The sequence below is a fragment of the Tauraco erythrolophus genome, chromosome 9, assembly GCF_009769465.1.
Source record: "Tauraco erythrolophus isolate bTauEry1 chromosome 9, bTauEry1.pri, whole genome shotgun sequence".
NCBI lineage: Eukaryota > Metazoa > Chordata > Aves > Musophagiformes > Musophagidae > Tauraco > Tauraco erythrolophus.
In genome coordinates this window covers 34031770-34175948 of record NC_141473.1, presented here as the reverse complement: position 1 = coordinate 34175948, position 144179 = coordinate 34031770, and the positions used below count along the sequence as shown (strand labels likewise).

At 40.9% G+C, this 144179-nt stretch overlaps 2 protein-coding genes across 5 annotated transcripts; one reads left to right on the top strand and one right to left on the bottom strand.

Annotated features, from left to right (window-relative positions):
• The first annotated feature begins 32647 nt into the window (after positions 1 to 32647).
• Positions 32648 to 88424, top strand: RHOBTB1 (Rho related BTB domain containing 1). Of its 4 annotated transcripts, none has more exons than XR_015222344.1 (12): positions 32648 to 32686; positions 37323 to 37417; positions 61759 to 61960; positions 62327 to 62430; positions 75408 to 75593; positions 77355 to 78322; positions 78751 to 78869; positions 81273 to 81423; positions 83144 to 83232; positions 84538 to 84643; positions 85154 to 87187; positions 88385 to 88424. XR_015222344.1 is itself a non-coding variant. In XM_086616660.1 (11 exons), the coding sequence occupies exons 3-11, from the start codon at positions 61769 to 61771 to the stop codon at positions 85321 to 85323; spliced, it is 2085 nt and encodes a 694-aa protein (XP_086472786.1). In that variant the 5' UTR covers positions 32648 to 32686; positions 37323 to 37417; positions 61759 to 61768; the 3' UTR covers positions 85324 to 87367. The 4 variants fall into 4 exon arrangements, 2 of the variants coding, with proteins under 2 accessions (XP_086472786.1, XP_086472787.1); XR_015222345.1 differs by lacking the exon at positions 88385 to 88424 and having other exon boundaries at positions 85154 to 85513; positions 86915 to 87367; XM_086616660.1 differs by lacking the exon at positions 88385 to 88424 and having other exon boundaries at positions 85154 to 87367.
• Positions 88425 to 111457: 23033 nt separating this feature from the next.
• CDK1 (cyclin dependent kinase 1) lies at positions 111458 to 119152 on the bottom strand. The gene is made up of 7 exons (XM_009978927.2): positions 119110 to 119152; positions 117538 to 117694; positions 116319 to 116442; positions 115747 to 115917; positions 115018 to 115181; positions 114746 to 114887; positions 111458 to 111571 (listed from the first exon to the last, which is right to left on the bottom strand). Exons 1-7 carry the CDS (start codon positions 119144 to 119146, stop codon positions 111458 to 111460), a joined length of 909 nt encoding a protein of 302 aa, XP_009977229.1. The 5' UTR covers positions 119147 to 119152.
• Positions 119153 to 144179: the final 25027 nt, after the last annotated feature.

The window sequence follows — 144179 nt, the reverse complement described above, 5'->3', positions numbered from 1 at the left end:
ACTAATCCTCAGAAATACTGAGGACTGCAAATGCAAGTGAACAAAGACACAGAGAGAATTTGGTTTTGAACAATCCATATGTAATTTACATGGACAGTTTTTCTGTTTATGGACAAGTTAGAATTATGTATTTGCAAATAGATAGCTATGCTTTCACTTCTGAAAAAAAGTCAAACAAACAGCTGGCAAAAATAATTTGTTACTAAACTATTCTTTAGATACATTACCCCTATTCCATTGTCACTCCTATAGCTTTCAATTTAAACCATGCATCTTTCATCTTCATATACAATATCTTAAATGTTTTGCTTTTTTTTTTTTTCCCAGAAAATTACCAGTCTTTCAAAGCTGCATGTTACCAGCATGTTCAAGTGTCTGTGCACTGACTCTAATGAACCTTGGCAATATTGCAGCCAACAGAAATGGATTTTTCTGTTTACACAGTGTTAGCTACGTGAAGTTGTTGGGCTGACTCAGACGTTTTGTATTATTATCTTGTAAGAGAGTTATGAATCTCAGTTCAAGGAGCTTTTATTCTAGAAAACTGCTAGCATAGGTTCCAGGCTGAGGTCACAGACGTATGTAGATTGTCTGCTTGGAGAAAGAGCCAACAAGGAACAGTCAGGCAGCAGCGACCATCTTAGAAAGACCATGCTGGAGACAGTTGGACTGTAGAACATTCTCCGGGAACATTCTCTTAAGTTGCTTCATTAGGAGTTACTTGGAGTGACACAACCAAATTTTGCTCTAATGTTTCATACTTGTGAGAAAGGAATATTGGGGTGACTACTCTAGAATCTTCCATTTCTATTCACCCTGCTCAAAATATCCTTGGTCTTACTGAATTATTAAGGCAGTACTAAGTGGTTCTGACTAAGTGACTCGAACTCAGCAGTTTGGTTTTCTGTGATCTGCTAGTCTCTTCCTCCAGTATCTGCCACTCGCACTCCTCTTTATCTCAGTCCTTGAGGAGTGAGGAGACAGTTGGCTGAATTTAGCATCTTACAAGTGTGTTTATGCACTGGAGCATGCTTATGTGAATCTGACATGGTGAGCTGGTGGAAGAGTACAGCTGGTTTAGCAATCAAAACAAAATAATCTTTCAAGCCAATCATGCTGTTCCTCTAGGCTCCTATTTCCAGAGAATCCCAACTAGAGGGTTTACAACAAAAAGAAAGCAAATGTGCATTGGGGAAGCAAAGTAGAACACCTTGATGTGGGTCAGTACATCTACCACCTCATGACAGAGCTGGGGCTCTCACTGCTTGAACACATGCACCCTTCTGTTTACCAAACAGCTACTTTGATTAGTTATCCTACCTTGTGCTGTCATCTTAATTTTCTTATTGTCTCCAGCCATATTTTCACATTCGCCTTGGAGCATCTGGGAGAAGGAAAGGGTAAAATAACCACTGTTAAAAGCAAAGTTTGGAGTGAAACATTATGAAAAATTGTTTATTTTTCAGATCTGCCAGGTAAGACAAATAGCATACTGTCACTCCTGTTAAAACTGTATGGCATCCCATCACCAACCATCAGCATGGATAATTAAGGCAGTGCTCCTTCAATGACATAAATTGGGCTGGAATCCTGTCCTGAGCTCATTTAACTACATTTCTACATGAAACTAAGCACATCTTTTAGTCTGTTCTGATCTTGAGCTGAATTCCCAACCTTAGATTTTTCATTTGCTCTCTCCTGTTAACAATGGATAAGCCAGAAGGAACACAGACTTCCAGATTTGAAATTCACCTAGCAATACTGGCAGCTCAAGACTAAACATGAATCTGCTTGAAAGCTGACTAGCTTTTACACTTCTCTACTCAGACGTGTGTTAGGTAGGAAAAGATCTCTGTCCCAAGGCTCCTTATACACTAAAAATAGAAAATGAGCAAAGCAGCTGCCCTTTATCCAAGAAAGAGAAATAACTCCTTTATTTCAGCCAATTATTTACATGATAATCACAGAATCTTCTTTTTTTCACATTATATAGGATTCATCTTTTTTCACATTATATAGAGGCTTAACTTACTTAAGTTATAGAGGCTTAAAGTATTTTCAAGTACTTTGACGACTCTCTTGAAAAGACAGCTGGTATTTATTATGAAATACTGATGTATAGAAAAAGAGGAATGGGGAAGAGCTGATCATAACTTAAAAGCAGCTTTCATTTTACTGTGGAAAGACATGGCTCCTCAACTGGAAGAGAACATCTCCTCTTTCTATTTTAATCCAGGTGTACTTCCTACGTATGTGTGCTCCCCCGTGTTCTCAGTCCTCCGAGATATATAGTGTTGCTTTAAGCAGGAGGCTGGACTAGATAACCTGCAGGATCCCTTTCAACCACCATGTCTGTGATTCCGTCTGTCATTTCTAACATATTATTCCTTGCCCTCTCCACCCCACCCAACATTCTACAGCAGATATTTCATTTTTAAATTGTCCTAGAGCAATTTCCTTCGTCTGTTTGCAGCTATTGGCAGCTGGCTGACATGTCTAGCTTTGCCAATATGCTCAGCAAGAGCAGAAGCAGTGATCTGCACTAAGGTTCTGTTCTCATGAGAGAAGACTAGGAGGCACACATGGAAAAAAGTTTAAGATTTCATAGATTTCATAGATTTTCTAGGTTGGAAAAGACCTTAGAGATCATCCAGTCCAACTGTCCCTAATCTCCCATTAAACCATATCCTTAAGTTGTTCATCCACCCTTTTCTTAAACACATCCAGGGATGGGGACTCAACCACCTCCCTGGGCAGCCTATTCCAGCGGCTGACAACCCTTTCGGAGAAGAAATTCTTTCTAACATCCAACCTGAATCTCCCCTGACTAAGCTTATACCCATTTCCTCTTGTACTATCACCCATCACTAATGTAAAGAGCCCTTTCCCCACTTCCCCACCAAGTATTTACAGGCCGTAATCAGATCTCCCCTCAGCCTCCTCTTCTCCAGGCTAAACAGCCCCAACTCCCTCAGCCGCTCCTCATAAGTTTTATTTTCCAGCCCCTTGACCAGTTTAGTTGCCCTTCTTTGGACCCACTCCAGGAGCTCAATATCTCTCTTAAAGCGAGGGGCCCAAAACTGGACACAATATTCCAGGTGCGGCCTCACCAGTGCCGAGTACAGGGGCAGGATCACTTCCCTGCTCCTGCTGGTCACACTATTCTTGATACACGCCAGTATCCCATTGGCCTTTTTGGCCACCTGGGCACACTGCTGGCTCATATCAAGTCGGTAGTCAACCAACACCCCCAGGTCCTTCTCCGCCAGGCAGCTCTCCAGCCACTCTTCCCCGAGCCTATAGCGATGCTTGGGGTTTTTATACCCCAAGTGAAGGACTCTGAACTTGGCCTTATTAAAGCTCATGCCATTGGCCTCAGCCCAACGATCCAGTCTGTTCAAGTCCCTCTGAAGGGCCTCCCTACCCTCGAGCAGATCGACACAGCCTCCCAGCTTGGTGTCATCCGCAAACTTACTGAGGGTGCATCTACCACATCTCTACCACAAGGCCAAAAGAGAGGTTTGCTTTAATTCATGAGGGGCCTTGTGCAGTCCACCTGCCCTTCCTAGCAAAAGCCTAAGGAATAATATGACAACAGGCAGCCACCATTAAGACATCATGAAGTAACTAAGGTCAAGTGGCATCTATGGTCACACCTATTATCATCATAAACTGTCTAACTAGAATAATCTCACTTAGATAAGTGTGTCTGTGCCATGAAAACTGATCTGATGGCAATCCCAGTTACTGTCAAGAACCTCACCATTAGCCTGTGCAATAAAAAATGTAACTTACCAGTCACTGTCCTCCCTGCTCAAGAGGTGACCAGTGTAAATCAAGAGCTTGCTGTATCACAGATGAGCTGAGTGACTTTAATGAGAAATCTTGTCCTTATGGATTGCTGTTCCCTTGCCACATCTTGTCAGCAATTCTTCAGAAAATTATTCTACCATTCCCAATTGCAAGGAAACAGATGGCACATAGAGAGAACCTCTCTGATGTGTAGTCTCTTGGTAAAATGAGAATAAATAAATTAAAGACCAAAGGCCAACACTAATATTGTCTTCTACCAAAATACTGCTTAACTAAGCTACATTTATTTTCTATTTAGCAGTTAGATAGGACAGTCATCGTCTGATCTACATTTAGTTGATTCCTGCAATAGCTGCCTAAGCAATATACGCTGTTTTCACCAACGTAGAACATCAACAATAAAACAATCTACTGTAAGGCACAGAAATAGATGAAGCAATATTACTAGGAATACATGATTTTCCTTGGATTTCCAAGTATCTGAACAAATATCAGGGCATCTCTACTTTAGTCGTGATTTATACATAGGCATTCTGTATATGCATCTATGCATATGAAATCCATACAAGAGATAATAAATACTCAGTAAAACACATTCATAACAACTCTTGCTAGTGCAACGAATCCCAACCCTTAAGAATTACTATGGCATGTTACAAAAATGAATATCTGAGTAGCAGTGAATGGATACAAAACGTGTTCTTCATTTGTCTCCATGGTTCTCAGCTATGTAACAGAGAAAAAGGGGAGAAAATTATCCTAAAGGCACGAGTTACACACAAACTTGCAAATAACATATTTAGCAACTTACAGTTGGAGAATAAGCGGAGAAATAGCATTTTTTTCTTATTGAGGTATTATGGGAAAGTTTGATTCAATTCCTGCGTATAAATACAAAGAAGGTTCCTTCAGAGAAAGTAATTCATTCAAACATACTTGGTAGAGTGTTCAACAATCTTTACTTCTGCAAGCTGCAGCCAAGTAAAGCCACTGAGCAAAGCAATTTTATAGATGTGTAACTTGTGAACATACCACTAAAACCATCAAAAATTTGCCACTTGTAGCAAGCTCCTGGAGCTGTTTCTGTATTAGTATGCTATTTCCTTGGTCAAAAGCACAATGCTGTAGAAGGACACTGGGTATTGTTTATAGGACAAGGAACAATTCAGAGGATGCCCTAAAAACCTGCACCATTGACTATTATGTGGCTGGTCTTTGGCTGTTCTTCTGAAAGAAGAACGTTCTTTTCTACACTCCTGTAGAAAATGAAAGCAAATCAAGTATTGGTTCAGCCTTGCAGACTTTCACTCCCTCTCCAAGGACTCGATGTTGCAGAGCATAAGGCTGGGATAAATATCTGATTTTCCTGTTACAGGAAATTCCCTTTAAAGTACTGAGGAGACTTTCAGAACCCCACTATGCAAGCATCTCAGGCAGGTGCAGCCAACAACCTCCAGCCAACATAGCTGTCACTGGAAGAGTTCAGGTTCCCCAGCCTGTGGCAGGAAAAACAAAACAGAATACACAAAAACATAAGAAACAAAAGTCAAAAATGGGATACAAAGAGCTATCTGAAGTCTGCCTGAACAGTGTTTATCTCATTTGCAATGCCCTGAAGGCCAGTAGCCACTTAACCGTCCATGCCACCAGGAAAAAGAACTTATCTGGAAAAACTCCTGGATCTGCACAAATCATACACAAAATAACAAGACATAGCTTTTGCTAGAACCCGCCCAGTAGCCTAGCAGTTGGCATTAAGCATATGGAAGTTTTGATGAAGGCAGATTGAGAACACGTTTGCTCTTTGTAGAAAATGAACAGCTTTGACACTACCTTTCATATTTCATAACTTTTAAATAAAGTAATTACATCCAGTCTTGCCTTCCACGTCACAATCCATTACTTTTCACTTAAAAACAACTCTGCTGACACCTTCAGCACATCAAAAAACCCTGTTATTCTGGTGGCGGTTAAGATGACCAATTTGTACCTTCTTTTATTTTGTGCTGGCTATATGGTAGCTGCTATGATGCAAACAACCGCTTATCTTGCAGAGCTAAATGGAGAGGATATGACTCACATGCTCTGATACAGGTTGTTTATTAGTCATGACCACATGATCACGGTTTTGTGCTATGATAAGCTCTGGCTCCTGCTATTCCTATTATGTCCACGAGTTTTTGACGATGATACACGGGAACATTCAGTTTTGAATGAGAACAAGGTGCCCTGTACTGCGATATTATCTGCTGCACTGCTGTGCATTTTTACAGATGCTGATGGGTTTCTAGGAGCAACTGACCAAACAAACCCAGAACTGTGATGTGCTCTGAAATTGCAGCTGAAATTTGCTGCTGCATATGCAGCTGCCCCAGTTCTAAGCCATGTAGAATTATCTGAATGTGGATTTCAATATCTTTTTTAAGGTAAAAAGAAGAGTAGGACATTTTACAACTTTTTCATTCTTTCAGCCACTAATTGTCCAGGTGTGGTTCTTAAGGCTGTCATTGCTACAGTTGATGCCATTTTCAAGCAAGGAGATGGACCACATGACTTATCAATGTCCATTATCCAATCAAACACATCTTTTATTTTCTGTAGTCTGCAAAGAAAACTAGAGATAGCAAGCAATTATACAGCTTCCATGAACCTGGCACGGGACTGCTGTCCATCAGACTAGAAAGAGTCAGATATTTAATGCTTTAAGACAAAAATACCATAAACATAAATGGCTACTCTGACAATGTTAAGGCCTGACAGTGGTTTGTAAATCCTGGGCTGTAAGATTTTATCACTGATGGGTCACTACTCCAGGTTCTCCAGAACCTACAGAATCTTGAAGTGCCTAAGGCAGATCTACACCATATTTGGGGCATGAGTTCCAACTTACACCCATCCCTCAGCTTAAGCTCTTCTCCCACCCATGTTATTTCAGTGAGCTTCAAGTCATGCTGTGTCCTGATCTACTCTGGAGGGGAGCCCAGATGCACACTTCCATGCAGAGTGAACAAATGGGCACACTGTGTCCAGTTTCATTTTTCCTATCTACCCTTGCCACGTTGTGACATGGCCACTGGCAGGCACCCAAGTCTGCCACAGAACTCTTCACTGAAGAGATGGTGGGTTTTGAAGGCTTTCAGTACTTTTATAATTTTATGGCCTTGAATCACTAAGTCACAGTATTTTACATGCAGCAATACGGATAAAAATAGCCAGATGAATTTTAACTTATTCTTTGACCTGATGTATATAATGTTCATGACTGCAGGAGTCAAAGATCATTTAATATGGTCTCTGAAACAAACATCATATAGTTCCCCATCCTACCTCTATATTGCTGACAACACTGGTGTTTGTCCAAATATTTTCCAGAAGGCATCTAGACTTTATTAAACATACCAAGAGGTAGAGAATCCATCACTTTACTCAGCATTTTACTATAATAGGCTCACTTCATTTTTAAAGTTTTTTTCCAACTCACCAAGACATTGATTCTTACATCTTTCCTCATCAGACTTGGATGAAGATGGTGGATAACAATAGCTCCAGTGTCACTGTTGAGTTATCTTCTACTGTCAGTAGATCAGATAAATACATTTGTTCTCATCTTTCAGGAATAGAACCTTGTTGAAGATTCCTAGGTTTTAATTGACACATTTGCTACCAAGAAATTGCAATAAAAGATAAAGATCTTATTTGTGACAATGGATATTTATGACATAAAAAGTATTAGTAGTCACTATATTTATATCAGTTATCATATGTTTCAAGCATTCTAAAATGTAAAGTAACTTACATATGTGTGTGTATAAATATGAATGTAAATACATATATACATGAAAAATATATTACTTGCATGAAAAAGGCCTGATTCTGTAGCTCAACTTTACTCTTTGTAAAAGGACCATGGATCAGCAGGACAGTGCATTAGATCAAGTCCTCACACAGGTCTTCAGGGGCTATGAGCAGATTATGTGTTAGGATCATTTGGCCATTGGTCTAATTTATTAACTTCTCTCAAAGAGCAGTTAACAAATTAATTTTACCTAAGCAATACACAATCTATGTCAATACTTCTGCAGATTTCACTGTATTGTCTCACTGAGGTCACTGGATAAGCATTAAAAACAAAAATCTGACAATGGTTTATGTATATGAAATGAAAATCTGTTATTCCAGTTGTTTTTAACTTGCTTGAACTGCAAGTTTAACACATACAGATACAAGTAGCAGATTTCCCAGGGTTATGGTATATATGTATACTGTCACATAATGCAAATAGTCATACTGTCCTTTGATCAAAACTTTCTTTTACTAAATAAACTGTATGAGCACAGTCACTACTCAGTGGTTTGACCTCTTCCTGCCACAGCAAGTCTGCACCATACTTGTTCCCCAGGTATGCTACAGAGAGATTTTTCGGAAGTGGCGTTTTTGGAGTGGCTGTGTGTAAATTTTCATGCCCTGATAAATTTTTTCGTGACATCTTGCAGTGTTACAGCTACATGCTCAAGAAAAGATATCACCAGAAAGGGAATGTTCTTTTAAAAATCAATGAGATCAGATGTCCTGGCTTGAGAAAGCAAGCAAGGAAGTAATAATAAGACCAGAAAACTTATATAATTATTTTATTATTCAAACTAGTACACATTATTGCACTTAAAATACTTTTGTAAGTTACTGTTTTTAATGAATTTGTAAGACTTTTCAGATGCACAGCACTGGTCTCGCCTGAAAAGGTTACATGTTAAAGATATATCACTTTTTCCACAGCAGGGATTATTCTCTAAGGGTTGTACTTGAGATATGATGACAAGCTCTCTTCTATGGAAACAGCAATATAAATAAATATAAATAGCCACATAAATAGCCAGATAAAAAATAAAAACCAATGTTTTATTTAACAGCAGATTTTAGTGAAGTAATATCTTCTTTAACATGCCATATGTTGCCCTCTCAATTGCATATTTCTACTGCCATCAAAGATATAGTGCATAAGCCATACTCATCCCTTCCATTCATTATTTAAAATGGAAATTATTACAGTTTTTAATACTTTTCAAAGTAATCTCTGAATTTCTCCATTTCACAGAACTGAACCAATTTTATAATTGATCTGTTATCTAAAAAATTAACTTTTTAATACATAAAAATGTTAATCTGAACCTCAGCCTTAACCAAATCAATATATCAGGCCCAAGTTTGCTTATGTGCAGAAAACAGTCATTCAGCTGCAGCATTTGAATGTGGGAACTGACAGAAGAAATTCTTCAAATGATAATAAACTGAAAGAACTAGGATATGGAGAATGAGATCGTAAAACATTTCATAATGTTCTAATCCAAGATTTCTCAAGTGTGAGAACACATTCTACTGAATCTCTCAGGACATAACAATTCTCAACTAATCTATATCCACATTTTTGTAAAGTTATAATTTTCTAAAACATAAACCTTTCTGTAAGGGACTAGCTGAACTAGGCTAAGATAATTTTATTCACCGAAATTAAAAATAAAAGTCAGGTATTTGAGAGCTCTGAATAAAATCCATTTCAACTTTTTAACTTCTTTATTTGTTTCCAGAAGTTACATCAAATAATTTATCATCCGTTATATTTTGCAAACTTATCTTTCAAGAAATGTGGAACATCATAAATCTCAGCACATGTAGTATCAGATTGTTCTAATTTTATGATCATCGTAAAAAATTTAGTACATTGTGAAACAGAAACTAAGCAATTCATATCTAATGTACAGAATTACTTTGTGAGGACATGCCTCAACATTTCTTCGTATTCAAAGCTGACAAAACAAATATCTGTACTTTTGGAAAACATTGGTAGCTAAGGAAAAGCGATTGAAAGTTTTTATCAAGATGACATCATATGCCTTATCGGTAACATACATCGTTAGATCATGCATTATAGAAGTCCTTCAGATTGAAATCTACAATGGAAACAAACATTATCAACAGTTACTTTGCTTAGTATGGCTAGGAACATTATGTTGCCTTGATAATTAATTAATTCAGTATTCCCAGAGGAACTTTTATAATAAGGAACTACGGTTAACCTTCTCTCTATAAAAGTCATGAAAGTACAGAGAGTCCTGGGACACCAAATGGCCTAGCGAAGCAGTGGTCCTGTGCAGTCACTGACATCTCTCACATACTACGGCCCAGCTCTGAAGTGAGTTCCAGGGGATTCTGCAGATCTTTCATTCCTATTTGTTCCGACCCTACAGCCTGTGCAATCGCAAAGCTCTCATCTAGCCTCACCATTAGTACCTCAACAGAAGAATACGGCATAAAATCCTCAAAGAAGTCCTCAGATGAGACATTTCCAGCAGATCGTATCCTGTCTCATCTTTTAATTACCTTACACACTTTGACACTTTGTTAATAAACCCTAGTATTAGTTGACTATGTTTTTTCAACAGCAAATAATGTCATAAATTCACTTAAAAAAAAAAAAATTATGTTTTCCAGCCTTTCCACATACCTCTGTTCATGGTTCAAAATGTTCTTCAACCTGTGGTCCAGAGATCACTGCCAGACCCATCACAAGGCAGTCTATGAAAAGAACACAAAAGAAACCCAACAAAGAAACTACACATGCATATTCCTATACGTGCAAGGAAGCAGGCAAAGAAGTGCAGGGAAGAAATAAATAAAATAAACAAATGTTCAGAGTTCAGCGGGTTGTGGCCATTATACACAAGATTTTCTAGTACAAAGGGAGTAACATTATCATTTTATTTATTGAAAACACCAAAGTCAAAATAGCAATATCAAACAACTAAGGGGCAGGAAATCACTTTAGATCCCAAACCCGACAGACAGTTATTAAGCTACTAACACACTGATTAAACCACATTTTAACATCTAATATCCTACAGATGGCTTTGCACAGGCAAAGGACGTTGTCGGATGAGCCTGACCAGGTAATGCCTTCAGTCTCTTCAGTGGCAAATTATTTATTGGCAGATCTAACCCAAAAGCTGGTCACTTATCTCCTATAAAATTTCTTTTTAAAAAAAACCCTAAGCTTTTAAATTCAAAGCCAAATATATTTCATTTGCTTCCACATTTTGTTTCAAAACGCCAGAATCCCCTGAAACTACCGCGAGGGATGCTGTATCAATAATGATGCCTGAATATTTAAAAGGACAAACAAAAGTGATATAAGATAAAACAACGAGTTATATTTGTATAATTGGGAAAGTTCCAGCTTTGGACTTCATTATGCTTTGCACTCCACTGGCCTCCACTTGAACCATAAGACAGTGTAGGGACTGATCTCTGGTATGAGACGTGTGTGCTCACCCTGTATCCTGTGTGAATAGGTTGGGATATATGAGAGTGACATAAACAGTCCTTTCTCCCTCTTGGAGCTTTGAGCTAAACAAGTTGGCCAAAGCTCAGAATCGTGCTGTTGGCATTCAAACGGCACTGGAAACTGTATCTCACTAAACTGCACTGCTGTGTTTCCTGTGCTGCTTTAGAACGTTAAAGCAATCTTTTTATCATTTTAAGTGTAATTGAAGTGAGTCAGGGGCAACTCTAAAGGTTATATCTCATGTTCTCTTCACAATCCTGACCTCCTTACCTCATTTCCACTATTAATAGATTTGCATCCTTAAGACAGCAACAAATGAGGCTAGACTTGTAAGGGGAGTAGTATCTTTTAATAACTGCACTGAAATAATGGAAGAAAACAGAGAAGCTTGCAAAACCTAAAGGAGTAGTTGTGTGCTGAATGCTCTTCTCTTTTCTCCTACTAGAGTAGTAGGTCTAATAAAAGATAACATGATGTTATTTCTCACTTCATTTGTATCTCCAGACCATCAGAACAGCAACAAATCTACTTTAGACAGGTGACAGTTAACAAGCCAATTTAAAACTGAAAGGAATGGCTTCATATGAAAAGACATATGTGTATTTTCCAGTAACACTGTGGAGTAAATTTGCCCTGGTTGATAAAACAAATAAAAGCCTTTCTGTATTTCTTTAAATATCAGGTATTTCTAGGAAAAAAATCATAATTCAAATTCTCAGTTGCAGCTTTAATTCACATGAGTTTTAGCTAGTCACATCCTCAGGACTTCCCACAGTTCATCTGTAAGTGATAAATCTCAGCAACACTATTGAATCAAACTCTTTATATTAAAACCCCGTAATTTCCATATTTTTTTTGTTCACAAAGGACAAAATTTACCATAACTAACTTCTGCCATCCACAAATTAGAATCCTAAACTTATCTTGTCACTTGGACTACCTGGTAGAAGAAGAGACGAATACTTTGAGGGGATGACTGACTTGTCCAGATGTCTAAGACAGGCATACACAACCATCTTCTGAAAGAGCCAACCTCTCTCTTTGACCACACACAGAGCTAAGACAATTCCCTTAGGCTATACACTAAATGCAAGGGTCTAGTCCCATGTGAGACACCCAACAGAACCACTGCTGCTCCAGACGAGCAAAGATTTGCCCTAAGTCCTGTGTTGTATCTGCCAGTCCCATGTCAGTATCTTACCGAATGCAGGGCATCTCAAATGACACTGCAGGGCATCGGAAATTGGCACTGCACTATATGTCTTCGTTAAGGCAACTGATTCCTGCTGTAGGCTAAAATTACATGACAGAAACTTCAGCCACAGGAAAAATATTAAACTATGTAAAGTTAAAAGATTTTCAGCACAAAGATGTAAAGATGAGATAGAGAAAAGAACAGAAAGCAATGAAGGTAACTCCTTTTTTTCTGCTAAGGCAAAAAGAGTCCTTTTTCCCCTACCACTTCTATGCCCAAAGCTGCCTTTCTCCCCAGCATTCCCTACTTTGGACGCTAAAGAAAGAGCTTGCCTTGTTTCAATCTACTTTAACCAGGGTCAAAACAAACTTAAAGCCGAGCCATGTGTTTATTTTCACAGAGGTAGAACATAATTTGTGTTTGTGTCCTGCAGCAGTCTTGCTGTCACTAAAAGTGGTTTCAAACACTTTGCATTTGCAAATCCACAGTTTCCTGAGGCCTGGCTCTCCACCACAATTAAAAGTGTGTTTATAATTACTCATAATCAGCTGAATTGATGTGAATGGATATCACATGAGATGGCACGTTTGCCTCTCCACTTGCAATTGCTTTCAACGTTTACTTTTAAAGTAGGACTTTGCAAAACCACAGCATTTGCATACTGTTAGAATCTTAAATATTTCACACTTTCTCTGCCCACTAAGAGGAAGAAACCTGAGTTGTAAATTGCTCTATTTGAGAACCACATGGATATGCAGTTCCTGAACGCTGGAAGTTTGGTTCAGAATAGATTTCATTCCATACTTTGGACATACATCTTGATTAGATTATTCTTCATCTATGTCATTTTAAAAGAGCTGTTAAAAACCACTATCAGATTTCCAAATCTGGTTCACACCCCTTGGTATGCTAAGAATTTTAATATGTCTCACACTCCACACTTTACTGTAAGAGTTACAAATTTTGCATTCACAATCTATGCTTGTTACTATGTGATTTAATAGTCAGAGAGAGAACTGCTCTATATCATTTTATACAGTATAAGCCATGTAACAACCATTTCTGCCCTGCAAAATGAATCAGGAAAGTCTGCTTTTATTCATTGCAACATGAGTGTTTGAAGGCCCTGGAATTATAATCCCATTTTAAAACCACATGTTTGTCTGAAGAGATATTTCTTTTCTAATATATGATAAAAATGCAGTAAATCTAACAGACAGTAAATAAAGCAGATGTGAAACATATGAACACTTGCTTAGAAAATGTGGGATGAGGTAGGATGAGATGATGCTATCTTTCAAGCTTCATGGACACTTGCCCCGGCTCAAGAACAGATGCTTTCAAATGCAAGTATTTATTCTAAACTAGCTGGTCCTCTCTGACCCTCACAGACACTCAATTGCAGTACAAGCCTTTCATGTGCCTCCATATGCTCATTTTAAGTCAGCTTTGCATCTGATGAATGATACAGAATAGCTCCATTTGAATAGTTGAAACTCCTTAATTGTGAAGATACACGTTCGAAAGTAAAAGGAGATGCAAGCTACCCACCAAAGAGTAAGTCTGTCCTTTTTGACAAGAACAAGGAGAGTCTTACTGGCAATAACATGTGTGATGAGAGAGCCACAGGAAGGTACACCACACTAGTTTAGCCAGGTCACATTTTCCTTCCAGAATCACATCCCTCGAGGTAAAATTAGCAGATTGATCTAGACCACAACTGTGCTCTAGAAGCAGTAGAAAGTACAGACCAAATTGGCATTGGCAATACCCATACAGGTTGTTACCTTGTCAGTGAATATATTCAAAGCCAGGCCAACCCATCAAATACCTTCAGGCTCCATTACCCTTTCCTTTCACCCAGCTGCTGTTTACAGGCAAAAGGAATCCATTCTGTTTTGCTGAGCAGATCAAAGTGTATCAGGCTATACGTGGCCTGCAGCAGAGGAAAGCAGGGCGGCATGCCATACTGCTACACTGACATAAGGGAACTACAGGCATCAACAGTGGCACATGGACTTTTGCACCTAATGCAGTATTTTAAGCCTCTCTCCACCATGTCGTCAAGTACAGAGTTCAGCCACAAGCAGCCCGAGATAAAATGTGCCAGTGTCAGCCAAAGGGGGATGGGACACAGAGGGTGACTCTAGATATGGACTTGCCAGCTAAGGTCTGACTCAGCACTGCCTAAGCCTCCTGGGCAAGCGACTGACAGGTAAGGGTGTGCTGGCAAAGAAGACAAAATATCCAGCAGAAGACAAAAAGGAGAAATAGCAGGTTTCAACCATAGTTAACTGCTGATAGAAAACTTCTGGAACCTGCTCCCCTTGCTAATGGATTCTTAAAACATTTACTGCATGAGAGTTTTTAATTACTCTCTAAAATGCTTGATTTCTGGGTACTGCCAGCATAGAAAGAGAACGGTGTTCAACCCTCTGTCAGTCTATATGAACACAGAGGAGGAGGAGGTGGTTTATCCCACTCCCCATATCCTCATCCTGAAAGCAGAGACAATTCCAAGCTCTCTACCAGGCCCTGCGAAGCAGAGGAGCAGGCATGTCATTCTTCACATGAAAAATCTACTTCTCCATCAGCTATTGCCAGTCTTCTTCAGAGAAATACAGCTAGAGAGTCCATGGACTCCTTCAAACTAGTTCCTGTAGTCCCATGGGATAAACAGCACAGCTTGGAATGACCTGTTGTGGAAAGTGAAGTGACATTTTAGGAAACTCACAGTAGCAAAGAATTTTGACCCACAACCTTTCCATCATCAAAGCATCATGAAGCACCTGGCCCCTACACAGTATAAACTCTGCAGAGGTGAGTTCACATCTTTGTTTTGTAAGTCAAAGCTGGCACAGTAGTCACAAATAAAGAATCATTACATTACAAAATGGAATTCTCCTCCTCCTTTCTTAAGCTGTTATGCCAATCACTGAGACACATGGCACTCATTCCCTTCAATATTATTATGGGCATGAACTATGGAAACAGTCTGGTCGTAGACAGGAGTATCATAAAAAAAGTTTAACTGTTTTGCACTGCATTTCATTTTCACTGGCAAGCCCCAATACCTGGGATCTATAGATTTAATGAAATGTTATTTTGTTAATCCAGTCTTCTTTTTTTCTCCACATCTGACATGTCTTCTTGTCTTATGGGGCTGTAACAGAATACCATCATGTGAAGGCTCTTTAACAGTCTGACCTATTAGTCCTCCACTCAGCCTACTGTACAGGTTCAGCATGATGCACAATACAAACCTTGCTGCTCGTCTGACAACGGCAGAAAGCACGCACAGCCACTGTGCATAAAGAGGGTACCGTGTACTATTCTTTTGCCATTACACCTGGTCCTTTCCTGACTAGCATAAGGAAAAGTATTGCTGGCTTTGGAGAAGCACAAATACGTGTTAAGGGGACAGCCCTCTTTTAATGAGACTGAACCAGTATGTACAGATCTGCCTAGAAATACCTGAAAGATTTTAAACCACTTTAAACTTAGCTGAAAAATTATTTGCATAAGCATTGAATCTGAGAGGAAGAAAAGATTTTTGGTCATGATGTCAGTAAATATAGACACAGTTATTATCTAATGAAGTTCACATCAGCACATACAGGTTGTTAGGAACTGGTCCAGACCGCTCCTTTGTATTCCTCATGATTCCCTATATTGCAAGGTACTGTACTATCGTACTGTAACATTCATAGTGGTTTGTAACAGGACACTGCTTGTTTGTTTGCCTTCCATAAACGTGGGATAATAGTTACCAACAGTAGGACAAGAATGTCAAAAGATGAGAAAAAAGATGCCATAAAACAAAAGACGTGATGTGATAAACACACCTCTTGGAATGAAATAGGCATTACTTGAAGATTTGGAGAATCTAAACCAGGCTAAAAAACAGTGAAATTGCAAGCTAGTTAGTGCGCACCATGCAGAGAAACATAGTAATGTTTTTTTGACTGCCTTATGATTAGTAACACCACGGGAATCGTACACTCCAGCTGACATGTGCAACTTCAGCTTAAAAGATTACCTTTTTTTCCCATCATCGTTATAGTAAAAGTTTGTGTTAAGTCAAGCTAACAAAAAGGAAAAAGGATTTGTTTTAAGGGAAAAAAACATCTCTCACGATGAATGCTTAAGAATCTTTTAGCTTTCTGGTTTTGATCTACATGACTGGTTTATAAACTGCTTTTAAAATTGACATAGCAAACAAATCTTGTCAGAGAATAATACAACACACCACTAAGCTGTAGCAAATGATTTCCCTTAGGATTAGGTTTTACCATGTGTCCAGAAAAGACCAAATAAAAATATGTCCTTGCTGAAATAAAGTAGTTTTTCAAAATTCAGCATCCTTCCCATACACAGCACTTTTATTTTTGAAGCAAGGTTTTGCTCTCTTCCTGGTTTATGTGCAGAGTATGGCAAAAGTGAGTAAGAACAGAGCAATCTCACCAGACTTCTCAGACGATGTTTCATCTGACCGTGTAAGAGCTGTATATGTTATCTAAAGCTGAGAAGCCCCAGGTTTATGATTAACAATTTAATGTACATTACATCATGGGAGAGGCACCTTGTGCAATCTTCTTACATAATTTACTGTACATGGTATTCGCTCCACTATGAGTTATAAGTCATCCATGAGTAAGTCCTGAAGAATTAGAGGAAGCTGTAAGCAATACACAGGTAAGCCTGACAACAATGAGCATTTGTAATTCGTTAATAACTTAGTATTAACCTTTAAGGTTAGGGTTTCCAACTGTGAAGTGTAATCATCAGAAACCTCTAGACTGATGTAATCTTTCACATTCCCAGGACACAGAATGGACCTTTCAGTCAGATTTTTTGCCAAAGTGCTGCCTTTGTTAGTGCTTGCTGCAGAAAATTACTATGGATGCATTCATAGCTTTTGATGGCCAAACAATGAACTTCTGACAAAACTGGGGTTGTGCATGATCATGATCACGTTCACTTTATATATGTGAATGACCTCACTAGACTCTTACCTTTTATGACTTCTTATTTTCACTCAGCTGGGACTACTTTTATCTTGTATACATAGGGTTGCTACTGCATTTGAGTGATTGAGGATTTCATTGAAATTAGTAGTTTGCAATAACATTCATAATACTGTAGCTACTTCCTCAGCATACCAGCAACAGTCTACACTCAGTGCAGTTAAGTGTTAGGGAACGGTACAAATAGAGGTAGAGAAAAGAAAAAAAAAAATCCCAAGTGCAGCAGTTGTGTCAGAGGCTTTCAGGGATCTTTTAAATGGAGGGTTGTTGATGAATTGAGGGAGAATGAACCATGCTTGGGGGCTACAATAACAAGACACAAATATTTGCCATCAGAAATAAACCCAGTAAATGTACCATTCAGTAAATATGGGCACCACTAACAGAAGAGCAAAGCTTTATCATACACCTCATTTGAAAAAAATGAAAAATTGTCGAATCCCACCCCATGTGTGGAGAACACACTCCTACAGCTATTTTCCACTCATAGGCCTGCAAAATTTTTTTCTCTTAGTTTTTGGACACTTTGAATTACAAGCCTGATGGGAGCAGGAACTGCCTTTATTTAGCTCTGCACAAAAAAGGTTATTTACACATAACAGTATCAGCAATGCATTGTACACCTACTATAGATCATGTATTAAACATTACGCTATAACAAGATCTTTCCATTTAAAGCCTGCAGGCAGACTGCAAATATTACCACAGTTTCTTAACGGAAGCAGGGACCGCCAAAGTTGTTTTGAGGTGGTGCCCCCTTCATACATAAAGTGCTTAATTCAAACATCTCTTTTCACACCAAATTTATCAGACTTTAGGGATTCCCTTGGCATCAGGAATTCTGGCTCAATAAAGCAATCAAATGGAATGGAAGAACTGGGTCACTGATCAATTTGTTCTCTGGGATGCTCAAAGCATCCTTAAGTCTGCTGAATCTGACTGTCTGTGAGTGACCTTTGCTGTACAGAGGAAATTCTCAGAGGGCATGGAGCTGCCAGAGTAGCTTCTTTTACCATCTCCTCCAGTGGGCCTCTTTTATTGCAAGAGGCACAGAGAGGAGAAGGCAATGTGCACTCTCTGCTGATGCAGATCCCACGGGCCAAGGCTGTTACCATGTGTGCTAGTGACCAACATGACACTGGGATGGCTGCACCTCCGCAGCCACAGAGTGGAGTCTTCCTCCAGCCTCAACCAGACTGTGGACTACTCTGCTGCAACGTTTGTGCAAGCTGCCAAATAATCAGCTCTCCTTCATACTCGGTTGATATTAATCATAGTAGGGGGGATTGTCAGGAATGATTTATGGCACACCTGCACAGCTAGAGTACAGTGATAGAAATCAGCACATGAAAAGTGTGGTCTTGCTGGTGGTTTTTTCCAGGAAGCAACTGAGCCTCAGTGTATGGATCTATTTTTCCTTTACACAATTACTTCAAATGTAGGGGTTTTTGGCTGAAGTTGCCATCTGCAGCTACACACTGTATTTTTCAAAACCCAAATTCTGATCTGGTAATTTAGCTCAATTTTCCACTACCTGTTCACTGACCAATGACTTTCCATATCGTTTCCCTTAAAGGCTTAATGTAGTTGTGATCTTATGGTATGTCTATTTCTACATAACAGCGTACGCGGTGGAAAAACAAATGAAAATCTCTAAGGTCCCTTCCAGCCTATGCCATTCTATGATTCTATGAATACAGCAGGATACTCCATGCAGGCACACATAGAACATGAATATACTTACACAAAAACTGACAGTGCCAGGCATACATGATAAACTCTGAGAATCAGACCCAGGAATTAGTGACTGTATCAGAATCAAGGGATCACACTGCCAGGCCTTGTGGTGGAGGAAAATTGTATGACTACATTTGGTGGTGTTCTTTCAAATGACCTGTTCACTATGGAAGAGATAGGAGATGGTCATCGTAAGTCCTAACAGAATTAGATGCAAGACCTGCATCTCAAGGAAAGTATGAGCTATCTTCTTCTCAGTCTGACATTCCTGTTCCAAATGGATCCCAAAGACCATATTTTATTGGATCAGGACTGTATTTTACTCATTCTACTCCTAGGCTCAAAGTAATTCCACATTTTGCATTAAAATGGTCTTTGTGAGTCGGAAAGGCTGTACTTTAGTATCAGTCATTAGGCAAGTGAGGAGCTAGGTAAGGCTACTCAAGGTACAAGACAGATGTATGTTCTATATATCTTCAGTGCCTCTAAGATATTTAATTAGCTTAACACAGATTGATAACATTGAGAAAAAATAAGGTTGCTATGAGATTCCCACAGCCACAAGTGTTTTCCACCCTGTTACTGCAAGAGTTTCCTTTCGTCATTACTCTGAAGTAGGTTCTTTCTAGGTAACATTATTTCTGACCAGAACCACAAAGTAAAAAATGTGTAAGTAAGGAAATTACATGCTGTTTTATAGAGTGCCATTTGGGAAAAATTGGATTTGGAATGTGATTTCAAGCTTATGGAGTCAAACCACCATGTTCATCCTGGATTTGTGAGCACTGCCTTAGGTTTGGCTAATGTGGTTTTGTATTTTAATATGGAATAGAACAGCAATAACAGCTCTGCCTGAGAGAGATTTAAGAATTAACCAGAAATTAATGATAAGGAAATTCCCCGTGGTACTATACGGGGTCACTTGGGCTGACTAAAGATAAAAGCCAGCATTCCGAAGAGTGCCTTAATTTTGGGACGTCAAATTTGAGACATCTTGAAAAGACCAGGTTTTCAAAGGACAGGTATTCTACACTTTTCAGAAAGAAGGCAGCATAAGTGCCACTAAAAGCAACGGGCCAGTAATTCTTGGAAAAAGTGCTTTATTCCAAGAAGAAATATTGATTACATTAAGGGCAAATGTCCTTTTTCCATTTTGCATTAGGCAATTGAAAACTCTGCCAGCATCTGCAAAACATATGTGTTTTAATGACTGTACAGGATAAGGCAGCTGTAAGGAAACTGATAGCTATGAAATCCTAAATTAAATTCTACATAAGATACCTTTATTGGTGACTGGAAGCTTCTGTATTTACAGGAAACTCTCTCCCTTGCTGTGTCCATTGGAGTAGACAGAACTTTTCATAAAGCTGCCTCAGAATCATGATATAGCAACAACTATAGCAGATATCAGTAGACCTATACAGAGGAGGATTATTTTATTCCCCTAGTTAGTTTATATCTGCCCTCTGCTGTGCTGCACCCAGTTATTGTGTGCAACTAAATAAAAAATGTAAGCAAAGACCTCCCTCTGTGATGGTACATGGTGCTAAAAAGGTATGTGGTTTATTGGAGGGTGGGGAGGGGTAGGGCAGGTTGAGGGGTGCAAGCCACCTTTAATGTCTTTCTAAGATAAATTGTATTTACATTTCTTCAGCGTCTGATTTGCAATGACCTTGGAGCCTGACTGTTCTCTCAGTAACTGTCTGCCACTTGTGAAGGCAAAAGTACTCAGGTAGCTGCACTTTCTGCTGCAGCAAGCTGGAAAGCAAAGGAGAGCACAAGCTACCCTTCACTTTTAAGAGGATAATGTACCAGATTATACATTCCTTGGCCCATGTGTGTTTCTGTTTGTATCTCTTACTGCTTGTACCGAACTGCAGAACTGCTTAGGAATGCATTGCCATCCACAGCTGTCTCACTGCCTCTGTGTCCCACCTCTCCTCAGATTCTAAATCACTCTTGGAATCCCCCCAAAGGCATATGGAGACATGAAGTTTCATGTCCCATGCCCTTTCTGTTAACACTCTCCAGTACCTCCTCTCCCTCAGAAAGATTTTTTTTTTTTTTTGCAATCAGGTATACATTTGTATAGTACATTAGTTGTACAAAACTACTCCATCTGCTCCTTTCTAACACGCTGTTTTTAACACGTAACTGCCCAGTTGCACAAACATCATATATCCCAGATGCCCAAAAGATAGCATTATATAGCTATCTTCTATATAATGACACGACATGCAATTCCTGCCCCCGGATAACATACATTCCTTTATCATATGAAATAGCCTAGACATTCAAGACTTTGAGTATCACTAACTAATATCACTAACTCCAAGATAACAGAAATTGGCATCCACCTATATACCTTGGATGTACAAGACTACTAAAAGGGATATTGCTTCCAATTGTACATAAAGGGCAGCCAGAAAGAACAGAAATTGGATGAAGCCCAGTTGTTTCAGGAAAACCAATGTTCTAGCACCACAAGAAAACCTCGCAAGCGAGCCAGCAAATGCAGTTTGCGGATGAACTTGTAATTGGAAGGGCACTTGACTGAATGCTTCTCGGGAACATCGTATACAAAACAAACAAAAAGAGGTTTCCAATCTTAATGGCAAGAATGTGAACTTTGTGCAAACCATTAAGTGGATACCAATATCCTGAAAGCACTTCACTGACTGAAACAGGAACTGAAAAAGAATGCAAAGAGATTTCCAGCATCTCAGCTTAAGGTTTAAACTAATTTCTTTTAGCTCGTATACAATGATACCTGTGTGGATATCATTGCTAGAATTGGTCCATCAAACCCTGAGCTCCATGCCGAAAAGCATCTCTAAATCAGCCTTATCATCATCTTCAGACTATCTAAATATTGGCTATCTTGTGTATTTATGAACATCGCAATATTTGACACATTTCAGCATCTTACTGCAGAAAAAGGAACAGATTTTCTTGTTAGACTGTCTTGCTTTGCTACACAAGTACAAAATACATAAAGGAAATATCTCTGGCCCCTTCTACGACTATGCATGCAAGGAAATGGACACTATTTTACAGGATACAGCCAAGGTTCTGGCTCTCCCCATCCGCTTGCCACCTTGGGAAGAACATGAGCTGAGGGGTTCTCGGTTCCATCTCTCTCCCTTGTGTTCCTGAAAACTTGCCAAACACTCAGCACATCCTCATACCTGCTAGGGTCCCAGATGCAGCCGAGAATCAAAGCCTAGATCTTTTTTTTTTCTAATGCAACATTGGAAGATATACTCAAGAGCCTCTTCTTCACCTTCTCCCTCCCTTTTATTCTCCTCATGACTGTCAACTCTTTTGACTGAGTATGGTATCACTGGGATTGATTGCACAAGACTCACCTAAATGCCAGGCAAAATGTTTAACCTTCCATTCACCTGCACACTCTGAGACACATGATCTTCTTCAAACAGTCACCTTGTGATTTGCAGGTAGGGAAAAAGTGAACAGTGAGGCAGCAAAGTAAGCACAGGGCTTAAAACGATCTGAACTGAAATGCTCCATATACACAGGCATTGCTAAACAGCAAAGTCCTTGTTTATGATACACCTAATTTTACCTTCACCCCACAGTGACTTTTATCATCTCATTTGTAAAGTCTAGGTACGAATTCTTACAAATCCAATGTATTTCATTTATTCATATTGGCAAATCTTTCCTTAAGGAAGCTGTCCTGCTAAATCTGTTGGGGCTGAGACAATTATGCATCAGCATAAATAAAGGCCTTAAGGATGGGCCAGTTATTCCCATAGGAATAAGGAAGCCTACCCTGCCCCAGAACCAAAAGCAATGTAACCACGTTGGTCCAAAACAGCATTTGAGCTAAAGGCAATTTGAGCCTCTGGCAATACTCTTATTGACACCGAAACTATCTGGCAGGATGATGCTCCATTACACTAGGGGACAATAAGAAAAAAAAGGGCTTTAGCTCAGAAGCCCCAATCCATTACACTGCAGAGAAGTAAGACACAGCCTATTTTACAGAAAACCAGGCTAGTAAGAAAAGAACTCCTCAAAAAACAACTACTCTTAGAGCATGGCACTTTCTTTATGTGCACACACCCAGTCTCATCTTAATATCTAGACAATTTCAGCCAACGAATATCCCAACTGTGAGGAAAATTTTGGTCACAGTGCAGACACTATTAGACCTCCAGAAGACACAAACGTGAAATTGGATCTTCCTCAGTTCTACTGCTCACAGAACTACTTATATTTCAAGAGAGAGGCATAAACTAGACAAGGTGCTCTGGAAGATCCACAGAAGTGTTCACTTGTTTCCCTTCCTGGTAGCCTTCTAGTAGCAAAAATGACAGCTCTGTTCTTCAGGCATGTGAAACAGCAACTACTGAAGACAGTGAGTTTATCAAACATACTCATTTCAGACAAAAAATCCCTATGCTGCAGAATTTCCAAGATTTCCACCAATTTGTGCCATGGGCTTTTTCACTTTCACTGCCTCATTTTGCCACTAAAAAGTGGAAATTAATCTGTATTATTCTCACTATCCAGTCAGCAGCGCTCTTTGCTTTTAATTCGCAGCAGGATCAATTACCAATGAATAATTAACAAGAGTGCTTTAAAGCTCAGAAATACAGCCTAAGAACTAAAATGTTTTCAGATGAATGTATGTGCTTTATCAATCAATTTTACAGTAGCCAATCACAAACTACTTCTGAGTTCTCTTTCTAATGGCCCAGATTAATACCAAAATACAAATGCCCTTGCCAAATAATTCAGAAAGCCACTCATGTCACTGAGGCTACAGCTTTGTTTACCTTGGAGATCAACTTCAGCCTAAGAAATGAAAAAGTCATATATTTTCCACCAAACAAACCCAAAATTTAAAAATAAGCCAGCTTTTAACTATGGATTTTGTCAAGTTTTTCCACGGTATTTTCTTTTCTTTTGAGTCACAATAGGTAACAGTGTAAGTGATGTGATAGAACAGATGACAGGACAGATTGACATGTTATCTTTCAAAGAGCCAAAATAGATTCAGGGGTGGAAGGAAGGAAACTTTCTATAGTCAGAAGTACTGACACTGATTTCCTATCTATGACTTGCTTGCTAGGGTAGGTCCCTGTAACTGCTTTGCTACCAGTAATGTGGTCCAGGACCTGCTTATGAGAAGAGTAGTCTCAAAATAAGACCTTGCAGAAGTGCTCCTTCTCTATCCTAGGTAGGGAAAGTGCATGTCACTGCACAGCTGCAAGTTCAAATCCTCTTGATAGAACCGAACCTCGATGCCCTGTAGGCTCTGCTGGTGATTGTCGTATCAGGGCTGAGAGGCCTGAAGCTGTGAGTCTGACTGTTTATTGCAGATTCACTGACAGCCATAAAAATCCCTCTGGCCTTGTGTTTCAGAAGTCTGATTCAGTGAAACTGCGAATCACGGAGGTTTATGAAGACAACTTGTAACAACTTCTCTTAGCAACTCCGGTTGCTGCCATCTGAACTGGCAGGACTCTTCTTTTAGATTATTTTGCTGTTTCAGAATTTGTGGCCAGATTTTTTCTTCATTTTCTCCTGTATCTTCTGTGTATTGGCTAGTGGCTATGTGTACAGTCCCAACGGAATGAAACGGTGCACGCTTGTGTTGAGAGAAACAAGTATCAACTGATCTTTTTTAGTGCTAGTGTATTGTGTTAACCCTCACCACTGTCAAGTTCCAGGGTACGAATAGTGAGTCACACCATAAACGTTGTTCTGTGTTTTCAGAACATGGAAATACTGTCAAGAATTTGTTTCAGAATTTGTCAAGAACTTTTCAAAAGTCAGGTTGGTGAGACATTTGGAAATACTTCTAAGCTGTCTATGTCAGTCAAATGGCAACACTTACGCTTGGAAGTCTACAGAACAAGGAACAGAGAAATTAAAGGGGTTGTTCTCCATAACAGACTTATAGTTGAAGGGGCAAAAATATTTCAGAAATTTATCATTGAATTTATAGAATCCTTAAAAGAAAACCAAAACAGTTCATAGTTTCTGATCTATATAGAAACACAAAAATAATATTCAAAAGTTCAGTGAATGATTAATATACACTTTAAACATGTTCACGGACAAAAAAGTATTATCAATAGTTAAAATTGTAATGGCTGGACCAAAATATTAAGTATTTATGAACACGTGTATTAACCTTTATAAACTGTTGAAAGTTTACTTCAGTGCTCCTGCTTAATAGTTGGTAGTCAAGGAACAAGTAACATTGCCTACAGCAACTGGTCTGTACTTTCCCAGACTTCAAAGCATCTGAATTTTCTTGGAATATTTCAAACCATGATTCTTCAAACACTTTAGTGTTTCCTGAAAGTTCTAGTAGAGTAGCAATCCATATCTAGAAACACTGACAGTGTTTGACAGTGATTGATCTCATTAAGGACAATGGAAAATTCTTTTGAGTTTCGTGGCATATGCACTCAGTCTGAAAAGAGTACTTGGTAACAAAACGCAGGAGGTTGCCAAAATTTTTCTATCTGTACTAAAAATATCTTCATGCTTTTCCTTTTCTTTCTACAAGTACAGTGTGCAATGTTTACAGGAGCTAGTTATGTATTCAGAAAACAATCTTTCCATGGCTATCAAGAAATATAAACCTATGGCTCAAGTGAAGCTCTCCGCAGATGAAATACTAGTTTGGTGTTATTTACTTAATTATTTCCATTAAAATGTAAATCTGAAAATTTGAAAGTAATACTCAGTTTTCCCTTTCTTTTTCTCCATATTTTCACATTTTCTTACATTTCTTCATGGGTTCCCTTAAATGTATCGGGCATCTTTTCAACATAACTCCTGTTGGAAAACGCACAGAGAAAATCGTGTTTTCTCATGCAGTAGACCACAATCTTCAAATGTAGAGGTAATACAAGAATCACAAGCCTCTTTCTTGACCCTCCTTTGCTCTCCTGCTCCACAAACAAAATCCACACCATTTGGAGGCATTCATCTGACCCAACATCTTGCTAGAACAAAGAGGTCAGAATCTGAATCCAGACACAAGAACTGTCTACTGAAACTGTCATTGTAGCAGACATTTCTTATTTATCGTGAGACAACGCTGGTCTCCACTGGTCATAGCCTGGTGATACCTTGCAAGATGGTTTCTCAACCAAACGCTTCTGTTAGAGTTTCATAAAGTAACAGCAAATCAGGGATTCCAAATGCACATGCAGCAAAGGAGAAGGCCTACTCGACGTTCAGGTCCTCTGCTTTCTGAGAGATGGCTCTGCTGTGTTGACTTTGGCTTCTGAGGAACCTCGATACTTACAGCCCGAGGCAGAAGGTAGTACACAAACCTGAGGTTTGGTTTTGGGCCTTTTTGAAAGCAAAAACTTTTGTTGATAAAATTTATATAAACATCTACATTTTATTTTAGCTGATAAACAGGAGACAGAACAAAGAAGTGAAAACAGACAGTAAGCAGATTAAACAGTAGGAAGAAATGCTATTTATAGTTAAATTTCCTTTTATGGATAGAAGCCTATTACCAAGTCTGGAAAAGGATGTTTACATGAGGTTCAAACACTCAACAACTAAACATAATTACCATAACATGTTGTACCAGCTTGAAAACGATCTAAATTGCCAGTGTGGCCATTTCAGAGACGCGTGTATCCATTTTTGCATGCACATTGTAATCTGAGACATCAGAAGACGCTGTTTTCCTATAATCATAGAATCATTTAGGTTGGAAAAGACCTTTAAGACCATTGAGTCCAACTGTAAACCTAAAATTATACAGACTGGCTTGTTTTGGTCGAAGTCCTTTGGTATTGTGAGGATAGAAGTAAAGTCATTATTTATATCCTTGATTGCTTGTTCTAACTTATGAACAGGGTAAACAGGGGGTGTAAGGGAGCAAACATAGCGGCTCCAGTACGTGCTCCAGAGTTCTTTCACAGCAACCAGCATTTGAAATGACGTGCACAGTCACCACAAAAATTATGCTTATGTGAGAGTGATGCTTTACGAGAGATTCCTGCACATACTACACAAGAGTTTGGTCACAGATGATAAGGGTTGAAGTCAGCGTGCTCATTCTTGTCTTCCTCATTGGTCCCAGACTTCAAGATCTGGAGCAAAGGTACAAAAAGCAATTCGACATTTGAATTGTGCCAAACCTAGGAAGGATGATGAAATTTATCTTTTTCTTGGAAACTGACGGTCACCGGAAGAATTTATGCCGGCAAACAAGTAATTTGATTAAATCCAATGTACGTTTTCAGCTAACCAGCATTTAATTCACTATGAGCCTGCTCTACTTACCTCTGATCACTTATGCTTTACAAAGCAGAGTAAAACTGTGCTGTTTGAGTTTGGTAGCATTTCACATTCACTGCAGGGTGAAAGGTTATGGTGAAAGGTTGCTGAGAACTAAGTCCAGGTGGTATCACAGGCCTTGTCTTGTTACATTGAGGATTTGCTAGGAATGCAGCCACATCGGTGCAATTCCTCGGTATTGGCAGAGTAAACAACCCCACATGCTATGCATTGTTGTAATACACCTTGGTTTCAAGGAGGGCTTAAATTCTGCAACTCAAGCTAGCCAGAGGAAGACTTTATGGACACAACCCCTCTACCAAGCGTTGCAGGAGCACATAGTCCCACACAAACGGAGGGACTTAGTCCCTTCTCCTTCCCCATAGTAAATCCATCCCTGAGCTCTGTAAGTTACAGTGTAGAAAAAGGACAGGATAGGAATTTTTGGTCAGTGCTTGCTCTGTTTCACTTCTACATCTGAGCACAAGGATGGATACACTTCAAACAGTTTAACTTTCTACATTATTTTATGATCTCTTTTTGTCTGAATCAATTTTGTTTAATTATAAAGTCATATCAGCTTTCCTTGCTGAATTTTATGCTTTCCAAAAGACTAGTTGGGTGTGGCTAAATGTTTTGACTATCTGGGTTTAATGAAACTGTGGAAATTAACGAGGGAAAAGGTTTGTTCTCTCTGTCCTCCTTACACAGCACTACTGCTTATTCTAGTGTTCTTTGGAGTGTATTCTTCATAGGTTTATCCAACCTGGTTACAAGCTTTTTTATGTAAAAAGAAGGAGCTGTATGAGGATATCATTTTGAGTGATGCTGGATAAACAGAAACTGTCTGTCAAAGCAGAGTTAACAAAAGTTTATTTGTTAGAACCACTAGACCTCAGGAATTCTGGTGTCCTTTCATTCCTGCTATTTCTGAGCCTCAAAGCAATGGGAGATTCAGGTAGGTTTGCCAAAATCAGGAGTGGATTCCCTCTGCATGACTTTTGTATATTATAGACCTGGCATTTCCACAACCTAACCAGTATTTCTGCTCAGACTAAAATATTTCACTGTTAAAACAATCTGCCAGTGAAATCCTTTCTCTCTCATACATTTTCCAAGCCAGTATCTTTACCCAGACAAATCTCCACCAGTCTTACGTAGAAGATTGGTCTAGTATGAACACAAAGTGATTCACAGTGGTGATTGCTTCAGTGTTTACAATATTATAACAGCCTATAAAGACAACGTAAACCTTCAGCAAAAGGTCATATCATGCCTTCTGACGTTTTATTCAGCTGTTGCTCTGCTCATAACTCCCACTGAACTACGTATAGTGTTTTAGGTGTGGGCTTGCCATAACCTCGTAGGAAAAAACTAAAACCTCTCACTACTCTGGAATGATTTGTTGTATTACAGCTTAAAGCTACAATAAGGCCTTCTAAGAAAGGCTCTGAAAGCCCTCAGAAGCTAAATCACTGCAATTCTGATGTCTCTCGGGACCAAGAAGCAGCCACAAGGCCAGTACAGAGATGTGGAGAACAGGAGTTCCACCTGTCCTAACATCAAATGACAGGGAATAGGACTGTAAGCCAGAGCTGGCCACAGCCTGCTGGACACTGTGGGCAGAGCCAGGGAATACTCGACAAAGCAATGCCACTATCTGAAGCCTGTTCCTGTCCAACATGGCAGTAAAGGGCTGCAGTAACCACAGCCATAACCATAAGAAAATAGAGAGTAAAATATTAAAAGCATCTTATTTGTGACAATAGAGGGTAAAACACTAAAAACATCTCAATAAATTCTAGCATAACGAGCTATTGGCTTCCAGGTCTAGCTGGAAAGGCCAGGGATGCTACTCCCCTGACATGCTCACTGCCACCTCCCATATGACCTCCCTTGTTGCCACAGCTCAGGTAGCAAAACTGAGTGCACCAACACTCGTTATTCCACCACAGCACAAAGGCCTACATGCTCTGTTAACTGCCAGTGAGACCTAATGCTTCCAGGCACTCTTTTGTAAACAGGTGTTAGGACTTTCAGAAAGTTCAGGCAGCCTAGCTCCATCCTATATGTTTAGTGGGTGCCGAAGAGGAAAAATGCACTATCACAGAACAGATTTTGTATCACTTTGCTGCAGAACAAAACCCTCTCCCAAATCTATTGTCCTTTAAGAACTCAGACGTATAATGGAAGCATGAGTCATCTGGAGCTACTATAGTCAGAATAACACAGCCACAGCTCATCTACAATGGTGCAGCAATGAAAAGACTCACAACCATAAATATTTTTGTCACCACAGTATCTTCTGTGAATTGCGAGCAATGTAATCACAATCTTGACATCATGACCGGTATCAGTCCGTCTTATGACTGGATTCAAGAGATATTGCCATAAAAGTTACACAACTGTCAGTCAACAACTTTTCTTTACAGTAAACTTAATAAAATGCTTTGGCATCCATTCCTGGAAGACTAGAACTTACACAGCTTCTCCTCAGTTATTCCATGTGCACTTTGAAGGATAATATCACACTCTCCATCTCTGCTTACAGCTTCAAGACCTGCAATTTTGACAAAAAGAATCAGTGTTTTACAAGCATAAATGAATTTGTTTGCAAAAAACAATGAAGACAAAAATCACAGTTGGTGAAAACAGAGCAAGTGTGCTGTAAAGACTATTAGCTTTCCATAGTACTGCCTAATTTAAGGCTAAAACAGAATAATCATACTTTAAAAAGCAGAGAATTCACTTACTAAATACTTCCTTCTTCTGAATCAAACACCCAGCCTTAGTATCCAAGGTGCAGTTTTAATGTATTAAAAATATCCTAGACCCAGTAGCTACAGGGCAGCGAAGAAACAGGAAATCCTGCCTTTGCTGGCATGAGAACATAAGTGAATGGGACTATCCTCAGCCTAGCAAAGCTTCCTCTCTGGTAGCGTGGAGAAGGTTCTTTGTGATGGACCCAGTCTGGCATTAAAACAGGTGTTCAATTTCCAAAACTGTCAGTCAAGAACCTTTCACACAACCTAAATTCACTTTGAAGTGCTAAAGGAAATACACGAAATAGAAGCGTCATTCAGTGTTCACAAAACGCAGCTGATTTAAAGCAAACTATAGAACCTGTTGCGTGGGTTCACTTTTATCTCATGTGGGTTTACTTAGCAGAGCTAAAAATGTTAGCCAGTACAAGGTTTGAGGCTGTCTTCTGAACAGACGCAGATGATAACCTTGTGAGCTCAGCTGTCTGCTCCTATCGCCCTGCAACTGAGTGTGTGTTTCCAGCACAAGTTACAGGAATTTAGACAGTTTGTTTGTACTAATTGAAATTGCACAACTACACACTTCTGCACACAAATGCTATGAAAGCACTGTGGAGGCTTCCTCGCTGAGGCTCTAAATACAAGTTACCAGAACTCTGAATAAACTCTTCCCAAACAAAATAATCATTCCATTCCTAGGGAGTAACTATGGCCCAGCACTCTTTCTTTGCCCTTGGTACCACATGTGAAACAAAGGTCATTCTCTTTCAGGTTTTACTCAAAATCTTAAAATTTAGCCAAGTTGTTAACACTTTTTCTTTTCATTCCCTTAACAAGGAGCTCACAATACCGAGTGTCATTTATTTTAAAGGCCCAGCTCCTGGAATCCTGGGATTATCCTCTCATATTTCTTTTACAAAATTAAAGCACAGTGTATGCCATTGCTTGACAGCACTCTAAAGTGATGATTTATGTGCTGAAGGTAGTCTATCAATGACAGCGTGGAATTCCACATAGGCTAATTAATTAATTCAGCATATTGATACAGCATGTATTGATACAATATGCATGTACACAGCAGTATTGATACAGTACACAGCAGGTAAATTTCAGGCCTTCATGACTCCACAGGAAAGCACATGAAATAAAAATCACCAAAAGAAGAAAGTAAATTCAACAAATTTCACTTTTGTTCTTGTTTTCATGATCTGGGGGCTAGATTCATTAGTTCTAAACAGGATGCCTGATCTCTGCCATTCAAACAGGAGAGCACTTTGCCAGCAGCCCAGCCTGCCTTACCTGCAATCCCGCCAGCTCCTGCTGTTTGTAGGCCCTGTATCACTTTTTCTTTAGCCCAGAGGACCTATATTGTCAGAAATTCTCCATAACCAACATTAAACGTCTCTGCTGAGTGATGTGAAGCACTGGCAACTGCCGAAAGGTCAAGCACCTGGTCTAAATAGCGCTCCAAACTCCTCCTGAACTCACAAACAGGAAGACCCAGGGCAGAAATCAAGTCCCAGACACCAAGCAAGCAGAGAATTCCTGGTATTAACACCAGGCTAGCGGGCCATTCCCCAGACTTTACCTAAGCATTTCAGCAATACGCTCTACAACCCTTTTAAATACTGTACTGCACGGGATTACTTACGACTTCCCACTATTGCTCTCTTTAAAGCGTCCTGTTCGTGTATCATTGATACAGAGGTCAGACACCTGGAGGACACTGTAAATGGGAAGAAGCATCCTGGCAGGAAAACGGGCTTACTGTTGCTTTTCAGCTACGACTCAGCATGAAAACGCTTTGTGGGGAAACGGAGGTGAGCAGCGCAGCACAATTTACTCGGCAGGCAGAAACGTTAAACACAGAAGTACACGCGCTCCACAGAAACACTCGGATCCCGATCCCACAATCGGACTCAACATTTCCCTGCGTGAGCGCGGGCCTCCTTTGCCACTCACACGGCAGAGGGGGGCGGGGGGCCGCTCCCCTCGCAGGGCCCCGCAGGATTTCCTGTCTCGACAACCCCTCAATTCCTGGAAACGATTTTTCCCGACGGCGGGAAGGGCCGCGCGCCGCTGCCGGCGGGGGGGAAGGGGGGTGTCACGGTCACGGCCACGGTCACGATCACGATCACGGCCACGCCCGTGCCGGGGCCGCCGGAGCCGTCGCGTCGCACCTCACCTGAGCGGCGCCGCGCCGCCCCCTCCTTCCCCCGCGTCCCGCCGCCGCCACGCGCGGCTGTAACGGTCGTAACGGCCGCTGCGGCACCGCGTGCTCTTGCGCGCGCACGTGACGGCGCGGCGCGGCGCAGCCCGCCCCGCGCGGGGCTGGTGAGCTGACGGGAGCGCTCCGGCCGCGCGGCTCCCCGCCGGCCGGGCAGGGCAGGGCCGGGCCGGGCGGGGCGGGCCGCGCCGCGCCGCACCGCACCGTTGAGGAGGCGGGCCGCGCCGGGCAGAGGGCTGCGAGCGGCGGCGGCGACTGGCGCTTCCCCGTTGTCCCCGGCGGGTCCCGCTCCGCGCTCAGGTGAGACGCGCGGCCGCGGTCGCGCTCCCACGGGGCGCGCAGGCAAGGAGGGAGGCAGGCGGGCAAGGAGGGAGGCAGGCGGGCAAGGAGGCGGGCAGGCGCCGCTGTCAGGCGCTGCCCGAGTCTCCCCGGGGCGCTTGCCGGGCCGGGCGCGTCGGGACGCGGGCGCAGGTGACCCAGCGGGGCCGGTGCTGGACGGGGTGGGAAGCTCCGCCGCACCCGAGGGGAGCGGGAAGCCGCCGCGGGGGCCGGAGCGGCGGGCGGCTGAGGCAGCGCGGGGCTCGGGGCGGCGCTGCCCCGGCGGCTGGGGGGAGCCGACCGCCGCCGCCCCTCTTCGAGGGCAGGTCCTGACAGGACCCTCCGGGCCGCGGAGCGGGGCCGCCGCGTCCCGGCCTTGGGGGAGACCCGGCACCTGCCCGGCCCTCCCTAGTGTCCCGTTCCCTTCCCCAGTAAGGCGAAAAATGCTGGCAGCTCCCTTGGATGTGCGGGCAGTCCCGCTGCATCGCTCTTGAGCTATTAAATACCGTTAGGTGTGCTTATTGTTTCTCTTTTTTGAACACGGTGCAAATAGTGTGCTGGGATATTTATCACTACACCCGGTGTGACTTTTACTTGTTCTCTCAGAGGGCTTCTTTGTACGATTTATTCTGGCATCCCCCTCGTTTTGAAAACTCAGTGGACAAAACTAAAATCTGTTCGTATGTCTCTCTCTGGATATTGATCTGGCATAGTTGCCGTAAAAAATTAAACTTTCTTCTCGTATAGATTCTCCAGGCTCTTTCTGAATGCACTTTGTTTGAAAAGCAATTTACTGAATTAACGTAGCGTGCACAAAGATAACTTGAGTTGACGTACTAGCAAAGTAACATCTATCGCATGAGCAAAAATGGAATATTCCTGCCCTTAGGTTCCTTTTTAATCTTAAATTATTAATGGGTCTCCGCATTACATGAATGAAATTTGCAATCGGTATGGAGTGCAAATGCATGTAGAGAACCGGATACAAGAAGAGCTGGTTATGAAGAAGGACATGTCTCCAAAAAGACTAGCAGGAGGATGAAGTCAGAGAGCCCCTTCTGCTCTTTGCAGTTGTTGAGGACCTCTGAGGGGAGAAGCAGTGGGCCATACCCTGCCCAACAGTTTTGCAGCTCTCAGAAAAGAGGAATGAGAAAAGGGCAAAACTTTTCCCTACTTGGGGAGCATAGGAAAGTAGAGCTTTAGTACTTACGCTTTTGTCTAGCATCTGTTTAACTGGGTAGTTGTGTGTGCTCCTAAGGTACAGTTAGTGGTGATCATAGTATCCCATCTTCTTTTAGAACCTGATTGTTGACTTCTCACCAAATGCTATCATTTGTGCTTAGTTAAAGTATCTACATCACATGTCATCGGTTACTTTTGTCTATGCAATCAATACAGGAAAAAATTCCTTTGTCTTTAAGGGAGACTGGGGAAGAAGCACACTTGTCTAAACTGAAGTAGGAAGGGCAAAAGACTTGCATTTACTATGGATTCTGGAACACTAAAGGTTTGAAAATATGTTGAGAGGAAATGTTGGTTTAAGTTTCAATGGGAAGTAAAATTTCTACTGTCTGTTCAACCATGTAATGTACAGTAGGTGAGGTGTGTCATAGTGAAGATTACAACAGTGAACCAAGGTTCTGCCTTTTCTTTTACTTGAACTTCTTCCAGTATTTGAACTTTTAAAGGCAAAATTTTGAAGTCGTATCATATTAAGCAAAGCAGAAACATCATGCTTATAAGCAGTTAATTTTCTTCCACATAATCCCTCAAAGTTTGTTGAAGAGATTTTAGGCAGATGTACTGAAAATATGTGGTGTTACAGATACAGATGATAGGCTAGTAAAAGGAAGCACTTAGGTGGGTTGAGAGAATAAAATTCTGCAATATTGTTAGTTTGGTAATAATCTTAAAACCAAAAAAAAGCCCCCAAAAAACCCCGGGGGAGGAAAAAAGTCTGGATCAGCTTAGACTACTGAACAACCCAAAGGTGAAGCTGGGGTGGATTTGAGGAGAAAATTGGTCTGTTTTCCTTGAGTTTTCTCTAGTGTCGTTGTGTTAGATGAGTGAGTTACAGTGTGTTAGAAGAGGCTCCTCGGCCATATCACACATGACCAGCTATGCCTTGGCCCCAAGGAACTATCCAGGGAGCCCCAGTGTTCCACATGGTCTCATCTGCGTTCCTTCTGGGCCTGGTTTGCTCTCCGATTGTGTCATTTGCCAACCTGTGGCATCAACCACCTGCTCCTCCCCTTCCCACCCGTTTAAAGGAAGTTCCCCACCTAGGAGAATTAGACCATAGAAGTACATCCCTCACTGGATTACTCTTTGTTCCAGCTGTCTTTAGTTTCCCTCAGATTACAGTGACCTTACTGTGTGTCCTGCAGACTCCATACCACGCTTGCTGTTGTGGGTGAGCATTAGTTCAGGTAGTGCCTGCCTGGGTGAGAAGCGGATGAGACAGAGAAGGAATTACACTGCCATGACCAGAACTGATGCTCTCTGGTGCAGGCACACAGAATAAGGGTCAAATAAAGCCAGCTCTCTTCAGCTGTGAGCTCCTCCAGACTCAGATAAGAAAGGTGCACATAAGGTTTAGTTGCTCTATTCTTCTGAGTGCAGATCATCATCACAGAAATAGAAGATCTGCCTCCACTACCATCACAGGGAAGATGTTTGTAGTTTGGAGTTGCGATCAGACAGCATAATGCTAATTAAGGTTAGAACCTTTCTTTTGTGGTCCCAACTATCTTCAAAACCAGAAAGCAGAAGTAAGATTGAGGGGCAGGGAGATGGAGGCCAGAAACTTTTTTTCTGTGAAGTGAAACTTTTAGGCTTATGCTTTAGTAATGATGAAAATCAGGTTTAACTACATTTCTACCTGTTTACACTCTTCAAACAACAGGTCTGACTTTACAGCATAACAATTGAAAAAATCTCTCAGCAAACAGGATAGTCTCAATGTGGCCTTTAATAGGAAAATAATGTAAATAATTAATGATTTCTGAAAAAGAGTTATGAATGAGCTGGTGGAAGGGCTTTGAATGTCTATTTTGAGAGTAAGAATGATCTCAGTGTATCTGTGGAGGCCATGTTTGTGGATGTTAATGAGGGCAAAGCAGAGAAAGGTTGGTTGAAATGTGTGAGATCTCAGTGAAGTACAAACAGAGGAAGCTCTGAGTTTATGACCAGAGAAACCAGATCCCTTTTTTCTGAGAAGAGATGTTTTGAAATAAGCTGCAAATAACTTGTAATCTGTCATCAGTACTGAGGAAACAAATGAACAGTTATGAACAGTACGGTATCACATAAATAGGTATTTAAACAGTTTGAAAGCCCTGTGTGTGTCCATGCTGCTATTTAATTCATTATTTGGGGTTTTGTTTCATTGTTGGATGAGGCTGTTATTTGTAGGGCTTACAAAGGGAGCTGTGTGTGGAGGCTGTAAGGGCCTGCCTTGGAGAAAGTCAGGGTGAAGAAAATAAAAAAGATGATGGGAAGATTCTCAACAGTCGTAACTGCATGAAATATGGCTGTTAAGGAAGACAGATATGGTCTTTGCCATTAAAATGCTTACAGATAAGTAGCACAGATGCTTCTAAGGAAGGGAAGGACTTTTAGAGGGATATAAAGATCATGCCTCTACCTCTAGTGTCAATTCCAGTGGCTTGCCTATTCCATAAAGGTGGAATGTGGTGTTACTTCATTTTCTGTGTTCACTCTTGCTGTTGTCTGGTGCAGGGTATATGCAGAAGGTGGGAATTTCTGTGAGAAACAAACTTTAGTCCTAAATTCAACTCTGAAATGTTGGTGATAAGGAGGGAGAAATGCTTAGAAAAGCTAAGAAGGCCACTAGCCTCTTCAGCTGAAGGATCTTTAACTTCTGCTTTTCAAGCCAGCATGAAACCTCTGAAAGCTACTTGTCTCACTAAGCATTGCTTTTAGGGCAGCATCCGAGGTGAAATCAATGTTGCTCCCACCTCAGGTTCTTGGAAAACCTCAGCCTTGCTCCTGGATGGGAACCAAGCCACAATAACGCAGACATTTACCAAACCCGATGAAGCACTTCTATAATTAATTTCATTTGGGACCAAAGGTAGAAGCAACACAGAAATCCCCGTTCACGTGTCATCGGGCTGTCAGGTCATGTTTTAGAGTCTTGTCGCCTTCTTGAAGGTGGGCAAAAAGCCTTTCCTCAGAGTCTGTTAGCTAACCTGTAAAGAGCTCGTTAGCTGTGATACAGCAGTGTTTGGTTCTGACACATAAGGTGATTTTATTTTTTTTAAATCTAAATCCAGAGGAAAATTATTCAAGAACAAGCTTTATTTGACAGAGCTGTGTCAATCTCCATTTGTGTTCAAAAGCTCATCTATCTATTCGTGATTTCTTCCCATGCATTAGAGTGAATGGTTAGAATTTTAATGCAGAGAGCATTAAAATAGCCAATTGACCTTTTTGAAACGTCAAAAGACTGTTTTGTTGTCCAAGCAGGCTCGTTTTGCAATGTTAAGTGGATCATAAGAGATGTCTTTGGTATTGCATGTGTTGTAATATTAGGTTGAAAATAGTAAGGTTTATTCTCTCTCTTTTTTTTTCTTTTTTCTCCTTTCACCTTCAGGAGAGCCACAGTAAAGGACATGAAATATCTTCAATGGAATTCTGCTTTTGATCAAGTTGTTAAAAATGGATATGAACATTATTTTCTCCTGTGAGGTAAGTATCCCTAGGGAGAAATTAAAACCAAACAAAACCTGACTTGTTTCACTTAGTATTGCCTGTCACCACTGCTGTTCTGTCCAGCAGCTTTTCGTCAGGTATTTTAAAGTTACAGCATCTCTGACTTGGAGAACTTCATACTGAAAGTCTTAACTGAAAAGTCCTGAAATTAATCCTTTCACTTGCAGGATTAGTCAGCTTTGTTCTGATATTCCAGCAGATAAAAACAAATGTATAAAGGATCTGCGTTGTTGCAGAGTTAGTGTCATGGGCAGCTTCTGCACATAGTAGCTTTTGACCCAATGTCAAGCTTTTCTTCAAAGCATCAAAGAAACGGAAGCTGCTAAGTCTAATTTTCAAGAGTGAATACTTACACAGACTGCAGATGCAGGAAATCAGGAAATGAGTGAGATCCTGGAATGAGAAGTGAGTTTGTACCACAAATACACAGGTACTCTTTTATGCAACCAGGCAGCTTTCTCTGTTGCTGCTCTGTGCAGCATAGGGAAGAGGTAGGGCTGTTGCCAGGCTAAATTACAGGTGCATATCAATAATGCTTTTGCCAAGTCCCACGCCCAGATTTTCAATAGTTCATACAGTAAGCATGTCAGTTGGTAAAACCAAATACATCTCCTTAATTTAGGATCACAGGAAAATTCAGGTTGTGAGGAACCTCAGGAGGTCAGTGAAATTAGGTTGTTTTCACCCATTGGACTTCCCAGTCTGTTGTGTGTTCAGAAGCATTAGCAAAAGGTGAATGTATATCTTGACATATGTATTAAATGTACATTACAATAATGCAGATAGGAACATAACATGCTACTAAAATTTGTCAGAAGTGAAAATACTTTAATTAAGACAGGATTGTACAAGAAGGTCTGTTGCTCTGAACAAAGTAAATAATAAATCTCTGATGTATTAATTTCTTGCAATTACAAATGAAACCTCTGCAGGTCCTCTAACACAGTGACATGCTGCCAATATTTTCAAGATGGATTCCCTACAAAAATGACCCCCTTCTCAGGCGTCTCTAGGGAATCTATTTATTTACTTTCTCATGTAAGGAAAATTACTTTCTCATAATATAAGGAAGGGGAAGGGAAGTGAACATGTTGTTTATCCTGCCTGATACATGTTACTGAAACATTTCCTCTGAAGTATAAATATTTGTTCATGGGAAAACATAGTGACAATGTGAATAAAAATAAGCATCTTGTCAGGAAGCTTAGGGAGCAATATCTTCCCCTCGGGCTCTCAAAGTAAACATAAACCAAGCACTCCCCCCGTCATTATGTACTACCAAACAGAACGTATTCTGAGCCCTAGGAATAACCACTGCAGTGTTCTGGCCAGGGAGGATCATACAAAAAGGGGTTAATGCTGTCAGGAGAAAGAGGTTTCAGCATTCAGACCCTGATAGGAGGGTCACTGAAGTGAAGAGACGCTTGGTTTACTTTGGATTTACGCTTATCTTAATGTGCTTTGAACTGATGCCTCAAAATTGGTAATTTAATAGCTTTAATAGTTACATTAGTAATTTAATGAGCCCCCTCCAGCACATCATCAAAGACAAACATATACTTTGTGAATAAAAATAGAAGTCATTTTACAGGTAATGCAGTTCCTGAAAGCCAGTGTATAATATTACATGCATGCAAGTTGTGATGCTATGAATTATTTAATATACACTAAGGGTTATCTCAGCATCATGAAGTACTTATTAAAGCAAATGGCACACCGAAGAGCCCCAATATCTCTCTTCACCTCTCTTCCCAGCATGAAGTCTCACTTCCAAGCCTAATTTTCTGTCTGTAAATGGATTCCTGGGTAATACATGTAGCTTGTGTAATTAAGTTACAGAGTAATGTTCTCGGAAAATACATTATATGACCCTGCTGTTTCCACACCAGTTTCTGTTGCTTCTATGATTGGGTCTCACTTCTTGAACAGAACATTATCTGCAGGCCTGGACAAAAGTTAACTAACATATGGTCATGTGCTTGAGTTAGAAAATGCTACATCTGTGGAAGGCATGTCTTTGTAGAGGTGATACTTGCTGCTAAATACCCTGGTAACAGCTTATTTGCTTCTGTCCGCCTGTGTCACTTGGGGCATTATGAGAGGAGTGGTAGTAAATTTAGCTCTCCGGTTAAAGAAGCTGCTGCTCTCAGAGATTGCTTTCTCCACAGTCAGTGGAATAAGATGAGTACATATGTGTTAGCCACTACAATGCAGTGTCTGGCAATTTAATTTAGCTGACAATTCAGATAGGTAAAAGCAAAGTTCTGGACTGTGCAAAACCAACAGAGTGGAGGAGGATGTGTGTGAAACAGTAACCTTCAGTAGAATTAAATGTAGCAGAGCAAATTTTAAATTTTAAAACCGCTGGAGCTAGTTCTTCACAAGCTTATGATTGCTTGTAAATAGAGAAAAATTGGGGGATTGCTGTGTGTCTGCAGTTGGGGTGAGGGGGGAAGAGGCAGTGTTGCTGTTTGTTGCTTTTAATCCTTGTAATTAAATTTATGTTCTCTAGCAATGTCTGTCACGGATTATTGAAAGCCTGTACTAAGCACGTTTCTAACTTCATCATGGGATTTCCTGTGCTTTTGATAAAGGACAATGGATGATTCTTACAAAACCTATGCAGAATCAGGAAACAATTCAGTGTTGTTATTAGTTGGGAAATTAAGAAAGAAATGATGCGATTCTGAAATGTCCATTAATTCAGGGACCTTCAGCAACAAGGTACCCAACACAAGAAAACCCAGTTGTGATATAAAACCAGTGCTGTCACCCCAGAGCATGCCCTTGCCAACTGGAATTACCTGTGCCTCTCACTTTCGGAAGCAAGGGCCTAGAACTCTTGAGATGAGTATTTTTAGCAATAAAAACATACTTAGTATGGTAGCAGTACCTGAGCTTTAGATACTTGCTTGTTTTCACCCCTTTGTCAGTGGTGAAATGTGCTTTTACCTGGGCACCTAAATGCGCAGGTGTTCCAATAATTGTCCTGAGCAACAAGTACCACTTACACCTGAGACAGATATGTATGTTGTGGCCCTTACAACTACCCATGTGTTTCACTTCTTGATTTATGGCTATTGTGTAACACTTGAACTCCTTAAATTTAGCTCTTCTATTTCAGATACATGTTTTTGACTGTCATATGTGCTTAGGCATACATGTAGATTATTGATCACTAAATAAAGAGCAACATTTCAAAAAATACTTCCCAGTCTTCTAAGGACAATACCTCTGGGTCAGGCAACTGTCTCCACTGGAATTTCTTCAGGGGTGAATTTGTTTCTTTTAATCTTCCTTTCTTTGTGTGTTTGCAACAGTGGTTCCCACTGGCAACACTATAATTAAGGAACTCTCAACATTTCTCTTACAATAATAATACAATAGTATTTTAGCTGTAGTTTTGAATTTCAGCTACAAGCCTAATGTAAAAAATAAGTGCTGTTCACCTATTTTAAAGTGGAATGGCGGAGAAATGTTTGTCTTCTGTGACAGATGTAGTTTGGAAAAATTTTGTAGGCTTCTGTAAATAATTCGTACTTTTTCCTGCAAAAATATTTTGGAGATGAATTGCGGAAGGCATTCAGTTCGCTTGAGCTTCTGTAATGCTACAAAACGCACCCTGTTCTTGCACTTTTGCCAATATGTGTGAGAGCAAATGAGATTAATACCTTTGTAGTTCTTCTCTTCTACTCTTACCCAGGAAAAGGACTCTTAGCCTGATGCAGAAATGACTGTAAAGGCTTCTTTAAAAATAAAAAGCTACATGCCTTACTGCTTTATTGAAAAAGAAAAAAAACCCGTTAGCGGAATTCAAGATGCTTTGGCAATACGACTTCCAAGCAATGAGTGCATGAGAAATTTCAAGGCACTGGAATACTTTTGATTTTATTAAAGCTCCCTAAATGCATGATCAAGTTCAAAACCACTGCTGGTGGTTCTAGTTTGGTTTTAATTTCATGAAGGTAAATTCTGCTCCTGACATATTTAAACACTGCAGTTATCTGTTTGTGTAATTGGAAAGTGATATCTTTTTCTCCATACTTTGCGAATCACACAGTGCACATAGTCACTTGAACCCTGTAAGCTCTCTGTCTTTCGCTTAATCTGTGTTTCAAGCCTGTAACACTGATACTTTGACAGCTACTGGAGGTAGTATGTTCCACACTCTCTCTAAAAGCTGCAAATGTGTGCAAGAAAGATGTGTTTTCATGGTTGATGGCTTTTGAATGGTAGCGTTAAAAAAATCTTTTTTGGTAACTACTCCTAATAAACATTATTTGGGAAAGGCTCATCAAACAGCCTGCAGTGAAATATGCAAACTGCCTTCATTCCCGGCTTCTTAGACTTGGACTCACTTGTGTGCATTCACTTGTATGGATCGCTTGTGCGCATTTCTCTGCAATTTCTGCAATTACTGTTATCCTTCAGATACTTTCTATAAATTCTAGCAAAACAGTGTATTTCAGGGGGAGAAAGATGTCCATCAGAACCAACCCTGGTAATATTCTTTCTGCATATGATCTAAGGCCTTGACTCATTGGGAAAACACAAAAGTGGTAACTGGTTTGCTTAAACATATTGAAGTAAACTGCTGAAATAGTTGAGCATTGTTTGGACAGTAGGAACCTTGTGTTGATACAATCCAGTCTAATTCAGTGAATTTAAGTTTGTGCTGCAAAAGTGCAGCCTTTGCTCGGCAATCTCTGCTAGTGTAACTAAATCACATCATTAAACTGGTGTAAATGGTTGTAAGAAGCACAAGGTCTTACCTTCCTGGCAAAGCTTTCTCTTTCAAAAAGTGCATGGTCCAAAAGTAGAGAATGTGCAGAATGTAACAGGAGTTTCAGACTTTGAATTTGTATCTTAATGATTAAAGCCACAGTGTTGTGACTGTGCAGAATCACACTTTTCAAAAATAAATAAAGAATTGTACTGTAATCTTGGGGGGGGATTGTAATCCAAACCAGTACATTCTTTGAACAACCTAGTGGAAAAAATATTAGTGAGAGGTGTTTCATTCAGTGCTGTTTTGTTTCAGCTACTTTAAGTTATATGTCATCATCTTTCTAAGACAGGCATGTTGCAACTAATTCTGTGGACTTTCTCTTCTTGAATTATCACCTGAATGGAAACCCATAGGAGTCAATGGAAGCTTTTCCCCATCAGTTTCGGTAGGATTTATATCAGGCTCTTAAACAGTATTTGGGGTCTTTTACTTTCATGTCTAGCTAACTATGGGACAGAGGTGCAGAAAATTAAGTTGTAGTTAATAAGACTATTTCTCAAAGGTTAATGATAGTGAGATTAAGCTGCCCTTGATTTTACTGTTTAATCCTGCTCTATTGGTTTGGCATCCTGTAAAGATCAGAATATGACTGTTGGCTGCTGTTCTTGTATATAAGTAGTGATTCAGAGACCAATAATACTAGTCTTCAGCAACTGTGAAAAAGAGGAGAAAATCCACTTTGCTTTTCTTCTCCTCACCACCCCTACTCTACACCTTCCAGTTCCTGTAATTAGAGATCTCTGTTCAAGACTTGTTCTTGTGATTTCTTTATAGCACCTGTATAAGCAACTCAGATCAGTAAAGGTATGTCGTTGCAGAGATCTGTGTTTATGTATTGCTCCTGCAGAATTTATGCAATTCATTCTTTGACCAATATTTCAACTTCTAAAATTTGGTCTACGTTTTGTATTCTTCTGCACGTAAAGCCACTAAACTTCTAATACATTAGGTGATTTTTATGAGCCTCAAAAGGCAGGGAGAGCATTTATAATGCTTAAAAGAATGAGAAATGGTCTATTTATATATGGCTTTGAAAGCTCAATAGCTTGGATCAAGAGTGAGAAGAGAAGCAAAGACTGTGTTTGCCATTGAAAACCTCCTCTTGTAGTATAAAGGGTTTCCAAGATATCACTGTCTCTTTGAAACTCAGTACTTAGACAGAAGTGTATTTTGACTGATCCACACAGAGGAGGGACAGCTAGCCAGAAGGTCAGACAGACAGAAAATCTTCTCCAGCTGACTATTTGCTATGACTCTTGTTTCATTCCACAAAAAAGTTCTTTCCATTAACATCTGATTTCTGCCATTAACATGGCAGAAAAGTTTTAAGAAACTCTTGACAGTTATGCAGTTGCCAGCACTACAGGTAAGATAAATGAATAACATAGTACAGACATGAAATCAGTTCTTCAAGGTGAGGATTTGTTCCTGGGATTAGCATTTCACGTATGTGTGAATGTTGTCCCGTGAAGTGGCAATAAAGAGTTATTCTGGGCTGAAAGCGTTTTTCTGGCGTGTCTCAGCCTGTGAACAGAGACAATAGCTAGGGACAGAATTATCAAGAAATTAGAATAATTCTTCTCATATTAGTCAAATTCTCACTGCTGCATTAAGCATAGTATTACCCTTAATTTTGGTTAGTGAACTTTATAAAATATAACACTCCAATACATTGCCATAGAGGGCAAACTGTTGATTTTGAAGATGAATCCCCTGTACCTTGGGAAACCTCTTAAAATCTCAGAAATAGCTGATAAAGCAGGCATGCTTTGGATAGTTGGGAAAAAAATCTTGTAACGCTTTGGTGCAAACACTTCCAGTTTCATTCCCTTGCCAAACAGCAAAATGACATACGCTCAAAAATAAATCCTCCTACTAGTCAGTTCTTCCCATTTAGCTTCTGTTTGGAACTGGTTTTGTAAGCTGATTAAATCTCTTTTACCCATGTTGTAGTTTTAAGGATGTAGAAGCAAGGAATATAGCAAATACAAGTTATAGACTTGTTACTATTAAATAAAATTACACATTTAGTACAAAACTGTGCTGTACAACAAATTCTTAGTACAGCCTTGTCCTCTCTAGGTTGTGAATGCAGCGAGCCATAACTCTGCCACTTCTTCCCTTGGGAGACTCTTATATAACTGTTCAGCTGTTTCTCTTGCTGTTCTTCATTTTAAGCCAAAATATTATTTTGCTTAATTATATCCTGGTACACTTAACTTTGCAAACTGGGACAATTCAAGTAGGGACTCCCTTTTAAGACCAGACTCTGCAGCCTGTAGAAGAAGTAGTACAGTAGCAAAGGCAGTAATAGGGTTTTGTAATGTTTCATGAGACTCTGACAGTGCAAGTGAACAGGCTGAGACGTACCTGAGTCAGCAGAGTGTCCTTCCAGCAACAAAGGCTAACCACGTACCAGGCTGCCTTAGGAGGACCGTAGCTAGGACGTCAATGGTAGTGATTATTCCCCTCTACTCAGCGCTTGTGAGGTTGCATCTGAAGAATTGTGTCCAGTCTCAGGCTTCACAGTGCTGTAGAGAGATTGACCAACTGAAGAGCGTTTAATGAAGGGCCAGTAGTACGGTTAGGGGCCTGAAACACAAGATGTACGTAGAGAGACTGAGGGAGCTGTTTATCTGGCCTGGAGAAGAGAAGGCTAAAAGGGCATCTAATTACTATCTCAGGTACCCAGCAAGGTGTTACAGGGGAAACTAGACTCTCCTCACAGTTGCACAACAAAAGGATAACAGGCAGCAGTCACAGGTAGCAGCAAGGGAAATTCTCACCGGATGTCAAGAACAACATTTTCATAGTAAGTGGCCAAGCAATGCAACAGGCGGGTTGGAGACTGGACTTACCATCCTTGACCTGATCAAGCTTTGAAATTAGCTGTGCATTGAAGAGGAGGTTGGACTAGATGACCTCCGGGGGCCCCTTCCCACCTAAATTGGGATTCTGTTGTGGGGCAAGATGGGGAGAGCAGGGTTTTCTAATTAACAGGTTAAATATGGAAGCAGAAGGCAAAAGCCAGCATCCTACATGTGATTAGACTGAAAACTATAGCATTGTTGGAATATAACCCTCTGAAAAAGTGTTAGGTATCTAATTTTTATTCCAAATTATAAAATGGTGTTTTTCTTCTCTAGATAATCCCTTTCTTGTTTACCCAGCTGTTTAAAATGTATGCATATATTAAGCATTTTATATCCCTCTGCCAGTGAAAAAGAATCATAGAATGGTTAGAGTTGGGAAATACAATTCATAAAGGAAACAAGTGGTACTATATATCATTCATAGAATGCTCTAATAAAATCTGGTGCATTGCAGGCTTCTTAAGAGATGATGATCTTGCACTATATTTAGCATTCAGTGAATAACTGAAGAAAACCCTAACAAATAAATGCATAGTGGCCTATGTTAGTGCATAATCCACACAGTGAAGATATCATTGTATATCTTACATGCCTCCATCTCTGAGAATTGAAGCAATTGTGTGGGATAGCATGAAAAGGAATGCAACTGACCTTATCAATTTGCACAGTTGTCAACAATAGGTGTTTTCATCACTAAATAGAAGTACCTTATGTCAAACGCTGCCCTTATTACACCAAAGAGAAAAAAGGACTGCATACAATACGTAATAGTTTTGAAAAGAACGCTAATTGTGAATGTGTAAGGATTTGACATGGGTACATTACAGTTCTGAATGCAAATTCATTAATGCAAAAATGGTATTGACAGGAAATGACTTGAACTTTATTTCAACGTGTATATAATACGCATTTACATAGTTTTTTCAAGGCATTTATTCTCTTTATGAATTTTTTTAATGGATAAAATCTAATGGAATATATACTAATCCATTACAGAAGTAGTTAGAAGTTATTTTGATCTATCCACATAATTAAAGCCTCTAAGCCTAATTGTGAGGAGAAAGTAGACTTCAATGACAGGAGCTGGTTAATTCTGATACTTTAATTCATGTGCTGCCAGCTGGCTGAGACTACATATATCACATAAAATGGGTGAATGGTGAAGTCCATAACTGAAGTACCACGTCTCCTTGTTTTGGTTGTATGCCATTCATTCATGTTCTTTTGTATTGTTGAAAGCAGGTTTCATGGACTGTAGAGAGCTCCTTCTGTCCCTGTGAGATTGCCATATCCAACATGGAGCCCGTACAGGATAATTTAGCTTACTTTGTTTTACTTAATTCCTTGTGCAATTAAACATATTTCCACTAACAATCTTTTAATCTTAACGTGCTCTTAAAGTCTTCTAATATGAAGGGCCCCTGCATTCAGGGGTAAGGGAGAGAGAGGAACTCTAGTTTGTCCTGTACTATTGAGTTTCAGTTTCAGACTGTCTCAGGCTGCCTTTCCAATGTCAGATCCTCCCTCTCTCAGTACACACTCAAGCCCACTCCTGTAGCTGTCCATGCTGAGTGTTGTCATTGTGTCTAACTTTGTCTTGGCAACTGCATTTGTTTAGGTGTAACTACCTAAAACAGAGGGGAAATAATTCAGTTGTCCTGAATTAAAAGCTTGAGCGGGTCCTGAGAGGGAGCAAGGGGCCACATCGCTAGATTTGATTTTTTTTTTTTTTCATTTTTTAGCAGGTGTCTGTGATAGACACTGCCTAGACCTCTAATACAGGGAGGAACCCCTTGCTTCCACATGGCCTTCCACATCCAGAGTCTGGATGGGTCTGGGATGTAGACTTTCTCAGAAGGCTGGTAAACAGTAATATAAAAAATAAACCCCAGACTTACCATGCTTAGACTATCATTCTTCTGCAGACACAGCAGACTCAGATTATAATGGGGTGATAAGAAGTGCGGGCTAGTTCATTTCCTCCTCTTCCAGAAGAGTTTTGACAAAGAAGCTGAAGTAAATTCTTGTAGTCCCCTCTTCCTGCACCTCCTGTTATCCTTGACTGGTATTTTTTTCAGCCTGTCTCCTCCTGAGCCTTTCTCTGATGTCTCAGGTGCACAGAGGATGGAAGGGCCTGAGGGCAGTGAGCTTCAGCGTTTCTTAGCTGGTAGAAAGCTGCCTAAGGAGTTCTGCTAACACTGCATGTTGGAGCAGCCTCTAAAGCTGAGCTAACTCTCCAGATCCAGGAGTAAAAAGGTTATTTGTAAATTCTGTTACGGTTTATGCACAACTGATGTTCTCTCCTGGTGTTTTTTAATCATCTGAGAAATATATTCTCAAAAACAAAAGGTTAATTTAGCCCCAGAGTAACAAGTACGATATTGGAGCATATGGGAATATACCTTTACATTTGCACTTCCAAATGCATTTTGTGATTTAGCAAAACTAGAATAACTCCCAAGTAAGTAGAATTCTCCATGGGTGTGAATGCATTTTTTTAGTTACTATTTTATTGGTTTTTATCCAGTTATTCTCTAAGTTGTGTAATAGTGTTAAAAGTACATAACGGAGATGCAATGAGGGGGCACTCTTGGCAGCCCATAATCATGTTTTGGAAAGCTGTACAGACTTGGCAAAAGCTCACTCTGTAGTTAAATGCTAGCCATGGTCCTATGCCACGTCCTTTAGGATTGCTTGCAAAGATGGAACTTATTTCCTTCTCCCTTTCCCTGTAGCTGTTATCGTCCCAGGAAAACAAACAAATAAAAAAGACAAATCCAAACTGGCTACCTGGCATACTTAAACATCTCATTGAGTAAAGCTTTACCACTCATCTATTTTTAATGCTTATGCAAAGTCAGTGGCAATACTTGTGGTTTATTACTGTGCTTTCTTGTGTCAAAGCCTGGAAGCTGTCAGTTGCTTTACACTCTATTAGAGATGCATTCCATCGGCATGCCACTTCTCAAGGTGTGTCACTCAAGTTTATGGTCAAAACTCAACTGTTTAAAAGGCTGAAAAAATGTAAATACAGATCAATAGGATTATGTGTCAGAGAACAGAGAGCTTCTAGCTGTCCTGGGGTTTTATTTTATACTTTGCTGGAAAAGCTGCAATCTGAATTATATAAGAAGTTAGACGTTTGAGGTGGGAAAGCACTGAATGGTAAAAGTTGGCTGTAGACAGTCATTAAAATGGAAACTACACAGTAGCATCTAGCTATTTCCACAGCTGCAGAAGCCTTCAGGCCCCGGGTCCCCTTTGATGAAACAGAAGGAAAGAGAGAAACTTGAGACCTTTTCTTTATCCCCATCAAAAGCAAAGCCCTGTTTCTCTTCTACCCATTTTAACCACCTAACTAATCTTTGTCATTCTGCTAAATTTACTGTTGTGCACTAAAAATAATACTTTGGCCCTTCTTCCTGCCCTCTTCTCTATTCTTATAGAAAAGCACTCTAGAAGCTTGCAAGCAGATCTAAAGGGTGGTTGTTTTTTTTTGTTGTTGTGGCAATCCAATACTTTTTGAGTCAGCATCAGAGCAAGTCTGGTTGCTTTGTATCAATTTTCTCCCAGATGATGCTAATTTACCTGTTGCGACAATAACATTCATTCAGTTTGCAGCAGTGATAGTCTCGCTGTGTTTAATAGAGAGATGGGGTCCTGGCTCTGGGATTTGTCTTCAGAAAGTGGTCATTTAGGCTGTAAAACAAAGGTGCCAATAAGGAATTAAGATTTGCCATACTGAAACAGTCTAGTAAAAGGAATACTGTGTTTTATCACCCTGCTTTGCTCAGCCCACTGAATTAAGTGGAATAAACCTGGGCCTTATTGTTTTCCTAAAAGCTGTGTGTCCTAGAAACAAGTGAATACACTGGGATTGTTGTTCTTGCATAGAATAAAAATTTTTAGCCCTCATTTGTGGAGAAAAAATAGTTCATGTAGAGCCTGAAACTTAAAAAATGGAACGTAATTATACTACAACTTTTAAATCTGTTGACTTTTTTTTTACTTTTGGTTGCCTACATTATCAATTCAAAATTTTTCTGATTGCAAGCAGATGTCTGGGTGAGAGTTGCTTTAGTTTCTGATGCATTTGTCTTGTTCATCCAAACTGTGCAAAGCTAGGAAAGTAACACTTAAATTTGCAATGATGAACATTGTTCTTCTGCACCTAATAGCCTCCTGTGATATGAAGTGGCAGACTGTAATTTTTCCTGATGTAGATGTACTCAGTTGAAAATCATTGCAGTCTGACCTGGTTAATGTAATTTTGGCTTCTGTGTATTTGAAAAATGTAAGTAATTGACTTTTACCAAATGCAGTTGGGTGCTGTTAACCTGTTATTGGAAGTGGTGTTTTTAAAACAACTTTATAACATGTTTTTCAAAAAACAACTGTATTATTGCTGTAAGACTGTGCAATGTGCGAGTCCAGGTTGCTGTAAGACATCATTTTCTTTCCAACAGCCATAACTATGTCAAAAAACGTTCCTTTAGCTGCAGCAGTTGTCCCCACGCCCCTCGCTGGTTAGTTACATTGTTGGTGGTGAAAAGCGGTAAATAGAAGAGGCGGGAGCCCGGTCTGCATTGCGAGTGCTTTTCCCAGTCACAGGCAGGGCCTTGAGCCGTTTTCACTGCTTAGAAAACTCCAAGTCTGGATTGTCAGCTTAAGAGAAAGGGGGGGTCGTGGTTTAATTGTGCGTCTGTTTCACAGGAAGGGTTCAAACATTAGTGAAAACGGAGAGAAGCCATTTCAAAACACAAGGGCCGCGCCTGCACTAAGGAACCGCGCACCCAGTTTAGGGGATTACGCCGGGGCCCGTCAGGACCCGTGCCTTGTTTATGCACGCGCACTATTTACAGCGTGTGTGGTGGATACACGGGGGGGGGGGGCGGGGTGTATTCATTTGTTTTTGTCGAGTTTCGTGTCCGACCTTTTCCCGTGCGAGGCCGTGGCGGAAGCCCCCCGCGGAGCGCTGGTGCCGGGACAGAGAAGGGGGCTGCGCCCGGCGCTGCCCGCCGCTTGCGGGTGCGCGCTTTCCGCGCCGCCGGCAGCCGCCCGGAGACGGGCCGTGCCTGGCCGGGCCGGGCCGGGCCGTGCAGCGCAGCGCCGGGCGCGTCTCCAGCCGCCGCCCCTCTACGCGCGGCGCCGGTTTCATGAATGAAACTCGACGGCCGCGCTAAAAATAGAGCGCGGGCTGCCGACGTCACGGGGCGCGCAGCTGCCGCCGGCCCCGCCGCCGCCCGAGTCAGCGCCGCGGGGCCGGGCGGGCAGAGCCGCGCCGGCGGCATGCTGCCTGCCTGCCGCCTCGGGCCGGCTCCCGGCGCTGCCCCGCCGCCATAAGGAGCAGCGGGAAGGGGCCGCGGTGGCGGCCGCCACCCCCCTGCCCTCCCGCCGGGGCCGGGGGCCAGTCCCGCTGCGTGCGCGCCGGCTGCCGGGCATCCCGCCCTCCCGGGTAGGTGCCGCGTCGCCCGGGCGCGATCGTGCTCCGACCTGCCGGCGCAGCCGTCGCGGCTGCGTGTGCGAAGCCGGGTCGGACTGGCAGCCAGCGGCTCCGCAGCCGCCCTGCGCGTCCCGTCTCCCCGCAGGTGCGCTCCCGTCCCGTCGGGAGAGAGAGAGGGGGGGCATCCTCCCCTCCCCCGAGGACAGAGAGGGCTGAGTCCTTGGTGAAGCAGATCTGGCTGGCTTCCTCTTCCAGCGAGGCCACGAGGTGCAAGGCAAAAACGGAGGGGTACGATGTGTACGGGAAGCAGAAACCTCTTGGCGCTTGGTACTTCTGAGTGTCATTTACCAAAAACCTGAAGGATTTCTCTCTCTCCGTCTCTTTTTTCCCCCTGCTGTGTCAGTGGAGTCTGTTGTGGGTTGCTGTGACAACAGCAGGAGGCTGCTGGGGGGTCTCGCAGCACACAGATTATCAGGTGTCCGACCTGTTTGGGGGCCATAGAAAGGGGCTGTAGAGACAAACAGTAGCAGACTTCAATCTGTTAAGTCAACCTTTAGCGCAGATATTGTGGTATGCAGCGTAAAGAGCGAAGAGAAACTAGTCAGGGGACAGACTGACGCAGACTAGTCGGAGAGCTTCGAGTTGCCTTCTGTTGGTCGAGGCACTACTCCGGCTTCCGAAGGCAGCAATATACTTGTTTAAAAGATGGTAGTAACAGAAGAAAGCCCTTGAAGCTCTGCATATGGTCACAGCGAGAGCAAGGAAGTGATGCCAGAATACTCTCAATGACTTTGTTCATCCTCGGTTTGTGTACTATTTCAGGACATGCAGCTGACTCAAAGCCAAATGTTCGGCTTGAGCTGTAATAGAAGCTGAGGTGGAAATTAGTCTATTCAGTGTGCTTGGGTCAGTTCTTAAGCTATTGGTCTTTCTAAGCAGAAGTAAAGCATGTGGGGAGAAGAACTCTGTTGTTAGGGCTGCTTTAAAGAGTTGCCCCATGACAGTTCAGTGTAAGCAGCACTTGCATGGCACCTGTGTCTGTACAGGCTGTATTTCAGGATTGGGAGTCACGGTACATGGAAACAGCTTCATTTCTTTTCAGTATTTTTCTGATGTCCTGTCCCACTAGGTTATGCTTTTCTTTTATACGCACATTGGATTTGTATGCCTGATTCTATGTCTCGGGTATACATTGTATCTATACATGATTAACAGAAAAAAATAAAACAAAAACCCCACCTTAGTTCAATATTTGTTCTAGGGTTCTTTATCTAAGTGACATAATACTTAAGGAGCATATGATCTGGGGCAGGCTCAGATGTGCAGAAGTATTTTTACCCAAGAAGAGATAAACATCAATTTCAGCTCTGGAAAGCTTTGTAAAACATGTGCCCTTTTAAAATTCCAAGCTTCACAAATACTGTAGAGCATTAGGCTGACAGGAAGAGCTGATCACTTGACCAGTAAATCCCGATGTTTGATTCTTTGCTAATACATTTTGTTTGCTGCAAAAATGCTTAAGTCCTGCATCCAGATGTTGCCCTGTGCTGAAGGAGATGAAAGGACAGAAAAGCCTTGAACTAGAAGTAGAGGAGCAACAGGTGACATGCTCCTCCCTTGCTCCCATTTATCCTGCCAGAAGAGTATGCAAATGTTGTAGAACGAAGTATTTGCTCGGGAAGAGGGGAGAGAAAAGGCTGAGCAGGCCTTGCTGCACACAGCAGACTTGCAGAGCAGCTCGTAGCAAGCCTAGTCAGACTGGTGGGAATGTACCCTTGGATCATTGATTGAGTTTCCATAATCAAAACCTTGTGCCGAAGGAGTGAATGGTGGCACGGTGTGACAGCTGGAATTGGTGCAGCCTGCAGTCCCTGTGGCGATAGTCGAGCCCTTTGTTACTAGGGGCAGGTTCATGAAATAAAGTTATGGATTCCCTTTGATTCCCATCCAACACCATTCTACTTTCCTGTTTTCCTCTCTGTTCTGTCTGACATGAAAGACACAAGATGACAATTCTCTTCTCTTTTTTTAATTTTTTTTTCCTTGCAAATGAGTCTCTCTGTGGCACTAGACATTAAAAGTAAACTCCGCTCACCTCCTGCACAATTTAGTTAATGTGACTGGATCTCCACGTGAGACATGAATGCAGAACTTGACCCAAGATCCAAAAGTAGCATTTATCTGGAGTCTGCCATCCTGAAGTATTTGCTATTCTAGTCAGTGTTTAGGTCTTTCGGGGGGGGTTACCTGCTGTCATTATTAGGTCTCACTCTCCTTGTGTAGTTTCCTTGTAGCAATCACATATAAGAGTGAATAAAATTGCATGTAATATCTTTGTAACATCACTGATTAACAAAGAGGAGAATGCATGAGAAATGTCACATAAAGTGCAGGAAACAAGAGCCCGAGTCTGTCTTTTGGAAGGAAAACAAGCACAGAAAGTGAATTCAACGACTCTCTGCGCTAGGTCACCAGTGTCTCTGGAATATTTTTCTTTGTTTGTAGCTCTAGCAAAACTTGATAAATATTTTCCCCACAGAAATGCACAAAAGTTGGGAGAATGCCTTGCTTGGTGGTTATTGTTGTGTGTTTTTTTTTTCCTTCTATACTGTTGGGAACATTGTTCAGAATAATGTCCTTCCCAAACAGAGCCTACAATGTCAACACCTGTATTTATAAATGAGTGAAATCAATAACAACCTGTGCTGCAGTATCAGTAGTTTAATGCAGCACAAGCTTCTGATGCTCTTAATTACATAGAGTAAAATCAGGGATTTTAAGGAGTTTGTTTCCATGAAACCTGGTAGTGTTGAATCAGGCTTTTCCAATGATCCTTCTCCCTTTAATCTCGAGTTTTATATGTTATCCCAGATAGTCTTGAGCATTGCAGTTGCTAAGGATTCAGCAGACCTGGGGATGAAAAAGTTGGTGCTGAGGACCCAGTGTCCATGCTGCATGCATTTCAGGGGCAAAAGGTGTTACTTCAGATTACTTTTAATCAGGTCCTATGGACTGAACACTCGCTTATTAGTGGTGGTTGGCACATCTTTCACTTCAGGTTCATCTGAAAGGAATTCAGTTTATGCACTCTGTGGCTGCACCTGATGTGAATCAAAGCATGGTAAGTGGTGATGAGTGGGATATTTACTTCAAAAATTTATTCTTGGTCTGGACCAAAATGCTAGTAGAGGTGCACCTGTAATCTGCTCCTGCAGTGTAATCTTTTGTTGCAGGAGGAGGACTAATTTAGGGACTCAGTGCATAATAGTGTTTTATGGGTGGCTGCGTTGTAAAGTACCAGCTGTTTGGTGATAGTTATCACCATCAATGGGTATTGTCCGTTCTTCAGTTACTTTGGTTCTCAGCCATTTTTATAAATGTCAGCCACAGTTCATTTCAGTTTGCGATGATATGCCAGATTATGACCCACAGCAATGCCAGATCTTGGTCAGTGCCTAGTCCCCTGTGCCTGCTGTGGTCATCTCTGGTAAATGGAAAGAGCAGTCAGTTGTAGCCAGGTGTATCCAGAATCCTAACAAAATGCATCTGCAAAGCTAAAGTGTGAGCCTTAAATCAGTCATGTACCAGCTATAGATTACTTCCCTCTTTCCAGGGGCGGGACCAGTGTGGTCACCCTTCCTCACACCTCTCTGTACAGCAATAAAGAAGAAACAAAAGGAACCACAAGGGACTGCCCTGTGTTGTGGCCTGTTCTTGAGGTAGACTCTGAAGAATTGGTTAGGGAAGGGGTGGCAGTGTTGCAGGCTCTCCCATTGTATAGAAAACACTGATCCCAGATTCTCACTCACAAGGTTCTGAAATGGTTTAAATGTCCTTTACCTGCTGTATGGATTAATTTCTAGAGAGATGATCTCATCACAAAGGATATCCCAACCTATGTCAGAGGTCAAAATAATATGTAAGCTGCTCAATGTAATCAGCTTGTTGATGTCTGTCCTTCAGGTCTTCCAGAACTCGTCAGAAAATTGACATAGTTCAAGTCTAATGCTGAACTTTGCATTTGGATCTTTATTTGGTCTGATAGTCCATGAGTGTGTATAACACAAAGACAGGTCCTTGTGGACTGCATGTTTTCAGGAGGCTCAAGACAATCACTCATTGTACCTAAAATTGGATGTTTTCACACTCAGCTATTGAGCTTTGGGGCAGTCTGGTTTATACATTAATGTGGGAAGAATTTGTATTTTGCTAGTGTCTCTGATTTTTGGTCATCTAATGAAGTGCTCGTTCTTACTGATCAAAAGGTGTTGTGTCCTCACAGAGGTAGGTTGGGTTTGAGGAAGAGTCCTAGTAACTGGGCTTTAGAAACAAACAAATCTGGAGTCAAGCATGCTGAGAAAGAGCAGACTGACAGGCTTCTGATACTACAAGCCATGAATTATTATTCCTTGTTTCTACAAAGAGATTGTGGCAATCATTTGACCAAGAAGTTTTCTAGGTGAACAAAGAGACGTCTGTTCTGTCTTCAACTTTGTATCTTCCTTAGAGGCTGCTCCTTTCATTTCTGTGTGTGGCCACAATCAATTTTTTGCTCCCTTCTTTTAAACTTGAGGGATGGAGCAGGGATTGTGGCAGCTGAATGGAGGCTTCTGCGAACTTCTTTCCTCCAGCAGGTAACACACAGTAAGGAGTAGCATCCAGTATTAAATGTGATGCTCGTTGGCCAAAAGTTGTTATGTGAAAAGCTGGTTCAGGCAAGTCAAGCGGTGTCTGTCTTGATGACAACCTCAATACTTACCTTCTCCAGCTGTATCGAATTTTAGCAGCGTTCTGTGGGATTTATTTCCTTGTTGATGCTGGCCCTAAGCTGAACCACCCCAACTATCCCAGAACAGCTGAAAAAGGGTAGAACCAGCTTCTGCCCTTGTGGAAGATAAAGGCATTCCTGCTGACCTGTGCTCTCCTTTTTTTCAGCAGCAACAGCCAGGGTTATCTCATTTATCGCCTCATGCAGTGAAGTGACATTTCAGTTAGCTGCCCTTCTCTTTCTACCCATGGCAGATCCAAGGGTCTCATGTTTGTCATCAGGTTAACTTTAGAATATAAGGGCTTTTCTCCATTCCCAGGGATTGGCTGTTGTCTGTTGCCTTCTTCTGTTGATGGGCCAGGTAGGGCAAGTAGTTGATAAATTCCAGAGTTAATAATTAATTTCTTCCTCCTGTGTCAGTCTTTTCCTTTTCAGTCTTTCCATCTGAACTGCCAGAACTTTAAAAAAATAGGGCAATGCCTCTTCATGCTGGATGAGAATCCGGCCAGATATGCATCATGCCCATCTTTGTCCCCTGGTGACCTAATGATCTGATCCCACCTTGAGTCTTATTACTCTTTGTCACCAGCTGGTTCTTTGATCCTGACAAAGAATAGTTTTTCTTTTTAAAGCAATTTCCCCATTGGCCCTCATCCAATTTAATAAAATATTAATATTAATTTATACCTTGTGAAAAATGTTTTGTGGTGGTCTTTCAGCAGCTGCTATAGTTTATCTGTTACTTGATATCATATTGTGATTTATTTCACAAATAAGCTTGGTAGGGCCCTAAACTCATTGATTAAATTGAGCCAAACCACAAAACAGGCTTTTGGCCCTTAACCTTTCCCCAAATCAGAGCTGTCTGTGAATTCCATGCTCTTGCACAAATGAACAGTAAGTCCCCCTGCTTTTTCCCCTGGCATATACATGTTAATCCATTAAGATTCTGAAACAACACGCGGCAGGTTATATATTGAGAACGAACACTTCACATGCTTGTTCTGGCTCATGTGCTCTTTGGTTCTTGCCAGTGTGCTGTGCCTTGGGATTCTGCAGTATAAGGTGGTGACTTCAGTGCCTGAAGACCTTGGCATTTTGCATCTCCTTTTCCAGTTTCCATGGTTGCAAGCAATAATTTTGCAACTTGGAGATGGAGGTAAGAGCATTGCGTAGTCTTGTAAATTTTTTTTCGTACTCCTTTTATGATTGCGTAATGGCTCTCTGGAGGAGTCACTCGAAAACTATACCCAAAAATACGTCTTCAAAATAGATTGAAATACAGAATACCTGCAAATGCTCTTCCATATAGTTTCAAAAGAATGTGTTTTTCAGGGAGAAATGTTGATGGTCTTACTACCTTACTGGTGGTCTGAGTTTTTCAAATAATTTCCACTCGCACCATTCATATTAAGTGCTGTTAGACTTTGGTGTCTCTTTCCATTCGATTCCTTTAATAAAATTGTGATGTTGTAATTGTGGTTTGCAACCTGTTTCTTCGAAGGACTTCCTCCTTTGCATGTTTGTTCAGATTACTTGAGACAGGTTGGAATTATAAAATTATTTTCCATGGAATAACTTAAACTTTACTGGGCAGGCAAGGTTCTTACATGCTGTCACTCTGAACCTTCAGCTGAAGAGTTTACTCTTTATGCAAGAGCTGAGTAACAAGCTTGCTTGTACGTGGTTAAGTACGGAGCTAAGAAGTAAATGCCTGCAGGATCACTCCATAATCACTGATTAATGTAGACACTCTTAGTAATTTGTTTGTGATGTTTTGCTGAAAAGAAAAGGGTTGGTAATTAGCTACTGCTCTTTGAAAAAAATCTTGGGTGTGTTTTGTCTATGCTAAGCAATGATTTAAAATATCTAGAAATTTCAAAATGGGCAGTTAGCTGCATAGGCAGTGAGATTCGTAGGGGTGGATTCCTGATCCTGCACAGGGAACTCATGGTTGGGTTTGGATCTTTATCTACTTTCTTTTCAGCAGAGAAAAATGCAATTATAGCTTTAAATGTATTAAACTGCATTCTTAAAACAAGACAAGTTTATGATTAGGATCTGGTTATCTTTCGCATATAAATACGCCTGTATTCATACACACAGAGGGAGATCGTGTGCATCTGTTGTGTTTAAACTGTGTACCAGCGGACTAGATAATCAAGTGATACGCTTCATCTACAGATCTGTTGGGCAATTTCTCTAGAAAGGCAGTGTTTCATTACTGAGGCTGACTAGCGAGAAGGATCTGCGTGCTATGGCAACCACAACTGTTTTTTAGTGATAATAATAACAACTCATTCAGCAATGAGGAAAAACTAAACAAAAAACCAAGCACCCTACAGCAATTTGAGGGTGAAGCAACAGAGAAAGAAATCACTGACTGTAACCATCTGCAAGCCATGGTTCAGAACAGTAACCTTATACTTCTTTGGAAATAAATCAGCTTTATTTGGAATAGTTCTTTCCTGCTGATCAATGAATTGATTAAATGGCTTTATCTTACATCTTGAGCCTACTCACATCTCATGATTTTTGACTGCCTCTGTCTCCCCTTCATCTGCAAACAATCACAGGTGACAATGTGAAAATAGAAACATCCTAAGAGATTTTTGAGATCCTGTGGTATTCTTGCAAGTATCTTTTTTTCATTTCCATCCATCTGCTCATCTTTCTCGAGAACTGGATTAAGTAGCTGAATCTTTCACAGCTTGCTTTTTGGGAACAGCCGTATTTGATTGGATCTTTCCCATAGTAAGTTTCTCACTGCTCCTTGTTTGGTGGCCTTTCTGTCTTTCTCTGGCTTTTTAGGCAGTGTCCTCTCTGAGACTGGTCACGCTTGCAGTCACTTTCCTCTTACTTTACCCTATTTTATTTTGTTGTGAAAAAAAATACTGCAGCAGATTGTAGGTTGGTTCTAGCAAGTTTTTCATTGGTCTTGAGTTTTATGCTTTTTTTTTAAATTAAGCTTTATATACACTGGTTTGCTCTCGTCTAGCCAGTTTTGTTTCAGTTCCAGTTGGTCTTCCCAGATGTTACCAGACTTTCAGAGCTCAAATCTAGTTGGTTTTTGTTTTTAAATTTAAGTTTTGTCAATACGTTTATAATTTTTAATCAGTGTGATTATATAATAGATTTAGCACAAGCTTATCCTAGAGGCTACCTTAAAAAAAAATAACCGTGGCTGTATTTTTAAGATCTTGTACATGTTCCTGGATTTAATCATTCCAGTAGCCAGAATGCTTCTGGCTACATTTATTGAGTATTTAATCCACACATTTTACTAATTGTTTATACTGTAATTTATTGTTAGCATCTATTTTTATTTGAGGTGTCTAAATATCTGTCCAGGCTTCTGCCTGTCATTCTCTTCAGGAGCTATTTCTGTTTTAATCCCTCTCTGAAAACCAGTGAAAAATATTAAAATGATCTGCATTTTGAATACATAGATACACTATATATGCTGGAGTAGATTTAAGAACTTTCCTTAACATAGCCACAAAACTCTAGTTTTGTGTTTATTCCCAGCTTATTTTAATCTCTGTGCTGTGCAGTACTGAGTCACACTAAAAATATCTTCATTAGACTGTCACAGATCTACAACAGGGCATTCCAGCATGCTGTGTCTAAGTTCTGTGATAACTTTGCTTTAGTTAAGTTACTAAGTATATTAGAAATTTTTAAAAATAATAAATTTAAAATTTTATTTTCTTATATTACTTTTCTAGGATTCTCAAATAATTGCATTGATTTCTCATATTACTTTTATTTAGATTTGCCTATTAATTTTAAACTCACTTTTTTATCCTCTTGGAAATTTTTTTTAAGATTCCAGACTGTACTTAATACATATTTTGTGACTGACTGAAGTGCATTTTTGCAGAACTACCATTTAAGGACTTTAAAGAAGAATTTTAAAATCAGGTTGTTATATAAAACCTCAGCTAATCTGTGTAACAGCATTTTAATGGAATATTGAGTTGGAAGAAAAATTGGTTTGGCATCTTTCTGCTTGATAGTTTAAAACCAACCAGACACACTGGCTAGCCACACTCCCTCATTTTGTTTTCCAGCCTTGTAAACATTTCCACATTCCATCTGTGATGTCTAGTCCATGCATGAATAAAATATGAAGTAATTTAATACCACATATTATGTCAGGGGATTGCTGTTTATTCTCAGGCTTGAAATGAAATTTTTTTAGATCACATACTGAAACCTCTTGGGTTTTTGCTACTCATTCAGGGCCCTGCCTTTGAGGCTGTGGTGTACGAATATGTCTCTCTCTCTGTTACATGGAAAAAAAAAGTATTGTTTTTTTACTATTATTTGTATCATGGCTGTATTCTTTGAAAGGATGCAGAGGAGGAGAGATGAGTTAGCGCTCATTTCTCTTTTATATTTGGACTCATGGAGATGGTACAGAGCCTGTGGGCCATCCCAGGTATCAGCTTCTTGGGAGCTTGCATCCAACAAGCAGCTGTGGTTGGATGGCAGACATCCAGATGATAACTGGAAGTCTCTGTAGTCCCTTACCTCAAGAGCAGTAACCTTTCAGGATGCAGGTTACAAATCAGATGAAGGGATAAAGGCAATATCTTAATAGCTTTGTCTCCTTATCAGCTAAAACCTCTGTGACGACGTAGTAGGTTGGTATCACAAGGCCATTAGGGTTTACATGCAGTAGATATTGAGCATGTATGTTTGAAGCCACGTTATTTGCTCTACGTTTGGCAGATTGCAAAGCTCTAGTAGTATAGCCATGTACTTGTGCCAGGATGAAGAGTTTCTGGGCCCGTGTTTCAATCTAGTGTAGGACAACTCCCTAAAATGTATTATTACATTATTATTACATGCCGTAGCATTTCCAGAGGCATTCAAGGTCTGTGAAAACATATCAGTGTGATGCAGGAGCGGCATAAACTCACCCTTGCAGCTTGCTGTCCATGTGGTCTCTAACTCCTTCCATCCACACACAAAGATTGTAACTGTACTTTAGTCATTATAGCTATTAGCATGCAGTCCATGCTCAAAATTTAAATAAATGGGTAACATTTAGTTCTAACCCTAACTTTTGTTTCTTGCTTTACATCACTAAGTAATGAAAGAATGCAGTTAAAATTAGTGTTTGGCTAGTAATTACTAAACGTACTTTTTCTTAAATCAGAACATAGTGCTTCTGACAGTGAAAAATGGACACCAAAACAGGTCATATCTATTATTTTAAACAGCTTGACAGTTAATATATATTCTATATTTATGTGCAAATGAGATGTGAATATTAAAAAAGGTATTGAAATAAACAATTTGGTTACTTTATCTGTAGTGCTTTCTTCTCAGGAAAAAGGACACCATCACTCCAGATGATGACCTGTGTTTTGTCAATTAAATTGCTATAGATTTCCTTGCTGAAATAATTATTAGGCAAGCCTTCCTGAAAATATTTGTACCTTGCATTTTCCCCTTTCTTCCTCCTTGATTACAATTCCCTGGCAGAGACCAGATTGCTCAGCAGACTACTAGACATTAGAAACCCAAAATCGGATATATCAAACTGTGATCCCACATTCCTTTGTGTGAAAATGACAGACTGTAGTAAACATGCAGGAGTTGGTTTTAGTTTTTCTAATATCCATTTTTTTCTGGCTTACATTCACATCCAGGCATTTGTTCAATATGTTGCAGTGGAATATTTAAGTAAATATTTTCAATATTAACTTTCCACAAGGATAGTATCTTCAAAAATCTCCTTCTCTTCACTTTCCAGTGTCATTTGAAAAAGAATTTCTAGATATAGATAAGTATATTTGGGAGTTCCTGCTGGGCTGTTTGGTTTCATTTTAATCCGTGATCTATACAAACTTATTGGAAAATGAAGAGTGTGTAATGCATGCAGGATATAACGGGAGTTGTGTTTTGTAGAGACCAGAGTTTCTGGAGTCAACTTACAAGTCAGTTTTATTGTGTGCATATAACTAAAACCATCTGTGTGACTTGCTGTTAGCAATATTGTTTGGACAGCCCTAAATCAAATTCTGAATGGGCAAGATTATGGAAGGCAGGTTTATACTGGAATCCTTCAGGTTAAACCCACTGATGTCCAGTCTTTTCTCCTTCTTGGCATAAAAAAGTATTAGCAAGAGGTCAGTTTGCGCTAGCTGTCCTTGTTTCACCGAGATCTTTCTTCTGCAAACAGGCTTGTGTTTACAGAAACCGAAGTGAAAATAGCCTGCGAACAGCACAAACTGACTGCGGTCAAAATAGTCGAGCATTTGCATAACTGTGCAGTATTTAAAGGAACGGCTGACTTGCTTGGTACAGTCGACTACACGCTTTTTCTGAAGAGTTTGTCTTCTTCAGGCATCTCTCAAGTAGAAGGCTCCGATTCTAAATAGTGTTGTTTTTGCACAGTAGCAGAAAACAAGTTTACCTGTCTTGTTACAGTTTTTGATAAATGGACACTGACATGGACTACGAAAGACCCAACGTTGAAACTATCAAGTGTGTGGTGGTTGGAGATAACGCAGTGGGAAAGACTCGTCTGATTTGTGCAAGAGCGTGCAATACAACCTTGACTCAGTACCAGCTGCTGGCAACTCACGTACCAACCGTCTGGGCCATTGATCAGTACCGGGTCTGCCAAGAGGTAAGGACCGCAGGTGTACGGAATATGGAGCGCATGCTGTGAGGTTGTCCTATTATTTATTGGCAAGTCTTTCTTTGTCAGGATGCAGCAATGAGCTCACAAGTGTTTTATGCTTGGTCTCTACTGCAGCCGTGGTCTGACACGCATCGTCCTGAGTCTCTCATTCCAAAGTAATTTTTCTTATCAGATCTGGTTTTAGGAAGATGCATATTCTGCCTGTTTTATAAAATAGAGCGCTTGCTGAAAACTACATGTGGTGGACTCATGGTCTGTTGTGCTTTGGACGTTCCTACAAGGCGAATTAGGTTTGTACTTGTTTCATGGAGGGAAAGAGGGAAAGAGAATGTTATGTGTGTTCTGTTCTAGGTCCTTGAACGCTCAAGAGATGTTGTGGATGAAGTGAGTGTTTCTCTCAGGCTGTGGGATACGTTTGGGGACCACCACAAAGACAGGCGCTTTGCTTATGGAAGGTAAATTGATCCAAGCAAAATTTTAAGTAATACTTGTAGTAAAATTTTAGGGCAGAAAAAAAAATGGAAATCTTAGTTTTGAAAAGCAAAGACTTAAAAACAATCAAGGGTATTCATATTCCTGCCTACTGCAAAGAGGATTATCTGCTGCAAGGATTAAAAAGATATAAATATTTAAAAAGCAGCATAGTTTTACTACACTACATTTCCTTGAGCAGCCTGCTAAGCTCTGGGAACAACTGTTGTCCTATTTCAAATTTTAAAGAATATTCCTCAAAGTAAGATTGTAGTTTTACAAAATTGAACATCAGCATTCTCTGCCTGTACAAGCAGTGTATGACAAAATTGCCTAACAAGCAACTAACAAGGAGAGATGTTGGGAAACATCAGTCCTACAAAATGAAATACTTATTTTATTAAAACTTGTGATGCCGAATGGGCAGCTAAGCTCTTGAGAGCAGAGTCAATTGCATGAAAGATGAGGCTCTTCTGTATTTTCTTAATTAAAGCTGAGGAAAGGAAAGGTTTTTCTTCTATAAATATCAAGTGCTACTAGTGAATTGATTAAGCCTGGAAATTCTAAAAAATAGTAAATAAAATTAATGTAATCTAGATTTTTCTCTTATGTATAATATAGCTTCAACATCATTTCAACAAGGACTGAAGCCAGGGATAGTCTTTCTGTTTTGTTTGATGGTAATTAGATCTGACCTTGTGGCAGTACAGACAGCAGAACAGCTGAGTAACAGGCATTTGAATACACATATAATGGGAATAGATTACCTGTATTGGACAAATACTGAGCTGAAGAGGGGTTTCGGACAGATGTTTTATCACTGACATTTGAGCAAGGTCTCACTCCTCCCATGTTTTTTCACCTTCTTGAACTTTTTCATATCCTTTCCATATCTGCTTCAGTTGCTGCAGATGATCAAACTTCTGTAGACAGATACTTTTCTTTTTTTTTTTCCAGCTGGGAATGCCCTTTGTAGAATGTTTGTCCCCGGTTTGGATTCCATATTGCCAAAATGTACTGTCTTACTATTTTCCTTCTCTTTGTGCTACCTGATGGAAACAAGTGATTTTGAAGGGTGGCTGTCTTTTCTATTCTCCACTCCTTTAGAACCGCTGGAGAGGGTTCTGTTGGTTGAATCCACCAGTTAAATTTCCACACTGTAAAACTCTGTATGGCAGCTTGTACAAACCCTCCTTTGTATACAGCACTGTGTTAGTTGTGTTTTCACAGTCATGAATTACCTTGAATTTTGTGTCAGGAGCTAAAGTAGCAACACAACCTGTACCGTTTGCAAATAAGCTTTGTCAGTGAGGGAAATTACTGACTTTAGGGTAACATTGACCTTAATATTTAGTGCTACTTGAGTATGTGAATAGATGACGTTTTGCCATTTGGGACCATATGGAGCCTACTTTGATTCAATATGGATGTAACTTCATGCTTCCACTAACTGTTCCTCTTTGATGTGGCCTCCTGACAGTCTTCTGCAACAGATACTGTGTCACTGAGAAGATTACTAGAGATTAGGAGAACAAAATCAGGCATGTTCTGAACTCTGATCCCACGTTTACTGACAAGACGGGAGAGGGGGGAAACAACATACTTAGAATCTAATCCTGCAAACGCCGAGGAGGACATGAATAACTTGAGATCTGGTGGGATTAAGCATACGAACACAGTGATTCATTTCTGATGTTAGCAGAACTAAACCCGTGTAGAATCAGGTTTGCTCTACCCTGATCAACTTAAAAAGGCTGTTCTGAAAACTGGCTGTTTCGTTAGTGCTTTTTCTGCAAGTCCGTTAACGCAGACAGTAACTGCAAACTCTGAAGAAACTTATAAATAGTATTTCAGTTGTAAAATTTCCTAATTGTAAGTACTGATTAGGTACTTTGTTGTTTTCAAAGGTACTAATGTTTCACTTAAAACCAACTGTTGAGTATTTTATCTATTTTAGCGTTTTTAAAAGAGATCTCCAATATTGAATATTCACATTTGAAGGAATTTATTTAATATCACCTCTGTACATTGAACCACAGTCTACTCATAGCTGAGCCAAATCTTGCAGTACAGTGAAAAGCGTATTTTATGCCAAACTGCTCAAGGTTACACCTTTAAATGCCCTATGTTTCTGACTGTCTGAAGGATCATATAATAATATAACCCTTTTGTTCTCTTCAAAATTTTTTGTGCATATGCCTCTTGTGCAGGGGAAGGCTTATTTCAGCCAAACACTCAGCCAGAACCTCTAATTGTCCTAAACGTGGTGTAACAAGAATCAGCAGGTCATTAATTCACCTGCTGCTCATTGGAAAAGATTGTTCCATACAGTTTTACAAAATGTTACATAAAAAGATTATGCTATAGATGACAGGGTGAACAGTTAATAGGACTTGCAGCAAAGATAAATCCTTCTTAATTCTTTATTTTTTCACAGACAGAAACACTTAAAGGACAATGACGAAAGAAATGTGTTTTCCACTATTTTGTGTGACAGAAACATATTTCAATGCCACTGAGAATGGAATAGTTAATTTTTATACTGCCATCCTTTAAAATGGGAGTATGGCAAGTGAGATCTAACTTGCATTCTACTGTGTGGTGTTTATTTTAATAATCGCAGTCCTCCAAGAGCTTTGGGAAACAGTTCCTGACAGCTTAAGGGAGGGAAGGGGATGTGGCTGGAGGGACTTTGGGAAATATTTGCTGCAGTTCTATAGCATGACATGATTTTTTTTTCCTTAAATCAGAGTGTTTGCTTTAGTTTTGGAAGTCTCCTGTTCAGTTCAGCTTATGCACTATATGATGCCAAACAATCCTTTGTTGATATTGTCCCACAGGGTTTAATTTGATGCGAAGTCACTCCAAAATGTTGTAAAATGACAATGTCTTTGTTATGATTAGCATATTTATTTCCAACTCCTAGTCACCTCTCTTTAATAGCAATCTAGTCTCAGTGCTATTGTGTTCTCTAAACCTGCAAAAAAGGTGGGAACTTCATCTAAAGCTCAAGTTATTATGTGCCAGTTTCCCTGTGAGGCACAAAATTTCATGTGTAAAGACAGGAAAACATCTTAATATACATTTCAACTTGTCAGGATTCCTTAGCCTCCATCCTCCTGTCCTATCTGGTTCTGAATGAGTGTCAACATGTCATGTATTAACTGATTCCTAAAAGCAAAATGGGTAAAAAGACTGGCTTGCACTTTTTTTCCTTTTGCATCCTTTTCTTTTTTATTTTTTTCAGATAAACATGTTTGACTACAATTTGATTAATATCCTACATACCCTGATTATTTATACATGCAGTTCTAGTATGGGTAAACGTAAGCACAAATGTGCAAAGAGTTAATTCAGTCCCAATTAAATATTTATTCTCAATACCGTGGATGTGGTTTGTCAGCTAATTCAGCCAGAATGATTTATTTACTTGCAACTTAAATATGAGCTGTAGACCAAACAAAATCTGTTCATACAGCATGGACAGAAAACAGCTTTTTCCTCGTGACTTACAAATGTGAATGAGCCTTGCTGTGAGGCTGCTGACAGAGCTTCTTAAAATATGTTTAGAGTATTGCCTCTGTTGTGAATGGGTTTCATAAGCCTTGTGGGTATTGTATGTACACAGAGGAACTCATGCATTCGTCTTTTTCTGTGTGATTCCCATTCCCTTAACCAGTGACTTCAATGTAATTGAATCCTTAGAAATATACCTTCTGAATGCTGCTGAAAAGGGTCCTTGAGAATAGGGGTTTATCACTGATATTTGAAGATTTCCACTGATCTCCTTAGGGTTGTTTTGTTTTCTGTTTCTTTTTCTGAAAGGACAGTGGTGATATTTCTATAAAACAAAACCCAGGTAGCTTTGATGTAAAATAGTGTTTGCATTTAGTACATTCAGTGAGATTAGGACAAGGTGTTCAGAGAGTTACTCGATTTGCCTTTAGTTACATTAGTGTCCTCTGTCACTCACTGCCTGTGCCTAAACTGAGAACAGGACAGCAGCTCCTCACCTTTCTCCACAGAAGGTCCAAGGTTTCAGAAATGCTTTGAATGAAAGCCCACACTTTTCCCTTGCAGTCTTATGTTACAATTCTCCACCTTCCACATGCCTTAGGAGCCATTCACGGGCATGAGTTGGAGGGGATCATCAGAGATGTGTCTTCACAGCAGAAGCACTTAATGGACACAAGATAGTCTTTTGCTTTGTTAGCAAAGGGTCAGCTGATGGGGAATCCAGTTGTTTTCAGATGTCTCTCACCTTGGCTGCTTCCTTTTGCTATGTTTTGCTGCCACAAAGTGACTTGCAATATCTTTGAATCATCTTCAAATACCAAAATTTGTGAGCCTCCCCATCTACTTTACAGTGGTTTATAAGCTATTCAGGTTCTTCATCAAGCAATCCTGAAGACGTCTTGTAAAAACCATGTGTTTTGCTTTTGTGTTTTTTTTTCTTTTTTGAGTTTGACTCAGATCAGCCTCAAGAATGTCTAGAATAAGCAGATAGGTTCACAGAGAGAGAGCATTCTCGAGTAGTTTTATTCTGATGTGGTGTCTGATGCACTAGTTTTTTCTTCTTTTGTTATCTACATTAACATTTGAGGCTTTTTCACTCAGTCAATGGGAAAGTATGTGCTTTATATACTTAAACCAATCAAATTAATGCAGATCTACCACTTTTCTTCTCTGCATCCCACTGTGGTTCTGTATTGTGAGTAAAAAGAGGCTGCTATGGAATCACTGTTCGGAACCCTTCTTTAAAAAAGTATGTGCCAAATGACTTTTGGTGGCTCAACTTGATATGTAGGTAATTCATCTATAATAGAGAGACACCTGTAATGCTTTAAGCCTTCCTTGGCTGGAGTGAAAAAGTATGTATCATGTTATTTGTGGTTTTACATAATTTTCCATTTTTCCTTGCTCTCCAAAGTCGGAGGGTGAGTGTCTGTGTGCAAAGAAGGCATTTGGGCTCTATCCTAAAAGACTGCGAGGCAACATCAAAACTTTTGGAAATGCTGAACCTGGGGACTGACTTTCCATCAAAATCTTGATCTTAGTGAATCATTTCTTTGTGAATAGGTGCTAGGTGGAATTCTTGAGCTGTTTTCTCCAAGCGTCTCAAGATCTCAGTCTGGATTTCCTCATACGTATGTCAGAATATGGAAACCACTCTGCACAACCAGATGTAACTCTCTCAAACTGAGTTCTTATCAATAACTTTGTGACATCAATTTGCCAGTTCAAATTTCTTGACAGGTTTTTAAAAATAAAATAAAAAAAAAAGGGAGGAGGCTGGTTTTGGTGATAGCCCAAAGAAAGCAAAAAATATGGAAGTCCATATTTTCTCCCCAGAGAAAGTGATGCATCTAGCATCTGTTAATGCCAGTTTTCATGTCTTCTGTGACTTCAGAAATCACTCTCATACTGGATGCAAACCAGAACCTATCATTCTTTCATCTTCTCTGTGATTTTATCTCCCTCTTTATCTTGTCCCTGGCTTCCTATCTGTGTTCTTCATCAGTACTTATAAGGAATCATGCTTTTACTGAATTTTGAGACCTAGCTTTGGATCTTCCTATTTCTTTTTTTTTTTGTTTTTCTTTTCCATCCTTATATCCCTCCCCTACTTTGAAATAATTTTTTTCTTCTAAACATGTTCCTTCAAATGATGTTTTGTTTCCTCTTCTTTTTAAACTTAATATGTTTTTCTGATTGATCATTGTTTCCTGGGTTTTTTTAGAGGATGGAGCTGGGAGAAAAGAAAGGGTTCATTTCTTCTTTCATCTATTCTTCTGCAGTATCTTCAATGAAAGTTGTCTCTCTGTAGAGAGATAGCATGTCGTTCTTATCTGTGAGCTGCCTCCTTACAACAACAGAAAATAAGCTTGAAAAGCCTACCTTTCCCTGTTTCTGTTTTCTCCATTGTTTTGTGAATTTATTTATCATTTTATTCTCTGACTGCTGTTTAGAGACAGCAGTCAGCTGGCAGGTCTTACAAAAGCATTTTTAGCAGTCCCTTTGTATGATATCGTGAGTTTTGGTGTTTGCCCTGGGTGGATCAGGTATGTTCCAGCTAGCCTTGTACCTTCTCTCTCGATCATTTTCTCTCACCCTTCTCCAATAATTTGGTGTTCAGGCTTTGTGTCTTACTTTTCTAAACCCTGACTTTGCGTGTGATACACAGAATATTTCAGTATTTCAGCCTCAGTTGACTACCTCTAGAATTCTATTCATCACAGAATTTTTGTTCCTGTGTTAGATATGCAGTTATCAAAATCTCTGCTCCAGGGAAAGGAAAAAGGCGGATATTGGTATGTTATGGTGGATATGTATGCTGCAAACATACCTGGTTCCAAAGAGAGTATTACTGAGTCTACTGGCAAAATGTGACCTAGAATCATGCTAGAGTATCTTGCAGATAGCCTGTTTCAACTGCAAAATTCTATTTAGCACTAAGATGAAATTTTTCAAATGTAAATGGTGAACCAGGATTATGGGTGGATTTACTTCTTATAGGCAGCAATAAAATGAAGCAAATTCCGAGACTATGTAAGCAGTCCTTTAAATTAAAAATAAAATTGTTTTCCTCTTGTTAAATTGTTCCACATGAGTTTGCCATTTTTTTTAGCACTGTTGCTGGTCAGACATTTGTACAATAAGAGTAGCTCTTACAGGTTTCTGCAATAGAAAACGAGATATTTTAATCATTCTTTGTGATATCAAAACATTTTTTGTCATTCTCTGTAAATGCACCACTGTTTTCCCCTGAGTACCTCAAAGGAAATGGAAGAGATTTTGAAATGCTTAACGTATAAGAATGATGTATTGTTTGTTAGGAATGTATGGGAAAACTCTGTCCACTTTTGAAGCGCAGTCTTGAATATGCAATTTTCTTAAAGTTAGCTTTATCTACTTTTTCTTACTGTTGTTTCCTACTAAAAATGACGTTACAGAAATTTTAGAAATAGATCTGCATGCTACTCACCACAAAATCTGAATATATTTCAGGGCATTTTGACAGTTTCGCACATTACACCAGTACTTAAGAAGCTTCACTGCTGTCGGTAAAGTATAGAACTAATTGATTCTCCTGCTCACATCCAGGGCACTGCATGGTCTTGCCCTGCCTTACCTGGATACCTTCAGTTCTTCACATGCCAGGCATTTTGGTTTTCCTAGCCTCTCATCTGTTTTGAGTGTGTGCACATAAGTCCTGTGTCTTCAGGTCATTTTGTTATGCTCACCAGTCACTTAATGAATTTCTTCTCATTTCATATGATGGCTGCAACTGCATTTACTAAAAACTGAGTCCACTTATCAGCCTTGCTTATCTGCACAATTTTTTTTTCAGCTCAGTGAGATGCATGCATGAAAAATGTTGTCTAACTGAGTGAATCTGTCTCTTCAAAGTGTATCTGGATTGACATGGAGGTGTAGCAGGGTTTTGTTCAGCCATAAAGATGATTTTCAGTTTAATTCTTAGATGGCCTTCTACTGCCTGAACTTACTGTGTTTGGGAACTTGGGAGCTGGTATTTGCACTGAGACTGCTGCTCTACACAGTCTCCTTTCAGGTGGTTGAAGGACTATTCAGGTGGACACTAGAGACAATTTTTGTCAAATTCTGTTCTCAATAGGATAGGTTCAGCTGTGATGCAGGTCTTGGAGGAACCTTGCGAAAATTATGGGAAGTGTGTAGGGAGAAAAATGAGGGCAGAAAGATTAAAAGCAAAACAACTTTTTATTGATGAATAAGTATCTGAGGATTGTCTGTTCTAGTAAAGTCGTGAGAATCTAAAACTTTGGATGAACCTCTATGAAATTGTTTGCTCTGTAAAATTCTAATAGGCTCTCTTACTTCAACCTTGCTTCTTAGAGAAAGCTGATATCTAAAAAAAGGGTAAAATAAGAGAAATCCACTGGGGGGGAATGTGTCCTCCTTCACACACACACACACCCCCCCTTATTCTTAAAGTTTGATTTGATTAAATATGTGCAACAGACTTCTTGTCAACTGGAATATAATTCATCTATCCTTAAACTGATTCTGTCAGATTTAACTCTTGGGTCTCTTTTAAGCTCTCTAAAACAAAATATGTACTTTTGACTTGTCCTCTAGAAAGATGAGAAGATAGTATGGTAATACAGTTCAGTTTTCCTCCTTTTCCCTCTTTCCCACTCACTGCATTGACTTCCAGATCAGAGACATCTCCTCTTCACATTCTGTATTCCTCACAGCTTTATTTCTTCCCCTTTCCAAATCCAAGAGTATTTTTCCATAACTATATGGCATATGATACCCCTTACAGATAAGCAGCAATTCTTGCATGCAGCAGTTTTATTCAGTAAATTGTAAATTATAAACTAGAGGGAACAAATTCTTCCTAGGTAATGCAGCGTGTACATTTCAGCAGGCAGCCTGTTTCTGCACCACAGTGTGTAACTCTAGATTCAGACTCAGAAACATTAAACTTTTAAACACATTTGCAATGGATTATATTAGATATCATTTAATATTGCTGTTTCCTTGAAATTCTGTCTCAAATAAGAGTATTAGGGAAGATGGAAAATATGTAGCAGTTTCTCACTGAGAGATGGATCAGCAAAGTGGTGTGTAGGTGCGTCTGCAGTGCAGCTCATTACACCAGCTCTGGAACACACATAGCATGTAAGCAGATGAGTCTTTCAAAATCTCAGTCCCATACTGATGGAATACTCTGTTACACAAAACAGCTCTAGTTAGAAAACACTGTTCTCTGCTGCTTCTAACAGCTCTGTTAAAAGGCTTGTTACACAGCTAATATACTGCTTTCCCCACACACACACCTTGTGAGTCTCTGATTGTAGAGATTGCAGAGTAACTTGCAGATGGTGACAGTGATTACCAGTGGCTTGACTACTGCTGAAGCCTGAGGTTGATAATTTAAAGTTGTCTTTTCTTTGTCAGTGCTATACTGCTTGCTTTTCAGCAGTGACTTGGCTGCTCTCTGAACATCTGATCCAGTTCATAACTCACACAGCAGGAGCTCACAGGATGGCAGCACACCATGTGCTGATTCCTGCTAGAGGTTTGGTGTTCTAGAGGGTTTCTTTTCTTTCTCTGAAGTCTAAAAAGAGATAGTTGCTTCCATCAAAAGTTCTTCTTATCCAAGCTGGGGGAAATATCACTGAATGCATTGAGGTAATACCTATGTTAGGTAGATGAGTTGCTTCTCGGAATGGTGGTAAGGTCCTTTGCCCACAGAAGTGTCCTATAGGTAGCCCATAACTACGTTTAGACCAAGCTGGACTGAATTCAGATGTGTATGTTTTGCATTAAGAATTACTTCTGCAACTCCAAAGGGAGCATTTGAAGTGCTTTTACACTGTTCCTACGCTTTAATGGGAGCCTCCAATGCAGGAGTCTGCTCAGCCAGGAAGTGACAAACGTGAGTGGTGGTTGATGTGCCTACAGCTGAGAGAATCTGTTACTCTTTTCCACCTGCCAAGTCCCACACATCTACATTGTGTTCTCCCCTGTCTGGAGCCTCAATGAGCAGAGGCTCATTGTTTTCTTACATTGGTGATGCAGAGTGTTTCACTGGTGGTTGATCACACACTAGAGCAAGTTACACTGAAGTTGTGAGTTTTGGTCGTACTGAAGTATGTTCAGATGTTTCAAATAATAAGAGTAGATGATTACTAATTTCTTCTGATAAACCTGTGAAAAGCAGAATGTAAGAATAAATCAGTTATGCATTTCCAGCAGGTACCACTGAATCTACAGTGTTGGATGTCCAAGCTACTGTTTCTCTTTGCTGAGTTATTTGTAATACTTACCTTTGTTTCTTGTGATACTTCAGTATCAAACATCAGTGTATGCAGTAAGTGTAATCATAAGTCCTTGTTGCATTTAACAAAGGTGGATGCCCACAGTGCCTTATCTGTCTCAATTGGATGGTGCTCTAGGAGGAATGTGATGGAAAAATTTTAAAGCACTTTTTGGTATTCAAGTCTATGGAAGTGCTTATTGAATCATTCCTGAATTTTACTGGGAAAAGGCTATGAGATTTCTTTTTAGAAAAAAGCAGCTTGTATTTCTGAATATATGGCTGCAGAGAGAAAAAAGAAAGCAGAAGTAAACCTGATTCATCCTTTCTTGCTCTCCAAGTAACCGAACCGCACAAAAATGGCAATAAATTAGATTATTAATTTTTTTTAAAATCCTATCCTTTTATGTTTCCTGAGAATATTAAAATAACATTGGTAAATTTTTAATGTTTGGGAAATATTAATGCATTATTTTAACTTGACAGGTTCTGGCTTTTATGAACAAATGTCAAACCAAACTTTATACTGAGGCATTAGCAAGTTGTAAATGTGCCTTTGACATTAAAAGGAATTGTAGGTATTTTAATTAAAGTTTTCAAAGGACAGTTTTCCCCAGATGTTCACAGTCCTATGTAGACAGTTAATCTTCTTCATATATTACTGTCTCTGGTTCATACTAGTAGTGCAAATCATGCTTATGGCTTGAATGAAAACTTAATTTATGATGATAAGGTGGATGTATTTTGTGAGCTAGCAGACCCAGCTGTGGTGCTGGTTCAGGGTGTGAACTCTGTCGCTATGCAGTGATTTCCCATCCATCCTATTTATGGCACAGGGCTGTGTATTTCTTCCTGTTCAGTACAGAACTCTCAGGATATTCATTTTATGGTGAAGTCCAGGGTTTAACACAGGATAAATAATATGCAAATCACATTTTTTTACCTCTTTTTTCTATTTTTCAGTTCATTTGGAAGGCAGTAAGATGGAAATGTCCTGTCACTGCAATGCTATGCGTGTTGTGAGTTATGGGTAAACAAACCAGCTTTCCCCGGCTCAGTTTTATGGTCATCCAGGGAAGGCCAGAGGTGATGAGTTGCCCAAGAACCACATGCAGCTCTGTGGCAAAAGCGTGAGACTCCCTTGGCAAGGGCTGTAACACATGCAGGGCTGTGCTGGGGCCAGCCTGCTGGATAGCCTGAGCCTGTCCTTTCCGAGGAAAGAGATCGTCACTGGCTCTTCTCAGGAGCCCAGATCTGTGGCCAGCCCAGCCTCGGTCAGCAGCAGTGCTGTGGGGGAGCTGTTGTCATCTCTTGCCTGTGCAATCCTGCTGGAGCCCTGTTTCCTTTTGGTTTTCTGAGAGATGTGATGTGTGTCTTGTGATCTGTAGAGTCAGGAGGGCTGGATACTCGTGACTGCAATTACTTGGCTTAGGTATTAATTTCTGAAGGACACAAGACAGTCTGTCTCTCTAAGATGCTTAGTTACAGTTAGGACCAGCCAGCCAGCCAGCGCTTGCCTCTCCAGCAGTCCTGAGGATCTTGAATTAAACAACAATTGACCGGATTAGAACATGTGTAACACAGGTTTTTTAAATCTTCGCTGTATGTTGAGTTCTCCATTCCGGGACATCTGCGGGGGCCAAGGTTTTACTCCTACGTGACCTTGAATAGAGCGAGCTGGAGTTCCAAGGGTGTTTGCCTCAGTTATGGAGAAGACCAGTGTATTACTGCCTCGGACTTCACTATTCCATAGATAACTTTCCAGTTTGAAAAGGCCTTGTTTCTAGAGGTAACGGATGTGTTGCAGATTAAGATACAAACTTGGAGCAGGAGGATTTCTCTTGCATTAAATTTACACCCACAGCAGTACCTGTATTGTAGGCAGCTATCTTTAGAAATGGTCTTGCTGGATATATCTGTGCCCTCAGTGAAATGTAGAAAGCAGCAGTACTGAGGAGGTGTTTCATTATTTAAAAGGTAAATGTTAAGATTCACTGCTGCTGCTCTATACATTACACAAACTGCAGACACAACACATTTGGGCTAAATTAAAGAATAATAGAAGTGAGATAGACATGGTAATGCTGAGCTTATCCTGCTGACAATTCTGTAGCAATAAGTTGCCTCCTCAAAGTGTCCCTTCCTCTCAATTTTTCTTGAGACTTTCAATTCAACTTTTTTTCTTTTCTTTTTTTTCCCATGAGAGACTCAAAAGCTTGAGAACTGCTTTGTAACATCCCATCCCAGTTTATAAATAATGAAATTGCCCCCAGTTAGGAAAGCCCCAAGTCAAGTATTCAAGCATTTCTCTGCCTTAGGGTGCTAGCTCTGACAAGAATTAGGTGGTGGTTTAGTGGATGAACTGTCAACCTTAATCCTCTTTTTTACAATTTATAAAGCAAGTTTATTTGGTGAAGTACTTTTTATTTTCTCAAAACCTTTAAAAGCCTGCAACTATTGTAATGCTTACTCTGATTTAAGCCACTGTCCTATTCTTCACTTTACTGACCTTATTTTCATCATAACATTTATTTTTGCTTATATTGTGGAAGTGCTCATTCTGCAGTAATTTGCCCTTCTAACAGGTAATTTATTAAAGATGTTAGAGAATTGCTGTGCGAAGTACGTTGCAAAGGAGACCACCTCAGTATCTAAAATGGTGCAGTAAAGGTATTTCTTCATGACAAGTTGAGAAGTGATTTGTGTCTGCCTGTGTGGCTGTTCTGAAGTTTTGCATAACTCCTTTCTAATTCCTAAGCACTAACGATCTTTGAATTGCAATTTCGGTGTCCAGTCAGCAGCATTATTTCTTGAGCAATGGCAGGCTGTGAATAACTGTAGTGTAAAAGTAGAGAATGGCAAGCCCTACCTCTCTTCTTAGTGCTGTGTTCATACATGCAGGGATCATCTCTCAGCATAGAGGGGCAGTGCGTCCTAGGTATGTGGATTTGTGCTCCCATATTTTTGCAGTGAAATGTGTAGCTTCTGTCAAACCTCTGCACGAACAACATGCATTCTGATGTTGCGGTGTCAGTGCATTTTTCGAAGTGTAGAGTGGAGTGGCTTTAAGCTGGAGCGATGAAAATGGGTAAAGCTGCAGCAGAAAGCAAGTTTGTTGGATTCTAATTGGATATTTTCTTGTTGCCTTTCTAGGTCTGATGTAGTTGTTCTGTGCTTTTCCATTGCTAATCCTAATTCCCTGAATCATGTGAAAACGATGTGGTATCAAGAAATCAAGCACTTCTGTCCTCGCACACCCGTCATTCTGGTGGGCTGCCAACTAGATCTCCGCTATGCAGATCTCGAGGCTGTTAACAGAGCCAGACGGCCTTTGGCAAGGTAAAGCTTAAACAAAAATAAGTATTAAAAAAAAATCACATTAGTAATTAGGTACAGTACTTTCAAAGGATAAATGATAGAGCCTAGTTTCCTTTTTTTGTTAAAATGAAAATATACGTGCTTTCTTCTTCTTAATTCTGTTGTCTGAGCTGGTTAGTTCTTGAACGCATGCAGTTATTACATGTTTCCCACAATATTTTTGCACATTGGACATCTAAACTTGTTTGGATGCCTGAACACGATGATAATATAGAGATAATGATTACTGAAGGTTTTCATATGTCTTTCTCCATCTGAACATGAGTATCATGTCCTACCCCGTCACTACTGTCAGGTACTGTTTTAAACTGACAGATTCTACTCAAGTTTTCTTTATTCTCAATTATTACTTTTTTGTGAGTGTAATCCTAGATCATGGCAGAAAATAAAGTGGTTGCAAATTATTTTTTTTTTTTAATGCTGAGATTAAAATAGAGTTTGAGGTCATTCTGGAGAAGCTTTGTTTTTTCCAGATTCAAAAGACAAGCATTCACATGTTTGGGCAAAGCAGTCCCTCATCTACCTGCTCATTTCTAATTTCCTCCTTGTATGTGAATTTGAATGAGACCACCTTCATGGAAATAATATCCATGATAGTGTAATTAAAGACTGTGTTGTAACAAATTTTCCTAAAGGAATTGAATTATTATTTCATGGGCTTAGAGAACTTTGCATTGCATTGCATTCAAATTCTTGCCTCAGCAATATGATTTTCGTAAGTCTGTTTGTTTGTTCAATGTTTCTTCACTGTGTGGGTGGGGTGGGCTTTTTGGTTGACTCTTTAAAAGGAAATGTTTTTTCAAAACTCAAAATTCTTCTTCTGCTTTAATCCTCCTTTCTGATTTCACCCTTAATAAAGTTTGAATCGGTACCCTGTGTGTCTAGCACAGACTTCTGCCACCTGAACTGATTATTAGCTGGCAACTAAAGCAAGCTGTTGTCTGGAGTGTGTTAAGTCTGTGCCAGCTTGTGTCTGCCCAATATGGTATGCTCAGAGAACACTCTGTTGGGTCATGTTTTCTGATGAGATGATTTTTTGTTGGGAAAATGGATGCTGGCCCAGAGTTTTTTCTGGTTTGTTTACCCTATGTCATGTACTAGAGCTGATCTGGAAATTCATGAGTTCCCACAGAATGCTTCTATAGCCAAAACAGGCCATCTCTTCAAGTGTCTGTTCAGTTACGCTTTTGTCATAAGCTACTATGATTTTCTTTAAAAAGCATGAGCTTAAGAAATATTTCTTATTTCATATTTAGCTGTATTTGTGGCATTCTACGTTACGAGAATTTCCATTTGAGTTTAAATGATGAATATGAAGAAAGATACTAACAGAATATCTGAGTAGAAAGAGATATTAGGAGGCTTTTTAAATACTGAAAGTTCTCGAACATCCTAGCAACATTTTTTACTGTAAATTTCCCTTTAACAGAGAGAAGTCTTGCTCTGTTTTGTGCAAATTATTTCTACGTATTTTTAGTAACATTGCAAAGACACCACCAAACTTAAACAAAATTAAAAGCATGTGCTATTCTAAAACTCTCTGGAGTCATGGCTGTAGATTTCCAAAGGGCTTTGTGGACTTGATTTTTTTTTTTTTTTTTTCATTTGAATTATAGTTGTCTCAGAATTGGTGCTGAGACATTTTATAAAATTCCATGCTTTCTGAAGCACCTTTGTGATGATTGTTGTGTGTGAGAAGGTTTATTTTTTGCTTAAACCTAGGCCGATAAAAAGAGGAGACATTTTGCCACCAGAAAGAGGCAGAGATGTTGCCAAGGAACTTGGGATACCGTACTATGAAACCAGTGTATTTGACCAGTTTGGGATTAAAGATGTGTTTGACAATGCAATTAGAGCTGCTCTGATCTCCAGAAGACACCTACAGTTCTGGAAGTCTCATTTGAAGAAGGTCCAAAAACCTTTGCTTCAGGCTCCGTTCCTACCTCCAAAAGCCCCTCCTCCGGTTATCAAAATTCCTGAGTGTCCTGTGCCGAGCATGAACGAAGCTGGATATTTATTGGACAGCCCACTGTGTGCAGATGTTATGTTTGTTCTCCAGGAGCACGACTACGTTTTTGCTCACAAGATTTACCTAGCTACCTCCTCTTCAAAGTTTTATGACCTTTTCTTAATGGAATGCGAGGAAAGTCCAGACTTGGATGAAACACAGTGTAATAAAGAAAATACAAATAAAGATGTTCTGACAAGTCACCTTGAGACGAATGGTGACAGTGATGAGACATCCTTGAAATCTGCTGACGTTAAAATTCCCTCACCAGAAAGTACTGACTCTTTAAACATGCTAGAACTTGAACCTGGTGAAACAAATTCTGCAGCAAGATCTCTGTCATCCTGGGGTAAGGGGTTTGTTAGTGTGCATAAGGAAATGCAAGTGAATCCTGTCTCAAATAGGACGTGTCCTGTAACTGTGGTAAAAATGGATTCATCTGTGCAGGCTGGACCTTTTAAAACTGTTTTGCAGTTTTTATACACAGGGCAACTGGACGAAAATGAAAAAGATCTCACAAGACTGGCTCAGATTGCCGAAATCTTGGAAGTATTTGATTTGCGAATGATGGTGGAGAATATTATGAATAAAGAAGCCTTCATGAATCAAGAGATTACTAAAGCATTTCATGTCAGAAAAGCTAATCGGATAAAAGAGTGCCTTTGCAAAGGGACGTTTTCTGGTAAGTAAATACATGCTTTAACAGGAAAAGCTCTAATTCTTTTCTCATTCACATTACTGTCGCTTCACAGACTTCAAAAACTGTGACGGCTTACATTGTTCTGAGAGGAGGGACGAGCCCAAAATTGTAGCGTTACTCAGGGCAAACTGTTCCAACCTGGGATTCTGCAGTCTAATTTCTCAAAATCTACACTCAAGCTTTTAAATAAGTGACCCAATTTTCCAAAGTGTTGAACATCCAATATTCTCCCTTTAAGGGAGGCTTTTTATTTAATTACATAAAACACTAGAGTTATCTTCAGGGTGAGGGTGGTGGGAACTGAACGTAGTCCATGCTTGACAACATGCAAGTGAAGCATACGTTCGTGAGACGCAGGCTCACTTCAAACGCAGACATGCGGCATGCCTGTTTCTTTGTTCCCATGGCAGATGTGACATTTAAATTGGATGATGGAACCATAAATGCCCACAAGCCACTGCTGATCTGTAGCTGTGAATGGATGTCTGCGATGTTTGGAGGATCATTTATTGAAAGCTCAAACAGTGAGGTATTTGTCCGTTGTTGTCCATTTCGCTCATAATGTCTGACGGATTTAGGGTGACAGAAGCATCGTTTTGTATCTATTTGAAGGGTTGCAATAATCCCTGGAATGATTCTTTATTCTTCCCTTGCAGACCTGGAATGCGTTTCTTCTCAAGGCATTAAATTAGGATGCATAGGAAGATAACATTTTCTGCAGGGCATGAGACTTCCTCCAATGCTGGAGCATGCGTTTTAAACCTGAAATCCTTTGAACTATTAAATGGGGGGGGGGAATAAATATGGATCAGTGAATTTCTTTAGATTAAGTTTTAAAATTGTGTTAATATCTATTTATATGTATAATCGTAAGCATTCCAAAGCATACTTGGAGCAGGGGCATTGAGGAAGGAATTAAAGGAAAAAAGGGTTAAAGAACATGGAGTTTCTAGTTAAACTAGAAAAGGGGGCTGGCTTCACAGTGCTTCAGTAGAAACCAAGCACAGATTCTCTAGTGCATCAGCTTGTCCTCTTGAGAAGTGCAGATCTAAAGTGCAGTATAAAAGATGTCAGTGCTTTGCGTTAAGATTTTGCAGCAGAGGCTTTGTATTTTCAGGTGCCTTCATGGTCTGTTGTTCAACGGGCACTGCTAATATTTTTTTCTTGTGTCTTACACATACCCAGGTTTTGATACTTGTTTTTATTTTCTTGTTCCTTTCCGTAATTACAGATCTTCTTCATACGAAGAGTTCAAGAGTTTTTTGCGTTTAATGTTCTGGAAGATTGTGTTTTATTTAGATTTTTCTTGCTGCTTCTAATAGAACTGTAAACATAATTCCTTTCCCAGAGGCGTGCTCCACAAGTGGTTCATTAAAAATACATAGTTTGATTCTAGTAAGCAACATTTGGCACTGAAGAATATACATTTATTTTCTACCAGCCTATTTTTAATGATTAACTTAGCAGTCTTAGCTCATCTTTCCAATTTAAAATATTTAGCTCCATGTTGTAGAGCTTAAAGCATTTAGTAATGCTTTTGGAAGTTTTAAAATATACGTAGATATGAATTGAATGGTTTCCTTTGGTTGACAAAAAATAAAACCATCTACTTTTTTTTTTCTGTATTTGAGACAACATTTTATAAACTCATTCACTGAATTTACTATTCTCTACACTAACAAAAATATATTAATAATGAATGTATTTCACAAGTAGTTCCTCTTACTTGGAGAACAGAGCTGCTTCCCAGAGCAGCTGATATGCCTAAGAGGTTCATGCTTTAGCACTCCCATATCTGGGTTTGAATCCCACCCATCCGGGCAGAGCAGAAAGGAGAATTCACAGGGCCCCAAAAGCTGACAACCAGCTGCGTGACAACGATTAAGCCCTGTCTAGCAGCGAAGTATGTGCTGACTGCTTCCGAGCAGTCAGATTAAGTTGCATGTACATTTAACTCCTCACCGTAATTTTATTACTATTTTTCTGCTCTGCCATTTTTTTTACTGTGAGTTCTGCAGAATACCACAGTGCATGCTTCAGTGCCAGCATCTCTTGAGTTATGAAGATGTGTGTTACAAACTGCTGATTAATGGGATCGACTAGCTCGGGTACTGGAAGCAGACTTACCTGCCGCAACCTTGAGCCCCACAACAATCAGCTGTATTCGGTTCTTTGGAGGAGGGATCATGTGTACAAACTGTAGTTGAGATGCTACAGTGACAGGTTACAGTGAGGCTTTCTAACTCTCCTTCCTCCTCTTTTAGGCTTCCTTGCAGCAAAGTGGAGTTAAGGTTGTGCTGGCAAGAAATTAGATAGCTTTTGTCCTACTCTTAGTAGCTTCATTACACGGTGGTTACACTTAATTACACGTGTGGTGGAAATGGTTTACATTTTCTTTGCCTCATTTCTTCAGTTCTCAGTCCCTTCTCAACCATGATTTACTTGGATAATTTTGTTATTTATAAACAGACTGAGAGGGGTGGGGTTTTTGTCAAATTTTCGTTTCTGTTATTCTCAGAATCCACAAAATATCGCTTGTCAGGAGCAGATAGATTGCATTCCTCAAGAAGTCTACCAAGGGGAGTTTGGCATGAGAAGTGCTTAGTGTCTTTATCTATCCCACAAAGCTTTCCATTTGCAGGCTAGAAAGCATTGAACAGATTCACTGTTTTATGTGGATCCAATTCCAGTTACTTGGTAGAGCTGCTTGTATGTAAACTGGCAAAGGATCTGATTCCAGAGGTATGCTTACCTGTTGGCAGCTTCTTGAACTTTAATAGGAAATTTCTTTTTTGGAAAACATTTTCCCTGCATTTCTAAAATGACTTGAAGAGAAAAAGAGATAGTCCAGCAAAGTGACAGAAGTGAAATATGGCCTCTCTATGAAAAGTCCTTAATTATTAGAGACTCTCTTCTTAAATATATTTTCCAGGTAGTTCTTCCCAACATAAACAAGACTTCCATGCAAGCTGTTTTAGATTACTTGTATACCAAGCAACTGTCCCCTGTTCAGGAACTGGACACGCTTGAGTTAATTGCATTGGCAAATAGGTTTTGCCTTCCTCACCTGGTTGCGCTAGCAGGTAAGAATTTGTGGTCTTGTCCAATTCAGTGTCTTCTGCAATGGCTGAAACATGTTTTAATGGTTTTGGAAAGCACAAGATTTTCTCAAGTGTCTGGGAAAATAAGTAATTTTTTTTCTGAAAGGCATATTGTAATACAAATTGATAATTTCACTTAGGAAAATGTATTTGCCTTTCTCTTGCCTTTTTTTAGTTTTGTGCTAAACCAGTTCATAACAGTGAAGCATTCTGTGCTTTAAAAACTGAAAGAGTAAACCTTCTCTTTAGCATTGATATAACGTCTGTGGTTTGTAATATCCATTCTGTTGTTAATTTACCTGAAGACAGGATGGAGCCAGGCTTTCCATTACATAATGAATGAAGTGCTCCATTATACATTTCTATTCAAAGAGAGTAACTGAGCCAATTCAAAACTGATCTAGATAATCATGGTTTTTTAGAAATGCTGTCTGGATCCTTTTCCACTGCCTAGATGGGAATTGGATATTTTGTTATATACAGGGGGATTCAACCCTCATTTCAGGAATAAAAGCTTTTCTATCACATCTTTAGAGAAAAAATACAGGATAGGATACTACGTAGTTTTACAATTAAATGCATACACACCCCAGACCTCTAGGGTTGTGGTTTTTTGTTTGTTTGTTTCTCTCTATGTATGTAACTTGGCATTGTTCTGAAGACATGGCCAAGGCCAAAACTCAAGAGACAGATGAAGCAAAGCTACACGTATTTACAGGACAACATTTAGGCAAAATTTAATCATATGACAAATCCTAGCTCTCCTTCAGTTGTGCATCAGGACTCTACCTTGTCTTCACTGGTTCTGACAGACCAAATTGTTATTGCCTGATTTCATATACACATTCTAACTGAAGTCTTGGCTATTTGTTTAAGTAGTTGCAGCACCAACATACGTATAGTATCAAAAATATTTCGTTCCATTTAATTATTGATGAAATAATTTTGAGTCCAAAGGCTACTGCCCACAACCAAATCCAATAGAATCAAATCAGCTGACAACATTTCCCAAAAAACACTTAAAACTCTCAGCTTCTAGGAAATGGTGGTAGGAATGGTTAAGGAGACTTGAACTGAGGTGACTTTTGGGTGAGCCGGGAAGCCTTCATCTGGATCCCTAGCAATGATTAATCTGAGAATCTGAAGAGGGCTTGAAGTGAACTTATCTATATCGGTGCTGTGGGTATACTCATCCACAGTGCAATGGCAAGTGCACTGTTGCCTAAAAACTTGTCTGTTGCTTTTGTATTATACAAAAGAGACAGTCGATCCATATTTCTAATTTATGTTGAATATTGCACCCATCCATTCTGCCAGAAAAAAACTAGTGGCTGCGGAACTTTGTCCTTCTATAAGTGGCTATTAATTGCAGGCTTGCTTTCTATAAGAAAGAGATATGACTTGTGTGTGAAACCAGAAATGAATTGTTTGGGTTGACACAAAGGGGAAAATCCTCATACAGACTGTGCTCCACTGGAGCAAGACAGTTTATGCCTCTGATGCAGAATCTCCAGCCACAACTCTACTTCACCCAAATCTGAAGTTGCTTAGGATACCTGGGTGAATGCGCCACTTGCATAATGGTAGAATTAACACTAGGAGGAGGGAGAACATGCCTTCGTGGTTCTTTGTTACCTGTGGATGATCTGACCTTGGAATGTGACCATTTCCCACGTGAGTGATGAGTTTTCTCCTCTAACAGAGCAGCATGCAGTAGAAGAGCTGACAAAAGCCTCCATGAGCGGCATTGCAATAGATGGAGAAGTGCTATCCTATTTGGAATTGGCACAGGTCAGTGTGCACTGTTTTTTAAAGATATTCTGACCAACTGCAGGACTTGCTTTTAGCACCTTAGTGGTTTTGAGCATTGCTTCTAAGTGGCTCTAAGTCTGCAGTTCTGAGAGCGACTGACAATAAAACTTAGTTTTCTATTTTAAAGAAGATTTTTGCATTAGTTCAAAGGTGAAACATCAATTTAAGTAGTCTCAGAGGAGCTGTCTTTCAGATATATATTTTAGTTTTTCTTGATTGTGGAGCTTCCGAGCTCCACGTTCTCATGGCCATGCTTCAGTAACGTGAAATGCAATGTAATGAAGCTGTTCAGCTTTGTAATGGTGAATGATTCTTAGATTCCTTTCAATTCAGTTCTTATAGATATATTTAGACCTGTATTGCAAAGGCAACATTTTTCGTATTCGTAGACTTGACACTTAGACTGGCTACCCAAAGCCAGTCATCTGATAGTTCAGAGTGAGTGTAGATCCTGCTACTTTACGTTCAAATACATTTCAATGTTTCTTGAGTCCCAGAAACCATGAAAAGAGAGAGCCCCCAGCTCACAGTTAAACTGTACATCTCTGTTTTCCGAAAGACGTGCTACAGTAGTCTCCCAGATACAGTAGTACAAGCTAAAATATTTTTAAGATTTTATTGTTCTTGATTTCACACTAATGACGAGTCTGGCTGCAACTTGGTTTGAAGTCTGGGGTTTAAGAAGCACTGAAATACAGCACAAGCTGGCCACCATGCAAGACTTCCTGCAGCTGCTTTCAAATGCCTCTCTTGCAACACCTATAAAGTTGTTGCAAAACCAGGACTGAACCCCTTCCAAGAAAAGGCAGCTTGCTTCACTTCATTTTGATTTTATGAAGGGTGTTTTTTCTTTTTTTTTTCCTCCTCCCAGTTGAAGACAGAAGTAATATGTTTAACAACTGTTAGGATATCCTCTGTGTCCAGTACCAACATCCTTATGATGTGTTTATAACCTGAGAAGATCATAGTAGACAGTCAGAATGCCAAAACATACACATGCTACGCAATCTGACTTGCATTATAGCTGTGCTTCCTTACAACCATAGGAAGCTTGTACAGGATTTTGTATTGAGCTTTCAGTAATACTTGATTTCTGTCAACGAACATAGTTTTCCAGGGAGTCGCTTCAGAGCAGGGTTTGCAGTAACTGATAGGGATATATGACTGGTACCGTCATACCAGATACAGTCTGCTGCGGTCCGTTCTAGCTTTAGTTGTTAATTGGGGCTGCAAAATGAATGATAACCTCAGGAAATGGAATAAGCTCTTTGTTTTTCTTTACAGTTTCACAATGCTAACCAGCTGGCAGCTTGGTGCTTGCACTACATCTGCACCAATTACAACAGTATTTGCTCTAAATTCCGCAAGGAAATCAAAGCTAAATCTTCAGGTAATGGGCAACTTTCCTCCTCAGTTTTCAGGAGGTTTCCCCTTCTTTCTCTCCACCCAGTTGATTAAACATGAAGACAAACCTAAGCTCAGATAGCTAAGCCATGAGACTGAACCTCTGCGCTGTCTGGAGTAGCATTCATAAATTCTTATCTGTAAAGAAAGGTCGTAATCATTAGCCTGATTCCTGGACAAGCATTATGTTCTATACCTATTTCAGTGATGCTAAAAGGAACAGAGCTATTTTCAGGTTCCACAATGGAAAATACACTTTGTAAAGGGCTTGCTTTTTTACACTCTTTGGTGGACTAAGGCCTCTTGAGTGCAACCGCTTTCAAAGTCTTTTCACCCTGTTAGGAAGACATATGAGGAAACTAGGGGAATCACGTATATGCCAGCTAACATAGAGACTGGATAAATGATTATCAGTATAGCTTTTTGCAGACATTTCTGAGATTTGCATATCTTATTGGCTTGTTTGGGGACTTTTTGATTGTTTCTTTTTAATCAGATAATCAAGAATATTTTGAGAGGCATCGCTGGCCGCCTGTGTGGTATTTAAAGGAAGAAGATCACTACCAGCGAGTAAAAAAGGAAAGAGAAAAGGAAGATGTTGCACTGAATAAACATCATTCAAAGCGGAAGTGGTGCTTCTGGAATTCCTCTGCTGTAGTTGCCTGAACAAAGCAAATAAGTGAAAATAAGTGTCGGAAATTAGTCTTATTGTTAGAAATAAGATGTAGTTCAGGTTTTCAGGAAACTTTGTTCCACCTGTGCATTTATTATTTCTAGGGTCAAAAGCACAAGCTCACTGACAGTGAGTCTGGAACAGCTCCTTGAAGTCATATGTATATTTTTGGCTAGTAAGCAGGTAAATGTCTACCATTATTACATTTCTTTTTATACAAAAAAAATTCCAGCATTAATGTTTCAATCTCCAATTGGGAAATATTTTTGTACTGTCTGGTGTATTTTGTTCAGATAAAATTCTGGATACCGTTTTATTTTACAGACCACAAAATAACCATGTAGCAGCTTTGTAATTAGATTTTAACTATTTTTACTATGCGAGTACAGTGAAATAGACAATCTTCAGTCATAAGAGACCGCTTTTAGAGTATCTCATAAAAAGTCATCTTGGGAAAATATCTGGTTGCCTAGTATAGGTTGTCTTTTTTAACTAAGCACCGTGCACTAGTAATATAATTAGATGGTTATTTCCCCTTTCTAAAGTAAAGGTTTAGAATAAGATCCAATAACTGCAAGATATAGAGTGCTTGATCTTTGCTCAGCTGAATAATAGGCAATGTAATTACCTGTTCAACTGCAGGCAAATGTATTTCTAATATTTGCCAAGTAAGTGCAAATAATTGACTATGTAGGCCATGTGAAATCTAGTGATTCTAAGTATTCAGAGGTTTTGTATGTCTAGATCAAAGAGAATATTTCTAAAATCATTTAGAAGGGCTTATTAATTTATATCCTTATACAAGTATGGATCTGAATACAAAAAGCAGTTACACTGCTTGCATTTGAATTACTGCATGGCAGTTACCTTGTTCTGTGGGATCTAAACCACGCAGCCCTTCCTCATGCCGAATTCTTTTTGCTTCAGTGCAAGCAAATGAAAGGGCTGCAAACACAAGTAGGAGCTATCTAGTGTTACAGCATTTTGTAAATGAAGAAGGGTCTTCACACACAAGATCACTTCAGTTTGATCCAAATTGTTTTATAGCTTTTCCCAGGTAGAACTCAAAATGTTAGATTATTTTTAAGTAAATCATGTGTTTCCCCGGAAAGTAGGTGTTCCCAGAAAGCTGAGGGCAAAACGATGGCAGAAAGGCAGGAATTCTGCACAAGCAGTGTAAGAAAAAAAAGCCCCCGGTGTTTCAATAGCCTGTGTGTTTATGAGTTTTTATCAACCATTACTCTAAAGCTGCAGTGTTACGCTAGATTACATAAGGTTGAGAGCGTTTTTTTAAAAGACCAAAACTAAAATACATAGACTGTAGATCATACACGTGCAATCCTGTACAGTGTCTCAGGCACAATTCTGTAACCAAGGTAGTATTGTGTGTTAGGCTTGTTAATATTGTTTTGTGCTGGCAGCTCAGCATACCAATGTGAAAAGCTGTTTGTTTGTGGTTTTTTTCTGTATTCAAAGGCAAGGCAGTACAGTCAAACCCCGGTACTGTAGGTCAGGAAAGGCTTCGGACTGAAAGCCATACACACCTCCACGTATTTGCATTCTGAATGGACTAATTCTTGGCAGATGCTACCACAGGATGGTAGAAGCCGCCCAACCTGGAAAGAGATGCTGCTCTACAAACTTTTATAAGGAAAGCAAGTGACAGATTCCTACCCCTAAAGATTCATCACCATGTGGTGATAAAGAAGGGCTATAAATGATGGTTGCAAATATGTCTCCTTAATTCTTGGTCAGTGACAATGTACCTTGTGGAGAAGAAGAATGAAGGAGAGAACATGTGTCAAGAATAAGATGAGATAAATACCTGTCATAAAATGTTAACCAGTCACGTTTTAAGTAAGTATTGCTACTAGGTTTTACACAACCAAAGCTACTGTATGATTGTAATCTTGCCAAACTGTAACGGATATATAAATGAACCTGAGGTATATGCAATAATATCCAGTTGTGCTAGTTATCAGCTACTATAACCAAGTGGCTGGTTCATTTGGTTAATGCTGTCTATGGCCTTTAATCTTGGTGGTTATTTTGTGTTTTTTATTTTGCAAAAAAAAAGTCAATAAAACTGTTTAGTTACAAATTGTCTCCCAGCTCTTTGAAGAAGCTCCCTAAATTTTCCATTAGGTGTCACCCTTTTTAGTGCTGCTTGTAAGCATTCAGTTGTGGTATCATTTGTTGAATTTTACTGAACTGATACTTGCATGGCATATTAGGATTTATGGTTGGGAGCATCACAAGGAGATCCTACAATGTGTGTATGTGATGGTGGAAGGTTGGTGCTTGCCACTTACTGTGAAACTGCATAGCAAAAAAATCTCTTGCTACTTTTCCCCATGGTTTGTGATATTTAATTACCATGATATTACCCAAGGGACATGAAACTCATTAGTCGTGACAGACATAGGGAGGAAAAATGCAGGTAAACAGCAGGAAGTCGTAAGGTTTTCAATATGTTCTAAACTTTGTACACTGTTTTCCCTCTGCCTTAGTTCTAAACCATTATACAGAATCTCTCATTACCTATTAGTCAACTCTCAATAACTACCCCCCCCGAAAATGGGTTGTTAATTGATAAGAGGTAGAAAATTTTCTATAGGATTTTTGCAAGATGTCATGCAAAGAATGCCGTGTTTACAATTTTTTTTTAAAGCTCTTAAGAAATACCAAGGACATTGAAAGTAAACACATTCAGCACACAGTGTACTAGTTTTTTTCAACATGCTGATTTATGAGAATGTTACATGTCTCAGTGATTTATTTTTGGAAGCCAAATTTTGTTTCTTTGATCTTACCATTAGGAAAGGTAATGGGCTAAACAGAAAAAGTGGTGACATTAAATGTAAAAACATTTCTCTCGATTGATTTTTATAAAACCGGTAGCATGGAAGGAAGGAGCAAATCAGAAGCATTGCTCTTCAGGGCATTCTTTTTTAAATATTGTGACCATTTAGAAGAAGTTGCATGTCCTTTGTTTCTGGGGAGTCTCATTCAGCTTACTTCTTAGAAACAATGTTTTTCTATTTGTTCTTTAAGACAGAATTTCTGCGAGCAAGTTCCACTGCATCACAACACAAACCAGTTTCTGTGGCTTTGCCCCCACAAATAGCACACCAAAGCCAGAAATAGAAGTGTTTTGTGAGTAAGACGGGATTGGCCAGACTCACTAATTTCGTTCACTGAGGACCTACTCGTCATTGACTTTTAGTCAGATCAGGCCTCAAAGTGTGCAAAGGTAAGCTAGATAGTACTAAATACTGAGTACATTAAGCAGGGTTGCCGAGTAGAAGACACTCATCTGGGCATCCCTTCTGAGCACTGAAAGCAGGATTGTACCAGAACAAGTAAGGCAAAAGCAGCACAGTGCTTTATTGCCCTAATTCTTCAGATATCCTTCAAGATATCTTCAAATTGCCCTAATTTACCCGCAGATATCCTTCAAGAATAAATTATGCCTAGAAGTGTTTGATTTGTAAAATCAGGGAGTTTTTTCCATGTTCAAGTAACAAGAACTGGGACACCAGCTGAAGGCATCTTGGAAATCCTGCTCTGAGGGCCAAGTCTTCTATTTTCTGTACAAAGAGGTTTAGGTAAAGATCTAATGTACTAAACAGGATTTAATTTGGTACCTAAACTCCAGGATGGTGAAATATTTCGGTTCTTCCAGACTTTTTAGGATTACAGTCTGGTAAAGAAATTTGCTGTGTCAGAGGAAACTCCAGTTTTGTCCCTATTCTGTCCCCTTTTTTTCTAGATCACAGTCTTTATACTCTTGTCACTGGATAGGCTAGCATTTTTTTATTCCAGGTTGGAATCCAAGGTATGCACTGTGCAGTGAAGTGTCTCTAAGGTGGCTGCATGCCACTCCTGAATCCCCTTAGATTTTTGGTCTATTAAAATGATCTAACAGCATTTGCTTAAGTCTGCTTCTCCTGCAGTCAAAATTCCTGTTGAAATGGATGTGATACCCCCCACACACACACTTTGGGCTTTGAGGTGCCACTTAATGAATTTACACATTATCGCTTGCCTGCGTTCCAAATCTGCTAGCAGAAGTTCGCTCTATGTTCTGCATGCAGGGTAAGACAGTGCGTTAGCAGCAATAATCCTCATCCTCCAGGCTCTACAATAGGATAATTCATTGTCAGTTAATGTGTGTCTCTGCCTTTAGCTAAGAGAATATAACTCGTGTCATGGATTCACTTTGCACTAGCAGCCAGAGTAATGGGACTATTGTATATTTATACATGCAAGCTAAATCCCTCACTGCTGCTTACATAAAAATCTTGATTTCTGGTAGAAATATGAAAAGCTTTTGGATCAAGGCTGCAGGAGACTAAGAAGAAAATTTGAACATCAGAGGATGCAAGAATGATTATGCTAATGTATCCCAGCTCCAGAGAAAGTCAAACGGAGGTAAAGACATGATTCAGAGAGAGCAGTTAGCATGGGACAACTGAATTGTAATGGCTCCTTTGTAATTGTTCAGCCTTATTATTTCATTTGTAAGCAGGCCGTACAGCTACAACACCCCACTGGGCTGTTCGGTGGCAACAAATGTTCTCATCATGCAGGTCCTGCATCCTCCCTCCACAGGTTACTGTGGAAACATTGTATTGCTGATTCATCTCAAGTCCTTTCCTGTATAGCACTGATACCCCACCGCAATCTGTCCTTTGGCCGGCAGAGGAGCCCAGTACCACCTGCTGCACATGGTATAGCTATGTTTGTCTCATGTTCAAGGATATTCCAGAACAGCAAGGATCTTACCCCAACGTATGAAGGATCTCCAGCTGGTCTCCTTCACTGGGACAGTGGAAGAAAAAAAGCTCTGTGGCAGCTATGTATCAGCCTGTTTAGGGATTTCAAGATAAAAAAAAATAAACAACTTTCAGAAAACACTCAGAAAGTCAGAGATCGAGTCACAGAACATGCAGGGACCAGCTGCGTGACAGCCTGGACAGGAGTATTTCAGGTACCGTTTAAAGATGCTAAATTAGAGAGGGGTAGATTCGCTGTAGGTAGCAGCTCTGGTTTTCAGCTTTAAAGCAACCTTCACGTGACATTAGATAAAATTAGCAAGCTGGGTGCCATCGCTCTGTGTTGCACAGGTCTGGGCAGCCACACTGGAGGACTGCCTCTTCCCCCCACCCCACTCTGGCTGCTCTGAAGTTTTAGATAAGCAGCCAGGTGATGATACTTCACAGGGAGGAAATTTCTCAATTTCTTGAGAAATTGTCTTGCCTTTAACATTTTTTAAAAAGGATTCTTTATTTCCCATGAGGATTAGTATTTTTAAGTTATGGCTGTATAATAAGGATTACATGGCGTTCCAGGTATTAGTGCTGAGTAGTCAAATTATCCTCACAGGTTAAAAAAAACCCTAAAATTAGCAGCAGTTTAAGTGTATATGATTACATTTGCATCTTAGTCATTAAATATAAGCTGGTCATTCTGACTGGATGATCAGATTTGATTGCCTCCACCTCCCAGCTATTATAAATAGTAGTTGTGCACTACATATTACAAAGAAATTTCTTTAGATTTCTCTCCTGGGTCTTCAATTAGACTTACAGCCTGCTTGCAAAGTTTTTTTGGATCCATGTGCTGATTATATCACATCTACATTTTCAATTGTAGAGTGTCTGGGGTTAATTTTTAAACAATTAACAGATCTCATAATGTGATGAAAGTTTGTTAGATGATGATGCCTTTTCCCACAAGCAGTATAAAGAAAGGGAGTTTCTAAGGAGTCTCCAGGGACTCTCTGAGGCCAGGGAAGCTGTGTGAATCCTCCCTATTCCAGCAAAGCAAAATCCAAGGGAAAAGCTGCATTGGCTTGCAGGGATGTGATTGAGTGTCACTAGTCCTGTGGTCTGTAAGACATCTGACAGCACTCTGTAAAACCACCTCAATCAAGTGTAAGTACTCACACATTTACTGCTCATCTTCAGAGATAAGATTTGCCTCTGCTTCATAGCAGTCCGAGGGGTACACCGAGCTTTTCCTGCCTCCCTCAGGCTGGCCTGCTGAGGCAGGTCATCCCCACCTTTGGTCCCTCTTCATTTTGGCTGGCCAAGGGCAGTAAATTTTGAATATGCTGAAGTGATTTCTGGCCGGCAGGACAGAGTGCATCTCTCTGGCAGGTGCTGCAGTCAGAGGAGGACTGCAGTTCCCACAGCTGCACAGCCTTTCCTTTCTCAGGTTTCCAAGGCTAGAACAGGAACAGAGGTAATGAGCTGTAGAGACTGACGTCTGCACTTAATGGGGTTTTTTATTTGCTCAGGGTGGTCTGTTTGTTTGCTGTAGTCACAACAAGGTTTGTTTTGTGGAAGCTAATTTGTTAAGAAGCTAGGAGGAATAAGAAATGAAAATGACTGCATCAAAAGATAATTGGGTGATTATCAAAAGATAATTGGGTAATTAAGTTAAATACTTGCTTTCCTTTCTTCTTAGGCCTCTCCACTATGTCTGAAGGTGAAGAGGGGACTGAAGGTCAGTGCAGGGGTTGCTGGGCAGAATTTTCCTATTAATAGAACTGATTGCTCCTCCATAGCTGAATAGAGGGGCAAGGAGGCTAGTGCCTCAGAGTTTGTTGGAAGCCATAAAATGATTCACCTTCCATCTTTCCTACCTATTGGCTAGACACTACAATAGGTGGTGTTGGTCTGGTCTTGCTGTAGGGCTCCCAGAGGGGTTCTGTGACCTGCACTGAGTAGTGGTACATGGAGCACATGTGCCATGCACCTGTAATAGGCAGGCATTTGCACCATAAACTGCAACTACAAGGACAGTATTTGATGACCTTGCTGTTCTCTTCTAGCTCCGTGGCTTGTTTTTCCTCTAGCAAACGATACCAAAAAGACATTCCTAAGTGTCTCAGCCCATTAAACACAGGGTGAGAGACTTGGACCAGGGAGGTAACTTCTTAGAACTACATTCTCCTTCAGGCTTCAAAAGCTTGTTTCCTTAAAGTTGGGTACACAGACACCAAAGAGAAATCCAGCAGTTCTGCCCATTGCACTTCCATTCCTTCTAAGTTCTTCAGTCTGTCAGCCACACTGCCCACACAGAGCAGCTGAGCTGCAGAACTTGCCATGTGACACTGGGGATGTGAAGAGCTTGCACACGTTGCCAGGTAATCTGGAAAGGTTCATGGATGGCAAGTTTACTGGGAGTTAATAAATACATAGAAAGTATGCTCGACAGAGCAATTTCCAAAGTCAAACAGATAGCCGGGAGTTTTCAGGAGAGGTATTGCTAACTGGTCATGCTGTTCTGGCCACTGTCAGAGACAGCATAAGGGACAGACAAATCCTTGGTCTGACTCAGCACTGCTGAGCTCTATGCTCCAAAAACATTGGGATGAAGGATTCAGCGCAGGGGAGAGTTTTCCCACCTATCCATGTGCTCCTTTGCAGTGAGCTATCTAATAGGATCCTTTCCATGCCATTTTGCTGATCAACTTCCATTATTTGAAGTTCTCATGACGCTCTTACGGTAATAATAAATCTAGGTGGCATTGATGGTAGCATACATGAAAAAAAAATAATCAGTCACCTGTGCTTTTTGCAGGTTAACATCCAGCAATTCAGTGTGCCTTCACTTCACCACCTGCACTTAATGGGATTATTGCCCATTCACTAAGCCACATCTTTGCAGGCTGTCTGCCATCCACATGAGTCCATAACTGCTCTAGCACACCTTACATCTCCTGGATGTTTATCCAAAAGCTGTACCATACTGGCTCTGAATTGTTATCTTTATTTTGCAGCAGAGTTGAAACAGAAGTGGTTCTGCCAGGGTTATCCAAGTGATAAGGACCAGCCCCTGATCTCTCTCCTTTAGGTGCACAGCTAATCATCATCAATTCTTGAATGGACTGTCAGGTGTAAGCTACAGGTTCATCTAATTTATTCTTTCACTGTTTCATCTACTATTTTCTTTCAAGCAGCCATCAGTGTAAGACAGATCTTCTCTTTGAATTCCCTTTTGGTCTTAGTTGCAATACCTAGGAAAAAAAACGTAGCCACAACATTTTCCCCTTGTCCCTTCAGCAGCCAGCTACACTATCATCTTCTGATTGGGCAGCGTTTGAGCAAAGCACTAATCAAGTCAAAACCATTTGGTATGGGCACTTGACACTTCATGAGCATCCTCATTCTTTGATACAGGCTATAATTGGGCTGGGGAGGGCAGGCTGGCACAATCACTGTGTTTGTGCTGAGTCATCTGCATGTTTGTAGTGGCATACTATAGGAAACCAGAAGGCTTTTCAGGAAGACCTAGTCCTTCCAGCCTGCTAAGAAAGCACGCATCTGTATCGCATTAAAGGCTGTGTTCAGCCTGGGGTGGTAGGGGGAAAAGGAAATCAAAGTAGCCCAAACTCATGGAAGGTGGAAAGGCTACCAGGGAGTAACTACCCACTCCTGTAGTATGACAGTTGAATGGCATTAAATGAAACTAGCACCTGGCAGGTTCACAACCAAGAGCATCTCTCCATACCAGTGTTAGTTAAGCTGCAAAATTTCTTGCCAGAGAACACTGGCTGGAAGCTCATACAGCTCCCAAAATAAGCCTTTGGGGAGGAAAGCTGTCCAATACAAGATCATCACCTCTGCTTCAGGAATTTAAGCCCAAGGCACTGAAAGTTGGGAATATATCACCAAATACCATTTCATGCTTACTTTTGCTTTATGTTTCCCAAGGCATCTGCTGTTGGCCACTACCAGACGCAGAATCTGGGGCCGAGCAGACCTTTGGTGATCTGCTGGTGTCTGTTCCTGTGACCCTCATTAAGGACACTCCTACTTCACTGCAGAATACCCAAGTCTGTTCTTTCTCTGTGCTGCAGGCAGAGTCCCTTGTATGTGAAAAGGTTGTTCCTCTATCTGGCGTCAGTTCAAGAGCTTATCACTTACCTGTGGGCAAGTACAGGCTCAGCCCATGAAGGGGCAGGAGGGAAAGCAGAGAAATTCATCCTTCATCCATTCCTGGAAGATTACAGCATTCCTGCATTGTTCTATGCAAAGAATTAGTCTTTTAGAGGAGGTCAGATCCATGAAGTGATTGTGTCTACAGACAAAAGACCGCAAAACAGAAGTCCCTCTGAGCACAGGAGTGAGACCCAGGTACCAGCTCCTGAGAGGAAGATAGACTAGTCTTGCCAAATATACTTAATGATGAAATCTGGCCTCATGATCTACAGCAAACACTGGTCACTGTTCTGGATGGTGCTAAGTCACATGAGAACACACAGCATGAATACAGTGTTTGTCAGGGATTTTAAAGCATCTTGAATAATTTTGACCTAACCAAGTACCTAAGTAAAATATTAGATTCAGCTCTTCATGTTGTGATCCCCAGAGTCACCTATGCAGCCTTGTTCTTTTGGAGGCCCTTTTGCATGTTGGAGTTTCCAGTTCTGGAGTTGCACAGTAGCATATTAAAAAAATAATAATCACTGTGGTGTGAGCAGTGACAGTATGGAGATACATCTTACCTTAAGCCTGTTGCTGGCTGTAAAGAGCCAAGGTAATACTGTCCAGCCACTGCTTCTGCCTACCCTCTTTTGTCTTGCTTCTTACTCACTTTGCTTATTTTCACACACAAGGCTGACAAAGTACTGTCACTTAGTGTGATACACATTTCTTCTATTGCACTGGGAATAATCTTTCATTATTATAAGCTTTTTCAATTTTCTTAAGGCCTTTTACCACTTTGCCAGTGTAGCATAATTTATTTTGTTGAGTGGTTTACACATTAAAGTGTGTGAAGTTGTATTTATGTCTCCAATGAGTTCTTTGCTAGCTAGTGGATCATTGTTGTGCACTTTTTTTTATTGGAGCTCTCTGCTTTCGCAGTGCAATTTTTCACCTAAAAATGAGGCTTCAAACCTGCTGACTTCTCCCAGCTCACACCAGTTCAGTTCTCAGCTCCAGATAGACAGTGTAGTGCCTGGCATCCTCCCTGCAGCAGGAGCTTCTCCCTTCTGTCCAGAGCATCTGAGAACCCTTCAAAGAGCAAGATGAGACTGTCCCTCAGTTTTGTCATTTGGTTTTCTGGCATCATGCTCCTGTAGACAGTTTAGGCTCTGTCTCCTGTTGCCTTTACAACTGAAATGGTTCTTTCCTCTCCATACATCTTCCTCTTGTACTTTAAGCTTTTTTTTAAGCTGTGCAGTAAAGTGTGGGCATTAAGTGTGATTAAAGATGACTGTGCATATACTCACATCAGAGTACAGGGAAAACTTAACTTGGTTTTGTGCAAATGCTGTTAGTGATGGAGAGCTTGTGCAACACTTCAGATAGGCCAGAACAAGGCACAGGCAGAGCCATCAGGCACAGACCAGTCCTCACTATTTCTTGTGAAAGAAAACAAAGGGGCAACACACTCCTCCCAGATATGGTGATACCAGATTGCAGTCACAGCACATCACTTGATCTACCACAAATGCCTTGTGGGAGGTGCCCAAGTTCAGCTGAGAACTATGCTTATGTAAGTCTTAGTGCCAGGTTTTTTTTACTAGAGACCCAAACCTTAGGCAGAACACCTATCAGTCAATAGACATTGACTCTATTGGTACTGAGGTGGTTAACAAAAAACACAGCTTTTCCTAAAAATGTGTTCAGAGAATTCAAAATTCAGGGACAGCGGTGTCTTTTGTCTTTGCCCTGCATCAGTGGCATGCTGTTCTGCACACCAGGCCCATGGAAATACTGTGTGTACTTCACTGCCTTTTGGAGCAAGGAGAGGAAAAAAGAAAATAACATTTCAAGGAGGCAGAAGAGTAGGTGATAGGCAACACCAGGAGAAATCGAGGCTTGTTATTACATGCACAATCAGCACCATGAGTGGATTCACCTGCATTCACCTTAGCCAGGAAGGGTGTCTGCAAGCCTCCTCCATGCACACAGCTCCTAATCCTTCCTCTTGCACCATCACCCTGTGACCTTCAGCTGCATGAAAGCACTGGAGCAGCTCGTTTGGCAGTACCACAGGTGAGCTGTTCGGACAACCTTTACACCATTCCCTCTGGATGTGTGCCAGCTACACAGATGGCTTCTTCTTGGCTCTGCTTTCTGCTGAGCTGTACGTATTAAAGCCTGCCTCAGATCAAATCCACGTTTGCAGAGCTAGCTGGAACATAGCTGTGTGGCTAGTTGTGAAAGAGCATCATGTTCCCTCATAAATATGAGGCTCAGTTCCTCTGTTTTGGGATATTTTACCCACCTGCTGAGGGTTTTGAAGGTTGCCAGGAACAGAGGAAAACATGTCAAACAACAACAAAAAAGCCACATTACAACATCTAAAAAGGATAAATTAAAAGCTGAAGGGGCTGTTGAAAGCCTGATTCAAGCAATAGGAGTGGCTGATCATTAAGTTTTCTGTAATAGATGAGGCAGTGCTATAAAGGCATATTACTAAAACTGATTAGTTTAACAGCATAACACCACTTTTAAGTAGCTGGATTACCCCACTGACTAGGAAAGAGGTAGTAGATAAAAATACTCCGTGGAAGCTAACTGTAAGTATATCAGCTGCACAGAGAGCTCCACACCTATTTGTCCTCAATCATTGTATGAAGCTACAGCAGCAAAACCCTCTGTAACTTTAAGCAAGGCATTTCCCCTGCTATCAGTGATGAGCTAGGATTCATGGTCAAGATATCCCACATGATAGCTCATCCCTACAGCGGTTAGATGTTTTACTACTTGTTCCTTAATTAAACACCTCTTTCTTTAGCACAATAGCATAGTATAGCAGCAGGGAACAGAGACCAAAGGCTAAAGACAACAGGAGCTTACAACTGTTTCCTTACAAGAGGCAACCTACTGCATTACAAACTAGCACAACGCCAACCCTGATGAAACCAAGAAGAGACGGTTTCTAGCAGACCAAAGTCTTGGATGCCAAAACAGGACAGAGGAAGCTGTATGGAATCCTTAGCTCAGTCTATGAGCAAACACATAGGTTAAACAAACACAGATCCAAACTGCTAACAGCATATAACCACTGACTTCTCACGGGATGGAAGAGTTCATGCAAAAGAAGAAAGGTTCTCATACATCTTGGAAGATACAGATCTCATATTCAAGCTTACACTTAAGAAGAAAAATACCAGTTTAAGGCAGGTAAGTGTGAAGCAGTTTACCTTTTCCTTCCTTCAGCTCTAGGTACCACTTCTCCCCTCCATCAACAAGCTCTGAACTGGCCAGCTCTGCTGCTGCTTCTGCTTTTATATCCCTCTCATCTCCCAGAAGCCTTTGCAGCCTCTCCTCCCCTGGGCTTTATCTCAGAGGGCTTTAATTTGAGGAATAGGTTTATTTCAGATACAGCATGGGGTTTAATTCTTCTTTCTTTCCATCTTTTTCTTCTGAAATTGTGTTCTATTAAGCCTGGTAATATCTTCTTGTTTTCATTGTGCAAGATAAAATATTTTACATGAAAATAAATATTTTTAAGCCTATTTTTTAGTGGGGATCTATTGATAACCCTTGATAGGTCCTCTGTAAGGAGTTGTCTGCTACAGCCCTATGTAAAATTTGGAGCTTGGATCTCAAAGAGTGCCTCAAACAGGATCTTGAGGAAAAAAGGTAGGAGAATTCTGCAGACCAGAAAAAAAGAGAGTGGTGTTTAATCCTTTTCTGTGTGCTGCTGCTTCTCCTTCAGTCTCCAGCTGAAGTTTTCCTCAAATTGTTGAAGTATAACCTTCTTTTCTTGTTTCCATTAGGCAGCAAAATGTGAAAGAAAGTGTGTATTGGTGTTATTGTCCATTGCACAATAAAAAGAAAGCAATTCTTCATAGTTATTCTGTGACCTCCTGTACAGGTGACAGGTTCACCACTTCCTTAGTGAAGCATTTCCTTTGATGCTCTATCTACCCACGTCATACACGCTGCATTTGTTAACAGCCTATGGTTTTGTAGCGAATATGTGCATGTGACTACATATATAAAGAAAATATTAGGGACATCCACATGTTTTAAATGTCCTGGTTTTGGCTGGGACAGAGTTAGTTTTTCTTTTTAGCAGCTAGAAGAGCTCTGGGTTTTGGTTTTAGTCTGGAATTTGCTATGAGAAGAATGTTGATAGCACATTGATGTTTATAGTTGGTGCTGAGACATCAAGGACCTTTCAGCTTCCCGTGTTTTCCCAGTGTGCAGGAGCACAACAGGCTGGGGGGCAGCATGGCCGGGACAAAGGGCCCACAACTCCCCTTATGATTTGAATTTACATTTAGGATTGAGGACCAAATTGGCCAACAGAATATTCCATATCATGCAGCGTCATGCCCAGTATATGGATGAGGGTTGACCAGGAAGAAGAGGTCTTGCTTTTCTGGGGGCTCTCTTTTTCTCGGACTCTTAGAGTACTCTCTCTCTTGTTCTCTTTTTGGGCCTCTTGCTCATCTGGGATTGCAGTGTTGGGATATACGTGTTTTGGGATCAGTTGCCAGGACAGGACAGGCCTTGGTCATAGGGTGATGAGCAATTACACTATGCATCACTTGTTTGTATATAATCTTTTCATCATCATTGTTATTATTATTAAATTGTTATTATTATTTTTAAATTGTTCTTATCTCAACCCATGAGTCTCCTTCCTTTTTCCCCTTTAATTCTCTTCCCCATTCCCCGGGGGTGCAGGAGGGTAAGCAAGGGGCTGTGTGGTGTTTAGTTGCCGGTTGAGCTAAACCACGACAGGTGTGCTCATCGGAGACTCTCTGGAGCTACATGTTTTCTTCAGCATGATGAATCCCTCAGAGATGCTCTGTCAATCTGGTACGTGGTCTAGGTGAGCCTTCCTGGGTAAGGTAATTTTACCTGCTGCAGGGAAGTTGCCTCCTGCCATGAAAGTGGTGGTTTGATGGCTTGTATGGGTTTGTCTGGGTGTCTACCCTTTGCCTGCTCCTGCCAGCTCCCTTCTTGCCCCAACGGGGTGTGCTGGTGGGGCAGCAACCTCCAGAGCAGACTGCTGCTGTCGGACACGGGACAGTCCTGGGTGGCAGCTGGGAGCAAGCCACTCAGGAACCGCAGAGCGAGAGCGCTGGGGAGGCCAGTCCCTGTGCATGGATGGGGCAGCTGAGCCAACCCCACGCCCTCCTCTCCAGGCCTTGGAGAGGGCTGGTGTGGGGCCGTGGGTTTGTGTCTCAGTGTGGTACCGGAGGTGCTTCGCACAAGGCAGTGCCTGTGTCCTGCCGGCAGATCCAACCTGACAAGCCAGAGTCCAGTACAGCTGGTTATTGTAACAGTGGAGCTTTTTGCCTTCCAGTCCCTCTGTGAGGTCTAGAGACTTGAAAATGAAACAAGCAGCCTTTTAAACGAGAGCAGAGACGCTAATAATCCCATGTAGCCATAGGACATTAAGCTTACAGTATTGATGTCTCAGTTTGGCTCTTGTCGCTGGTCAGAAAGTCTTATGAGGCCAATAAAGATCACATAGCTTATAATTTTATATCCAGAAATTATTAAAATAATTATAATAAAGTAGTAATAATAAACCTTCACTTATTTTAATGTCAAATCTTTCTGACACTGACTGATTCCTCTGGCTTGCATATAACTCCCATAGCCTGAAACTCTGCTGAATGAGTCCCACACTCTCATTCCACAGTCCCATGGGTAAAATCTAAAAAGCTAACTTTAACTCCTCAATAGTTGAAAGGTTTTCAGGCCCTATAAGAGATTTCACTGAATGGGAAAAGCTTTCCTTTGGAAGCCAACTTATTAAAATGGCAAAGTCAAGCACTGTCAAAATGATGGCAAATGCTGTGAGCCTGTCACTTTGAAATTGTAGGAGCAGATGGTGAGAAACTTTCCTGCTGGTCAGAGAACTTTCTGAAGGCTCAGTTACTTAGACCAGACTGATTTTTTTCCTTTTTTTTTTTTTTTTTTGTAAGAACTAAACTTGAATTACCTCCCATTTGTCATAGGCTAAAACCATATACCACCTAGTATCGGCCAGCTGCTTCACGGTACTGTCACGTTCCAGAAAAACCTTTTCATTTGTTCGAGCCTTTGGTAAAGCAAGGAAGCCTGTGAGCTGATTCCTTGTTCTGTGTTCCTCCTCAATCTTAGCAGGCCAGAATTGAAATTCAGTGGCATGTTGGTTTTGTTTTGGTTGGGGTTTTTTCCCCAGGAGACTTGAAGTAACATAATACTTTCAGAACAGCAAGACAGTCCCTGTTTGAACACAAAGAATGACTGGAAGTATAATCATTGCTGAACATGAACCAGCTGCCTTGAATATGTTGATAACACACTTTGAGGCTGTTCAGAATTTTGGTGTTTTGGTTTGATTTTGTTTGTCTGGTTGCTGCTGAAGAAGCTTTCCTTTCCCTGGTATTTTAAAGGCATGTGTTGTGACCTGTCGCTGGCTAGATTTGTTTGATGTGAAATTTGAGTCTGGCCATGGAAAAGCACACTGCAGGAATGTGTTTATTTTGCTCTCTGCTGGAAGTAACACTGAACAGCTTAGTTTCCAGTTTTGTTGAAGTTTCAGCTCAGATTTGTGTTGTAAATGTAATAATCACATTTTAGGAGGAAAATTGGCACATGTGGTCTACAAATAAAAGGCCCAGAGCCTGCAACTTTGCTTTATCTTCCCCCAGGCGAACAGCCATGTTCACATGAAGCTCATTGCAGAAATGGTGGTGGAAACACCACAGCCCACATTCACAGCTGATGTAAATCTTCCCTAGACACCAGGGGGGCTTCTCTAAATCACATCTACCGAGACCCTTGGCTTTGTCAGCTGGGAGATTCTCTCAGATTTCAAAATACCAAATGGATTTTAAGTCTATTTACTCCTATCCTAAGAATTAAAGAAATCAAATCAAACAAACAATGGAACCAAAGCAAAAGCATTTTTCAGTGCTGCTTGGTTGCAGAGAGATTGCAAAACTGAATCTTTTGCTTTGCAAGCATTCTATTTAAAATAACCAGTAGATGTATGCAAAGAATACTCTCAGTTTCAGTTCAAATGACAATATAGAGGTGCTGAATGCTAACTAAAGCAGTTTATGTTTGTTCAAAGCTTGAAGAAATGAAAACCTGGAAAAACACTGCTTTTTATTATCCATAAACTTCGCCTTTTTCTAAGCCAGGGATATTCTTAACTGAGAAGATATTTTCAAACTGTGTGACATGCATTACATGAGAAAATTTTCCTCACCTGTATAAAATGTGTTTTAATTGCAGTAGACCTAACGTCAGAGCTAGGATGTATTCTTCTGACTGACATGAGGGCAAAATAAACTCCACCTTATTTTTCTAGATTTTTTTGCTTTGAAGGGACCAGCCTAGCTTTTACTGTACATGGCAGGAGCAGTCAGAGGACTCTAATTTAGTTAGGATAAACCTAGTAATTTCCTAAGAATAATCATAAAAAAAGCAGCATCTTCTGTAGATTTCCTTCCTGTAGCCTTTTGGTAAGAAGCTGAGTGGTGTGTCAAGCTCCCCAAACACAAGGCTGTTCCCACTGGCAGTCCTTGCTGGTGCCTCTCCTGCATCTGAGTTGGTGCGTGGTGTTCGCTGCATTGCAATGTATTACGACCAAGAACACATCTCCTGAACCGAATGTGAAGCTGTGAGGCTTAGCATTCCTGTTGGAAAGCAGCACAGCCTGGCTTACGGTCTGGGGTTTTGAAGAGGAGCGGTAAGATCTAAATCGTATAGTCAATCTTTGGCAGGGTTTTCATGAGCTGGAGTGACTCTGAGTTAAGCCAATCACAGATTTTGCTAAAGAATCTCTTTTTCTTTGTACTTAATCTCTGTCCTCAGAATTGATGTTACTTGTGGAGATAGGTATGTTATGTGTGATTTTACATCTCACTGAAAAACACCCCATTCTAAAGAAGCAGTATTAGTACTTTTCCAAACTTACCAGAACAAGTACTTTGACAGGGCCACATGTCATCAGAGAGGACACCTGTTGTATATTTACATTTATTTATGCTCTTTGACTATGTGTAAAATGCACTTTTACGTAGACCATCCTATAAGCACTTGAATGAGAACTGGAAATGAGTAGTGTATTTTTCTGTTCCCAAGGATAGCAAAAGCACCTGCATTTGTGCCTCAAACAGCTCAGTGAACAGAATTATTAGTGTAAAATTGTGTTAGTTATGTATCTGTGCGTCACTCTGTACAATGGGAGAGGAGAGAAAAAAAAATCCTAATGCTTCATGCGCCAGTACTGGGGTGAATTTTACCAGGTGTATGACTGTGTAATCCCATGCCTCTGAGAGCAGATACAGTCATCGGGCAAGTATTTTACGTAGGTCTGCTTTTAGCCAAAAGCTTTTGTATTTATGAGAACATCATATCAACACGTAAAACAAGATGTTCTATTTAAAGTCAGTGTTGAAGACCAGATTCTCAACTGCTATAAACTTGAGTTTATTATTTAATTTTTTAACTTGCAGAGAATCTAGTCAAGCTTATGAAAGGTACTTAGAAAATGACAGACTGAGAAACAAAAATAGAGGCACGATTTTACACACACCTATCAAGTGTGGGACATCTAGCAATTAAGTGTGCTAACTTAAAAAAATCCAATGTGAAACGGGCCGCTGTGGCCAATTGAGAGAGATATGTGAGACTGATGATGAGCCTGTGGTAGTTTAACTATTGACCAGCACTTCTATAATACTTGCTTTATGAAGCATAGTCATTCTGATCATTAATTTCAGCATGAAATAGTTTTACAGGGGCTTTGGTGCTTTAGCCTAAGTGATTCTTCACTGAAGAAAGAAATCAGTATGTCAGTATGGTACTGGACATCTTTGAAGTTAGCAAAATTTAGCTGCCCAGATGTTTCATGAAAGGCTTTCAATTCAGATAGTATTTTCAGCCTGGCTGCCTACCAGAAAATAAATACCCTTCAATTTTTCATGGAGCCAGGAGAGTCTGATGGAGTTTTTCCTCCTCTTCCCTGCCCCCCTGCAGTGGTTGTCAGGACTGAGATACCAGAGTGACACCTGGTGGCCAAGAGGAAGGAGACAAAGAAACCTTAGGAATAATAAGAGAACATAATTTTTACAGTAAATACACATCAGGACTTTACTACGTCTTGTCATAGTGCATGTAAAATAACGTTTCCTATAGCTCCATTGTTTTTATTTTCATACATTTATGTATTAAGATCCAAATACTAAGACAGATAATAGAAATTATTAATTACTTATCCAGGGTAAAGGACAGATTTCTGCAATGAGATTAAAAAAATCATACATCCCCAAAGTCTTTTAAATTTTATTTTACTATTAAAATAGTTATTATTTAGGCAACTTATAAGAAAGGTTTCCCCATAAATCTTCCTTCCCCCCCCACCCCCCCCCACCCCGCCGCCGTATGGGAACATTAAATAGTTTAAGCTTTCTCAGCCATCTGCCAGTTTTATATGCTCTACATTGTCTCACTTCTTCCTTTTATCCTTTTGTCTGTCACCAAAGGATGCCGAGTAACTATTGACTCCCCAGCAAGTCAGCAGTCCCTGGGCATCTCAGGATGAGATGCTGAGCTGGGCGAGGTAATTTATAGAAGCTGTAATTCCTTATCCTCAGATTATAGTTTTAGAACAAGATCAAGACAAGACTAATAGAAGAGAACCCCTCCTCCTTTTTTGCAGCCAGTGAGTTAAAAGATATTTCAAAAACACATGCTGGCTTTGGAGGAAAAAACTTGGCAGGTGTCAGGCACATTTGTAGTACAAAGTATTACATGTTCAGAGCCCAGAGCAAACATAGTTCAGCAAACAGCTGTGAAATATTTACACTACTGTCCACAGTTTACATAGCAAGGGGTTGAAATGGATCACAAGCTCAGGGACTTGCTCACACTGAGTGCTGAGCAACTGTTCTGAGATAAAACAAAAAAGGTCAAGATCCTGTGGGACACAACCAAAGATGACCCATGAAGAGGGACCCTAAGAGACTTAGTCTTTTCTCCACCTGCCTTTAACTAGTCAAATCCTTTCTGATCCCCACAGGTGCTGAAGACCTGCTAGGTCACAGCACTAAGCTCTTCACAGTATGATCCATTAAGAGAGCCTACAGAGTGAAGAGGACTGACCTTGTCTTTTATCCCCCCATGCCACCAAATGGGAGCATTTTCAAGCCCAAGCTCTCCTCTGATATTGATGAGTCAGGATGGGACAACCTTACATATTAGATAACTCTCCTCATTGTCTTTAGTCCCCATTGGGAGCAAGACAGGTAGAACCAGCCCTTGGTTTGGTTATGATGTTCTTCCTCTGATCACTGTCAAGGAGAATGGTCTGGCTCTGACACCTCTTAAGTCGATAGAGTCAGATAACAAGAAGAGAAGAAAATTAGCACTGAGGGCAATTGGAGATGGAAGGAATAGCAGTGAGGGCTTATAATGATACTGGCACAAAATTTCTATTTTTTTTTAAGGCAAAAATAACCCTTCTGTAAGACCAACAATTGGCAGGAAAAGTGATAACTAACAGGTCTTGTACAAAGAAAAGTACTGGTACAGAGCAAACAAAAACATGGGGAAGCTCCTTTAGCCCCACTTGGATTAGAGAGGCCCATGGGGCATTGCTTGTTAAGCAAGTCCAAGCTGTCATGGGAAGAGCATGTTCCTCCAGGACTAAAGATCCATGCTAGAAATTACCAAGATCACAGGTTTTGACTCTGTCACAAACACTTTCCCTTGCACATACAGGATATTTTGTGAGTTGTAGGCAGAACTTTTTATAAGTTAGATTCAATAGTTACCACTTATAATAGTTTGGGAAAATGCCTTCTTAAACAACCTCCTCCAACAACCTAAACCCTACATAGGTCAGCAGAAAGGCTTTTACTAAATTCAAAGAACTGAATGTAACTAATCCTGTGAAGCCACTAATTATCCCCGAAGGCATAATACCTGTCATTTTAGCAACTAGAAGAGACCAGCTACCACATCCAATTCTTCCATTAAAGCCAGCCAGCCAGCCACCTATACTAGATTTATGTTTGACATCAGTTGATTGATCAGTTAGCAGCAGCAGCATCAATCGAGACTGCTATTGATTCAAACACGATGAAAATATATTGAAATACCCAGCAGACCATGCTGAAGTAAACAAAGTAAAATATGCCCAACCAGAGGTGAACACCCAGTACCCTGCTAGCATTTACACACAAGGAGACAATACTTTATACGGGACTACACAGTGGGAACGAAACCAAGAGTCATTACCTGAAATCAGCTGTTGACACAGCAGACATAAGCCAGAGCAGCCAGTGGACAAAGCAATGGGAAGTTTTTACGTTACCCCATAAATTGATGCAGCTTGTCAGAAAATAAGGCAAGGAGCTTGGTGGAGAATGAATAGTCAGGCTTAATGAAGTAGGCCCTCTGTATCAGTGTTTCCTTATTCTCACTCAGTGAGAATGCATTTACCAGCTGCTGCAGCACCATCCCAAGGCAGTGCCTATTCAGTCCCTAAAAGCCTGGTACCTCCATGAGCTGCTCTACTGATTTAGTTAACAGCAGCTTTAGTCTTCAGTCAGAAACCATCTTATGCATAAGGGACATTTTCCAACTTTAATTGTTTGGAGGTGTGCAGCATTATCCTTCGTTTAATAAGGGGTTTTTTTTAATCATTAACCTCCTTCCTTTTGTCATGCACATCATTACCTTAACCTTACTCCCTTTAGCACTAACTCGGCACACAGTGTAAAGCAGCAGGTAAAGTTCTCATTTCCTGGCAAATAGCACGGTGTTCCAGTAGACTCAGCTTTGTCAGTCGCAGTAAATACACTTCTGGTTCTAGTAACTGCAGCTGCATTAAGTGTTGAAGTCTTTCTTTAGCAACTCAAATCGAGAACAGTCCTTTCCTAGTACTGGCAGAGTGCCACTAGTTGTAACTTGGGTTAGGACTGACGTGTAACATATTTCTACAGCACCTGAGATGGATATCACCAGACCCTCTAGGTGCAACTTTAACCCACCTGGTGAGGGACATGGATAGGGATTATGAGATACCATGCTTAGTAGCTTTCCTCTTTCAGAGCTGGGTAGGTAAAATAAACTGTGGGTGAGGGTTGCTTTCCCCCCTCACTCCCAGCTAGATCAAATATTTCCAGATGGCCTGGTAGAGCCAACAGAGCAGGTTACAAATAAGTCAGCGGCAGCTTGCTGACCAGGCTCCGAAAGGTCAGATCAGACCAAGCCACAAACAGATGCTGCTTTGGGAACGAGAGGTTGGTTGGTTAGAGCAGAGGTCAGCACCCTGCAGCATGGGTGCAAAGGACAGCGCAGGCACACTCAGACAAGCAAAGCACAAGGCTGGTGAACCAAAGCCTGGGCAGCTCAGTAGAGGCAGCAGTTCCCAACCCAGCTCTGTGGAGCTTCTGGTTTACAGAGGAAATACACAAGTCTCTCCATGAGGTGCTTCCTGGTTTCCAATGAGATTTAAATATTGTTGGGTTTTTTTTCCTAAATGAGATCATTTCTGCTATACTGCTCTTAAAAAGGTTCTGAACTCCAGCTTAGACCAGAAAGGACAAAGCAAGAGTTTCAAACTGGAAAGTTCTTCACTGAAAAAGTGGTTAGGAAGCTTCTTGCATGTCTTTCACTCTATTCATTGCCTTCACCCTTTTTCTCTAGCATTATTCTGGTGCTTGCATTTCTTGTTCTGTGCTCCAAGCAGCCTCTGCTTCTAAAGATCCCTTCCTCTCATCCATCACAGTACAGTTCCTCCTTCAGATCTCACCCCCACCCTAAGAACTCTCACTGACTCTTCTCACAAGCAAATGGGAAAAACAAGTAAATGGGAAGAAAAAAAACCCCAAGAAATAAAAATCACAGTACTCGAGTGAAAATTTTGTTCTCTTCCAGACACATCACTAGACCTCTCTTTGCCTCAGCCCTGACTGCTACTCTAAGATGGCACATACTAATGCAGACCATTCAAACCTATGGGTGGGAAGTGCTAGGTATTAATCTTCCTGGACTTTTCTTCATCTGAAACATTGTCTTTTCTCTTTCATGTAGCTTCTTGCACCTCCTACCCCAGTAAATAACGGGCAGGGAATATGATTTGTAACATGGCGCACACAGCCAGTGGGTTTTAAGAACAAGTCCCTCTGAGAAAAATCAGAGACTTGCTCTTCCAAAACCAAACATGACTCTAAAAGTGGCTGATGTATGATGGGGAAATATTTAAGACAAGAAAATAAACAAGGAAGAGGGATACCACAGTTACAGTCAGATTGCTAGAAATTGACAAATGAGAGAGAATCTGGATAAAAGGAAAATGCATGAAAAGATGAGTTCTGCATGTTTGGTAGCAGCAGTTTCAGGAAAAGATATCTGCTGACACTGTTCCATCTCCAGATGCGATAGAGACACATAAACAAAGATAGGAAAACACCCACAAGAAGATAAGTCTCTAGAAAAGAACAGATTGTAAAAGAAGCTTTGTTTGAAACAGGTTGAGTCCGCAGCAAAGCATGCCAGTCAGCTAACCCTGCTCTACCTGTTCAAATTAAAAAGAGGATGGATTCGTTGAACACTGCAGCAAAAAGGCATCACTAGAAGTACTGGCACAGGAAGGACCACCTCTGACCCTGACATCTGCACCAGGCACAGGAAGAGGTATAGGTTTCTTTTTACACCAGCTTTTAGAGTATTCACCCTGTTTAAGGATTTAGAAAGTAAAGTTTTTCCTCTTTTCTTTGTTCCCTGTAAAATCTCTACTTTTAAGAGCCACTTATTTTAAAAGGAGCAGATGGCAATACCATATTCTCACTGAAGTGAATGTCTGAGTAAAATAAAAGCAGCCGAGGTACATCTACAAGTATCTAGTAGGTGGCTATAGTAGGTGGCTATTTTGAAAAGAACAAAGCTTGCTAGCACTTGGGAACTTTAAAGACAAAAAAGCCACACACCAGGCCCCTAATTTCATCCTGTGTAAAATCTCATTCGTGTATACACCAAACTTTTTCATCTGCACTACTTTTTAATGGGATGGAGGGCAAGCACGTTAAGTAAAACAGCAAGTTAAGTTTATTGTTCTCTGCTGGGGTTTGCCTGTGCAAACATGTTACTGAGCAGCAGCCATAGCTCCAGAGGTAATACTGATGCGACATTACAGAACTTTATTTAAAAGCAGTCTGCTCTTGAAGTAGCAATTCCTCCCCTAGTTCTTACAACATTCAGAAGAAAGCTACTGCAAACTTGTGGATTTCTTACAGATGCTCACTATCACTAAAGGCCCATAAATGTAACTTTAAATTCAACATAGTTACATTATTTACTAGTAATAACAGTAAGCAGGGACTTAGTAATTTAATTACTAATGAACTTAGCACTAAATCTACTGCACTTACAGTGAGGGGGGAAACCTGCTTAATACATTGGCTTCTAGTCACTTCAGAAAAGGTACAATGGTTTCTGTTTTCAGCTAATCATTCTTCATCTGCAGCTATGAAACAGAGGCTGGCTATTGCCTGGTAGGTCCAAATCCAACTATTAGTTTAGTACAATTCAATCGTCTAAATATCTTAATAAAAATTATGAACCAGTGAAACCTGCCAAGCACTACAGCGTCCTCTAAAGGACAAAAGTAATGTAGTACCATAGCAATTCAGTTCCCACAATACATAGGCAAAGCACTATCAATAAAGAATGCTATCAAAAAGCCAATTGTTACCCACAGCATGAGGCTCCACAAGTTTTCACCAGTATAAAATAGTTTCAGATGGCCAAAACTTGAGCATCACAAACTTTCCTCATACTAGACTAGTTACCTTAAGGAAAAAAATACATCTGCACTTTTTAAGTTATGTGCATCATTGACAACTTTGCTGTATATTTAAGAATGGAGGTATTAAAATGAGTCATATCTTTCAGTATGATATTCGCCACCTTATCTGACCTCAGACACTGATGGACAGTATTATGTTCCTTTCTCTGTCCTATTTGCTAGGAGTACTGTGTTGGTTCATTCAGAGCTACAGTGGTAGCTGTGTTAAACCAGTCATAACAGTGCCTGAGTAAATGAGAAAGATTGCAGACTTGTAGTGAAATACTGTTTAAAGTGAAGCTTTCTTTAGAAATTTTAGTACTGAAATCTTTTGGTTAAATAGGACAAAGTGTTCACTGTATCACATGAAACAGACAGACACTAGTACTTACATGACAAAAATAGGGCTTCATCAGTACTGCAAGCAACAAAAGTCTTGCCTAGCTGAAGTCATCTTCTCCACACAAAGAACTTAAGTAAAAGTCTATGAAGAGACAAACTAAATGTTAAGGTTCCCAGTATTTGCTCAAATAGATTAACTTCCGGTTTTCAGAGCGGTCACTAGCAGGTCCCTGTTGTTTTTCTACATTGGTGTAACCAGCTTGCACCAGCAATACTATCCCTTGGCCTGTAAAGCTCATGTCAAGTTACTACATTCCAACACAGACAAATTAGGTCTCTAGTTTAATTTGTTTTGAAATTGCATCCTGTCACTGATGTTAATAGAAAGGAGTCAGCCATAGCAATCTCCTTCCCCTCCACCTTCAAGTAAGAAGTAACTTAAGAAGCAATTTCAAAAAAAAAAAAATCTCTCCTCCTTGGCTTTCTGCTACTGATTCCATTAAGCTGACAGTATCCAGATACTTCTGGGGATTAAGAACCACCCTATAGAGAAGAATGCTAACACCCCAACTGGTATTTACATATAAAAATGCTACTTGTTAATAAAACCTAGGTCTAACGCTCATACTTTAAACTACTCATCAATAGACACGATAAGCAGTGAGGGACAGGATGTCATCATCTCCACTGCTTTTGTTTCGAAGTCTCACTCTTCAGCAGCTGGAGGACAAGGCACTTACAAACCTTGCTGTTCAGGAACAGTCCATTTTGTTCCTTTCACATGGCTGATTTAGAAACTTAAGTACCTTCATTACTATTCCACACTTTGCTGCAAGCTTTGGCTCCTAACCGGCAAGTGAAGGAGCACCATAGTGCTCAGACTCAATAAAACTTCAGACAGATGTGCACCCCGTCCCTACTGATGTGTCTGAAACCCAAGATTAGAGGTAGTAACTGGAAATCTAACATACAATCAGTTATTAGTACATACCTTGGTGAATTTTGTTTGAACTTTTTACAATGCTCTCACCTATAAAGTTAAGCGCTGGGAGCTTTAGAAAGCTCCTGCTTTAATCATGGGAGAGTCTATAGACAGGTAGCCTCTCAGTCTATCGTTACAATTCCTAGCAGTCACATTAAGTCAACATTTACTTGACTATTCCTATATAAAGACAGACTAGTTTTCAAATTCAAGCATGATCCAGAGGGCTCTACCTTTAAGAATCAGAGGAGAACTGTTCCTATTGGCAGTTCTCAGGGGCCCTGTTAAGCAGTTACACATTGATATATAGGGTCCATGTAAAATTTTCTCTATGATTCTATGATTTAAGATACCATACCTTAACTGGTCCAGAAGCGGGAACTATGTCAATTCACAAGTTAACATGCCAATGTCTAGGTAAATTCTTAGGCCTTTAAGATAACAGAAAAGCATACAGAACAAGGAATTTCCAAATGCTGATTTGCAAATACCTTCAAAAACCTCAAGCCCTAAAGTGAGTTTGGCCATCTACTTGGCCTAAGTAGTAATCTGCAATTCTTCAGTTCAAAATATCTCATTTACATGTCTTTTGGCACACAGATTGCTATGCTTGAGTAAAGTTTTAAACTTACATTATACTGAAGCAACTCAAACTTCAGAGGAATTTCCTACTGTACCTTCCCACCTGCTTTTTTGAGACAAGTAGTACCTTACCAGCACATTCCAAAGAAAGCAGAGTCCTTTTGTGGAACACCCATAGTCTGGAAATAAGTTCAGTCCTTTAAAAGATTTAAAGCTTTATTTATAGAAAATTCACTGCACTAATGGCAGCGATATTTGCACTGTATTTGAATTCAGCACTAACAGGTTAATATTTACATTTAGATAACACTTAAAACCAAAACAAACTAAACACAGGCATAGTTTTAGAGCAGAAAGACAGACATACAAGTTAGACAGACTTAATAGTAAAAGCAATCACAATTATTTCGTTCTGGTTGATTTAGTCCAAAGGTCTATTATTTCTTTATCAGATGAGCAGGAAGAGTGGATTTGTCCAGGTCATCAAAATATGGATGGTTCAAGGCCATTTTGGCAGAAATTCTTTTTGCAGGATCATAAATTAACATTTTCTGAAATAAAAAGGAAACACATTTACTCCCTCATGAAATGAGAACTAAAATCATATTTAACCACAGTAATAATCAAGTAACCATAAAGATAAGTTTTATCCCTTATGTTCCATTATTTCTCAGAGGGAGAGGTGATTTCCACCTCCACGTCAGTAGTAATGCATAACATCTCAGAAAGTGAAGAAATTTTTATTCTCCCATTCAATAACCAAGCCTATGCATATACCAGAGTACCATATGCACCGAATTAAATCCAGAACGAGGCATCCAGTGGCAGTGATTACCAGTCTCAGTTTCTCAACTAAGGAAAATTAGTAAGGTTTAGGCTGTTAAAGCCCAAAATGTTTACAAGAACCAGTGGTCCTATGCTTGTTTTGTTCAGCTGACATTGAAGGAACTGATGCCAAATTGCTTCTACTCAGCTTTGTGCAGCTGTTTACAGTTAAAATATGAGAGAGTCATCATTCAGTTAAAGATCCAAATAGGAAAGTAGTATACAAGCAGGCAGAACTGAAGAAAACCAAGTCTGAAAACTTGAATTTCTTTTCAATAAGTTCCTTCAACTGACGACCTCAAAGTTGATGAGAGTTAATATTGAGGGGATGCCATAGCCACTAAAATAGCCCCCAAAACTTCCTAGAACAGACAAGAGATTTGTTTTGCTATCAGTTAAAAAAAGCCACCTACAGTTTACATCCTACAGCCAGGAGCCAAAAGAGGAAAGGAATGAAGCATTTAGCCGTTTTCTACTAGACCTAAAATTAGCAAAGTCTCTGCAAAGTCTTTTTGCTTTTATTTCTCCTTACTAAAGGAAAGTACATTTCAAATTCAAGTAATCAGGATTCTACCAGCTGCTTCTCCCCCATCACCACAACAAATTTATCTTCCAGAAGAAAATCTTAACTAGTATTACTCTGCCCAGTATTCAGGCTTGACATTTGACTGTCTTTAGACTTCATCCTACAGAGAGTCTTCCAAATTGATTTAAACCACTGAATTTGCATTTACATTCTCTGAACTGCTGCCAAACTCAACGCAATCTCTAGATTTAACCTTATATGTCCAATTTGACCTTAAGTGACAGGTTCCCCTTAGCTATACCCCTGAACAGTATCCTATAGCTAATACTGATATCAAAGGTTCTCTTAAAATTGACTCAGACAAAAAAAAGGCAAATTTCTCTGAGAAAAGGATGCTGTTACATTGAGACTACAGCACTTCATCTGCTAGATTAATTTCTTCTAAGCAGTCTAGAACACAGTTTTTCCTGAAACTTAGCGTCTGATAGACAAAAGCTTTTGATGACAGCCATTAAGTGCTTTGAAATGCTGGCCACAGAAGTCATGTAGCTTATGAAAGTCTTAAGTTTGCAACCTCACTGAAGTAATAGGTCTTAACACAAAAAATACGTAACCCCTTTTCAATGATAGCTATTTTACATACTACTTCCATCTCTAGTAGTCTGTACAAGGATAAATTAACATTTTCGTTGACACATCTAAGCTTGTGCTTTGGAATTAAATATTCAGATTTGTTGCCTTTAAAGTTATATTACTGCTTCAGGCTTTAAAGTGCCGTAGGATACTCAAATGGATTCTGGATGCCTAAGAATTCAGCCATACTGCTGTCACTAGGCATTAATAGGAAGCTATAATTTCAACATTTATTAATTTAAGGCAAAACTATATGAGATTTTACAGAATTGAATATGCTTTGAGATTAGTATTGTGTTAACACTATTCAAGAAACTAGTAATTTTGGTTTGCCTTTATTAACAGCAGCCCAAAGCATTGGTTTTACAGAATAAAGCCACAACTAAGCTCAGATAAGTACTTAGGAGGCCAGTTACACGACTGTATCAACAACATGTGCTTGCCTGTTCAATTGATTTTGGTTTGTAAATACAATCAGTAACAATTCTGCTTCAATCTGATTTAATAATGGTGCTGTCAGTGGACACAGAGGAAGTATTCCCAGCTTAAGTCAGCCATCTCTGTAAAGCAATACTGCTACAAGGTTCAGAGAGCTATCCAAAACAACTGCATGTTTAACAAATGTTGTTCAGGTTGTCTGTTTGATCCACAGCTCTATTCTCACAAAGAAAAACCGTGAGAAGTTGTGGTCGTTTGAGCTTCTTGGTTAACACTGCTTCAGAGTATTTTACCATAGCCATATTACCAACATGGGTAATAAACAGCTTTGTGACTGCTTAAAAATATGAGCCAGCTACACAGGTAATCGCTATACAACGTTCCTCTTGTACGAAGATGGTTCCAAAGTTTCAGGTTATCTTAAGACACATGGAGCACCCATCCCATGCCAACCAAATGGAAGTCTGCACTGTATAAATGAACCTTTAGTTAAGTCACAAAGGTACATTCTTATACTTAGGCATATCTAGGATCATACCTAAGATATGATCTAAATCAGTCCACAGTGACAGCACATGGGCAGGAAGAGTACTAACTGACCAAGAGCTTGTCGAATAAAAGCTGTGTGGTAGTTCAACCGCATGACCACATAACTCAAGTAAACTCACACTAGACAAAAAGCATACCAATTAAAAGTCAATCCACCACAGCCAAAAAAACCTTAGCTTAAAATTTAAAGGCAATTGAGACAGACACTACAGACTGACTTAAACCAAGCCTCTGGTTTCACAGCTAATCAATAAACTCAGCTGTTTCCATCATTGCTTATTCAGTTAAGACCACTATGAAAGCTTAACCAAGATGCACCCTCCAAGATTAGTCCTCATGCTGTCATAAAATAAAAACATTTCCAACTGGATCAGCAGTCATACAGCCACATCATAATTAGTGCTGGCACCATGAAGGTGACAGCTACAGTTTGTGGGCAGGAGCCTTCCCTTAGTTTGTAAAAGCTCATCCTCACTTTCAAGTTGTACCTGGCTTATTAGTATAAAAGCACTGAGGCATAATTGTTTAATGAGAAGAAAATTAGTCTAGTCATCTATCAGCTAGGAAAGAACTGAGTGAAGGTCACACAAGGTGTCAGTTCTACAAGAACAAGAGCCTATAGCACTGCTGATAGTTTGAAGATTTCCGTATCCTCGTTCTAGCCAAAACAGATTAGTATAGCTTTATGCATTCTAAGCTATTTGGAAATGATCCTTTCAGTTTCTTAATCATCAGTTTAAGAAAGGCTACTTACAGACAGCAGATCGAGTCCATCATCATCTAAGTTTTTGACATGTGTTCCCAGGCTGCTAGGTTTCCATTTTGGGAATGTGTTTTTATAGTCTTGCAGGGATTCCACTTCAGGCCATACCTCATTGTTGGGGGTACCTAAAGCTCTATGCAAGCATAAGCAAAATACTGAGCAGTTTAGTCCGAAATCTGTGTGCACCACTATGATTTTAGTAAGCGCACAGCACTGTTGTGCAATGCTGCACAAGTAGCAAGGAAAGGCTCAGTCTGACATACCTGAAGATTCTGAAGAGCTGGTCAATCTCGGAGTCCCCATGGAAAAGCGGCCTTTTAGTTGCCAGCTCAGCAAATATGGTGCCTATGCTCCATATATCTACAGGAGTAGAGTAACGAGCAGATCCTAGCAAGACCTCTGGAGACCTGTACCACAGTGTCACTACCTATCAAACAGGAAACTTTTTTTATAAGTTTGTAGAATCAGGTCCTCTGACTGCAAGCACAATGACTAGATTATTAAGTAGCATTCACAGTTGTTTTTTGTTGAAATAATAGCCAATGCTTGAAGTTCTAGTGGAAATGCTAGTTTCAAACTTTTTTTACAGATAAGCATAACAAGCTCCACTGCAGTAGTTCCTTCTGCAAGCAAAGCTGTTGCCTACGCTACTTCCAAAGAGCAGGAAGCCTTTAGCACTTAGCCACTAAACCCCTCAAACTCAAGTACTTTGTCAAGCAAAAGTGCCCTTACAAGACAGTGAGCAACAGGTTCTGGCCCATCTGGTTAATTGTCAGGATAATAGTGGAATTTGTGAGATGCTTTGGAACTTTAGAGTAAAGCCAGTCAGAGAGATGGAAGGCCATTGAATAAAATAAAATCAAAATATAGTTTTTTTTCATATTATTAGTTTATGACTTCAGAAGTTCCATGATTCTTTTTAAGCTGTTTCATATTTAGTTATTACCAGGAAGCTAGTAAGTCCAAATCACCAAGAGGATGTTCCAACTCACTTCATGAGTGTATACCCGCACTGGAATTCCAAAGGCTCGAGCCAATCCAAAGTCCGCCAGTTTAATCACTCCCTTGTCATCTATTAAAAGATTCTGAGGTTTTAAGTCTCTGTGCAGAACTCTTCTTGAATGGCAGAACACAATACCTTGCAAGATTTGATACAAGTAACTCTGTAGAAATGATGAAGCAGGAGAAAAAAAAAACAGGAGTAACCTTTAGTACAAGTTAGTGTTCTGCAACATGAAACTGTTCCCTTACATTAGCTCTCCCTGCAGTGGTAGGAAATGGAGATCCAAAGCATTGCAAATATTTGGTTAATATCAATCATAAAAGTATGCAAATTAATTCTTTACTTAAGCTTAGTTTAAGGAAGTTCAATTTCAGTAATTAAAAAAATCTGAAGTGGCATTTGAGAGCAGAACTCACATTCATATTACTATCTACAGCTGCTTCTTTAACTTTTCATTTCTCCTCAAGGAGTTAATTATACTGAAAATAAGAGCTGCTTACAGCTTTGCAGGTCATCTTCTTCAGATTAATTTCTCTTACATTAAGAAATTGTCCTAATTACCTTAACTCGTGAACGATCCAAATATTGGCCAGATGGAATAGTATCCAAGTATTTCTTGAGGTCCATGGAAAGGAATTCAAAGACAAGGTACAGTCTTGAATCCTGCATAAGAACATCCTGAAGACTAAAAATTGAGCATACAATCAACTCCATTGCAAAATGCACAGACTTACAGTTACAATGGGGATACAAGCTGAGATTTTGAGGTTCCTGTTATGAAAGCCTTAAAAAGCTTTCAGTTTTCAAAGATTAGCAGACTTAGTGAGTTACACCGTCATCTGGAAAATCAAGTATATTTGGAAGTGTCAGACTGAGATAAACACTCTATGTGCACCCTCTTAAACTTATGTTCCCTCATGCCTAGTATCAGACACAGGAAGTCTAAGGAAAAAAATTTTGTTTCCTTTAAAAAAAAAGATGGAGAGTGCCTAGCTTCTGTTTGAAGCTGCCTTATTACAACAGAGCCAGAATTACTGGGAGAGTTTAAGGGAATATTATAATAGAAACCTAGTAGATACTTAAAAACCCGTGCAAATCCTGCTGTATCTCCTTCATCCTTAATAGATAACAAGGGTTCCTAAACCCAAGCATGCGTACATTGAGACACTACATGGCTGGAACTTGGCCAGTTTTAAGGCACATTAGAGAAGTATTTTGCTGCATCAAAGAGCAAGTAAATATTTTGTGGGTAAGACAATAGCTGCCATCAATTCTACATGTCAAGTAATCACTGATGGAAGTTTCACTCATAGCTCAGATGTGCCAGCCATGACAGCATCGTAATGCAACACGGAAGCCTCTGCTACAAAACAGCATGGAAGTGATGGTGACAGAGGCTCACATAAGAGCACTAAGGTCAGATGGTCTCTTCCAAGGTGGCAAATCAAGTTCTGAGACTGACGAAAGTAACAGCCTCCACCAGTTTTCATGAGGTATGCTGTCTCCGTTCTGACAATAATTGCTCTGAAGATGATTTACATAAATTACAAAATCAACAAAAATTTGTTAGATTCCTAGAATGGAAAGAGGCAGCATGAGGAAGTCTTAATTAGAAAACTGGCATAAACACAGGATTTGGGACTACAGCTATTTGCTGCAAAGCAGACACTGTATTAAGCAGAGTAGTGCTCACCTCACTAGAACAGTGGAAAAATAATTTCTTACCTGAAGGGACCTAGTGCCCTTCAAAGAGTTTAGCTAAATAGCAGTATATGCATACCAGACTATATTGGGATGATGCAGCTCTTTTAATAAAGAAATTTCTCGGATAGCAGTACTTGGAACACCTTCCTCCTCACTTTCTAGGCGTATTTTCTTCATTGCAACCACTTGGCCTGTGGTTTTGTGCCGACCTTTATACACAACACCATAGGTACCTGAACAAAAAGACAGTGAAATGCATATAGGAAATACTAGCTTCAGGTATAGATAAGTCATTGCAAATAAGAATTGCAAATGTAGGCAAGAGTCCTTGCAATCAAGTGGTTTTTGTTTAAGTATTGAACTTGATTACAAACCACTACTTAGTTTGGGCAGTTTAACTGTGCAATACATTTGTTTGTTTAAAGCATGCCACCCATACAGTATCATTTGTTAGGATAGGGTACTTAGTAGCCTATTTGGAGAATGTAGTTGTAAAATCAGGCACTATTTGAGTTTCAGGTTGATTAACTTTCAGGCAAGATCGCTATTCCTCTTCGTCCTCAAGGGGTTATGATTTTGCCATTGATAGGTCATATTAAAAGATTAAAGGTTTAGCTGTGAAAAAAAAGTAGTGCGCTCTCTGCAATCGGAGATCTATCCATCTGTTGGTCAGATCTGTAGAAATACCTCTAGCACAGTCCTCAGTGCAGGAGAAAGGGTAGTGCTGTGGGTCTCAGCAGAAGCTAAAATTGGAACCAGTAGTAAACCTCAAGTCAATCATCTATTTTAATCAGCGTTCACAGAAGTAGAACCCTCAACAAACCAAGACAGCTTAAGTATTCTCTTTTCACCCTTCTTAATCCCTCAGATAAAGCTCAGACTAGTTCCTTTCAGGAAGGGAGACCCATGCACAAGGCTTCAGTTGCAAAGCTTTGTTGCAAGATCCAGGCCCATGCGTTTTGCCATTAGCTTAGAGAGCACCATCTCAGAGTAACATATGGCAAATTCTCAAGTCCACGTAAGGCTGAAGTGTTACAAAACATACTGACTTCTACATTTAACATAGGCTGGATTTCCAGTGAAAGAGGAGTTGTGACTAACGTGCATCAAAGCAATCTTCTTAGTGCCTTATGGTAAATTAAGTGTTAAAATTCACTTCTCCACAGAGCTTTACAGTCTGCTCTTTCCTTTCACAAGTGTAGTGACCAAATAGAATCGGAGCAGAACAGTCCACAAACCACTACTCCTTACCTTCAGCTCCAAGCAAAATAAGTATATCATCAAGTACAGCTTCACGAGCGACCAGTACACAAGTTCATACACAAAGGAATGGAGGAGCTGGTTTCAGGCCTCAGAACATACTTTTTCCCCTCCCCTCTTGGAGGAAAATTACACCATTAGCCATCAATATGAAGGCAGACACTTCTCAACACCAATCAGTTGTTTCAAATTGACCATTTCATCTTCAAAAGAAGGGCAGCCTGAAAGCTTTTACATGTAGAGATAATTACTGCAGTAATTACAGGCTTGTTTTACCAGTCAGCTGAATCTCAGTAGTTCTTCTAACAGCCAGAGTGAACAGAGCTTCCATGACGCTTCGTAACTCAAACTGTGGAGCATTACAAGGCTCATGGTTCTCCATACTTACCTTCCCCAATCTTCTCTATTTTTGTGTAATCATCCATTGCTATGGTTATCCCTGAAATAAACAAGAAAAAAAACACAAACAACACATTAAGTTGAACAGTTGCTGCCCTAAACACAACGAAGTCACTGATATTGTGCCAGGTGATCGAAAACTAGCTTAGTCTTACATAATTAGCATGTAACGTGGAACACTTACCATTCTCCTTAACAAAACCACAGGTTTTGTTCAGAGTTCCAACTAGAACTACATCCTAAAGCATGATTGGGCATCAACTCAAAGGAGAACGATGCTTTTGTGAAGAAAGCTCCGCCAAGCACCCGAGAAAACCACACCCTGCCCATTAGCAGGAGCCTTACTGTGCAAAAGCCCAGGGTTCGATGTTGGCAACACGCGGGCAGCCCAGCCGGTACCGTTCGGTGAGAGCGCGGCGCGCCCCCAGAGCGACGGACCCGGACTGCGCTTACGGGCACGGGGCACCGGGAGGCTTTGGCAGCCGGCGGGACCGGCACTCCGCGCTGCTCGTGGCCTCTTTCCTCGAGCGCGGCTGAGCCGAGCTCGGAAGCGCTACGAGGTGACGAGCCCGTTCGTGGCTACCTGCAGCTCCAGAGGCCGTCTCCCAGCTCAGGCGGCCGCCGAGCGGGCAAGGAAGGGCCGCGAGCGCTCGCCCCTCGCCCGTTAACCGCGGGCAGCAGCGCGCTTCCGCTTCGGTCCAGCTCCTGCCCCGCTGTCACGGGGTAGCGTCACCTCCAAACCGGCCCCGGTACGGGGCCCAGCGGAGAAGCCCCCAGCACCCGGTGGAGGTGCTTCCCTGCCCGCTTCCCTCCCCTCCGGGTCGCACGGGCGGTATGGCCCCGATCCGGATGGGACAGGGCGCCGCAGCACTCTGCCCCGCCGGGGAGCGGGACCCCCTCCGCCGCCCGGCCGGCCAGGGCACGGCGCAAGGAGAAAAGGGCCGACCCGACGGCAGCCGGTCAGCCGCTCGCCCCTCTGCCGGGCCGGGCGCGATGGGCTCCGCCGGCGACCGTGCGAGAGAAGAACAACACCACCCCCTCCCACCGCAGCCGCTACATCGGCCGCGGAACGGCGGGTCCCCGGCCCCGCCGCAGGGCCAGCGCCAGCCTGCCCGGGCCGAGCCCCCGCAGCCGCCCGCCAGCGCTCCGCCGGCCGCCGCTGCCCCTCACCGAGCCGCCGCCGAGCCGCCTCCCCGCCGCCAGGACGTCCCGGGACTCGCCCGGGGGCACGCACGGCACTTTCGAACGAGCCGCGCGCCGCCGCGCTCCGCCAATGGCGCGGCGCTGAGATGATTCAAACCGACCAATCAGCGCGGGCCGCTCCGGCGGCGCCAAAGCGAGGCCGAAAGGCGGCCTCGGCCCCCGCGGTGAGAAGCGGTGCGGCCGGGCGCGGCAAGCTGAGGATGCGCCGGGCGTCCGCTTGGTTAGCGGCCGGTGGGGGGAGGAGAAGGGCTCGTGGCGCGGGCGGGTGGTTCTCTGTGATCTTAAGCCTTTTTGCCCAGATGTGGAGATGAGGAGGGCACTCGTGCACTGGGTTGCGCTGGGACGGCGCTAATGGGTAAACCGGTCGCTGCTCAAATAACACGTTAGGCTGTTTGCATGGTGTGGGGAATATAATCGTGTTGGGATCAAGCTGGGCTTGTGGCTGCAGCTGCTCCCTTTAACGAAGCAAGTTTTTTGGATTCAGAAGCTGCAGCCGGCCAAAGCATAAATTCACTATTTCTGGCTGCAAGGGTGCTGATCTGTGAAGTGCTGCTGGTTTTAAAGCAGGTGCATTAATAAAAGGTACTTGGGAAACTTAATTCCCCAGAAGCAGGGACATACGTCTGTAGGCAAATTAAAGTTCTGTATCGTTGCTCTCAAATTAACAATAATTAGTCCCTATGTTCTCACACCTTCTGAAAGAAGGATCAGGGACATAACTAGAGAGGCACCTGCAGGCTTTGCTCAGGGGTGCTCTGGCAGTCGCAACCTCACTCCATCGGTACCCAGGGAAGTAGTAAGGCAATACACTTATCTAAAAAGAAGCCTGGGAAAATACTATTCCAAACTTTGCAAAATTGTGTTACAATTTGAAAAGCAAATGTCTTTCTGTTTTTATAGGTCTTTGCTCTGCAGGATGGTTTCACTGTGGATTCTGTGATGCTGCTGACCCACTTTGGCACCCGTTTCTCATCGGCACCGATGGCCCTCGGCCAACACGCTCCTGTGGAAACCTACAGTCCCTGCAGGAGTGAGATACAAGCACCACTCCACATTGCTGAAGTAACTGCATTTTTTAATTACTTCATTGCACTGGTTTACACCATCCTTGAAGGAAGGCAGCCCTGCTCCTCTTAAATGTAAGCAGGACAGGCTGCTGTATACAAAAAAGTACAGCTTGTCCCCTAAAAACACTTCTTTGGGAGGGTGATTCCAGCAGGCAGGACTGTTTATGGAGCACTTCCTTTTTCTCTTCCCTAGCCCATGGCAAAGGCGAGAGGCAGCTTACCCAACTCCTCCCCCCCAACACATATACGTTTCAGGGCTAAAAATCCTCCGCTTTCCCCTCCCTCCTGGGGAATTTTTGCAGCATACGGTGCGCATGCTCATGGGTTTCTGTTTACCTTGAATCGTGTATTCCCAGCACTCGCTGGAGATTCAACTGCCTAGAACCAGGCTTCTGTATCTCTGGGAAACCCCAGATGGAAATACGGCTTCAAACCTTGTGCAGCTCATACGAAAAGAGTGCGACGCGCGCTGCCCTGCACGGTGCAGAGGAACTCCTGGCTGTGTGTGTAACGAGCCCAACGCAGCCTGGACGGCCCAGGCTCGGTAATGCATGTGGACCGGCCGCACAGGGCAGGCAAAGCGTGTGTGACATGTCCCTCAGGCCTGACACTGCACGGGCAGCACCGTCAGGCTGGGCATGCCCGACAGCTCTGGGATGGTCGCTTCCTATAGCCAGCGCTGGACCGGAGCTACTGCTGCTCACTGCTGGACTAATCCTTGTCCAGAGCCCTTAGGAAGGGGGCCAAAGTCCACCTTTTTCTTCTGATAAAAAGAAAACACGTCTGGGAAATCCCAGGCATATGGTAACCTTAGTTAACTTCGGGGGGCGGGGGGGGCGGGGAGCGTAGCAGTATCACTAACATTTAGTACTATGAATTATTGAAAGTTATATTAAAATATATACAGATTATATTGATATATAAAATATTCTGTGCCCGAAAGTACTACTGAATACGCTGATCTGAATTTTCTTCTTTTCCAGTTTTAACCAGCTTTAGTTTAAACATACACAAATATTTCTTGGTTGTGCTCATATAGCCCTTTCTGTTGGACACTAACCGTTCATTCTCAGAGCTCTGACTGAATTTTCAAACTCTTTCAGAATACGTCTTTTTCCATATATCCCATTGCCTCATGCGTTAGGAGTGGTGAAGACCAGGAGGCAGCAGAAGAAAAGCCCATCAAAGGAGAACAGGGGCCCAGCAGCTTCCCTTCTGTTTGACACGCAAGGAGATGCGGCGTACAACACCATGATCTGCACGAGGTGGTTGTCCCCTCAGCCAGTGCCTGAGATGACAAGTCTAGACTTTTCTGATACCTTTAGAAAAACCTAGGAGGTGGAAGGCTTTGAGAGTCATCCGGTCGCACTCAAAGTCCAGCATAACTGCCCCTTCCTTCACATCTGCTCTTGTGACTGTGCCTCAGTGCACAAATTGTGCTGGCTTAATCACAGGTAAGCAGCTCGGGGACATTATTTTGCTGCGGTCTCCACATTTGATGGGCTAGGAGATGTGTACCAACACAGTATAGCACCGGAGAACACCATTGCGTGCCGTGCTTTCCTTCAAGAACAGCGGAGGTTGCTTCGCCCTCAGCGCGTGCTAAGAGTGCTCAGTGGCTGTGACGGTGGGTATTGACCGAAAGCAGCTTATGCCGATTTCAGCTTGACCCTGTCGCTCCCAGCACCGCTGCGCACGGCGTAGCTCCGTGTACGCTGATGGAGGTGCCACGTGCTCCGTGCCCGCGCTCTCCGCGCTCGCTTTCACTGTCCCTCTCTGTGGCAGTAAGCTTGCTCTAGCTTGCTTATAAGGCAGAGTGCATGTGAGTATAGGCCTGTCACGGCATTAATTTGCCAAATATCAGTCTGACAGTTCTGCTGACCTCACGTTTTCCTCCCTCTCCCTGTTGTCTGCCTATCCTTAGGCTATAAATCATGTCTCCTTTCTGACTGGATAGTGCTTATCTTGGGTTGATCGTTGCTTCAGACATGGCAGTAGCTAACGATACTGCTTGAGACGAGCGATACAACTACATTTGTATTGACTTCTGTGTTTGAAGGGATTTACTGTTCTGCTTGGAGGAGTAGCAACGGTCAGCCTGCTGACAACTGAGTCACAGATGGACAGAGATGTACAGACGGGGAATCCCTGGAATGGCTGCTCCCCTTCACGGCAAAACATGGATCCAAGTGCAAAACCGAGGGAAAACTCACAGGCGAACAGTGAAGGAATCTAGGTCTACCTCAACAATATGACGCGAATTACCATTTTATTTATATAAATGGGCAAAGGGCACATATATGAAAACCTCTTCGGCATCCAAGACTTCCACTTGCTTGAACTGCAATGCTATTTATGCAAGGAATATAGGATCAGACCTACAATGCCAAGCTCGGATTATAGTATTACAGTTGTATTCGTGGCTGAGAACCCAGTGTAATGCTCTGAACAACTCTTTCTATGCTGAGTAGAGGGCAGCTGCAAGAGTCAATGTCGTCTTCTCTTTTGTATATTAATCATATTCTCCTCAGCAATAACATCACTGTGAGGAAGAAAGTGTGTTCTGTCTTTTACATAATGATGTGATTAAAAAAGGTCAACTGGTTTATGAATACCAGTGAGGGTATGTAAAATAGGTTGTGTTCACTGTACTCAGAAGCAGATAAATGCAAGCATTGATTGGCTTCTTTTAACATTTATTAAAAACAAAAGATTATTTTGTTAGTATGACAGTGCAAAAGTACAGTAGGAGAGTTTTAGTAGCATTTAGGAAAACACAATAATATTAGAGCGATGACATCTCTTTAATCACAGCTTAGGCGATGCATTTAACCTGTTAAATGCCTGTTGTTATGCAGGACAGTTCCCACTATCAAAAAACATGGGGAACTCCTCTGCCACTCTTACCCTGTATTAGCATTTTGACAGAGTGCCAGAAAGTGAGAAGCTCCTGAGAACTGTTTGAAAATAAAGCAAAAGGATGGAAGCTGCTAAGATAAATAATTAAATTGTCACTGTCACCTAAAAGCATGAATATAAATATTTAAAATGCATTTAAAGTACATGAATTTAGGCTCAAATTTTTTTTAAGTATAATTTTGTGTAGCATAGTGTGTAGCATGCACTAAACCACTTTACCTAAAAAACCCAAACATTGATGTGATTACAATAATGAAAATATCATAAACCACCCCTTCATTCCAAATAACTAAATTGTAGGCAGAAGAAAATGTCACTGGTGATTATTCATGGTCTTGTATCTTCCTGGAGGAAACCTTGGCTGAATTTGAAATCATGGAAGTTTTACCAAGAACTTTGCAGCAGCACATGAAGAGGAGCGAGTGGAGAGCACGGTGTGCAGGGAGTTCATGGGAAGGAGCAGAGAGATATGTGGAGTTCCCAGTGAGCACACTGGGGTTGGTCTCCAGAGACTGAAACATGCCTGAAACTTTCCGTCAGCTCTGGCTTTGCCGCACTCCTGTCCCACAGTAAGGAATGCTTCACTCTCACTGGAGCTCTTCCTTTATCGTGGGATGCTCAGCTGGTTACATACGAACCTCTGGAGAAACACCTACAAACACTCAACCTGGATTTTATTTTAATAATTGTAATTAAATGAGAAGGTGAACAGGGCATATGTTCCAAGCCAGAAAAAGAAAAAAAAAAAAAAAAGAAGAAACACCTTTTGTTTCTCTAGAGCAGCTGGGCAAAAATCCAGGCTCCACTGAAGTCATTGGCAAAACTCCCATTAACTTCAGTTGGGCAAAGTTTTCACTCCTGACCCCTGTAAAACCAACCTTAGATAAAGGTGACGGCTTCCTGATTTTAGTTTTTTGCATTTCCCATGGCTTACAAGCCGAGAAGAAAAATGGCAGAATCCAATAAATTGCTTTTTAATTGCAGTTTGGATGTACGAGAGCAGGAGAAGCACATTCAGAGCTGCATTTGGAGCGCACCTCCCGGCGCTGATGGAGGTGAGCAGACCCCATGGCTGGAGAAGCCTGCCTTTGAGGTAAACGTGGGGGCTGATCAGCAGAGCCCTCCAGCCAAACAAGGCAATCTCAAGTCCCGTTCCCTTAGGCTTTGTCTAAATTTAAAGCCTTGTCGGGACAGCCATAGGAATATAACTATCAGCAGCCTTTCTCAGGTGGAGACAATTACGACAGCTACAAGTCTGTTTGCTGGTATAGCTGTTTTATTTCAACAAATAATACTCTTTTTTCTGACTACTTCAGGTTTTCTGAGCGATCCTTATCTGTTTATCCTTTTTCATCTTACAACAACCACCTGCTACTGCTCCCTATCAGATCAAATGCACCGCAATAGCGTATTTAAATTCCAAACCTCCGTTGGGGAAGCCTGACCCAACACCTCTCCAGAAGTAAGGGAAGTTAACTTTTTCTTCCTTCCAGGTATCATTCTGGCTGCCAACAACGAAGGTGTAGGCTTCCGGGTGAGAGTGTAGATGAGACAAGGGAGGTACGTAAGCCTGTGGAAACGGACTCCAGAGTTACACGTATATGTCACGCTTGAATTTGTTTAAAAACCCCCCTCCTATCAGTTGTCCGAGTAGAATTACAAAACACTTTTAGAGTTAGCTTTTTTTTTTCCTTAAGGTGTTATTTTCTTTTACAATCTGCAAATTCCATTTAAGTCTTTATAATTTTCCTTTCCAAAGACTGATGGAAGGTGGTATGCAGCGGTGACGTGGCATGTCAGCCGTACAAAAATAGCGTGTGGCCCAGCCACAGAGCTGCTAATTGCCACTGCCAGCGACAGTACCGCGCATCAGTGAACGTGACCAGCTTGCTTTTAGCCAACGTGGAGGTTGTGATCCTTTTTTTCCCATCCCCTCTGGCTCCCGGTTGCCTGAGTGGGCTGAGGAAATGAGTCACATCCAAAATAAGAGGGATAAAGACATTCTGGAGAATTAACTTCTCCATAGGAGACACAGCCAAAGTTTTTTGGTTAAATATTTTTGTTTGGCTCTATACACAAAGAAAAAAGTATACACTTTTAGAGAAAGTGACAAGCAATTAGTTACAGAGTATCACAAAGATGTATAAACACCTGTAGTCAGTTTATACAGCTGGATATTCACTTTATAAATTGCACCTGCAGCACTAAGGCCCGTGGGGGTAAAAAGTAATTGGATTAAGCAGTTATCAGCAATATTTCTAGGTAAATTAGTGCTTAATAACATTTGTTGTGTTTAACCACGGCTAATTGGTAGATGAAGTTCTAATGAAAACAGGAAAATCGGTTGGTGGACCAGAACAGGCTTCTGAGAGGGGAGGAAAAGTAAGATGATGGGGATGAAGTCGTTTCAGTCAAAATGAAAATAATCTTAATTGCTTTTACAATACTTTCACAACTTCAAATCCCGTGATAAAACACACTTCAATAAAATCGATTAAAATGTGGTTTTTTTTTCAGACATTCTAAGAGTGTAAATTCTAGGAAAAAAGTACAAGCAGAACAACTGGTTTAATCGATGCAGCAGCCACAGCTCATGTGTGGGGTTTGCACAGCCTTCAGCTTGGATTGCGGGGAAGAATTCCCAGACTGAGTCACCCTGGCCCAGCACGTTGTGAGTGAGTGTCAGCTCAGCATTATCCATACCAGCAGCTCCCGATTGCACTCAGTGTGTGAGGTATTCTCCTGTTGCTTTTCACATGTGGGTGACTTGGAATTTGCATTAGAGTAAATATACTACACCTGTACTACTCATTACAGAAAACCAGCGGCTACCCGTTAACTGTGCTCAGGAATAAATTTAGTGCTAAGCTTAGAGAATTTAGCTGGCTTTTTAATTCCGTGTAACAAACTTCCGCTGGTTTCCCCAAAACTGCATCCTCCGGAGTAATGCGCAGGGAACAACCACCCCGCCTGCCCTCGGGGCTGGCACTGGCACCGTTTCAGGTGAGCCGGGGCGCAGGGGAGGGCGGCCCGGCCGCGGCTGGGGGGTCCCGGCGGGGCGCAGGTGCTCCTCGGCAGCCGCCCTGCTCGGTTTGCCCGCGGGGGACGCCCCGGGCGCTCCCCGCCGCAGGAAGGCACCTCGTTGCGGGCGCTCCTTGGGGCGAGCGGTGCCCGGCTGCCCCCGCTGTCGGGGGCCGCGGTTGTCGGGCCGCGCCCCGCTGCCCAGCGACGGGGCGGGACGGCGGCGGCCCCCGGAGCGGGCGGCCGGGCGGGAGGCGAGAGCGCCCGCCCCTCGTCGCCCTGCCCGCCGCCGGAGGAGAGGCACTGGCGGGGCCCGGCTCCACCTGAGGGGGCGGTGGCGGCGGCGAGGGGCAGGCCCGCCCGCCGGTGGGGGTGAGCCCGGGACGGCTCTGCCCCCGCGCCGGGCGAGGTGAGCAGCGGAGCCTGGGAGCGCTGCAACATGGCCTCCTCCTCCTCCTCCCGTCCCGCGGGACGGGGCGGCAGAGACCAGGTGAGCTTGCAGCCCCGCGCTCCCGCACCGCTGCCGTCGGGCGGGGCGCGGGCAGCGGCGCCGGTACCGATGGCTCCTTCTGCTTCTCGTCCTTTTTGTTCCTTCCTTTTCCTCCTCCTCCTCCTCCTCCTCCTCCTCCTCGCCGCTCCCGGCCGGAGCGGGGGTCAGCGCCCGCCGCGCTGCGAGCGGCGACGCCGACGGCGGCTCCGAGCGGCGTTTGTGGCGGGGCGCGCGCGCCGGGAAAGGGGGCGGCTCGCGCTCCCGCGGCCGTTAACGGTCGCCGCTGGCCAGAACCGGCCCCGGGCAGCCCGCCGGGAGGTGAGCGGGGCGCCCGGCCGGCCGGCTCTGCCCCACCGACGGCCGGGTGCGAAGGCTGGAAGCGGGCGCGGCGAGCTGCCTCTCCCCGCCGCGAACCGGAGCCCCGCGCCCCTGTCGGGGCCCGGCCTCCCCCGCCGCCCGGCTCCGCGCTGGCGGCCACCCCGCCCGGGCCGGGGCGTCTCGGTGCTCTGTGTCTGCTGGGCGAAAGATGGCAGAAACGGCCGCGCAGTAACACGCTGTGAGGAATAAGGTGCTCCGGTGTCCTGGTCATGTGCCAGCACGTCGCATGTGCTGTGCTGGCCCCGCTCGCCTGTTGTTCACACCTCCATCACCAAGCGGCGATGTGCTCGTGGGACGGAGGCTGGAAACCCTCTCGGGTCAGGGCTGGAGTCACCTCTGTCCTCGTCTGGTGCCTGGCTGTGGGCCCAGGCTGGTGGGTCCTGCTGGGGAAGATGGTGGCTCACACACCCTGTTGCTCCGGGGGCATCAAAGGGGGTGTCTGTACGAAGCCGGCTTCAGCGCCATGTTTGCCAGCGGTGGGACAGGTAGAGAGAAGGTGCTGCGGAAGGCTCTGCGCAGGTAAGAGCACGGGCAACCCATGGGAGGTGGTTTTCTCCCCAGTTCTCCCTTCTCTGCAACGGTTACACCCAGGCTAGAGGGTCGGGTGAAGGAGCTTTGCTACCATGTTGCGTGACCCTTAGGTGGTCAATGCGATGACTTTCAGTTTATCACTCTAACAAGTGCTGCCTTCTGTCACGAGTGAGCAAGCAGGTCTGACGTTCTTCCAGCTGAATACAAATGGTATAATCAATTTGAACTGGGAAGACTTGTGTTCCCAGGGCAGAAAAAGAGTGTATTCTGGCCTATTACACAATGTCTGACCAGCAAAATGACACCTCTCCCAGTAGAAGTAAGTTTTAAGGGATTAGGAAAGTATGATAGATGTGAATTACTTTTTTTTTTTTTTGGGCTATATGCCCAGAACTCCTGAGACTAAAACTGAAAGCTCTAAGATTAAAGCTAAAATTAATCAAGAGTGAATAAGCTTTATCCTTTGTTCCTTTCTCTTTTTTGGTGAAGTTGGTATCTTTTGAATCATTAAACCTCCCTGCTTTTAACACTGCTTTTGCTGCTACTTGAAACTCTTAATATCCCATCTTCTCTGTCCAATTATCGGTTTTGTGGTAGAGTGCTATGGTTTCTCATGTTTCTCACTTAGATATGTCCAGTGTTCACACTTTAAAATGGAATATAAATGAATGCCCCAAGAGGACTGATCAACTGGAAGTAAAGGACTGCTCTGGCAGTCAAGTCCTACAAGTTCTGGATGAGCAAGCTGCTGTTCCCCTTGCCCATTGCTTCCTCATTTTGTGAGAGCTCCAAGGATGTGAAGGCAGTACTTCTTACTGTAGTGTTGATACTCCAGGGGTTTTTGCTTCCTCTCTTTCAACAGCTGACTCAAGGATAAACAGAGATAATGTGGCTTCTTGTGTGTGCACAAAGGGGGCGTCTTCCAAACTTATTCTGAAAGGTTTGTAACCTAGGCTGTGTTGAAAGCATTGAAGCACTGAGTCTTTAAAGGAGGTGACTGTTCTCCGTTTCTAAGCTGCCTTGTTACATCTTGGGCTTGAAGTAGCCTCAGGACTACTGAGGAGACTCAGCTTCGTCCTGTGGAGTCTGACCTCTTCAAATCATCAAGGACAGCAGATTTCCTATCAGTTTGAGAAGACTATTAGGTCAGACTCTAAACTTTTAGGATGTCTTTTTGTGTGGTGGGTGTGTAAGCTGCTCAGATCTTGAGACACTATTAATGCCCAGTGTTGGAAATGGGCCGTGCTTTGAAACAGTTGGTGTTTTTAGTGAGTTCCTTACAAGAATCTCTTCTGCCATTGTAAATTTCTCTGATGTCCTAGATACTTTCCATAGGAATTTGCTAATGCTCGTTGCTTGATTTCTGTTACAAAATGATACGGTGCTATCATGTTCTGTTGCTCTGTTGATACTTGCCAGAGGATAAGATTAGAGATTCTTGTTACTGAAAAATTATCACCTCTCCCATCTTTTCCAGATAGTACTTTATTTGCCATATGATATTTCTTTTAAAGATAAGGTATATCTGTTATAATGCAGTGATTTGAAAATTCATGTGAATAATTTTATGTGGATAAATATTTTCCTTGTTTTCCTTAAATTCTATTTCCAGTTTTTCCTAAGATAATGTCTCAGCGTTGCAGGAAGAGTCAAAATCGCTGTAACAGCACAGGAAAGAAAATAATTTGCTATCAAAGATATTTTTATATTACTGTGCTACCTTGCTGTTAATTATTAGGATGGCTCTGTTTGCTCTTTATTTCCTTTCAATGTATTCTAAAATATTTTGTTCAGAAGCTTGTATTTTTAAAAAGCAACAGGAAGAGTAGAATGTACTTTCTGTTTTTAGTTCCTTTGGTATGACAGTTCTGAGCGTCAATGCTATGAGTGCTACTAAAAGCCAATGTCTGAAAGTAAGTTAATTATGCTTGTAGGTCACTGACAGTTCTGTAGTGTTTATATCTGGACACTTTACTGGCAGTTTGAGTATTGTCTATGGCTTGTGCGAGATCTGATGGAGTTTTAGAAATGAGTAACTTTTTATGTTTTTTTTTTTTGCCACTGAACGTAAAACTGGGGTGTTGGCAGGAAAAGAGAGGAGACAGTGGTCGTATTGTGCAGGAGAAGAAAAAAATCCAAACTCTGTTCAAACATGAAAGCTGTTATTCTTATATAACAAAAAAAAAATATTACTGTTGAAGTAGAAAACTTATTTCATAGGATAAGCTTTCCGGTGTGATGTGTAAGACTGCAAGTCCAATCATATCTGCTCTGAAAAACTGTAATAAACCTATGTTTTTTTCTGTCATTGAAAACTTTGGGGAAAATGGTAGTTCTGCAGTTAAAAAAACAAGCAACGTCTCAAGCCCCCAAATCCCCTCTCTGTGTTGTATACAGATCCAACTACCCAAGTCTCAATTTCATACAAATGTTCAATATAGACAATTTCCTGCCTCTGCTGTCTATTCTGGTTTTATCCTGTTTTTATCGGTTTAGCTTTGCTTTTTTCCTCTACTCCAAAGTTCTTGGAGTTCTGTTCTTACATACTCTGTTTCTCAAAATTCAGAGCTCTTGACACAACATAAAAACTGTTGACATACTAATCCAGTGGTGATTACTCATTAAAAGTTGTTTTTGTCACTCTGTGTTGTCTGCAGTGTGAATATTTCTCATATATGTTAGGTTTCATGATAAGCTTTTGACAGTAGTACTTGTACTTCTGTTGGCATGGTGCTAAGAATGACAAAATAGGATCTAGCATGTTGCATTAGTTCTGAGAAAAGCATGGTTTTGCAATCTTTAATCAGGCAAAATTTCATTAGCTCTTTGAGGGAGTTTGACAATGACTTGACCTGAGTTGATTTGTGTTTGTTGGGTTTTTTCTTTTTTTTTTGTTAGAGCTTGTTCTTAGCTTTTTCCAGAGAAGCAGTGACATAGAACCTGGGGCCTGAAGGTAATATATTTATGTGGGTTTTATGCTTGAATTCTGAAATGTCTAAGAAGGCAAATTAGAATTTTGAAGTTTAAATTTTTCAAAACAAATCTTTCAAAAGTCTTTTAAACTTTTTTCTTTAATGTGATAATACTAGTTTGGATTCCATGCCTTTCTTCTCTGAAAAATTGGAGAAATTACGCAAAACTTGGAAATTATGTTTCTTTTTCTTTCCCTTTCCCTTTTTTAGTCTAGGGAGGAGGGGAAAAAGAAGGAACTTCAAACTATTCCCCTTGTCTTCAGTATTTAAGAAATGCCAAAACTTTGCTACTCTTTTGATAACTTGCATGTACTGCCTGATGGTTGGTGCTAGTAGCTCTTGCTCTCAGCTGTTGAATTATCTCAGCATTCACATAAAATACATAGAAAATAATAGTGGCTTGCACTGTATGTTTCTGCTGCCCTTACCATTGGGATGCAGTACGACTATGTAGAGAGGATATGTTACAGGTTGAGAATAATGGGTGAGGATGATGAAGAGAACAGCAAAGAAAATCACTTTATTAAGATATTGACTAGTGAGATGGTGAAATTCGCAGGAACCTTGCCCTGCTTGTGTCAATTGTTGCCTCATTGTTCATGTGATAATTGCATACTCTTGTAATCTTGCCCAGTTTTAGTAGTGTCTTGAGCAAAATCATTCTGTTTAGTCTTGGAGTAGTGGCTGCTCTTTCTTGTACACTCTTGTGGCATCCCACAAAAAAGAATTTAGTATTAATTACTTAATTACATTGTAGAGTATTCTATAAATGCATTTAAAACTTCAGTTCTCACTGACTTGTTGAAGAGGAAAAGACACCATATTTTCTTCAATCTCCTTTTAAAAATCAGAAAGTTATTCTTCAAGGGCATACTTAGGCTGGCGCCCTTCAAAGGAGAAATTGTTCAAAGTTTTCATATAATACCTGATGTATGCATCATGACTTTATCAGTAGGTGTTATTGATTCTATCTGATAATGACTTAGAAAATGTTATGAGCTACTGAAAGGACTTCTGCATAGCTGTTGAGGGAGCATTCATGGGCTGAAACCTTGCCATCCACCTTGTGTGCCTAGTGCTAAAGCAAGAGCTGGCTAAGCTTCTGCGCCCATCTTCTGTATTATTTTAAACAGGTTGTGATGACAGCTCCTTTTAGTAGGAGAAACTAAAATGACATTCTGCAATGACAGAGTAGTTGATAGCTTATACATGAGAGCTTGTTTCTTAATGAGAGTCTTCATAGAGACTTGATCTTAGGTTTTAAAACCTCTGTGATATAGCATGTATTTTGGAAAGTATTTTTAAAATAATCCTAATAGAGGTCATTTTCAGATAACTTGCATAGAACATATAAGTTAGTTTTATGATCTTTGCATGCTGCTATTATTAGTGCTACATTTTAAGTGTGTATGGTGGTTTTCTTTTAAAGAAAGGAATATGAGTTCTCCAACTTCCATGACAACTAGTTGGCTTTATGTAAAAGTGAAAATTGGAAAGGTTATGAATGACCACACCCTGACCTAATAATCAACAGAAAAGTTATTCTGCTTTTATTTTTTGTGAGGTCAGAATTTGCCTGTTACTATATTGGGAGTGCTGATTAGGCAGTTGGCGAAGAATTACTTAGCATTAGGAGGATATTCAGGCAGCTGTCTCTATTTTTCTTCTGAGTTTGAAAGTTAGAAGTCTGAAGTCATCTGTGGTGGGGAATCTCCATTTTCATAGAAATGTTATGTGCGAATGACTCAGTATTGCCCGCCCCCCTTAATTTACTAATCTGTAGACTTTCATTGTGTGTGTCTCACTCTTAAAAGATTATTTGCTTTTCTATTTCTTGTCCTCACTGATTTTGGAGAGGAGATCTTATTTAATTTCTCTTTTCCACCCTGTAATCTGTCACTTTAATAGTTTAGTGCAGCCTCAGGCAACAGAACGGTTTCTGTGTGGGTTCAGTTTCCTCAAAACACCTGTTTAGCTTTAAGACTAGTTCAAAGAAAATTCATCCTGAAATTGCTGGACTTACTGTGCAAAGAGCTCCCACTCACACCAGAGAATAGACCTGACAAAGCTGAAAAAATGATAATTAGTTTTCGCCTTTCCTTTTCTTGCTGAGATCAGTATGGTCTATGTGTGAATCCACAACAGATTTTTAGAAACACAAAAGTCAGGCTCTTGTGATGGGAAAGCAAGGCTCACAGGGAATGATAAGCAGCAGAACTGCAGGTGTTGCTTATTGAGTACAGCTAATTTGAGTGATTAGAATTTTCCTTGTTTCTTCATTCCTTTCCCCTTATTTTGAAGCTTTCTGTTTGTGCTGTGGAGGAATCCTGAGAAGCAGACTGCTCTGCTTCTGTACTGCAGGACTGACCCTGTCATGAAGGCGATTTGGGGACTGATACATAAAGTTTGTTGGGGCGGTTGGGTGAGGAGGTAAAGAATGAGTCTTGTGAAGGGAGAGAGGGAAGTATACAAGGCCAAGAGATAGTATGTTCTTTAAATTATATCTTTGGGGCATAGTAAAACACTAAAAACTTAACATAAAAGGTGAGTCAGCTGGCTTTCTGTCCTAACAATCAATACTGCATTTATGGAAATAAAAACAGATTTCTTTAGAAGGTTCAGTCAGTATGAGTTTTAGAATTTACTCAAAACACACCATGTAGTTTTTATTTTGGTGGTGGTTTTGGTTTTCTTTTGGTTTTGTAGATATCTTAGGCCATTTCTGTAAATGACTGTCTCTCATCAGGGATTAGATTTAAGGCACAGTAATTATGTTATTGTCTCATATCTCTACTCATGACTCCTTTGTGTAATATCTGAGGTACAGAAACTGGTACATATGTCACCCAGAACTGTGGAGCAACTTGCCTTTAAGGTGTGGTAAGTGCTGAGGTAAAGGAAGACAAAGATGTAAGATACTCTTAGCAGCCTCTTAAAACACTTCACCTGAGAACATTGCATGTGCCCAGGCTTGCTCTTAAAATTGTAGCAGATTTTGGGCATAATAGCTACTAAGTGATTGTGTTTGTAAGTTTCATTGGGCTTTAAATTAGGAAAAGTTAAATATCCATGTGGATTCTGAGTATCTGAACTTAAATTTTTGTGTTTTATTTAATCTGCAGCAATGTATCCAGAGTTTTTGCTTTCAGTCTCCTTTCTAGTACAGCGTGGAGCAGCTGCTCTGTGCTCTGACTGGGGTAGCACAGGCAGCTTGCTTTTTATTTAACCTCATCACATTCACACTGTTGAAGAAGAAGCTACCCTTGTATTTTTCTTTCTGCGTAGCCTCTCAAACCTTCATTATTTTATTTGGGGAATTCAGTTCATATTCTTATGGTACTGTACCTACAATTTGACACAGATGGGAACAGGTCCAGCATGTTTCAGGATGTGGACTTGATCCTTCAGTGACATTCGTTTTTACAAGTAATGACTTGTTGTGCCACAGACCTGACCCTGTTTTGTGGGTGTGAACAATCTATAGGAGTGATTCAATGTTTTGAATCTCCGATGGCAGAGCCAATTTCCTTTCTTCTTCCTCTCTACGCCTTAATTCTGCTCGCTCTGTTCAAAGCATACTGCAGAGAGAGCACATACGCATGTGTCTGAGAAGGCAAATCATTTCACAGGTCATGACTTTGCAAACGCATGAGTCAGCCTTACTCTGGGATAGGAGCCTCTGATGGGAAGAAGTTACAATTAATAAGGAAAAGACAAGAACCTCCTCAATGGCATCTGCCTCTTACAAATTTGCCATGTACAACAGCACCAACCAGTGCAAGGTGCTCAGCTTTTATATTCAGGAGCACATGTAGCTCACAAGGTTCAGCCTGAGGAGCTCTCAGACTTGATGCTCGTGTCCTCGCTTGGGAACTTGATCTGTAGTTTCAAGATCTTGTTCTAGTGCCTTAGTTCTGAATACCCTAACGCAGCAGAGAAATTTATATTTTCTGAGGTTTGTGGTGTTTTGTGGGTTTTTTTGTTTGTGTTTTTTTTTTTTTCCCCCTTCCTCCCTAGGCACATCAAATCTACTGTGCTGTGGTGATCCTTGCAATCTTTTGCTAAAAAAACCCTGTGTTTACCATCTTTCTTCCCTCTGATACCACTTGGTGAAATGACTTCAATTCAGTAAGGTACTTTTGTTCTTGAAGTGATTGCTTTTCATTACTATCTTGATACAGCCTAAACTTTTTCAGCATTTAGTCATTTTGGTGATGTGGCTTACAGCACAGTTTTGAAGCGTTTGGTTTCTGTAGTTGGGGAGAGATGGACTTGTAGCAATGTTTTGGCAGAGAGTGATAGGGGAGCAGGGCAGGTGCTTCGCTACCTGGTTTCATTGCTGCAGATGTCATGTAAATACATTGAGGCTTTCCTTCAAGTAGTGTTTCATAAATAAGTGCTGTGGTGTTTAAAAGTCAGGTGTCAGAGGTAGCAAGCTAAATAGATTCAGAAATAATGTGACAGGTCTGAAGAACAATATACTTTTCCAATGATCCTCATGTAGTAGCTAATCCTGCATTCTAGGGAAACTCACTGGAAACAGTGTATTTCTGGAAGGGTATGAAAAATAGTGATGTGTTTACCTGCATTTGTTTTAGTGGTTAGAAAAGTGTGGGACTAACTATAAGAGGGTCAGTAAATCCTAAATAAAGCTGTTTTATTAAGTCTTGTGAAAAACAGCAATAGTTTCAATATAAAGGTGAGACATAGTCTACTGTTCTAATTGAGTCATGAATCAAACAAGTATGCAAAAAAGGAAGAATGCACATGCATCAGTGTCCGTCAGTTTGGCATACTTTCCTGTGTGTGGCCTGTATTTCTGTTCACAGACTCCATCCCTGCAAAGCTGCTACATGTCAGTCTTGATGTAGGTCAAAAGGGGAAGATTGTTAACATTCCTCCTGCCCCTTTCCATCACCATCAGCAGCTCTCAGTGACTATCAGTCCTTTGGGCTCGTGTGGGAGAGGACAGTGGAATTTTGTGCTGCTTGTAATCGCTCTTCCTAATATTTCTCTCAACCTGTGTCCTGTCCGGACAATAACCCAGCTCCCAGTTCTTGACGATTATTATGAATTGTGATTGATTTAGGAATTGGAATGCCAATGTTGCTGGCATACTAGTATTTTCATATCTTATTAACATTCACATGCCCATCAGGAAGTCTTGATATAGCTAAAGAAACAACTTTTCTCCAAGAGAATCGTAACTCTAAGTGTTCTCTGTAATTGCCCCTTAAAAGTTGTGTGGTCTTGTCTCTGCTTGGCAGCTTTAACACTGTTGCTTATCTACGTGGCTCTTTCTCCCCACTTCAATGGTTGTGCTGTGTTTGTTTTGATACTAATATAGTTTCACTGTGACAACTTTAGTTTTACAGGATAGAAACAACCACATTTTTCAGCTAAATTTAAACTGCTTTCAAAGCAAAGTGTCCTTTTTTTCTGCAAATGAATCATACTGGATTGTTATAAGCAGTTTAGAATTGCTTATTATGGTGATACAAGTAGGTAACAACAAGCCTCTGAAGAGATTAAGCACTCTTCATTTTATTTTGCATTTGTTCCAATCATCATAATTCTAATGAAATGCATGTCTCTTCTGCAGACTCTCTCTTGTCTTTAATGTGTCCATCTTCCTAAAGAACCTCTTAGCATGATGGTGTCGAACAACATTCCCTTGATCAAACTAGAACAAAAGAAAATATAATGTTCAGTAGTGATCTGTAGCTTGAAAAGCAAATGTACAAAGATCATTACCCTCATACTGAGCTCAAATATATTCCCTCTTGGGGAGGGAAATACAGCAAATATGGTTATTGCAGAGGTTAGTTATCAGGGAGGTAAAAAACCTTAGAAACAGAACCTGTTTTACATATCCACTATAGATAAATTGTACCCATTAAAATGATCTTTACGTGAGGAATAGGTGTTAAAAAAGAGACTCATAAGTCACCTAGTAAATTCTGTAAAGCTTGTGTATTTCATGGCTAACGTTTCTTTTGTGTCTTACCTTTTGCTATAATTAACAAAACCAGCGTATTGTAATGGAGTCTAAGGTGTGATAGTTGTATTTAGTCAGCTGCATGGTATGTTTAACTGGACTGTGACATTTAAGCAACAAAACCGAATACCATTCAGAGTGCTCCATGGAAGGAGAAGTAATTGTCTTGGACACCTGTAATTTCATCATCTGCTTATTTTTGTGCCAATTCTACACACTGCAGATGATTTTGTCAGTTTAGCATGATAAGCATGTTAAGCTTTCTGCATGAAGGACACTAGTATCTGAGAAAACCTTCAATACTAGTGTAAATAAACCACTTGAATGTTTTGTGTTTTATTATGTAAAACTCCATTGTTCTTGTTTGTGACAGTTGTTGCTGATGTAAGTACAGCAAATCCAGCTGTACTAGTCACTCAAAGTCCTTGCCAGGGTTTTTTGTCAGTTAAAATTACATTAGTAGTCTTCAGTAGCCAGGAAACTCCAAAGTTTAAGAACCTTGGAAAATGCTAATATAAGTTGTGTATTTTCAAGTATAATGTATGAAGAAGTCTGACTTTCCTGGAAATGTATACATACATTACAGTGAGTTTCATATAGCAAATTCTGTTAGAATAACAATAGTGGAACAGCTAAGACACGGTAATAAATTTTACTGTAACTGCCTCCAACTAAAGGACACAAAGAAAATGTGTGACTACTGCTGTATGTGATCACGTCACTGGCTGAAGCAAAAAATGCAATCCTGTTAATTCTTAGCAATACTTTTATTAAGTTGCATGTTTGTCTTTAATGGGATCACAGCCTGTAGCTGCTGTCATCCATGCTCACCACAGTTACTCACTGGTTGATGCCTTTCTTTACTCTTTGCACTGTGGCAGTCTGTACTGTTGAGGAAGTGGAAGTGGCTTTGCTCCATGGGTGTGCAGAGCTCCTCTTCATAACAGACCTTAAGACTATATGATCCTATTGTGAAATACTAATTTAAGTGATATAATGACTAGGGAAAATAGTGAAGGCAGTACTGACGATTGTCAGGTTTTTATTTTTTTAAATCCGTGTCTATTTTTTGAGATTGGATTGTAGAAAAGACAGGGATGAAATGTGAAACAAAACTTCAGAGCTGCTGGAATTCTAGAGTTGAAGAATTTATAGGAGTAAGTGATTAATATATACATTAAGATATATTTTTTATATATAAAAATATGTATAAGTGTATATATTTGCATAATAACTGGGAAAGAAGTGTCAGAGACATGAAACAAAGGGAGCAGATAACTGGTCAATATATGTGGCCAGACTGCTAGGGCAGTAATACTGGTAGGAGGTCAGCCAAACTATTTCTACCATAACGATGATGCTGCCTGAAATTCTGATGCCAGCTGCTCATCTCTGTCTTGCTGGCTTGTATTTTTGGCAGCCACTTTGCAGGAGTTTCAACCTAGAATACCAGAGCGCGTTAATGAAGGAAGGAGGAGGCCTGTGGAGTGTGGCCTCTGGAAGACGAGAGATTCAGCAGAAGATGAATTAATCAGAGTCTATCCTGTCCATCAGTGGTTCTGAGTATGCCCTCTGCTAGCACTGCTGTCAGGTCCTGAGTGTTCAGTTGCTGGTTTTGGCAAGGCCCATCCCATACAGATACTGTCTTCCGTGGTTGCATGGAAGCTTTATTGTTTGGTTTTGCTGCTTGTGATGCAGGTGTTCCCCCTTTATACTTAAATGTGTTTGGCTGTGATTGCAGTTAATCTGGAAAATAAAGCTGGTCATTAAGAAATTGCCTTATTTAATGAACCATGCCAAACAAAGCTTGGGCTCAAAAACCTGCTGATGTTTATAAAAATCTTGAAGCTGATTATGGGTGCTGGAGTGGGTCTCTTTGTAACTGACACTACAGTAACCTTCTCTACTTCAACATCAATTTTTTTGTTCTCTTTCATAGTGATTAGGTAGATAATGATAAAACTCTCATTGCTTGATATTGTTCTCCTCTCTGTCCTTGAGTAAAAAACACCTTTAAAAAAATTGTCTTGACTTCAAATGTCTGTTCATACAAAGACTAAGAGAAAGGCCATCCTTGAATCTGTTTTACTAGGAATCTCCCAGCTCCTAGTGAAATGCAAGATGTGTCCTAGGTGGAGTAAGCTACGCTCTTACTGTCCCAATCCTACTGAATGTCCCCCCAAAACACCCCCAGAAAACCAAAAACAGATAGTGAAAACTAATGCTTCCTTTCTCTTCTCTGGGATCTTGTCTTTTTCCCATTAGTGTTATAGGGAACCTCTGAACGCTAGTGAGTGAGCGCTCTGCTTTCTGGGGCTGCCGTGTGCTCTGAAATCTTGTTGTGAGTGCTAAAACTGGAGGGGATGATCTACAGCATTGGTGTAGGACATGGAATGTATGCTTTTTCCCTACAGATCTGTGGTGAAAAGCATTTTCTGTTCTTTGAGACTTGCAGTAAAGCTGTCAAGCATTCATGTGAAATCTATTTCTTGTCTGTTTTTAACTGTGGCTATTTAACCCTTGGCACTCATCAACAAAGATATCCATTTCTATTTTTTTGTGTTTAGCATCGTGTCTTGTGTAACCAGGCAACTCAACATGAAATGAAGACACAGATCTTAAGGTAGAGAAATGTGCACCACATCTCTGTGCTGTTAGTGTATGGGGCCAGGTGAAGAGAAGTGGAAGCTGAATTTTTAATGCCAATTGCTGTCTGTGAGCAGTGCCTTTAACTGCAGTTCCTTCAAAAACCTCTGCCAATATGTAGGTGTCTTGCACTTCCCTTGACGGAAGGAATGTCCTTGCTGTTTTACTTCCATCTGTCAATATAGCTGCCCCTCTGGCAGCTTGCCAGCTGCTTTCTTTGTGATCTCTCCTGCTTACCATTGTAGATGCTTGTCACTCTTGTCATCACGTTTCTTCTGCTCTGCTTTCCTGGCAGATGCTGGTACCTACCACGTGGCTGATTATTCTCTGGGTCAGAAAGCTTGTTGAATGCTGGTAGGACTTTTGTCCATCTGAACCAGTGATCCCCTTAAAGCACTGGCTGAAGCTTCGTGATACTCTGATCACACTAAATATAAAAGCTCTTCCATTTTGCAGAATGTGTTCTTTCCTATTTTTATAACTCTTCTAATTAATGATTTATTTAATTTACAACAAGTATCAATGTCTGTGTTTCAATCATACTGATAAACAGATCTTTGTTTACTGATACATACTAGTTTAGGAATATTCCAAACTCGCTGGAATATCTAATAGTGAGCAAATGCTTTTATTAAAGATGGAAAGGGCACGAGACTGCACACCTGCTAGTTGTAAAAAATGAGTTTAATTTGAAAATGGATCCGGAGACTTGTTTCATTTCACTACCAGTTAAACCTGTTAAGAGCAAAGAAATTAGTTAGCAATACATTACTTAATCTTCTTTTAATGTATATCTTAATGTGGTATAAAGATTTTCTTAATCTGTTTTCTAACTCATAGGATGTTATTTCTTATGAAAGATTACAGTTTATATTTAAATAACAATTACTATAAATAATGATACATTTAAATAACAAATACTAAATAAAAGAATGTGTGCTGCACTAATTTTTCCTTTCCCTATCCCCTGTCACAGCCTGGGACGGGGGGGAAGAAACCTATATGAAAACTGATCTTGTTCTGATGCTAGCCAGCAGTAAAACTCCATTTATCTGCTTTCATTTCTTTGACATGGCTAACTTCTAATAAATGAGGTCCGTGCTCTTCAATTGAGACTTAGTGATGTGTGTATTCTTGTTTCATAATCGTATTTAAATGATTAGCCAAGTAGAAAATTGCATGCTCAGTAGAAAAATAAATTGAAGAGGGTAACATTGTAATGTTAATCTTCACTAAATTGTAGTAAAATGCTTCGAAATGGAAGAAACATGTATTTCGTGCTGTGTTTTACTACAGGCAGAAAGTTCTCTAATTTGCATTTGTATACAAATAGTTTTTTCTCTGTGCTTAATTAGGTGAACAAGTGAAAATAAGTCTTGAAATTCAGAACATATGTAACGTTTGGAGACTTGCACCCAGTTTCTGGTTTGGAGATCTTTTAAATGCATAAACTTCAAATATCTTAGGTATTCTCTCCCTTCTTACTGCTTATCTCCTCCCACCCCAACACTTGATAGTAAGTATCAGGTTTAAACACATGCTTTTGGCATGTTATATGTTTTCCCAGTCTTTTCAGAGTTCTTAAGAATCTTTACAGTTTTGGTAGAAATTATAAACTATCCAGAACTGCACTGTTTTTGGCAGATTTTCCACTACTGTCAGGACATGCTGAACAACAGTTGTGTTCCAAACAAATGGCTTCAGGATGCTTTAGACTGGCATAATTTGTGCCCTAAAGACAATGATGTTTATGGTCACAAACAGCTCAGGTGCATCCTCTAACCTTCACTCATGTTTACAGGGCGATCTGCACTTCTTGTCTCTCGGAACACTGAATGTTTAGGTCACATATTCTTGGTTTTATTCCTCAGAAGGATTTTGAAGATTACTGCTGCTAGTGCAGACCTCATTATCAGAGCTAAGTTCATCGCAATGCCTGGTCCGATAGCTGAAAGAGGTCTTGGATGGAGTCCACGCACCATAAAACCCTGTGACCAGAGGTGGTCTTAAACCAAAGTTATTGCTTTATAATGCAAAATATTTAGGAAGAGATCAATTTTAAATTGTCTTGATAAATATCCCACACTGTCATAGAGGTACCAACACTTCTTAAATTCCAAGGATTCCTAGGGACAAACTGTGTGTCTCTACATTCAACTGATTTCTATAACTGAGGGCCTTTCATCTACAGTAATGTTTCTTTAGGTGCTTGCAAGGATTTTTGACTGGTGTGTGGATGCTCATGCCAAACTGGTTAGAGATAGGCTTAGGAAAGAACCAGCCACAGGTGTGGGACTTGGGAGAGTATTGGGAAGGAACTGGAGCATTGAAGGAATTGTGCCTGTTAAATGGCCAGGGAAGAGTATGGTTAGAAACAAAGCCAAAGACCAGGAAGCTGTAAAGTTGGTACCGTGAAATAGCACGCAGGGGAAGCAAGTAGGACTTGGCTGTCATGAGGGAGAGTCAGAACTAAAGCAGACAGGAGAAAGATTAGGCTCGTGAGCACAACTGTAGCTGAAAAGATTCCTCAAGGTAGATCCTACTCATGTCCTGGGCCTTGGTCTCCTAGCACATGTGTTTGACAATGACCATGTTGTCCAGATGGCATCTGGCCAGCCTGACACTTCTTTGGATCTCTATGGACCTGTGCAAGACACGGTCAAGGTCTTTTGAGCCCTCTAAAAACATGATGCTATTTTCATGTGTGACTTGGTGTCCAACATCATTGACATAATGGGATTTTCTTCTGGTTGTCGTAAGTTTGAAAAGTTGCCAACATACGTATGAGATTTAATGGTCTTCTACTGTAGAGCTATTGACTGATATGTTCTAGTTGAAATGAGATGTTTTGATTACTTTATAATTTTGGATCATGTGCAATACTAGGAATAGCGATATTCCCCGTCCTGTCACAACTCCTCCTCCCTTCCATCCCCCCCAAAAGAAAGCATCTTGCAACGTAAGTCATATCCAAATGCCAATGTCTGCGAAAAAGTGATGCAGAGCCTTTTTTCTTAGCACATTCTTTCTTGTCCTGCAAAACTTAAAATCTGGTTGGTTGAGTGTTGGGATGTGCAGTCAGCCAGGGTAGAACGTTTCAGGATTAGCAGATGGACTTTCTTAGGATTGTTAGGGTTGGAAGGAACCTTAAATATCATCTAGTTCCAACCTCCCTGCCATGGGCAGGGAGACCTTCCACTAGACCAGGTTGCCCAAAGCCTCATCCAGCCTGGCCTTGAACACTTCCAGTGCTGGGGCAGCCACAACTTCTCTGGGCAACCTGTTCCAGTGTTTCACCACCCTCGTTGTAAAAAAATTCTTACCCAGATCTAATCTAAATCTTCCCTCTTTCAGTTTAAAGCCATTGGTCCTTGTCCTATCACTACATGCCCTTGTAAAAAATTCCTCTCCAGCTTTCTTGTTGACTCCCTTTAGGTAATGGAAGGCTGCAATAAGATCACCCTGGAGCCTTCTCTTCTCCAGGCTGAACAACTCCATCTGTCTCAGCCTGTCTTCATAGGAGAGATGCCCCAGCCCTCAGATCATCTTCATGGCCCTCCTCTGGACCCGCTCCAACAGCTCCATGTTCTCTTATGTTGGGGACTCCAGAGCTGAAAACAGTTCTGCAGGTGGGGTCTCATGAGAGCAGAGTAGAAGGGCAGAATAACCTTCCTGGACCTGCTGGCCACACTTCTTTGGATACAGCCCAGGATATAGTTGGCTTTCTGGGCTGCAAGTGCACATTTCTGGCTCATGTTGAGCTTCTCATCAACCAACACCCCCAAGTCCTTCTAGATGGCTGCTCTCCATCCTTTCTCCACCCAGCCTGTGTTT

Excerpts from the sequence above, each read along its gene's own strand:
- RHOBTB1 (XM_086616660.1), top strand. The coding sequence starts at position 61,769 with ATGGACACTGACATGGACTACGAAAGACCCAACGTTGAAACTATCAAG. Across the intron at positions 61,961-62,326 it reads AGTACCGGGTCTGCCAAGAG|GTCCTTGAACGCTCAAGAGA; the intron begins GTAAGGACCGCA and ends GTTCTGTTCTAG. Across the intron at positions 83,233-84,537 it reads CCTATTTGGAATTGGCACAG|TTTCACAATGCTAACCAGCT; the intron begins GTCAGTGTGCAC and ends TTTTCTTTACAG.
- CDK1 (XM_009978927.2), bottom strand. The coding sequence starts at position 119,146 with ATGGATGATTACACAAAAATAGAGAAGATTGGGGAAG. Across the intron at positions 117,695-119,109 it reads AATAGAGAAGATTGGGGAAG|GTACCTATGGTGTTGTGTAT; the intron begins GTAAGTATGGAG and ends CTTTTTGTTCAG. Across the intron at positions 116,443-117,537 it reads CATCATCCCAATATAGTCTG|TCTTCAGGATGTTCTTATGC; the intron begins GTATGCATATAC and ends CTCAATTTTTAG.